General features: G+C 33.1%; 2 protein-coding genes across 4 annotated transcripts; one reads left to right on the top strand and one right to left on the bottom strand.

Annotated features, from left to right (window-relative positions):
- Window positions 1-22,239: 22,239 nt before the first annotated feature.
- Window positions 22,240-69,397, top strand: LOC124353897 (uncharacterized protein CG5098). Of its 2 annotated transcripts, none has more exons than XM_046803947.1 (8): window positions 22,240-22,396; window positions 28,457-28,513; window positions 32,420-32,558; window positions 37,644-39,818; window positions 52,499-52,809; window positions 56,903-57,076; window positions 65,281-65,427; window positions 69,107-69,397. In XM_046803947.1, the coding sequence occupies exons 3-8, from the start codon at window positions 32,477-32,479 to the stop codon at window positions 69,122-69,124; spliced, it is 2,907 nt and encodes a 968-aa protein (XP_046659903.1). In that variant the 5' UTR covers window positions 22,240-22,396; window positions 28,457-28,513; window positions 32,420-32,476; the 3' UTR covers window positions 69,125-69,397. The 2 variants fall into 2 exon arrangements, with proteins under 2 accessions (XP_046659903.1, XP_046659902.1); XM_046803946.1 differs by having other exon boundaries at window positions 32,417-32,558.
- An 806-nt stretch (window positions 69,398-70,203) lies between these two features.
- LOC124353898 (cholinesterase-like) lies at window positions 70,204-130,512 on the bottom strand. 2 transcript variants are annotated; one of them, XM_046803949.1, is made up of 10 exons: window positions 130,414-130,512; window positions 88,332-88,467; window positions 84,468-84,590; window positions 82,553-82,712; window positions 81,826-82,011; window positions 80,103-80,311; window positions 79,108-79,282; window positions 77,817-78,019; window positions 72,168-72,412; window positions 70,204-71,587 (listed from the first exon to the last, which is right to left on the bottom strand). In XM_046803949.1, exons 1-10 carry the CDS (start codon window positions 130,476-130,478, stop codon window positions 71,377-71,379), a joined length of 1,713 nt encoding a protein of 570 aa, XP_046659905.1. In that variant the 5' UTR covers window positions 130,479-130,512; the 3' UTR covers window positions 70,204-71,376. The 2 variants fall into 2 exon arrangements, with proteins under 2 accessions (XP_046659905.1, XP_046659904.1); XM_046803948.1 differs by lacking the exon at window positions 130,414-130,512 and adding an exon at window positions 96,268-96,412.
- Between the last annotated feature and the right edge of the window lie 13,197 nt (window positions 130,513-143,709).

The raw sequence follows: 143,709 nt of genomic DNA, 5'->3' as shown, positions 1-143,709 counted from the left end.
TAAAAACACTGTTAAACTTCGAATATGTATCAATACAAACTTATTTTTAATTGTAGAATAATTAGATACACATCTCATATTAAAGGTAGAATTAATACGCATCCAAACGCTTTTTCCTTTTATATATTTTTATTGGTTCTTAATTAAAAATAATTAAATCACAAACTTGATTTTTTTAACAGTTGTTAACTTGTAACTTGACCAAGAAACGTAAAAAGGTTTAGATAATTTTTAAATTGTATATTTATAATGAGAGACATTGACTATAATAAATTCTGCTACAAAAAATAAGTCATTAAAAGAGTTTAAAGTTTAGCATTATTTTTATTAAGTAATCTTAAGGTCGTTTCACTCAAGCTGTATCAAATTATGCCCCGTTTCCATAATATTTGTCCCGCAACATCCACCATAGACGTATGAACGAAATTTGTTGAAATGTAAACCGATTTCAACATGTGAAATGCATATATATATATATATATATATATATATATATATATATATATATATATATATATATAACATATAGTGTATATGTTATATATATAACGATTTTATATATATATATAAAACATATAGTGTATATGTTATATATATAACGATTTTATATATATATAAAACATATAGTGTATATGTTATATATATATAGCGATTATATATATATATATATATATATATATATATCAGATACGGCCAAATACAAAATAATTGATTCGGAAAAAGTAAGCGCTCTGTGGTGTAATGGTAGCACATTCACCCGGCAAGTGAGAGATCCGGGTTCGACTCCCGGCGGAGCAAGTACTTTTTGTGATTTAATGTTTATTGAAATTAAATTAAATTAGCCTATTGCCACTTATACTAATTAAATGAATATAAATCAAAAGTCATTTGACAGATATTTGGTCTTCCGATCATATGTTAGTTTGGTTATTTAAACACATATGTGAAAGAAAAAGCCAAATACAAAATAATTTAATCGTCAAAAGTAAGGGCTCTGTGGTGTAATGGTAGTACATTCACCAGGCAAGTGAGAGATCCAGGTTCGAGTCCCGGCGGAGCAAGTACTTTTTGTGATTCAATGTTTATAATATCAGCTGACTTTGTTATTTGGTGAACATGTATTGTATTTGGTTCTGTGAAATTTGTTATAAACTTGCTTTTTTCTCGTGAAATAGTTCACAAACTGATAATAAGGACTGTTATTAATTGATTTCGTTTATTTTGATAATAATTTTGAGGTAGTTTATTGTTCGTAATGTAATGTTTTTTGTTCTTCCTGTTACATAACCTTGTCTTGTTTGTGTTTATGTTTTGATTGTTTACGTTTTTGTAGACTCTTATGATGCAAACAGGTTCCACTTGTGAAAATGCTTTCACTGATGATAGTGCTCATGTTCTACATGATCACAGTTATAATCAGACAGCAGTAATATCTACAGGTATTACAAACTCCCGAAACTCTGAGGAGAAAGAAAGTAATGACGGCATCCACTGGCAAACAGTGACTGGTTCATTCAAAAGACCTAGGAAATTGGTTTCGAAAGGTCCCGACATATCGAAGAAATTGTGTTCAAACCCAAGTAGCTTCTCATTAACTACAAATAATCGTTTCGATGCTATTGGAGGGTCAAATACGATGGATGAGAGCACCACATCGACGCCACCGTCTCATGTTGGCGAGGATAAACCACCTCCGATCTTCGTACCCAACGTTGTAAACGTTAAGAGCATGATAACCGCTATTGAAACTGTTATCCCAAATGACAACTACACATTTAAATGCCTCAGCCAAAACAAATTCAAAGTTAATACAACAACTATTGACGGTTATCGGAAGCTGGTGCACAAACTAAAAGAGTTGCAGGTCACCTTTCATACCTACCAAATCAAACAAGAGAAAGCATATCGCGTGGTTTTAAAAAAATATGCACTTTTCCACTGATGTTGCGGACATTAAGATTGCTATTGAATCCTGTGGGTTCCAGGTTCGCAACGTAATGAATATGAGACAGCATAAAACCAAAGCACCTCTTTCAATGTTCTTTGTTGATCTGGAACCAAATCCGTGTAACAAAGATATATTTAATAACGAGTACTTCCTTAATGCAAAAATTACCTTTGAACCACCGCTCAGGAAATCCGAGATCGTCCAGTGTAAGCGATGTCAAAGTTATGGACACACCAAAACGTATTGCTGGCACCCTTACAGGTGCGTTAAATGTGGCCAGAACCATGACACACGGGCATGTTTGAAATCCAGTGATACCCCACCCACCTGCGCTCTATGTGAGGGGAACCACCCGGCGAACTACAAAGGTTGTTCTGTGTACCGCGAACTTAAACAAAAATCGTTTTCCCCGATCAGACCCAAAGTACCTGAAAGTAAAACTTTCATGAGTTCATGATCAATCACCTCGGGGAGCCCAAGAAGTGGTGAGACCTCCCAGTCCATCCACTGTTCGAATCCTGCCGGGACGATCATATGCACAGGTGGCATCCAACTCGATGTCTGAAGATAACAGTACTCAAAATGCTGTAAGTAAAACACTTAACGACTTTTTCAGCAAATTTGAAAAAATAATGATACAACAGGCTGAACAGATAGGTACTTTAATGAACCTATTGTCTTCCGTCATTTCGAAGCTAAAATGAATAATTTTTATAGAATAGCACTTTGGAACGCCAATGGCTTGAGTAACCATACTCAAGAGGTTAAAATATTTCTTGGTCTTCATAAAGTTGATATTATGCTTATCTCCGAAACTCACTTCACAGATATGACACATTTCAAAATTCCTTTTTACTCTCTGTATCACTGTAATCATCCAGATAATACTGCTCATGGTGGTAGTGCGGTATTAGTTAAAAATAGTATAAAACACCATGCCATACCAGCTTATAAGTATAATTATATTCAAGCTTCCAGTGTTGTGATTGAAGACTGGTCAGGTCCACTCACGGTATCTTCTGTGTATACCCCTCCTCGTCATAACGTTTCATACCAGCAATACAGCGACTTCTTCAATACCTTGGGTTGTAGATTTATTGCGGGGGGTGACTTTAATGCGAAACACACCTTGTGGGGCTCTCGGCTGTGCAATCCCAGAGGCCGTAATCTCCTTAAGACTATCAACGACAATAACTATCAATATTTTTCTACGGGAGAACCGACTTATTGGCCTACTGATCCCTTAAAAATTCCTGATTTGCTTGATTTCTTCGTGACTAAAGGTATTTCCCAAACGTACACACGTGTAGAATCTTGTCTTGATTTATCCTCAGACCATTATCCATTGATCTTCACTGTAAGTTCATCTGCCATTACTACAGAGGGTCCACTGCGGTTAAGTTCTAAATATACTGACTGGGACCAATTTCGATCTCTTCTTGATGAAAACTTGCATTTACACGTTTCCTTGAAGACAAATGGTGAAATAGATGAAGCTGTTGAATTGTTTAACAGGACAGTCCAGAAGTGTGCTTGGCAATCAACGCCGTATCAACGAAATGGAACCACTAATGGCCTGAACTACCCTCTTAGCATCAAGAAAAAGATTGCTCAAAAAAGAAGACTTCGTAGGATTTGGCAAAATTCCAGGAATCCTCGTGATAAAAACAACTTCAATAGAGCGGCGCGGGATTTGAAACGTTTGTTATCTAACTTCAATAATGAAAGGTTTCAGGTTTTTACTGCAAGTCTAACTCCTACAGAAGACACGAAATATTCAATGTGGAAAACTACTAAACACATGACTAGTCCAAGAGTGCCGATTCCTCCGATTATCTTGCCAGGTGGTCGCTGGGCCAAGAACAACAAGGAGAAAGCTGAAGTATTTGCTACGCACCTATGCGATGTGTTCAAGCCCAGTGACTCAGCTCAAGCTCCTGACCCAGAAATTGAATACTTATTAGAATCACCTACCCAACTATCATTTCCTGTTCAGCCCTTTACTCCCTCTGAAGTAACTGAAATAATTGTGAAACAATTGAAGCCGTACAAAGCTCCTGGGTATGACCTCATTACAGGAAGGATTTTAAAAGAATTGCCGAGGAAAGCTATTATGTTTTTGACTTTTGTCTTCAACGCAATATTGAGAATTGAGCATTTTCCAGCACAGTGGGAATTATCGGAAATTGTCATGGTAGCTAAACCTGGGAAGCCTCCACATCAGGTTAGTTCTTATAGGCCAATAAGTCTATTGCCTGTGACTTCAAAAGTTTTTGAGAAGCTTTTTCTAAAACGACTTCAGCAAATTATTGATAGCGGCAACCTTATCCCCAACCATCAGTTTGGTTTCCGCCAGAAGCACTCTACCATTGAGCAGATTCATCGTGTGGTCAATGTAGTGAAGGAAGATCTGGAAGCAAAAAGATACTGCTCGGCTGTCTTTCTTGATATCAGTCATGCTTTTGATAAAGTTTGGCATGAGGGTCTCCTCTATAAATTAAAACTACTAGTTCCTCATTCTTTCTTTAATGTCATCAAGTCCTATTTGTCAAACAGGTTTTTTCGAATCAAATTTCAAGACGAATACTCCGACCTCCACAAAATTGAGGCGGGCGTTCCACAAGGCAGAGTATTGGGTCCCATCTTCTACACCCTCTTCACATCTGACATACCTGTACGAGCCGATGTCACCATGGCCACCTTTGCTGATGATACCGCTATACTAGCCTCTCATGAAGTCCCAGAAACTGCATCCCAACGACTACAATCTGAGCTGGATGACTTGTCGGAGTGGCTTGTGAGATGGAGGGTGAAGGTTAATGAAACCAAGTCCACTCATGTAACTTTCACAACAAGGCCTACTAACTGCCTACCTGTCTCTCTTAATAATGTCCTCCTCCCCCAATCTGAAGAAGTGAAATATCTGGGTATGCATCTAGACCGAAGACTAACTTGGCGTTCTCATATCTGGCACAAAAGATTATTTTTAAACTCAAAATTCAAAAATATATCCTGGCTTCTAAACAAGAGGTCGAAATTATCATTAAGAAATAAGTTGTTAGTATACAAGGTGATTTTGAAACCTGTTTGAACTTATGGTATACAGCTTTGGGGTACAGCCAGTAACTCCAACATCGAAATTCTCCAACGTTTTCAGTCTAAAGTCCTTCGGAACATCCTGGAAGCTCCGTGGTATATAACTAATCAATTAATACATCAAGACACCAAAATTCCCACAGTAAAAGAGGAAATAACTCGCTACAGCAAGAAGTACCAAAACAAGCTGTATTCTCATCCGAACTATCTTGCGATGAACCTGTTGGATAATAGTGCGTCAGTTACACGTCTGAAGAGACACTCAATCCTGGACTTACCTCTTAGGTTCTAATTTCAAACTTTCTTGTTTATTTGTGTTAGCTCTATCGCTGGATAGAGTCTAACTCGTGTTAATTTATTATTTTATCTAATTTACTTATTGTTCTGAAAATGTCTGAACAGATTGTAAATAAAATTGTCAAAAAAAAAATGTTTATAACCAAACTAACATATGATCGGAAGACCAAATACTATGTATACAGGGTGACTGTAAAGTAAGTTGCACACCCTCTTACCTTTTATGTTATTTTAGACATATAAATCCTATTTGCGGCAATCATATTAGCTACAAAGGGCTACAGTAATAATGATGTTTTTGAAATTTTTAACCCTCGATGGAAAGAGGGGTGAGCGGCAACTTAAAATTTTCAAATAGCACTTATAGTATTATAACAAATATTTTTAAAGGTCTTGGTTGTTTAATAACAAATACGTTTAAATAGTTGAAATCGGACCACTCTACAAGAAATAACAGCCCCAAACGTATGTTGTTAAAAGTGTGATATCTGTGGTATATTATATAGTGCAGGACTATATCTATTCTTACAGTGTATGTAATATGTTTGCAATGGATATCGTATGAATAAATCCTATTGGCCAAGGGATGACGCTCCCCCCTCCTTGTCCTACCACCACCTCGAAATACCTCAGTCATGAACCGTAACCTCGATACTCCGGTCCAGTGTGTTATTCCCACGGCCGTTATTATATACTAAAAGTAGTTTCATTCACCCAGTTTCCGTTGAGTAGTACAAGATAGTACAAAGTGGCGACGAGACAATCGGAGTGTTTAGTGGTCAGTTCGGCAGTTATTGTTACAATTGAGATCTGCGCCGTGTAAGCGTCGGTCGGGTTAGCGACCGCATGCATCTCAATGGCGTCAGTAAACAAAGTGAGTGTTTCAGCCTAGGAGGAAGGGAAGTGAATATACGAATTCGATATTAGTTCGTTATTCAGTGACATTGCACCAAGAAAAATGACGGGAATTATTGGTAGCGTGGGTGAGTTCGACTCCAATGAAGAAACGTGGGACTCGTATTTAGAGAGGTTTGAACTATTTTTAAGTTGTAATGATATCGATCATTCTAAGAAAGCGTGTACCTTGCTGACAGTGGTAGGAGTAAAAACGTTCAAGCTATTACGGGATTTGTGTACACCCGATAAGCCTTCTACAAAATCGTACGATGATTTAGTGAAGCTAATTAAGGACCATTTATATCCGACTCCATCTTTTGTATGTGAAAGATATAAGTTCAGTTTACGTAACCAACATGACGGTGAAAGTGTAGCTCAGTACATTGCTCAATTAAAAAACTTATCTAAATACTGTGAGTTCGGTGCTAGTCTAAATGACTATTTGAGAGATCGTCTTATTTGTGGAATCCGTTCAGAATCTACTAAACAAAGACTTTTGTCAGAAGCTAATTTGACCTTCGACAAGGCTGTTCAACTGACATCGCAGATTGAGATGGCAGAGAAAAGCGCGGCAACGTTGGCGTCAAGCAGCCATGACACGCCTGCCGTCTCCGTTCGCAGCGTCCATCGGCTAGCAACGTCATCGGCTAGGCGTCACTACAACGGACGTGAGTCAGCGCCGAGCGGGAGAGACAACGCTTCGCGCCACCACACCAACGCTTCGCGTCACCACGCCACGCCGAGTACCACACACGCACATCAGTCCAGCAGCACTAGTGTAGTGAAGTGTAACTGTTGTGGCGCCGTAGGTCACTTCAGTAAGCAGTGTAAATATTACGGTTGTTTTTGCCATAAATGCGGCAAAACAAATCATTTAAAGAAGGTATGCCGATCTCAGGCTAGGGGTAAGTCAGGCAACAATTATTCTCATTACAGCAATAAGGGTAATTTCAATAAGGGTAAACATCATTTTGTCGAAAGTGTACTAGACAATAATGACGATGAAACAGATGTAGTAGAGTGTATTGGTAATTTGTTTGAATTAGCCAAAGTCTCTAGTAGGGTTGATCCCTTAAAAAACTAAAGTAACTGTTGAAAATAAAGTAGTATCTTTTGAAATTGACACAGGTGCTTCTGTAAGCGTAATCAGTGAATCTTTTTATCACGAGAATCTAAAGTTCCTTAACTTGTTACCTACTGATGTAAAGCTTAGTTCTTACACTAATGTACCCATACTTCCAATAGGTAGGTTAGAAGTAAATGTTAAGTATGAAAGTCAAAATAAAGTCCTGAGTTTATTTGTAATTAAAAATGGTGCACATCCACTCATGGGAAGAGATTGGATCAAGGAGTTAGGGGTTGTAATTTCTTTCAAGAATAAAGAAGAGTTATTTGTAGCTAAAAATGACGATGATGTAAAATATAATAACTTAGTAAAGAAGTTAGTTTCAGAATATCCAGAAGTGTTCTCTAAAGAGTTAGGTCAGTGTAATCGTGATCCTATCAGACTGGTGCTGAAGGAAAATAGTAAACCCAAATATACTAGTCCTAGACCATTGCCTTTCACATTAAAAGCTAAGGTAGAGCAAGAGTTAGAGCGTCTAGTAAACGCTGATGTTTTGATGCCTGTAAGTAGTTCAGAGTATGGATCTCCTATAGTTCCAGTACCAAAGAAAGATGGCAGCATTAGAATTTGTGGCGACTTTCGTTATTTAAATTCTCAGCTAGAGATAGATCGTTATCCAATACCTAGAGTAGAGGATCTTTTCGCAGAAATGCTAAAGGGTGAATTGTTCAGCAAAATCGATTTGAGTCAAGCATATATGCAATTGAGACTAGATGAGTTTTCACAGAAATTATGTACAATTTCAACTCACAAGGGGTTGTTTGTCTATAAAAGACTTCCTTATGGAATAGCTAGTGCAGTAGGAATTTTTGAAAAAGTAATACAGCAAACTTTACAAGGTGTGAAGTGTTTTTTGGACGATATCATCATTTCCGGTCCAAATGATGAGACTCATTTTAGTAGACTAAGAGAAGTTTGTGAACGACTTCGAAGGGTCGGTTTTACAGTAAAACAAGACAAGTGTAAATTCTTTGCTTCTGAAATAGAGTTCCTCGGATTTACAATTGACAAAACCGGACTACACACCTCGGAAGCCAAAATAAAAGCTATTGTAGAGGCTCCAGAACCTAAGAATGTAACAGAAGTAAAATCCTTTGTAGGATTAGTCAACTACTATGGCAAGTTTGTACCAAATATATCAACGGTTCTAAGACCATTGTACAATCTGTTAAGAAAAGATGTAGAATTTTCCTTTGATAAAGAATGTGTAAAATCCTTTAAGCAAATCAAAGAGCTATTGTGTACAGCTCCAGTGTTAGCACACTATGATCCGCAAGCTCCAGTAATACTAACGACCGATGCTAGTGCATACGGTATAGGTGCTGTATTAAGTATTGTAGATAGCAATGGACAGGAAAGACCGGTAAGCTATGCTTCACGTACGTTAAATCAAGCAGAACCTAACTACTCTCAGATTGACAAAGAGGCATTGTCATGCGTCTTTGGTGTCAAACGTTTTCACCAGTATTTGTATGGACGACACTTTACGTTAAGAAGTGATCATAAACCATTAGTCAGTATTTTTGGACCTAAAAAGGGTTTGCCAGTGTTCGCAGCAAGTAGACTTCAGCGTTACTCTTTGTACCTCAGTGGTTATGACTTTGACATAAAATATGTTAAATCAGATGACAACAGCGCAGATGCTCTGAGTAGATTACCATTGACAGTGTCAAAATCAGAAGACAGTTCTGAATTGCTAGGGTTAGGGACCTATTTACATTTTGTAAAAGAGAGTTCTTTGCCAGTATCATGTGAACAAGTAAAACTTGAAACCCAGAAAGACCCAATACTAAGAAAAGTGTTAGGCTATGCTATGTATGGATGGCCAAGCCATATTCCTAAAGACAATATAGAATTGTACCCGTTCTTTGTAAGGAGAGAGGAAATAGCTGTTGAGCAGAGTATCTTGATGTGGGGTTACAAAGTAATAATTCCAAATAGTTTACGTAATTATGTTTTAAACGAGCTCCATGCTTCTCATCTCGGTATAACAAAAATGAAAGCAGTAGCTAGAGCTTATCTGCGGTATCCAAATCTGGATAAAGATATTGAAAATCTTGCTAACAGTTGTTCATCCTGTCTTCTTGAAAGACCGAATCCAAGTAAAAGTGAGTTACACCATTGGCACTATCCTAGTAAACCATTCGAGAGAATACACGCAGATCATTTCTATTATAAGAATAAATTGTATTTAATTGTCATAGATGCGTACACAAAATGGTTGGAAGTTTTTGAGACAAGTTCAACTTCCGCTAGTCAGACTATTAGTCATTTTCGTGAGTTGTTTTCAAGGTTCGGAATACCAGTCACTTTGCTTAGTGACAACGGTCCACCGTACAGTTCAATTGAGTTTAACAATTTCCTCAAACACAATGGTATCAAACATACAACTAGTGCCCCGTTTTACCCTAGAAGTAACGGCCAAGCAGAAAACTCAGTGGCTTATGCCAAGTCTAAACTGAAATGTGCTTTCAGAGAAAATGTAAATATTCAAGTAGCTTTAAGTAGGATATTATTTGACTATAGAAATTCAATTCATATGACTACAAATGAGTCACCAGCAATGTTAATGTTTGGTAGACCACTTAGAACCCGATTAGACATTTTAAGACCTAATTTATCTAAGGTTGTTGAAGAAAAACAAGGTAAACTAAAGTTCTATGCTAGAGGTAGTAAAACACGTATTTTACCAATTAACCAAACTGTGTTAGTAGGAGATTACAGTAGATCTCAAGAGCGATGGGGTAGAAGGATGTGTAGTAAAACAAACTAGGTGCAACAATGTATTTAGTGAGGTTAGCGTCTGGTATTGTTTACAAGCGTCATGTTGACCAGCTGATAGCAGTCGACACTGCTCCAGTGACAGATCAAACAGCTGAGAGTAATACAGTGTGAGAGCCAGCAGACTGCGCGCTCTGACTGTGCAGACGACAATCCAGTAGGCAGTAACCGCTACAGCTGATGCGCCGCGGCATTCTATTCTGACCGTCCCAGTACTGCTATGTCACCCAAACGCTTCTCATACTCACACTAACCTACTACCTACCCACAGTCCAGTTCCTATTACTCACTTGGAGCGTTCACCTACGTTGCTCAAACGTCCACTCACATGTTCGCAGGTATCCTCATCATACGAGAGCGAAAGCCAATCGTTTTACGCTCGAAAGAAAATGCTAGATTTTGAATAATTAGTACGTTTAGAAGTGTTATTACGGATTTTAATGAATTTATAATGTGTGTTTTATTCCATATATTTTATTAATATAATTTATTCCAATAGTTAGGATTATAACAATATTCTTCTCATTTTGTATTAAAAAAAACAGATGGATTAACAGGTTTGATGGACTAAGAATTTTTGTTCAAAGGTAATGTAATTGTTTTTTAATGTACAAAAAATGGTGTGTCTGAATTAAGAATGGGAGGGATGTGAATTATCGTGTAATATTATATGTGCAGGATCTCTATCTATTCTTTCCGCAAAGTGTATGTAGAGCAATATTTAAAACTTGGCAATGATATCGTATATGAATAAATCCTATTGGGCTCAGAAAGGGATGACGCTCCCCCCTCCGCTTGTCCTACGATATTGCCACCTTCGCAAATACCTCAGTCTAGTGATGGGGAGAATCGAAAATAACTTTAAAGAAATCGAATACAGCTTTTTAATTCGAAATTCACCCCTGTATTCGAATATGTAATCCCGTAATACTTGTATTAGTCGGAATACTTTTGATCAGTCTTGAGCGTCTCTCTAACAGACAGGTCTAGACCTGTCTTACATGTTTGTCACTTTGAATTCATCCACTTGTATTCGAATATGTTTTCCGAATACGTTTGGCTTTTTGGTGCCTCGTATATAAGCAAGTCATACCATTGATTGAAACGAACTTCAGAATCGTATGGTAATAAGCTTTGTTTACCTGCTACTAAACTTCAGTTCCGTTCTGAAAGACTATTTTCCACTGCAGTTAGTGGTCCTGTCACTAATTACCGTAATTTTTTAAAATAGACTGTGAAGAAAGAAAACCTCAATAATATGTTGTTTTAACACAACTATATAAAATAAATGTTCAGTATTTGTTTTTATTGCTTAGAACTGGTTTGTCAGCCACTCAGCAGTGCCGGGCGGGCAGCGGTCACGTTGATTGTGGTATATATTATTCTATATATATATATATATATAATGGTTCCTTGTATACCACAGATATCTCAACGTTTCCCACTTGCTCGTTCCATTTTTCGCAGGTATTTTAATAATTTATTCAATTAATTAGATACTTTTATAGTAGTTTAGAAGTATTACGGATAAATTTGTAATGTGTTTTATTCCAATTTTTTATTAAATTATAAATCTCCCCCCCTAGTTGAGTCATTTCAAATTCTCCATATTATGTATTCATTTTAAAACCTCATATTAATACACGAAAAACAGCTCGTTGGTCTATTTTATTTTAGAATACTATTTGTTCAGAATAAACGATGTACTCCAGGTTTGAATTCAATTCTTCCAATGAGAAATTGTGATATCTTTCCAAAAAGTTATTAGTGCAGAAAACCCAATTTTGATGTATTCGAATATTGTGAATACTCTGGCTGTATTCGAATGACTAATCCTATTCCAAGATTCGCTCCCCCTCCTTGTCCTATTCGATTCTCCTCACTACCTCAGTCATGAACCGTAACCTCGATACTCGGTGTCCAGTGTGTTTATTCCCCACGGCCGTTATAAATATATACTAAAAGTAGTTTCATTCACCCCAGTTTCCGTTGAGTAGTACAAAATAGTACAAAAAGTAATTTGCATCAATTACATATCGTGCTGCTATTCCTTGGAATGTGAGATTAAAGGCTACAAATCAATAACAATAATTGTTTAACAACAGAGGGAACCTTCTTGAAGATAAGACTTTTCAACTTATTTATTTTGTTATAGCTTTTACATTTAAAAAATGTATTAAAACAAAAATAAAACTATTATAAAGTTGAATTTGTAATCCAAGTAGTTATGAGTACTGGATACTGAACATTTGCAGTAAATACATATTACATTAATTAAGAGATTATCACTTCCATACCTCAAATTAAGTGCTCAAATTGCTCTCCGTGGACCTCCATACAGTAATACAGTCTTCGTTCAAAACCTTTTTACTGGCATTTATAAATGTTTCATTTCTAATTCTTCAGGAATCAGTCTCTATTCGCTCTCTTAATTGTCCAATAGATTCTGCTTTGAGCTGTATACCACTGATTTCAAACGGCCCCACAAAAAAATTTAGTCGGTTTAGGTCAAGTGACCACTCGATACTTCCTCTGTGGCCAATCCAATGATTAGGGAATTGCTGGTTTTATGAATCCCTTACAACTCTTGCATAATAGGAGGGGCTCCATCTTGTCGAAAAAATACATCATCTGTATTAAAAACAATAAGACTACCATCTGGTGTTATAGTTGTTTCTGTTAAGTTATTGAGAGCTGGAATTATCTGTGTATATAACATATTGTTGTAGGCTACACCATTCAAGTTGCCATCAATAATAAATGGTCCTATGATAAAATTACCAATCATACCGGCCCATACGTTTAATTTCTGTGGGTGTTTGGCATGGCCTTCCTGGTACCACTGAGGGTTCACTTGGGCCCTTGTATCGGTTAACACGTCCGTAAAGTTCAAATGATGCTTCGTCAGTAAAAGGAATATCGAAAGAAGATACTGTCCTCGATTCAAGCCTCTGCGTTATGATTTCACAAAAGTCTAGCCTTCTATCAAAATCATCTTCATTCAGTTCTTGTGATTTTACAAGGATGGAACTTATGAACCTTTAATGCTTTACTAACCAAAGTTGTGTTTACGCGCAACACTTCAAGCTAACTATTGTGGGAGCTAAAAATTCTTTTAAAAAGCCTGCTTCAACTGCTTCAGCCTATTGGGTCGACCGGTTCTAGGCTCATCACTCATCAACCATACTTCCAGTTCGCTGAAACTTCTGAATTTTTATTGACTGCTATTCTGCTAATAGTATGTCTAGGATGTATTTTATTAAAAGCTTCTTTAGCACCGTAGTATGTTCCTACTTGTCCATAAAGTAGGACGAGTTCTATACATCATTCTATTGAAAAAACTACGTTTAATAATAATAATAATTATATATATATAAGAAAAAAAAACATTTTTCTTCAACTTGAAATGCTTAATATTTCGTCACTTTTCAGTGTGACTGAATATGTATATTGATTCGTTCTAGAATAGGGGTTACTGAATTACACATGAAAACATAAAGTTTGAGGTGTTACCCTAATAAACAAGAACCTACGTCGTACTCTGAATTAAAAACCACAAGTAAGCTCACTAGGAACTCATTATTTGGTAACTGAATAATTCAGACCTTTCAAACAAACTGTTACAAATTTGAGAAACTGATTGGATAAATGCATTGCATAAGTTAAAAATCAGATAAACAAGAAGGTATTAGTTTTCCCAACTACTCCCTCCCTAATACAACAATATTATCTGCAATTGCCCAAATAACTTATGTTTAGGTATCTACGTTATGAATAACAATAATCCTTATTTATTTTTGGGGCTGTTATTTATTGTAGAGTGGTCCGATTTTAACTATTTAAACGTATTCGTTATCAAATAACCAAGACATTTAAAATTATATGTTACATTACTATAAGTGCTATTTGAAAATTTTGATTTGCTCCCCACCCCCCTTTCCCACGAGGGTCAAACGATTAAAACTATTATTATTAGTGTGGCCCTTTCTAGCTAGTAAGAGTGCCGCAAACAGATTTCACATATCTAAAATAACAAAAAAGTTAAGAGGGTGTACAACTTACTTTTCAATCACCCGGTATATATTTATATATCTCATAATATATCCACTCCAGAAAATGAAAACCAAAATGTGAATGGAGAAATCTTTAAAAGTTATAACCGATATCTTAAAGATAACTGTTACAGTCAAGCATACATACATTCAGGCCAATATTAAATTAACAAATCAATAAGGACATGGCCCATAATGGAGCAAGAAGACAGCGTACGCGACAAAAAAATAACCCTGTTACAATTTGTAAGTTACAGAATAGATATAAGAGATAGTGTTTCTTACTTACATTTGAGTACAACATTGTTGTAACTGTTTAGTTTATCAGTAGACTAGAGTAGAAGAAACTTGACTTAACTACTAAGAGTACACCTATATAAACTTAGGAAAGAGTATTACAAAGGACTTCAAAGCCTTTTAATGAGCCATATTCAAGAAAACCTTTGAGCTGGAAAAAATATTGTCCTGCTTTCTTTTTTGAAGAATCTTCGAGAAACACAGTATAGTGATATCAAAATAACTTAATAGTGCTTAAATATGGAAAACCTGATCTTTTTATAATAATTACCTACAACCCTATGTGGACTGAGATAACATATTCCTGGGCTCACTGAAATGACAGACCAGATATTTCATCTAGAGTATTTAAGTTGAAACTGAACAAAACAAATTTTAGAAATTTCGTTGGAAAAGTTGTGACGTATGTACATGTTAGCAAGTATCAGGAAACAGGTTTACCCATTGCCAAATGGTTCTTAAAGATAATGCCAAATTTCACGAACCAGAAAATATTGACAATTTAGTTTGTGTAGAGATACTCAGTCCGCAAGAGTTTCCAAAACTCAATGGAATTGTTTAATGTAGTGCAATAGACCTTTAATATGACGTCGCAAGATAGGGGTTGCAATTTGAAAATTTAAAGTTACCCTCTTCTACCCCCTTTTGAAAAGGGGTGAAATTTTTGCTATCCTCAAAAAATCCACAAATGTAATTTCATAAGTATGGTAAAGGTAGTACATTGATATCTCAATCCGTTTGGAATATATCAAGGCGTAGCAGGACTTAATTTACACCCATAGATGTAAGGGGTTGTTTGCCATAACTTTTGCTAGGATTATCGTAGAGATTGTTTGTTCATGTAATTGTGTTTCTTTTGAATTTACCTTTCAAATGACATGTCACAAGATAGAGGTTGCAGTTTAAAAATGTAAAGTGATCCCTCTCTACCCCCCCTTTGAAAAAGAAGGGGCGAAGGCGAAAAACGTTATTCTTCAAAAAGTTCATAAAAGTATTTTAATAGGTATGTTGAAGATTTTACATCGATATCTCAATCTATTTGGAATATATTCCTGCGTATCAGAAATTAATTGACACCCTATATTAAGAAATTCGTCAATCATTCTAATTGAGGTAGCATCAATAGTTCCAGTATATATAGTTCGTTGTATGGATCGTTTATTGCGTGACGTAACTGCAGTAAATATAACAATACGTTATTATAGAAAATCGTAGTTTTAGGTTTTGATTTAACGAGTAATTGCCCGAAATCTCACATTCATGAAATGTTCAAATAATTGAATGGTATATTAGAAAATAACATTTGGCATGCCGTTCAGATACTACTAACTACTTGTGAAAGCTATGAAAACCATTACACTTGGAAATAATTATTGCTGGCAACGTAAAGCCCAAGCAGTATTTTCTCTTAGCATAAAGTAATTAACAACAAATCAAACATGCCCTTTGCCTTCGTCAGAACTCGATTTCCAACACGATTGACCTTTGGAATGTTGAAAAATAAGACTTAAGGTCAAACCTTTGAAGAAATTTGTATCTATTTAATGAATCTAGTATTCCGTCGTGGACAATAAATGTAACTTTTAGTAGATCGCCTCAAGACCTAAGGATGCAAATAGAAAACAAGGAAAAATAAACAACGATAGCAATAGTTATATGAAAAACATTGTGTACTGAGATCTATTATTGTGGTTCTAACACAATATGGATTAATATTTAACCCACTAACAAGATTAATGTAATTAAATTGTAATGTATTATTACTCTTCTTGCGTATGACTGTTATATAATATTGAAGTTTCATAATTAATTTTGTGAATACATTATAATTGCTACTACTTGTTACTATTTTTGTTATTGTCAAAGTTTACTCAATATAACACAATATGTTTAATAGTTTTCTGTTAATATATTTATAATCGCTGTTTCCTTAGTTTACCGCTAGATAGCGCAACCGTAACGTTTCAGTGGCAACAGCATTGGATAGGAGCCGGCAGGCACATCACGAACGGAGGCTCAGAAACTGAACTGCACCGCTTGTAAAGCATTGCGAGGACGCGCACTTGGGCTTTATTTTTGGCTTAGTTTGACATCTATTGCTCAAAATGTATACAAAATATATATTACTTTGATCTGCATTAACAAACGAACAAATTTATGTAAATTATGTTTAATTATGATTAAGGAACTAATTAAAAATTATAAATTAACATAGCAACAAAGTTTTTTTATTAAATTTCTTTTCACATAATATTTTGCTGATATGTTAATAGCGTTTATGCTAGGTACATCAAATTATATATTTTACACTGAACACGTGTAGTGAAGTATAAATTGTAGCATTCTTTAAGCATTTATTTGTAATTAACCTATGTACAATAATTTTCTTTGAGACTTCTTTTTGAGGAAACCTTCCTAGTGTACTCCTATAATACATTTAAATATTTTTCAAACTTACACAAAGATACACACTATTTCAGGTTTAGGATTTTTCAATCTACCACGATTTATGATACATAAATATTAGCCTGCATTCTTAATTGGCGTTTTTTCAATATCGTATCTTATGCAAACTGAACGCTTACATGATTTTACTATATGTTTTATGCATAACTGGCTATATATATCAAGCCCATTTCCTCATTTACAGGTGTGTTAATTCTTGATTTTATGTAGCACAACATGTATGTTGCCAAATGTAGTCATCACATTTGGTTTAGCCAACTTCACAACTGTTTCTTTTATGCTTAAACCTTCAATAGAAAAATGTCCACTTTCGAAAACTTTTATTTGAGCAAATATATATATATATCGTATGGGGGGACAAAGGCAGCTATCCATAAATAAATTAAATTAAAAATTACAATTATTAAAAAGTACGTAAGAACAAAGTTCTTGAGTCATAAATTAAAAATAATATTAAAATCTCCCGTCACAAAGCTAAATCCAAATTACTGAGCCAGTTTAGAGACCCATCCTCTAAACCACTCAGACCAGGCAGACCACCAGAAAACAATCGCAAAGGGCAGTCGTTTACAATGTGCTCAATTGTCTGAGAGTTTGCGCCACAGTCACACGTCTGGTCGTCAGTGATACCCCACTTGAATTTCCAGTGATTGCTTCTCCCAACCCCAGTTCGAAAACGATTCAATAAAACCCATTCCTTTCGAGGAATTTCCAAGCCACCCGCTGCTTTCGTAGGATCGGATATCAAGAACTTGTTCCGTCCATCGAATGATTCCCAGGAGCAAAGAAACTATTTTTTCCGATTCTAAAGCTCTGTTATGCCAATGAGATCATTTATGTCACTCATTTGGCGGTAATAGACATAGGTTGATTCAATGCCATTATTTTGAAATGTTGTGTTTTAGTTCTAAGAGCGTTGTTGTTATTTACTGCTCTGAGAGATTTTTATTATTGATTGCTGTGTTTCCAACTAAAGCACGGGTCACACTAGGCTGATTGCAGCCGCGAATTAAAGGAAGCCGCTACTAGCAGCTTGATGTGACCACAGAACCCGCAGCTGGTGCTACAGACCGTAGCACCGTGCTTGGCGCGTAGGGAGGGAAGCGAGCGAGAGACTCAGACTTCTCCCCCTACATTTCCCCCTCCCGTGCCGTCGCGGGTAAGACGTACAGTCCACTCTGTTCTTTGCCCGTTCCAAACTCCTTATAGTCAAGCTTACGCATGAATTCTGATAACAGCGATAATTTAATATACTTTGATGTATACTTTTGTTTATTCCACATACTATTAGATACGGGTTTTTACAGCCATAATTATTTTTAGCCTAACCGGTTTTCATTAGCAAACCCATGTAATGATTTAAACTTTTAATCATGTATTTTACAGCACATTCTTGCTAATTAAATGCGATATTTAAAAACATCAAACAAAAAACTTATAAAAGTGTAAATTAAGCGTTTTACTTAATCGCTTATATTTACAGTTATTTACAGTTTTCCTCCACTTGCAGCCCATTAGTCGCAAGATTGCGGCTTACACTGCTTTTAGATCCTGTTAAAATTAATGTCTGATCGCATTTTTTTCTTGTATACCTTTTAGAGTAGGAAGTTGTTTTTCAATGAGGTAAAAATTATCCACAATACGCCTGACAACACCCAAATTAAAGTCGTCTAACCCCGTCACTCTTTTAGGTAAGATTCTATTTTTATTTGGAGTTTCGAAAGATGTGCCAGATTCTTCTACTTTTTTCCTCTCGCTTTTAATCCTTGTCACTGTCCTTTCTGAAACTTCAGTGGCAGCACTTACTCTCGCATTAACTTTCTTAACGTCAATCAAAAACCTTTCAGAATCGGCTTCGGCTTTCATAACTTTTGCTACATTAGATACTATTTCTCAAGTTTGGCTCTTTTTTTAACTTTATTCACTAATTTTGAACTAAATAAATAATTCGTTGCCTTGATCAGCCATCACTAATTGCTAAAATAATACAACGTACTGTCGCACATAAACAGAACAATCACAATTGTCAGACACTACTAAACAGAACGAAGCAGCAGAAGACAGACTGAACGAAACGAATGCGACCTGTGACTGTACTGCCACACGTGGCCGGGCGAAGAGGGGATAGGCTTCTCTGCGCATGGGCGTCAGCCGCACGCCATTCACCAAGCGGCTATCTGTACCACCGGCGAGTATTTGTCAGCGGCTGGCGAAGTTGGACATGTTCAACTTTTGGTTCGCAGGTAGCGGCAAACTAGCAGGTCACGTGATTCATTCGCACAAGATGGCGCCAGCTTACAGCGCAATCTGACCACCCCAGTAGCGTGTCAGCGGCGAGTAAACTACACGTGGTTTTGTGTTTACATCCTTTGTTTTGTTCATTGGGTTCGTTTAGCTACTGCTGTTTCGTAGGTAACTGTTAATTTATAGTGTAAAAATGGCTGAGTTGAAGTGGTCGGGGAAGCAGGTCTTTGAATTTTTGAATTTATTTCAAAATTATCCGTGCTTGTGGGACGTTTCATCACAGGATTACCTTTAATAGGAATGTCAAAGAGACAGCCTACAATAAACTGTTGGAAAACGTAATGAATGCTGGGATGCCTGCGACAGTTGACCTCTTGAAAAAGAAGATTAAGAGTTTTACGCGACACCTACAGAAAAAGAAACTGAGTAAGATAAAAAAAATCTGTAAAAAGTGGTGCTGGTGCAAACGAGGTATACAAGCCAAAGCTTGTGTGGTTTTCCAACAGCAGAAGTATTCTGGCATGGAGCTGTCAGTGGCAGAGATCGAATTGTGCGGCACTCTAAACAACAACGCTAGAGACCTAAAACTATCTCCACAAAAGATGATGTGTGTCTGAAGAGATGATAGCCTCGCTATTGAAAGGCCTCACAAAACAAATAAAAGTTTTAAACTATTGGTTTAACGTTTTTAATGTAATTTAACAGTGACCAATATAAGCTCCATCTACAGCTTAATTACTCGTTTACGTGGACCCACAGACGACATGCTGACTAGAACTAGAACCAGGCGAGTTAAAAAGCGAAATGTGACCGGGTTGCCAGCCGCTGCTTGCTGGCGCTACTTGCACAGCCGCTGATAGCCAGCGGCTTACAATCAGCCTAGTGTGACCCGTGCTTAAGATTTACATTGAAATTAATCGCCGTCTGAGCTGCAAATCTACACACTCGCGGAATATTCTTAATATTTAATGTAATATTGACCATGACTTACAAGATAAGTCACTTTATTACTTACGTGTGCTAAACACGTTATTAAAATCGTAATCTGAACATAATCCAAATAAATATTAACTTGCAAAAGTATATTAACGCACATTGGCAGAGTTATTTTAGGAGCCCCTTTATAAATTTTTTTATTTTACAAAAGGCTACAACATTTTCATTTAATATTAGAATATAATTAGTTCCTACTTTTAGACGTTGTCCTGAGTTTAAATTAAACTAAAATAACTATTTTTTAGTCCTGTTTGATCTCTTCACATCCTTTTATTTAGAAGACAATATCTGATTGTCTTTCTTCATGCGTTTCCTGTTTTTTTATATAGTTCGTGTCATAAAACTGTTTTGATTTTTAAATAATGTAAGAAAAGATTCATTTCTCAATTTTTGATCTGCCAATTTTACGGTTAATAACGGTTCCATAAGTTATTTTTACACAATCTTTAACTATATCGCAATAAAGGAAATGATTTTCACAAGCTAAATAATTTTTATTAGGTTCAAAATTGTCCCGATAAATAGACCTAGTCCATGTTTGCCTTAAATAAATATTTAATAGAAATCTAAAACCCTATTTTAGTTTTGTTCCGTCATTATGAGAATTTCATCCTGGAACACAACACCTTTGTAGCATACTTAATGGAAACGAGTATTACATCCAAACGGTATTAAGTATAATATCGGTACGTCACTGTAAAATAACTAATTGCTTATATGTTGAAGAACTAATAGATACTAGCTTACTCATTCAGTAACTAATGAAATAACATATTACCAAAACTACCGCACTGTTGTGTTGTGATTAGTGGATACGCAAGCAAGCGCCTTGCATAAGGCTGTCGCTACGTCAACCACCGTCAGTGATGTAGTCGTGGTGGTGGGCACGGGACGGATACTAGAACGGTGGTGGTGGTGGGTAATAGCCTGCCGGCCCGGAATTTACGCTGGCCCCGATTGGACGCAAAATATTCTTCTACATTAATACATAATTAATGTCTCGGATCGAAAAGTTTAAATATTGAAGTTTGAAAGTTGATCACGAACCTTCTATTTTACTTTGTTACCACATACTGTGAACAGTAGAGCTCAATAACTGGAGGTACGTTAACATTTATCTTGTTTGGTTCTGCGTTTAGACACATAAAGTAAGTAATTTGCAAATATAGCTTTTAGTTTTCGGATTGATAATTATGCAACGGGGTATCGCGGGTTTTGCCACTTCCCAATAAAATTGCAACTTTGAGAATTCATAACTCGGAGACTTGTGAACAGATTAAAACCACATAAAAAATAGCTAAACGTGTATTGTTTTTAAATATGTAGTTTTAGATTTATGTAAAAAATGTGTTATTAAATTACCATCTTAATTTTTATTCCTAGCCTAGTGCTTAAAAATACAGCATTGGTCTCATTATGTACGTTTTAGCGTATCATTTTTGAAACCACAATGTATAACGTTTAACCTGTATATTTAATCGAACAGGTTTTGGTAATTTACCATACATGCGGGCTAGTAGGGTTAGTTGTCCTTAGATGGTGTAATCGGTCTTTTGTAATTTACATATTAGAAGAACGTCTCCCTTGAGAACTGTGATACTGCCAAGGCAGTCAAATACCTGCAGGATGATCACAACTTCTCAGGAAATTATAGAAAATGTATATATATTTTTCTTTGTTTTTTTTTTCAGAAAAATACTTTATATTTTGTGTTATTGATTCCATTTGGTGGTTGTATGTGTTTTAATTTATTCATTTCCCTACAAACAAAAAAGTTATCATTATAAAAATAAGTGAAAGACTGAATTATGAGAGCAATGATTAAATTTCACCTCAACTCAACCTCAACATATTATCTGGGACCAAAAGAGAATAAAATTTGTCCTTTATTCTTCCACAAACTGACTCCCTTTTTAGCTGTATTCAAACATTTTGACTATTTGTAATAATTTAGAAGTTGGAGTGGGTCGGTTCACCAAAATCTTGTATTTGTTGATATAACTGTATGTTGACAACTTTTGCTGTCGATCAATTTTATTTGATAGTGCTATGTTGCCTTCGAATCGCTGCTGCTATTCGCCGCCATCTTTGCTTTTGCTACATCTTCCGAATGATTGTGCTGTGAAGTTGGGTGGATTCATTTTGGTATCAGACAAAGTTTTTGGAAGTTAGGCAATCATCATATTTGTGAACTCTGTAAGTACTGTTTTTTGCACTTTATTGCTGTAACCTGAAAAGCACTGATATAGAAATACAGCCTTTGTACGGCCTCGTGTAAACCCTCATAATACATTCTGCTGAATCTACTTGGTTTCCGTCCGACGTCACACCATCATATTTTGTCCATAGTTCAGGCTTTCCTGACAACATTGTAGAGTTGAATTTTGGCTGATAGTACAGCTTAGACAACACCGATAACTTTATGTTTAGCTAAAACATCCATATTTATAAAATTTTAAAAGTATTTTTTATCCTGTCAGTCTCTTTATTTACCAAGTTGTCTCATAACCATAGGACAACACAACTGTTTTACAAATTCTTAAAATAAGGTTATTTTGTATTTAATTATTTATTATTATTTTTAAAGATCATACTATTTTCAAACCTTACATTTGAGTTGGACATACTTCAATTAATAAAATGTAGATTACTATATATGTATATATGTGCATGTAATGTATAAAAATAAGTACAATCCTGTCAAATATGGAACTTAAAGTCAAAAATTAAAAAATACTCATGAACTAGGCTACCCAGGTTATATTTATGTTAAATATTAAGATTTTATGTAGTAGTATCATAAATTTAAATTTGAGCATATGAAATAATGTACTAACCTTTTTGTGCCCAGATATGCTTTTTTTAATTAGACTAGAAAAAAATTCAAGTAACTCTATTTTGTTTATTTCGCAGAACTATGCTACAAATGTAATAAATTTGTTCACCAAATTAAGTTATAAACTATATCCAATATGAAAAAGATTCAATCCACATTCAGTCAAATGGCTTGGACCATAACTTTTTGAATTCTTATCTTTACTAACCGGACCATGATCAAGAATATTCAAAATCCTAATTTATAGGTTTTGACAACAAAATAATGTCTTCAATAAGTCTAGGCCCATAATAATCGGGCAATGCCACAATTGAATTAGAGAACTAAAAATTACATTACACTGTTTTGTTTATTACATTTTATCAATCGCATAGCATCAGATAATTTTTAATTCATCATTAACTGTAGAACTGGAACTAAATTACCTCTTTTGGCAGGCTACTTCTCCAGGTTTTGTAAGGGTATATAGGCTATATATATATTTTTTTTCAAACGTGTGTTTTTACTATGATACAAGTACATTTTTTTGTTTCAGTAAAATTTTAATTTTTTTTAGGAGGATACCACACCAGAAGTGGTATATCTAGGCTATTTGTTAAATAAAACTTCCAAAATATTCATACATTTTTCTAGTTTGAGAAAATGTATAGTTTGATAGACATTTCACATATTTTTATATGTTTACATTGATAAAACTTGCAACAGAGCAATTTTTATTTAAATGGCAATATTCTTATAACATATTATATTAAAGCAATGTCATTTTTTTATATATATGAAACAGTATATCTCTCATCAAGAGTTGGCAATAACGTAATTTATAGTTTATTAATAATATTTACAAAAACAAAAATAAGTAGCAAAACTCATCGGTTACAGTATAATAAAAAGCCACCACCACAATAGAATCATATTAATGATTACTTGGCTGCGAGCATAATAAGCGGCCACCAATACATTTGGATGATGATAATTATTGAATGATATGAATCATCTATATTCATGACCATCCAAAGGACTGAAAGCAAAATGTTGGTCCAAATAACGTAATAGATATTTCAAAGAACAATAAGGTTTGGCTAGTTTTCAATCTTAGAAATTAATGTATAAATATTAATATAATTTACAAATTAAAATATAATATATAATTGATTTAATTACAACAAAACAATAACATTTACTTATCATATTTATTTTCAAGGATAAACGTGAATGCTTGTGAAACAAAGAAGACACATATGTCACTGTTCTTACCGCTATTAGTCAATAATAAATCACATGATTTTAATTTTGAATTGATTTGCAAACACGTTTTTACTTTGAGTAAATTTTTTGATCGATGTTGAGCTGAATTATGTTTTAGGCTTAAGAAATGTTAATATAGAGAAGCTATACTTTTGTATGTAAAAGAAATGTATTTGATTCAGATTACATAAAATATCTAAACTTTATTTAATGTCTGTTTAAGCAGCATAGTACTTGTGATTACTTTATCCCGGATCGGAAATAGTATTTCTGCAGGTACTGATGTCGTAAAAACTACTTTCATTCATTAAAATGTCATAGTTTGTTTGATTTCAACTAAAATAGTACACGATTTTCGGTATATTCATAATACGAAATTTAGAATGTTTAAAAAAAGTCTTCTCATGTACGTTTCTTACAATGCTGTGTTTAATTTCACTTTACTTGTAGTGAAACACCATTTGATTTCCACCTTTAATTCTAGTTTTCACCTTCTCACTACAAACAGGATACTTCAGGTTTAAGGTGCTAGATAATTTTTTTCAGCCATTTAAAAACATTTTGAGCCAATATTTGCATATTCATCACCATTGTTCTTGTCATCATTGGCCTTTTCCTACATAAACAAAATAATAAGGTACTGACGTCACTAGTCTAAATAAAGAAGGCTGGCAATGATTATTAATGAATATCTATAGATCAAACGAGGTGTTTGATATTATCAATATTTAAAATCGATAATCATCATCCAATTGTGTTGGTTGCCACTTATTATATTGTAGCCTAAAACTTTATCCACTAAACACGTTCTGTATTGTCAACACCTATCTCTAATTGTTTTAAACTTTATCCTAACAGTTGACTCCTTCCATTAGTTTATTGTGATCAGTAAGCAAAGGGTTTTCTGCTTCATGACAACTAGGACTGTGGATGGGAAGACTTTAATAAGCGGCCTAGACTTGCCATTGAATTGTTATTATTGAACAATTATACAGTAATGTATTCACAAAATTAATTATGAAACTTCAATATTATATAACAGTCATACGCAAGAAGAGTAATAATACATTACAATTTTAATAACAAATTTAACAATAACATTAAAAAATAACTTTGGCCTAGACCTACATATCAGTAAAACTTTACAATATTTACAGCTTTCCCAGGTAGCAGTGAGTAACCGCTTTTGTGAAATGGAGAAAAAGATTCTACACATGGTTAATAAGGAGCTAAACTCATACACATGTATATATCTATATCTCACATAATTTTCTCATATTGATTATCATTTACAAATTCTAAAAAAATTAATTATTACTTCTTGCTGTTTATTACTTACTTTAAAAATTACTGTAATTAAGTTGAAATTATATTATGTCAAGTTAAATAATATATTGAATTAATCATTCGGATAGAAACAAATCAATCCATTCAATAAAAACAACAATAATGAGTGTAGGACCCTTTATAAGTATACCCCAGTGGTCTTGACCATTTTGGGTGTGATACACAAATGTAAGAAAATATACGGGTATCCTGGTTGGTAGTTATACTCAACGAATAACACTTTTTCATTTCTGTGATAAACAAATTCCTCCTTACTTAGCCTAGTTTCCAATGCTGCCTTAAGTAATCTTTGACTGCATTTGTTGACAGTACCAGTTACGAAGATTTGAGCAAATAAAAGTCTTTTGTCGAAAGAATTTTCGTATAGTAATTATCTGTAAAAACATATCCTTTTTCCAAGAAGATCTGAATTTTCTAGAAGATCCTCGACAACCTTTTCAATGAATGGACCTGGCATATTTTCGTCATTAACTAGTCATATACTGCACAATAAACACTTATTACGCATCCCAATCCTCTTTCATCAGTGCTTAGATGTTGATCAGGAACATAATGTTTTTTGAAAGCACTGCTTATAGTATCTAAAATGGGCCTGAGCTTTATCCACGGGTTATAATCAGGATGGCCTTTTGGGTGCTAAATTTTTTATGTAAGATTAAACACATTGTGAATGGCTTCAAATCTCTTTAGGGACATGGTTCAACCAAACCAAGGTATATATAGAAAAGGGTCAATTGACCAGTAGTCTACTTTGCAGTTTCTTTGAGTCAACTCCATTTAGATCATTATAATAAAAAAGGTTCTGGTTTCTTTAATTGTAACATTGAAGCAGTTGAAGGTTTGTTTAAATTCATTAAATTGTGTACTATACTTAACCTCAAAGTCATTATCTTCTTTACAAAGTCTGCTTGCATTTTAGCAGTTAATTCTTGTGGTATTAAATCCTTGTATTTTACTGCCCCTTACCATAGCTCTTACAAGATTTACATTACCAAGAATCTTTCCTTGACTCACCCTATGGTCCCAAGTGCTTTCCATTTTATTAGCAAATTCAAAATGCAATTAGATTTCACAAACTGTGATCATTTCACATTTTGCACATTTACTAAGATATTCTGACAGGGAATCGCCACAAACATAACAATTACCCCTTTAAAAATTTTAATTGAGTTGAAAATTTAAAAAAATGTAAAGGTGAGGTTAATATATGTCTGCACCTTACAAGGTAACACCACTGACTAAAATTGTTTATGAAATACTTTCTTACATTCAAAACCTGCTCTCTCATCTCTTTATTTTTTTCTTGATAAAACTTAACTTGATTGACACTTAAGATAATGGAATTCTAAATGTAGTTTTTTTAAATTTTGTTGTTGTTTTAGAGTATAATTTTTTTGCAGCGAAAAACTGTAAACAAAACCATAGGTATTGTCACAAACCAAATTGGTTACAATCACGAACTTCTAAAATATGGGACAAAAACGTATATTAACAATTTATGTACAACTTCTCTACAGGATTTCAATATTTATATTTGGGATTTCACACAATGTTTTAGGGAGAAAGTCGCTTGATTACTATTTGTAGATAAATATATTTGGTGTTTTATATATTTTTTATATAAGTTAATTTTTACAAAAAATGACTTAATGTATTGTCACAGTATAAATTGTAGCTTTTAAAATAGAAAAAATTCATAACAAAAAACCTAAGATTCAGTATCAAATAATGTCTTCCATTATAGAAATTTGCCAAAATGCATTCTAAAATTTTGATGTTACTATGTCAAACAAATAAAAGAAGTGATGTATTTTCAAACATGATGACATGAAAGAGTGCTCATCTTCCTTAACTACTAATGAGTACTAATTCCTTAAGTACTAATGAGTCACTGCTCACCTATTGTAATCACCAAAAAGTATTTTGAAATATCTTCACAAGAACATAAGAGTATCATACGTTATTTTCAAAATCTTAAAATGATATCCAATAACTGATTTTTTAAATGTTTACAAAAAATTAATCAAGCCTTTAATTATTATTAACTTAGAACTCTCAATTTTTAGTTTGTCTTTCTTTAAGAGATGTACAACAAATTTATTTGTTTTTTGAATAATGAGGAGTTTAAGTGGAGAAAGCTTAAATTTTAAACAGAAAACTGTATTTTTCTCCCATATTTTTGATTATCTCAATGCAAAAAACACAAAAAATATTTTTCTTTTGCTTTATTAATACATGGGTAAATACTACCCAAATACTAAAAAGCTTCCCATTTAATATATGTGTATATTTAAATGTGGTAGACATTTTTTTATAATCTTAAAAATAAAAGTTATCACATAAAAATAATTAAACAAGCTAATTAAATTTTTAACGCAATTTATTTTACTCTATTTTAACTAATTCTAACTATTTTACTGTATGTCTGGTTATCGTGTCATTTACAGTACAATGTTTTTCTTTTTTCTTAACTTGAGTTTTATATAAAGGTATGTAATATATTGTAATCTTTGATTGTAAGTTGTTTTAATTCATTTTGCTAAAATATTTTAAGTTAAAGTTATCTTTGTACGTTGTGTTATAATAAACTGAAAACTAATTTGAAAGTTGTGGTTGAAATTAACCAATAATTGTGATATGTCTTTGTAAATACACCTCAAAGCTTTTTTTATAATCTGAATTAAATGAATTAGCGTATTTGTATCTTCTATCCTACATTTTCTGAGAAATGGATATTTGCAGTTTTTAAAAACAATATTTGCTTTAAAACTAAAACATTAATTTATTGAGTTTGTGGTTTTGCAAATTAAATTATTTTTATATTTCAGGAGCTGAAGTGTACTGCCTATGTACTACTGAGCCTTCTGCAATTATGTAAAATTATGGTGAGCATTCGCAATATATTTTTATTCTTAATTATGTTTTTAGTTATATAATAATTTAACTTATTGGTGATATTGGCTAGGAATATTCCAGTGAAATGAAATACATATATATATATATATATATATATATGTATGTTGTATACATACATGTTTACATGTATGTATATATACAACATACATACATACATATATATTCAGATCAGTTGGCATCCTTTTGATGTTAATGTATGTTTTTGAGCATTGCTATGTCACTTGTCATTATATTTTACGGTTTGAATAAGAATTTGTAAAAATACATATATATATATATGATATATATATATATATGTATATATATATATATATATATATATATATATATATATATATATATATGTATTTTTAAGTTCCCCAAAATTAGTTCTATGACAATATTTGTTTTGTAATTGTTAAGCTTTTAAGATTTATTTCTAATTCAAAGAGACCTTTTAAAGTAATTATATATATTGTTTACAAATCAATTATAATGAGTTTTGATTTGTAAAAAGAGGATTAATAATCATTTCGTTTGTAGAGGTTTGAATCCCTTTTAGAACATTTACTCTTTCAAAAATTAACTTTATTTTATTTAACAAAAATTGTTGATTTTACATAAACTGTTGATATAGAAATTTTACTAACTTGACTGTTTTAAACTTCCATTCTAATTCCCATGTGCTAAGTTTTTACTCAGGTATTATAGCACAGTAATACCTACGGGTTTTTTGTCTATGGTAAATTAAAATCTCTATATTTAAATTTGAATTGTGTCTGTTAAAAGAATATTTGTTAAACCTATGTATATTGTTGATTTTTGGAAAATAACATAGTGTTTAAGTCAAATTAGTATTTTTATTTTTATTTACTCTCCAACATGAATTACCATTTAAAGGTACTAAATCTTTATTTCTTTTTAGCCCATTGAGGTGTTATTTGCCTCTGAAGGCCTTGTTATAGTAATTAATTTTTTGATTGGTAGTCTAAAAAACATAACATTCTTTTTAGTAAACAAATTTTTATTTTGTATTTAGTTTATTTAATAGCTGATAACGTTTTTCACACAGAAATGAAGTGAATCACACTTACTTTGTTATGTTGATTTTGAAGTAATTATTTTGTTTTAAATTACTAAAAATTAAAAGTGCTACAAAAGGAAATACGTGCTTCAAATTTTGTGGCTTCTATACACTTTGATTTAGATTGATTTGAATAAAACTTCGAAACAATTATCTTGCTATGCAACTGTAGTAATTGCTGTTGTCTATATTTTTAGAGTTTTACATAGACTAGACTTTTCAGATCAGTTGGCATCCTTTTGATGTTAATGTATGTTTTTGAGCATTGCTATGTCACTTGTCATTATATTTTACGTTTTAAAGAAGAATTTGTAAAAGTTTTAACTGCTAACTTTCTGCCTGATAGTGATGTCACAAGAAGAATCTTTGACACAAAAAAAGATGTGTGGATAATCCTGAATTTTAAGAATATTTGACCATTCAATAGGATTTAATGACTGGGTGTTGTGTAAAAAGATGAACAAACAGGATTCTGTTCACACAACTCTTTTCCAAAGTACATTAGGACTTACAACTTAATTACTGAACAGAATTGTCATAATGTGATTTGTTCATTGTGCATTGTGACTCAGCAGGCAGTTGAGCTTTACACGATAATCTTATCGTGTCGCTTGGGGAGAGAGTCAGGAGTCTACTAAAATAGAGTAACTCCTGTAAGGTAAGAAAGTACTTTCTGTTCCGGACAACATGTAGTTTGTAAAACTGTGTAGCGTAACATTTTTTTATTCATTTTGTTAGATAAAATGCTATTACTGTAACTGTTATCTTCTTTTTATTTACTTCACCCAATTAACTACATATAATCTAAAAATTCTAATTTTAGAATAAAATCTCTAAATATACCTTACCATTGTGTTTTTCAATTATTCCGTGCAAAATTCAGTTACTATTTTATTCTGTGACAAGATTTATATTTCATAATACTGAATTTTAAAAAGTTATCAACCCCTTTATAGTGCATATTATGGTAGTATTTTTGTATTTCACTATTCTTTCCTTTATAATTTACTAAAGTATAAAAAGCCTTATGATAATTGAAATAAGCAATAAAAATCAACAAAAGTCAGTCTAACCACACCATGTAAATGAAATAATTTGGTTAATTGTAGCATCTAAATACTTATTAAGGAACATCACAATGACATCTAGTGGAAATGTGGCAAACTAACTGAACAGTTTTTGTTATATGTAGGCCACGTAAACAGCATGTGGACTTGTCGTTCGGTCCCGTCTGAGCAACATGTAAGCATCGCTGGTGACTACCCAAATGGGTTGAACAGTTCTCTTAAGAGCTGGCTGTACTGTCAGACATCTGGATTTTAGCCCCATTAACCCTTAGCGAGCCACAAATAAATAACCAAAACTACTCCTAAGAGCCACATACCAAAACCAATTTTTTTTATAATTCTTATAACAGGTAAAAAAAAAACGACAAAATATTTTTTTTTTCACTGAAAAAATTTAATTTTGACATTCTATGTGTTCATACATAAAATTAACGATAGTTGAACACAATTATTGTTATATTTTACAAAAAACAAGCATATAGTAATTTTTATTTAGAGAAAATATAAAGAATATAGTAAAAATTTATATATATATATATATATATATATATACAAATTAAATAAAATCAATGAACTAAAAAAAAAACTTTACAATAAAGCCCTACATCTCGATAATAATACATAAAATACACTGCAAATTGATTTAAAATATTGATTAACATCAAAATTGAAAAGATAAAAACGCGGATCGAAAATGGAAGGACGAATAAACATCTAACCTCACGGAAGGCTACAGGCGGACTGAGCGCGCATCAGTAGACGTCGTTGGCTCTGCGGGAGACTATGAACATCCGGCCCGCCCACTATTTTGTCGATCGATCGAACAAGAGCCGTGACCTTCAAAATAGACACGAACGATTGTCTCTTGTTTAGATAAACCTTGTTTGACAGTTTTTACTAAGTTTGTTACCCAGAAATGCTTTGAAATAATATTAAAATAAAAAATTGGTTTTGCGTCAGTAGACGTCGTTGGCTTTTAGCGCTAGTTTAGGCATGACGTCTAGTAACGTCACTGGCTCGGTAAGGGTTAAGAACAATGTTACATATCAAGCACTTTTTCGCTCATATATATTGTTGTCGAATTATAGGAAATGTATAATTTTAAAATATAATTCATGTGCATCCAAATGTTTTGTAGGTAAAAAAAAATGTTCTGGTGATTTAGAAAAAACCGTATTATATTTAATCTTTTAAATATACAAAAAAAATAAAAACTACAAGAAAATCTAAAAAGTATTTTGATGTGTATTAATCATATCTTGAACACATTTATTGTTTAAAGAAAATATTGAAAGTCATTAGGTATGTTAAAAAATGTTAGCGTATATTGCAATAGTGGCCAAAGGTCTCCAATTGGAGACATTAGAAGTGAATGTGTTAAAATTAAACCTCACTCATAATTCTATAACTAAAAATAAGGGCATAAGATGTTTGAAGTTTAAGATTTTTGTTATAGGCACTGTTATATATTCAAGGTCACTACACAGCCAACTAAAAAATGTGATATTTATTTGTGACTGACAAATCTAGGGTTAGTATCTTGACCTAACAATTCTCGTAAAAAAAGAAAATTAAATCGAGATATTGATGTACTTAAAAAGTGTATTTCTATTTTTTTTAAATCAACAGTGTATATATAGTTTTTAGTGATATTCTTGTTCCCTTGGACTACTATAATTACACTTTTTACAATCATGTACTACAATAGTGTACCCCCAGATGGTGATTTCAAACCTATGTAGCAGGTCTTGCTGCAGTCCTCGTGTTGACCCTGAGCGTGCAGTACCTGCAGCTCTGCCAGCATGTCTGGGCAATATCCACCCCCCAATCCGGGTCACCCTTTCACCCGAGCACCTACCCTCCCACCGTGGGGCCAGACCACTGGTGAGCATGAGAGTATATGTAGAACAATAAATCTGTTGGCGAGTATGATAATTATTTTCTCTTTAGCGCTCAAATGCACTAGCGTTAAAGTGTTAACAATGGTTTTTAAATTGTCCTTTAGGCTCAGTTGGCAGAAGGAGGTAGATTTTGCTACAACTGAAATATTAATAATTTATTTCTACATATACTCAATATCTAAAAATCTGTTTGAGATACAAAATAAGTCATTGTAGGAAATGTAATATGCAACACAAAACTAATTTTCTATTTTGTTTTAGTACATAAATAATAAGTTGTGATTTTTTTCTAATTAAAAAATTGTGTGTAACCTGGCTAATTTTTGACAGTTACTGTAGCTTAAGTGAAATTTGGATCATAGAATTGGTTTTGGGCTGTGGAGATATGTTCAGTGAAGTTAGCACTTTTCACTAAATGCTACCATGAGGACGGTTATTACCATAAACTGATTTTGTAAACAGAATCTAACTAAAATAAGTAAAAATTTGTTTTTTATTCTATTGTGCATATTTATGTTATAATATTAAATAAACTGATATGGATGTTAGTTTCTATTTGTTATAAAATTCTCTGTATTTTTAGATTAATTTTTGTTATATTGTTATCAGTAATTTATTTTGGTAGTTTTTGTTCTATTATTTATGGTTGTATTTTATTAGGGGATTTCTTTTAAATATTGCATGTTATCTAATTCTCTCATCAACTTAGCTGCTATTTTTATATTTTTGTACATGGTTTTTCTTATGGTTCATATTGTTAAATATTGATTTTGCCAATGAAAATAAAGAATAAAACAATAGATTTTTCTAAAATGCTTAACGATTTAATTTAATGTTTGTTTATCGATTTGTGTGCTTCTGGCCCATAAATGTTTTTAAGAGCCATATATCTTGTTGAGAGTTTTAAATGAAGGATATGGGATAATATGAGAGGCTGTTCTGTATATCCTCGCAGCCCAGTCGTGTAGTCATATGTATAGGCTTTTAGTGGGATTTGAGATGGTAATCAAAAAGTCAAAATGCTGTGTTTATGCCTACCACAGCTCATGAAGAAGAAACATGTTACAAACATTCTAAGGGAAATAAAAACATAAATTTAAACAGTTTTGTTTGCATTTCTTTTATGTGAAAGAAATTAAATCCATTTTCAAAAAATGCAACAATTCTCGATACTGTTACTCTTATATGCTGTGTCAATAGGTTTTACATTAAAACATTTTAACTTTATTTTGTATTGTCAGTGGCAGCACTGCAATTTTAAGTTTCTACAAGCAATATTGATCAATAGCCTAGGATAAGATGTGAACCAAACTCTTGGTTCCATACCTATTTGTTTAACAGAAAGCTGAAAGCTTGTTATCTAGTGTCAGTGTGGAGTATGCTGGTCTTAGTCAAATTGTATGGTTAATCTTGTAATTGACATAATAACTAAATGTTTCAATAGATGTAAAACAGTGTTTGTTGATGACACAGTCATGTCTTAAAGTGCAATGACTTTAGATAACCTTAAGATAAAAATATGAAGGATTTAAAGAATATACCACTTTGTTTGATCTATTAATAGACATTTATTTGATCTAAAATAGAATACATGACTCTTCTTATCTCAGATATATGGTTGTCTTAATACCCTAACATTTTCATGCAATAAAAATGTGAAAATGATATAAGTGAGCTGTTTTAGTGAGTGGTTCACTTGATAGTTACAATTATTCAAAGTTAAAACTTAATGTACAGTGTTGACAACAATGCCTTCTTATTTAAACAACTAATACAATAACCAACTTGGGAAACTGGGAATTTAATGCACCAGGAAACACCTTGTAGAACCCAAAAAATCTTAGAATTAATTTTTCTCTCTCTAAGTAATTATGAAATAATTTGTAAGCTCCTTTGAATCAGGACTTGATTAATCTTGAAACATAATTTTGTACATGACATGTATCTATGAAACGGAAGAGGATACAAGCCCCACCTTTCACTGGTTAATTAAATGTTGCTTTATGTAGTGGAGTTTATCTTGGTTAGTTCTATCCATTTCATAGCTATGGTAGGAAAGGTTGATTCAATTTGAATGTTGAATTTGGTTCTAGTTCATCTTCCTTTTATTGCAGCATCTGGTATTTGACACTGTCTCAGACTTAACTCCTGGAATCTGGAGTCATTTTCATCTGAAGAGATTTATAGAAAGTCGGTGGCAAAGAAGCTCAAAACGAACCTTTACATCTTTTCGACATCAGAGACACCTTTACGACTTCCCCACACACATGACAATTGGTCGGACAATTCACACTGTTCAAACCAAATAGTCCAATGTGTATGAGGATCTTTACATCATGTCGTTTCTTAGTCCAAGACTCTACTCTAACGAACATGTTGCGATTTGAACCACAGTCTTTTGTGTGTCAATTTACTTTGTAGTTGTGTTGGTGTGATTCTATTCTTGTGTAATCCTAAAACTAAATACAAAATATTTAAAAGCATGTCATTGATAACCTTAATACCCCATACACCTGCGAGTCTGGCTCGCGAGCCTGGCTCGACTCGCCTAGAAATGGACCAAATCCGTCAGTGTATGGACAATAAAGAGCCAAGTCAAAGTCAGGCGAGCCGAGCCGTATCCACCACTGCTTGCTGTGCGGCTCGGCTCAGGTATCAGTTCGCCAGTGTATGGCGCATTACGGATCGGACTCGTGCCCCCACCACCGAAAAATCTGTTCATTCCGTTTTCACTACTGCAGGCCAAACGTTACGCACCACTAACTCCGCCAACGGTAAGGTGTTTGGTTTGTTTTGAGTTAACATGGCTGACTCAAAGTTATTTATGAGCCCTGATTTTTTAACAACATTTATTGAAGAGTATCGAACTTTGCCGATAGCATTTATTATGTAGACCGTCCGGTAGCCAGAAAACGGAGAGTAGCAGTGAGGCGTTCCCTGGTGATACAGCGTTTCGCAGTATAGTGTCTTTTTAGTTATAAGCGGTTTAACCTTGTCCAATAACATGTTAAAACTTTCAGCTGACATCCTTAAATAGTTCTGATAGTCTTGGCGACTAACATTCCGAATAAAATTCAATAAATTCATGTGACTAAATCTCTTTCTATTTAGTAACCAATTCTTTGACCACATTACCCTTTTCTTCCATTTCTTAAATACACCTAGCTCATCTAACACTATGACCGCAGCTGCAACCTTCTTCGAAAAAGTCATGTTTGCAACTGGGCGAACAAGATACGTAGGTGTATGGTGAATAATCAGCGGGTCCAGGCTCACGAGCCAGACTCGCAGGTGTATGGGGCGCTTAACTGTGCTTGTATATGGGGGACAACTATGGAAGGTACTGTTCCGTACTGGTTTCTTTACTGGATCCATTCTTCATGTATTGGCCGGCAGTGGGATATATGGGGCCTCGATACTTTCGCAGCACTGACCAGGGCTACAACTAATGATGAGAATCTGGAAAAGTGTGGATTATGCATGGGCTCAAGGAAACATTCATCGATTGTATGTGGGATTTATTATAATGTCTCTGGAATTTTTTACTAGGGGTAGATAGATCAATTCCGCTACACGATACCATGACTCTTTTCACTCCGTTACCAACAGAAGTGCTTAAAATAAGCTTTAAAGATCATGATTTCACAATGTTTGAACTAATGATGTGAGGAAGCTGATCTCGAATCCAAATAAGTTTATTCGCGGACAACAGCTGATTAGCAGTACGCAAATTACAGACTGCTAAAACATTTTGTACTTTCTGTTTGAAAAATGTAGATAGATAACCAACTTAACAAATTACTGTCATGTAGCAAATTATATTATTTCAGCTACAATTATTATTTTTTATATTTATTTCGGCCCATCGACGAGAGTCTGCTACGTCTATTCTTGGATAACAACTGATGGGCAATATGCAAACTATCTTTTGGTAAAACATGTTTTTGTAGTTCTTTGTGTATAAAAACTATAGTAACAAAATAACATGATTTCTGAATATTTTTATTCTCAGTGGAAAACAGGCGATTGCTAATCTTTATTTTATCTATTTGTCGTACTTTGTGTTGTTATACATAAATAGATTGTGTATAAATATATATATATATATATATATATATATATATATATATATATATATATATCCATATATTTTTACTAAAATGGAATATAATCTGAAAGCTCATTTTTGGTTTATTTGTTGTTGGTTATACTGAACCAACCTTGTGTACCGCAAAATCATTGTCTCATACAGAAAGTTCATCCGTCACAGATCTCTGATCCGCAATGCTGCACTGCAGTCTGTCCCACGGTAGCACAATGTTAGTAATTATTTGTTCTCTTTATTTTTGTGAAGTAGATACATGTGTTTTCCAAACACCACAGAAAGGAAGGTTATTAGGTGTACACAATGTTATGTTAACATATTGAAAGACACAGAAATAAAAACTAAGGAGTTTAAAATAGGTGCTAGCTTTAAATCGTCACCGAATGTGTTGCATATCGCTAGCGACGAAATTTGCTAGACCACTGCAGCTTCACAAAATTTCTTGCAAATACAGCTGGAGTGATAAACCGTCACTGTTGCACTCGGCGTAAGGGTTAAATACAGGATTACAGTAGTTTACTTGGCTTGAAAACAAACTATAGAATTGGAAGTATTTAAGTTAAATGAACAAAGAGACCACTAAGTCCTCGTAATGGCCAGTCATTCACCGATATAGTAGCTATAAGAATAAGACAAAAGTCTGTGAGAACAGTTTATCATCTTCACCAGCAGTGGCTCTTATCTACAGCATCACACAGCTTATTTTGATTAAATATTTACAATCTATAAGCCACATCTTAAAAAAATGGTTTATAAACTAATTAATTTTGATCGCTTAAAAAAAATTAATCCAACAATATTAACCTTAACAATATTAAAAAATTAGATTTGTAGAACTTTGTTGGCATAGAATTGGTCAAATAAAAAAAATGTATATAAAGAGAGGAAGTTTTACTTATTTTGGTACTATATATTAAATTGTTTGATCTAATAAAGTTTTGTAATAGTGAATTAATGTTGTAGGTATAAATATGGTGGGAAGTTCTATGAACTTCTATGGCTCGCCACATGTGGGACTGCCAGGACGAGGAGGGCAGCAGTCCTGGGTACCTCAGCAGACTCATCCCAAACCTGCTGACCCAAACCCAGTCTATGGGCTCCAAATGTTAATGTCAGCGGACGGAGGTCAGCGGAGACCACCGGTATCGGAGTATCAGCAGGAGGAGACTATGGACCTCTCCAGTCATTCCACTACCCCGGCAGAACCGAAGAGAATGGAGACTTCGGACCCACTGCGGAACGGAACAATTCTGCCGGCAGAAGTGAATGGTGAAACGGAACCGGTTAGGACGGAACAAGACATCAGTGAGAGTGCTGTGACCAGTGTGATAGCGTCAAATCCACTTCGCGAGAGCGTCATAGATGTGTTAAACTGTGCGAAAACCACGGAGAACTCTGTGCTTAAGAGAGTGGAGCAATCTCAGATCATGCCGGAGAGTTTAAAAATTGCAAACACCCTTGCGATGGACACTTCACCAAGTGAGGCTACTGATTCTGTTAATAGTAGTTTTGTAAGTTCCGTTTTAAAGACAACTAGCTGTGTTGAACCAGTTATTACCTCGGATCCTGTCAGTTCTGGTTGTGACTCAGTTATTGAGAGATCAAGTCAGGATGTTGAACAAGATTCTGTTGTAGAAAAAAGTGCAGATCTTCCAGATTCTGCCTTGATTGCCAACGATTCGGACTTAAACGAATCTCAGTCTTCGTATTTGGAGAGTTCTACGATGACTGTTGATACGGATGAGTCTAAATTAGTTGTGGCAGAATCACCTGCCGATGAAATTTTCGGGATGTCACCTCAGCCTCAACCAGAAAAGAATTTTCAACCGGAAAAACTGTTTTCACAAGCCAGCTTAGCATCTTCGCAAGAATCGTTTGGAAGCGGTCCAACTTTGTCACTTTCAAGGGAGTCAACACCATCCGTTGTAGTGCTATCTTCTCAAGATTCCATAAAAACAGAAACAAGAGAAATACAACAAGCAGAAGTAGTTACAAAACAATGTTCAGAAGTTGTTTCTCTTTCTTCAGAGAGTAATTTAAGTTCAGCTACATCCACGACTGCGACGGTACTTCCTCCGTCAGTGGGAGATTCTGAACCTCACCCTTCCGTCGAAAATGTGGAGATTCTTCTGGAAAGCATGTTCAATTCTCAGGAGGAGACCTCCTGTAGCTCCCAGGCTAGCGCTGGAGTGCCTCAGTCTGTTATTGTTTCGAATGGTTCAAGGGCATCCGGGGACATTTTTAAAGCAGCTGACATAATCACACCTATGAAAGAAGAAGAATTGGCTAAGACATTAGCAGAAGATGACAGCATAGTAGACGACACTGATGTTAAAGAAGAAAAGAAAGAAGAAAAAATAACAGATGATATCATGGATGAGATTGAGAAAAAATTAGAAATGTTGACGGAAAGTAATTCTATTGCACAGAATTTCGATGTAGGACATTCAAAAATGGAAGTTTCTGAAAATCCTAAAGAAGAACCATGTGACGACAAGCATGTTGATATGGAAAATCTAAATCAAACATTGTCAAATGAACCTCCAAAACAAAAAGTTGAAGAGATAACATCTAAACCAAACACTGACATTGAAATGCTCACGCCAAAAACAGAAACGGGGCAGTCGAGCAATCCTTTTATTGAAGTGGAAACAGAACTAGAGAAGATGTTCGCTGGCATTGTAGAACCAGCTGATGAAGCATGCAGTGACAACCAATCACAATCAGTGGTTTCTGAACCAAAGAAACCGGTCACAAACAGAAAACCAGTTGCCAAGAGGAAAAAGGCAAACTCCAGGCGGCCGTCTGACAACAGCGTCTTTGGAGGGTCCTCTGGGGAGAGTACACCAGTTAGGAAGAAAGGGAGGAAACGGCTCAATGATGCAGGAAGTGAGAAAATCTCTAACAGGAAGGCGAAAACGGAAGGTGGAGATAGTGGAAGGAGGGGGAGACTTCCAAAAGACACATCCAATGATAGTTTGAGCAAAGCGAAGGGTCCGTTTTTACATATTGAAGGTTCTAAGGAGAGTCCGGCGAGTGTGGTGGTTGTCAACAGTGGAGTCCTCCGAACTGATGATGATGACGCTATTGACAAGGCCAGTGCGAGAAGGAGACATTCTTCAATGCAAAGGACAGAAGGTAAGCTGTTAAATCGCTTTTGTTACAAACTACATGAGTCTACCGTCTACTTTTGCAGCTTTTTCATCAAATAATATCTTAATTGAAGTAATATAAAGAAGTTATAAGAAAAATTTATGTTTTCAAGTGGAATGGAGAATTCTTATTATTTAAATTCATTAATATTTGTGGTAAAATTCAAAATGGTTTTATTGGTAATATTCCACATATTATTAATTACTTGTTTATTACAATGTAAAGAATTACATTTCCTGTAATTTTTTTTTTATTTATAATAAAATTATATTTTGTGATTTTGCAGTTTTGGAGAAACTGATTTAAGAGAGTATCCTGTGATCATATTTATTACAAAACATCAAATAGATTGTGAAAACAAGCTAGATTTGAAAGTATAATCTTAAAATGTAATTGTATTACTTTCTTACTGGTAAATAATTAACCTCAGAATAAAATATACATTTAATTTTCAGTTGATTAACTGTATTCTTTATCATAGAGAATATCATTCAGTAACACTTGTTAATGCTGAAGGTAATTACAAAAAAATTATAAGAACGTCAACCAGCGGCGACTCCAACTGTCTTCTTTTCTGTACTGGGGACTAGATGGAGTTTATGTGAAAAGCATTGAGTTTTCAGATTAATGGCAATAGAAATGTGTTAGAAAGAACGGAACTGTTCTATTTGAACCGACGTGTGTTGATAACTATAAACGAATTATAGTTAAGTCTTTTTAGTTTAATGGATTTAGTGGTTTTATTCAGTTTAATAAGTTTTTCCAGTACTGCAAAAAAATATATATTAATGCATATATTAGAAATATTGATAAAGAAGTTATTTTTGCAATAACTAACTATTGCCACAGCTGAATCCTATAGTTGTAATTAACGTGAAATTAATTTTGAAAAAATAAACTATTGCTGCAGCTGGTTTCCGTGGTTGTAATAACATGAAATTAATTTTGTAAGAGCAAACTATTGCCACAGCTGGTACACATACTTGTAGTTAACGTTCTTATAGACCTAGAACGGTATAAAGCAACCAAAACTGAAACATAAGTCTAGAACTGAACAGAGATCTGAACTGGGGAGAAGGGAGAGCTGTTGAATTCAGACAGTTCTTCGGAACCATTTAGTAGTAGAACGGTTCTCGCTGCATAACCGTCTTATCTGAAACTGCTCTGCGAAACAGATATAATAACTTAGCAGATAAACTTGTTTTAATATACTCAGTTCATCTAGAACAATTAATTGATATGTCTTAATTCAATAATAAATATATATATGTATATTAGTGTAACATCTTTCATTCAGTTTGTAATTTAGTTCGATCAGGAAACCTTAAATATATTATATAATAATTACAAGTACCAAACTTTTCCTAATTTGAAACACAATAATGTACATGTGCTATGGTGAAACTCTTCTAACAAGTCCATATTCTCCCTTTAATTCGTGAAGAGTTAAAAATAATAGTCATTGAACTTTTATCGACATTCAAATCATGATGTGATGCAAAGTATACATTTTTCCCTGTGAGAATTATGTCAACGATGTATTGTCACCTGATAGTCTTATTCTGAAATGCCTATATGTTAAGTAGAGATTTTCTAAAAGGGTCTTCACGTGTTCTGAAATTATATTATGATTTTGATTATTCGTGATTATTTCTCCCTTGATTATTAAGGACTGAATTGAACTAGAACCATCCTTTAACTGTAACTGAGCTAAGAACGTTAAATGCACCATGCATGATATAGCATTAAGAGCCAACAATGCTGATATATACAATATTACAATATTTTTTGTTTGCTTTTAATACAGAGTGGCACAAAGAAACGCGAAATTTTGAAATAATCATAATAAACCAATGAATTGTGCAAACAACTTTTTAATGCTTAATATGTGTTAGGAAAGAGTGGAAATTACATGAAAAATGTTGGAAATAACAATAGAGTTAAAGGCACTTTTCAAAAATAACACCATTTAAGTGTTGTCCATTGCGCCTAACATATTCATTCAATTGATATTGAAAACTTATCATTGTGCGACGCAATGTGTTCTCTGGGATGTTGGCAACGTGTTCTTCAATCTGAGTCTTGAGCTCAAGAAGATTTCTTGGCCTAGTCTGGTACAAAACGCTCTTTAGATGTCCCCATACTGAGAGGTCTGGAGACCGTGGAGGCCAAATGACGTTAGCGTACCTTTTGTAATATCCTACTACTATTATTACTTTAAATAAATGGTTAAACTTAATTTGTATTCTGATTATAGTTAGAAATAACAAATAACTCAGTATGATATAAATGTGAACTTTAATGATGATAAATTAATTGACATACAAGTTTGAATTTTGAAACAAGATGGAGGATACAATAATGGTAAATTTTTAAATACAATTCTTAATTTTTAGGGCAGGGTGGTCGTGCTGGCTTAATGAAATAGAAATATTGGGTATTTTTTTTAAATAAAAGATATTGTAATTTTGAAAAATAATAGTTGTTGTTAAATTTTAATTATATTAATTTTGAATTATTAGCCAAATCGAATGTTCCTGGGTTTTATGTTCTTCCAATGAATCACTATTAAACTTAAAAGGAATTTTCTCACCCAATGTCTGTCTTCTGCTTCTTTGTACTTCAGTGATAATAAGAATTTAATAAAGTAACCTTTCAAATACTGCTGAATAAATGTAACCAGTTTCTTTATAATAATAATCTTGCTTCACTTCTTCCAGATCCCTCTCTCCTCTCCACCTTTCAAATATCTGCTCTCTTCACTCTTCAACAATCATCCCTGCACACTGTATCACTGACTTTAGTTCACTTTATAACTTTTGAATTTTATATGTAATAAGGTGAATTTTGATTAATTTTGATATATTTAATTTTGTATTTATTATTGTTTGTATTAAAATTTGAGACAATTTATAAATAATTATTCCTTAATTATTATTACTAACAAATTTCTAAATTAAATTAGGCCTAAGTATTGAAATGAATGTGAGATGGGCGTATGAAATGGGTCATTACAATATCCCCTCAGAAATCATGTGAAATAAATGAACATGGTTTCGATACAATGACGAATGAATAGCAAATGATACATATAGATTTGTGATACTTAAAGAGAAGGATGAACCACATTAAATGAGTGAATTAATTGATGATCTTACATACTATTTAATAAATTGAATTAACAAACAAACAATAGGGAAAAAGAGAACGAAATTAACATTAGGGTTAGGTAGTATTTAACCCTTTGAGTGCCACAGCATATTTCCCAAGTCATACGCATAAATTGCCGGAGCATTGCCTTCTGTTTTGCAAGCGTGTGGGGAAAAAAACTATATTAAAAAAACTATTCAACCGATTTGAATAATATTTTTTTTGGTTTGTGTGTTATAAAACAAGGTATTTTTTCCATATAATATTATAATTTTATTTTTATTTACACAAAAAGAATATAGGTTATAACAAAAAAACTAAAAAATGAAAAAAAAATAAATTTCAAGTTTGAACTAAAATTTTATTTATACAATATTTTTTTTAATTTTTTTTAGCTATACCATATGAAAGAGCATGAAAAACTGAACAAAAATCATGCATAATATGGTGTGTTACAGTAATATTTAACCAGATACTGCAATATATACAAAATACAACAAAAAGCAATTTTTGTTCAAGTTTGTCAAAAGTTTAGAAACAATATTATAACTACCCTATTTCACTCAATGAAGTAAGACGACTGTAAAATACTAATTATATAAAAAGTATATAAAAATATATACACAGGCCTACAATATAACCTTACTTTTATAACCTTACTTCACCTAAAATCAATAGTTTGATTGGAACTTGCGTTTTAGTTCATCACCAATCCAACAATAAAATATATGTCACTAAACACGGAAAAAGAAGTTTGTAAATGCATTGTAAGTTTTACTGAACACAATTGCAGAATAGTAATAACAACAGTTTTCAGCATAAACACACGAAACTAGCACAATGTAAAAACAATGAACGAAACTGTGTAGTTAATGGCAACAAGTAGCAGCTGACCAACTATTGCGTCATCTGTTTTTTTCTGATGACAAATAACTACAAGGGGGCGGTGAACAATAAAAATCAATCACAATTGATAGTTCGAAAGTTGTAGATTGCCGTGAAATAAGTTATTTGTCAAAACAAAAATGAATTATATGTGATATTAATTAAATAAAAATCGTCTACTGGGTAGATGCCGGCAATTTATGCACATTTCACATCTACTATGTAGACGCTGCGGCACTCAAAGGGTTAAGCTAAGCCAACGAACAAAGTTACAAGTTTCTTAGTATACAATAAACAAACAATAGAGAAACATTAGATCAATGGCAAATATTTACTCAATGTCAAAGGACATAGTTTTATTTTTGGAAATACACATTTAATGAATTGTGTACCGAATAGCGGTATACTTTCCACTAACAAATTATTATCCCCTCCTGATAGGAAAATGTTTATATAGTATTGATTAAAAGTGTCTATGTCACTGGGTGTATAGTTGCACTGTTTATTTGGGGAAATAGTATTAATTTCACACACGTCCCAACGCGTCAACTTCAGTATCTTCTGTAGCGTTGTTGACCGAGTTTTTATATGGCTTCAAAGAGGATATATGATAAGGTCCATATACATGCTCTTGGGATAAATCAGAAATTTGGTAGGTCGATTTCCCGAGGATTTCTTGAATTATGAATGGTCCTTCGTACACTTCAAATAATTTTGATGTTTCACCAGCTATAGCTTCAGAAAGGTGATGGGACTTTACCAATACTTGGTCATTAATTTGGAGAGAAACTGGTTTTCTCTTTTCATTTATCTTATCAGATCTCTTCTTTCTACTTTCTTCAAGTTTACGCCTTGCAATCAGTAGTTTGTGTTCGATTGGTACTTCTTCAGCTAGAGGGTTTGATACATATTTTTCCCAAAATCTGATATTTCTTGTTCCAAACTGTAGTTTGTTTGGTGTGAATCCAGTTGATTCATGGTAAATTTCATTAAGACATTCATTTATAACAGGTACATATTCCACCCATCTCTTATGATTCTGTGAACAATATGTTCTGAGACAGCGCTTTATTTCTCTAATTGGCCGTTCTGCCAAATTAAAACTGGGGTGATACACTGGACTGTATATTAATTGTATGCTGTGGGATTCAAATTTCCTGATCCATTCGTTACTTTTAAATTGGGTTCCGTTATCTGATTGAATTCGTTTAGGAAAACCGTAATTAGGAAAGTGATGGTGAAATAATTTATGTAATATACTTCTGGTTGTTGCTCTTTGCAGTGGATAAAGTTTAACGAATTTGGTAAATATGTCAATAACAATTAACATGTATTTTGTATTTCCTACACTAGTCGGTAAGGGACCTATGATGTCAACTGCTAACTGGTCATTCTTCTCTCTGCATTTAACTCCTTTGGCTTGACTGTTGAGTGGATGGTTGTTGATTTTGCAGCGCTGACATTTATCACATGATGATAACAGTTGCCTGATTGTTCGATGCATATTCTTGAAAATAAAATTTTCACGCAGTAACAGGAAACATTTTTTTTGCACCGCAGTGTAGATAGTAGAGATGGCATTCTAGTATTAGTGGTTTAATTACTGATTCTGGGATGACTATAAGCCATTTGCCCTTAAATTTTTGTAGTAAAGTGTTCTCATATAAACGATAATTAGTATATAATTGTTGAAATTCATTTGTTTCCATAGGTGACTGTAAGATTTCTATAAGTGGTTGTAGTTTAGGGTCTTGATGTTGAAGCTGAGGTAAGTTTCGGAGTTGATCTTGTAGATGTTGGTCGGGAATTCTCTCAATGTAATGAATAGATAACTCAGTGAGGTTGTTTGCATCGCTTGACATGTGTTGTGGGGATATACGACTGAGAGTGTCAGCAGTAATGTTGTCCGTCCCTTTGCAATGGATTATTTTAAAGTCGTACTCTTGTATAGCCAATATCCATCTTGCTAATCTATTGTTTAGCAAACGGCAGGTTTTCAAAAAGGTTAAGGCGTGGTTATCTGTAATTACTGTTAACTTAACGCCCATAACAATGTATCGACACTTCTGTAGGCAGTGGATTATAGCCAATAATTCCTTTTCGGTTGTGGTGAAACGCTGTTCTGCTGGTTGTAATGTGCGTGATATGAACATAATTGCAGCTTTTTCGTTATTTTCTTTTATTTGATATAGATGTCCGCCAATTGCAAATTCGAACGCATCGGTCTGTAAGTAGAATTCTTTGGATGGATCGGGGTGTGTTAGAGTGTTAGTTTTTATGAACAGCTGTTTAATTTTGTTGAATGTTGTATCATCATCTCTAGTCCAATGAAATTTAACCTTCTTTGACGTTAGCCGTAATAGTGGCTGGACTGTTTCAGAGAATTTATGAATAAATTTATTGTAATAATTTATACATCCGAGGAATGCTTTTAATTGTGTACGACTTCTGGGAGTTGGGAAATTTAGAATTGGATCAATCTTACTGTTATCCAAACAAAGACCTTCATTTGTTAGAGTAAAACCTAGGAATGGTACAGAATCTTTACAGAATTGAGATTTTTCAAAGTTTATTGTCATGTTGGCTTCAGCTAGCTTTTTGAATATGTATTCTAGGTGTTGTAGATGTGTATTGAAATCGGGGGAAATGATACATATGTCATCAACGTAAATTGCTGTGAAAGCTTCTATCTCATCATCAAACACGTTATCAAGAGCTCTTACTAGTGCAGCTCGGGAGGTAGAAATTCCAAATGGTGTGACTTTGTACTGGTAGGTCTTGCCTCTAAATTGGAATGCGGTGTATTGACGCGAATTTTTAGTAAGTGGGATTTGCCAATATGAAGCCGTTAAGTCTACACTGCTTATAAATTTTGCGTTTCTACATTTACTCAGAATTTCGCTAACACTGCGGTTACATTCGAAATCTGGTTTAATTATTGCGTTTACTTTGCGGGCATCTAAACACAATCGAATTTCTCCAGACTTTTTAATTACTGGGATGATAGCATTTACGTAGGTACTTTTGCTTCTCTCGATTATGTTAAGGTTCTCCATGTGTTGAATCTCAACTTGTACAGCGTCTTGGTATGCTTGAGGTACTGGATAGGTTAATGATTTAAAATTTTTAGGATTTTCTATATTTAATTCGTGTTCATATTTAGTGCAACATCCGGGTTTGTCTGAGAAAACGTCCCTATATCGGTATAGTAGATTGATCAAACTTTGTTTTTGTTCTTCATTTATGTAGTTATTAGGGCTTAGAGTTTTCATTATATCTTCCACCGACATATTATCTTTGGATGATATATTGTGTTGTGCATCAATGTAATCATTATTCTCATTATTAATCTTGTTATCTTCCCATTGTTTTATAGTGCCATACTCATTAAATGTTGACATTGAGTCCTTAAAATCTTCCCTAAGCATAACGCCTTGTTGAGTGGTGATTTCACACAAGTGCCCTTCATTTATTGCCATTACAAACTTCATTATAACATTTGTATTGTTTATTTTCATATTTATTGTATTATTATTAAAGTTTAGCTCTGCTTTCCATAATACTAGCATATCCATTCCTAAAATCACTGGTTTGACAAGATGCGGTACTATAAGGAATTGAATGTGAGTAGTCTCGTCAGCTACTGTGACAGGTACATATATGACTCTGTTGATTCGTTTTGAAATGTTTCCAATAGCAGTTTTAATGGTAGTATTGGCTAGGGGCAGTTCTTCAAATGGCTTTAATGATTGTTGATTGTCCATAAACCAAGACTCTGACAAACAAGTAATAGATGATCCGGAATCAATTAAGGCATTAGTTTCTACATTATTAATTCTGATGTTAATTTCTGGACATCTTATTTGTATAGGATTATTTATTAGTGGATGTTCTATTTTTTTCATCAAAAAGGAAATCTTTATCACATATTATGTTATTAACTTAAAATTCACTACTAGGGTTATAGTTCGAAGAATAATTCTGATTTAAATATCCGAGGTCGTTATTTCCTAGCGCTCGTATTTTATTCCTGGTGCTATGTTTCCTCGGTTCCGTTCTACAGCGCGCAGCCGTTTCCCGCCGCTGGGAAATCTTCGCTGCGGTCGTTGCCGGTATTAGAAGGTGGATTTCGAGCATTTTCTCCCTGCCGCACGATAGTGCATACTTGTGCCTGTTCTGTGGTGGGGTGATGTCTGTCGTTTCCTGGGTAGTAATGGGTATTCTGTCGATTTTGGTAGTGGTCTTTGTATGGTTGTGTCTTACTCTTGAATTCATTATCATTACGACTGTTGTATGGGTGGTAATAGTTCTTGTTATGTTGGTTTCGATCATTATAATGTTGATTTTGTCCGTGATATTGATTCCTTGGCTGATATGCTCTTTGTTCAATGTTATTATGTGGTGTGACTGGGGATTGGTGAGGTTTCTGGTGTATTGGCTTATAACCAGATGAATTGTGATTTTGGGATGAAATTATTTTGTTCCGTTTTGGGCCGTCTCGGATGTCTTCTCGTTGTAGTAATCGTTCGAACTCTTTAATGGTGTTAATGTTTTGAACGCTCCGGCTATCCTGAATAATTTGTTCAAACCGTTCCGATAAAATGGTGACGATTTCTTCTTCGGTTATTAGTGGGGTAATCGATTGTAGTGTGATAACACGCTCAGTGAAGTATTCAGCACGAGTCAATGTTCCATTATTCTTGTAATGTTCTGATTCTATTTTTGCACGTATGCCGCGTTGCACATCACGACTCCAATATTTCGTAGTAAATTCTTGTGCAAAATCCTCCCAGTTTTTAATATCGTGTTTTATTAATTGGAACCATCGTGACGCGTGACCTTCGAGACTACTTTCTAATATGTCAATGAGAGATGTTCAGTGTTAGATGTGTGTGTGAGTTGCACACGACCTATATTTTTTTCGTAATACCTTCTAATTTTTTGTAGAAATTCCATTGGACTGGTAGAACGTCCGTTGAATTTTGGCACTTGTCTGTCTACAGAATCTCCTCCGGTACAAATGACTTGCAATGGTCCACATGGTTTCGTCTCAATTTGAGATTTAGATTTTATATTTTCTAATTCACATTCATATTTATTAATACACTCGGCTAGATTGTTTATTCTATCATGATTGTTTTGGATTTGTGGTTGAATTTCATTTATGATTGTTTTGATTTGTATTTTATTTGTTACCGCGCGTTTTCATGTCTTACTTGTCTATAGCATTTTTTATTTCAAAAGCAATTTTATTTTCTAGAGTTTGATTTTTGTTTTGTACCGATTCTAATATCTTGGATTGTTGGTTATTCATCTGTTGGTTTACAAATGTCTTATGTTCTTCAAAACTATGATTTAATTCTCCTCTAATGCTGTCAGTGGATTCTTTAATTTTCAGGTCTATTTTTTCACGGAATTGATCTTGATTGTCCCTTATAGCGTTTAATTCATTGCGGAATTCAGTTTGATTATCCCGCAGTTCATTAATTTGTGTCTCGAGTGTCTCCCTACAAGATTTGATTTCATGGCTAAGTTCGATTTTAGTTTTAGAAATACAATCACTTATTTCGTTTATTTTTGCGTTTAGGTTTTCGTTTAACTCAGATTTAGTGTTAATCAAATTTTCATTAAGTTGTTTTAAACCGTTCATGATAGCATGAAGAGCTGTCGATTGGGATTCGTCAGCGGTTTGTTTATTTGACCTGTCACTGCCAATGGCATCAACTGATTGAGTATAATGAGAATGTTCAACTACAACGTTTAGTGTGGAAGGCGCAGTAGTTCCATATTCACGTCTCTGCAGGGAATCAGGGAAATTTACCGCGTACGTGTTGGTAGTACTGTTTTCATTCATCCGTGATTGGTTGTCGACCGCTGTGCGAATGTTGACTTGGTTAGCGCGAGGAATTGTAGGAGTTTGTTCTGCTTCTTCTCTCTGTCCGCTTTCGTCTTCGATACCGGGATTAATGGCGTCTTTGTTTACGTTTAGCACTTGGTTATTTTCCATATTATCTGTTGGAAATGGATACCATTTAGGGTATCTTAAATTAAAATCACGGGACATTAATTGTGATAAAAGATATGAATAATATTACAGGACTAATGTCTTGTTAATTAAATGTTTATACGGTGAGTTATTAAATAACCTATAGCCTATTGACAGACAATATGAATAAATGACAACTACGTACAGTACTTATGTCTAGGCTATTCTTACGATCTATAAAATTGTCTCAAATCAAAGATTATTAATATTTCATTAAGCCACTACGTTGGACGCCAATTTTGTAATATACTACTACTATTATTACTTTAAATAAATGGTTAAACTTAATTTGTATTCTGATTACAGTTAGAAATAACAAATAACTCAGTATGATATAAATGTGAACTTTAATGATGATAAATTAATTGACATACAAGTTTGAATTTTGAAACAAGATGGAGGATACAATAATGGTAAATTTTTAAATACAATTCTTAATTTTTAGGGCAGGGTGGTCGTGCTGGCTTAATGAAATAGAAATATTGGGTATTTTTTTTAAATAAAAGATATTGTAATTTTGAAAAATAATAGTTGTTGTTAAATTTTAATTATATTAATTTTGAATTATTAGCCAAATCGAATGTTCCTGGGTTTTATGTTCTTCCAATGAATCACTATTAAACTTAAAAGGAATTTTCTCACCCAATGTCTGTCTTCTGCTTCTTTGTACTTCAGTGATAATAAGAATTTAATAAAGTAACCTTTCAAATACTGCTGAATAAATGTAACCAGTTTCTTTATAATAATAATCTTGCTTCACTTCTTCCAGATCCCTCTCTCCTCTCCACCTTTCAAATATCTGCTCTCTTCACTCTTCAACAATCATCCCTGCACACTGTATCACTGACTTTAGTTCACTTTATAACTTTTGAATTTTATATGTAATAAGGTGAATTTTGATTAATTTTGATATATTTAATTTTGTATTTATTATTGTTTGTATTAAAATTTGAGACAATTTATAAATAATTATTCCTTAATTATTATTACTAACAAATTTCTAAATTAAATTAGGCCTAAGTATTGAAATGAATGTGAGATGGGCGTATGAAATGAGTCATTACACTTTAAAGTATGCGCTCCCCAAACAAACGCCTCAGTGCTGCCATTGACAGATTGGCAGTGTGTGAGGTGGCTCCATCCTGTTGAAACCAGGTTTGCTGAATGTCAATATCTGGAAAAGCATGAAGCCGTGGAGCAAAAAATGTCTCCAGCATATGAATGTAATGTTCAGATGTAACAGTTACAGTGGAACCATTACCATCCTCAAAGAAGTAAGGTCCAATTATCCCTCGACAAGACACTTCACACCATACAGTAACTTTATGGCTGTGTAACGGACGTTGATGAAGTTCACCGGGATCTGTGCGAGCCCAGTAACGCATGTTCTGCTTATTGACATGCCCATTTAAATGAAAATGGGCCTCATCAGACATCCAAAGATTTTCAAAGAAATTTGCATCCTCATTGATCTTAGTCAGTAGCTGTTCACAAAATTGTAAATGTAACTCACCATCATTTGGGTTTAGAGCTTGAACAATCTGAAGCTTGTAAAGATGAAACTGCAGGTTGTGCAATATTCTTTACACACTTCGACGCTCAAGTCGAAATGATGAGGCAATGTTTCGTACAGAACGACGCGGACTCCTTTCCACTGCGACTCGCACTGCATCAACATTTTCTGGGGTTCGAACAGTCACTATACGCTCAGGAGGTTTGTTTTCTTTAAGGCTGAACCAGTCTCTTCAAAATTCCGAACCCATGATGACATGGCATGTAAAGAAGGAACTCGACCGCGAGGAGTAATATCATAATGGCGTCGGAACACTTGTTGTGCAGCTGTTACACTGTCGCCATTTTTTTAATACGCTCTCACGGCTGCGGCACGCTCCGCACTACTCCACTGCTCCATCCCAACTAAATGACCGTTACTACTTGGCGTTGACTTCTGTCCCCCACTCCTACAAGACTTGCAGGTGTACCAACAACAACTTAAAAATTTCCTGTTTCTCTGCGCTACCCTGTACTATGTATCGTACATAACATTGATGTTTGATTCATTATAAATTAGATTGTAATAAACAGATGTAAAAGCTCAGACCTGTTGGAAAAATGGTAAATTAATTATAGATCATCTGTCATAGAGCCTGTCAATGTTGTGTCTAAAAAAAGATGTTTCACACAATTTTTAAACTTAACGTACTCATAGTTAATGTATTCCGTTGGTTAAACATCAACTTATTTGTAATGTAGTTACTGCATTTCATTTAAATTATAACAATCATCATTTATGATTTTATTTCTATGTGCTAATACTGCATGTGTATAAATTTGTATTCGTTTTGTACATTATTAATTTAATTTCTTTCTAAGCATTTTTAACTTTTAATTTTAAAATACTTTTACAGTCTGTTATAATGGTTTACATAAACAGAACTGAAATTGATAACAAAACTCCATGTACATGAGATTAGTATTATGTTTAACAACACTGAGAACATAAATGTTGTTAGGTTTATAGGTCTAAAATACTTTTATTTTAAAATAATGTATCATTGTTGCTACCAAGTTTGATGTTGTACAGGTCGCAAGGCAGGTCCTGCCTATAGTTCCAGCACCCTGTCCATGCGGTACAACTCCGACACTGCAGACCTGACCTGGGTCTGTGTGTTCTGTAAGAGGGGCCCTCACTGCATGGGGCCTGAGCCAATGGGAGACCTGTTTGGGCCTTATCGGATACCTGCGATGCCACATGGTGATGAGTTGTCACAGCCCGGCGTACCCTCCGACCGAGAAGTAGTGGAGGAGCAAAAGCGACGTGGCGGTGGCAAGCATGCGAAGAGCCTCAGGGCTAGTGGCACCACGGAACTGTTCACCCAAAAGCTTGGCAAGAAGGTAAAAAAATTATTCTTAGATTAAACAGATAAAATTACAATGTCAATCTTTTCTCAAAGATTCACTGTTAGTTCTTTATAAACAAACATCTTTGATGTGTACTTCTTTTCTAAAGGATCTTGCTAAAATTAATAAGTTCTTTTCAGTTCTGTGTTAATGTTATATTATTTCTTTTTAGTCATTAATTTTTATTTACATATTCATTTAGATCAGTAATTGCGTCATATACAATATTAGTAAAAACATTGTTGATATATAAGTATATATATATATATATATATATATATTATATATATATATATATTATATATATATAATAATATATATATATATATATATATATATAATATTATTGATATAATATATCAAATTGTTTATACTGTTAAAAAGTTATCAATAATAAAACAAGTACTGTTGTCTAATTCTACTGGTATTCACTAGGGAATTCAGAATATAAGTTCTTTTAGTTTCTATCAATGTTAAAATATTAATTAATTGGTTTGGGATTCATATATAAAAGTTAAGACCGGTACAGGACAAGACAGACCAGTTTGAGTGAAAGAAAAGTTATTATTTCTTGTGGTCCTTGTAATATAAACTAACAATATTATATGTTTATATGTTTCAGTTTTTGTTCTTGACATTGTCAGATAATGATTTTAAAAAATCTTTCATTTTTACTATGATTGTTAATTTCTTATTTAATAACACTTAAAACATTGCATCTCGAATTTTTAACTGTGAAGTGTTGTTTAGGGTATTTGTGCTATGTGGATTCCTATCCTCTACTGGTCATGCTGGACAAATGTGTGGTAGCTTACTGGTGGCACAACTGCTGTTACAGTATTAAAGGTCTCAGTTAACGGATGTGTGGGAGGTTCAGACTGCCCTACTAGTACAAGTGGAGGGTGGCTACGAGGTGTGGCTTCATGGTACCTGTGCTATGTGGGCTCCTGGTCTCTGCATGATTAAATTACAGGTGGTCATACTGGACAATGCGTGGTAGCTTACTGATGGCACAACTGCTGTTACAGTATTAAAGGTCTCAGTTAACGGATGTGTGGGAGGTTCAGACTGTCCTACTACAAGTGGAGGGTGGCTACGAGGTGTGGCTGCATGGTACCTGTGCTATGTGGGCTCCTGGTCTCTGCATGATTAAATTACAGGTGGTCATACTGGACAATGCGTGGTAGCTTACTGATGGCACAACTGCTGTTACAGTATTAAAGGTCTCAGTTAACGGATGTGTGGGAGGTTCAGACTGTCCTACTACAAGTGGAGGGTGGCTACGAGGTGTGGCTGCATGGTACCTGTGCTATGTGGGCCACTGGTTTCTGCATGATTAAATTACAGGTGGTCATACTGGACAAATGCGTGGTAGCTTATTGATGGCACAACTGCTGTTACAGTATTAAAGGTCTCAGTTAACGGATGTGTGGGAGGTTCAGACTGCCCTACTAATACAAGTGGAGAGTGGCTACGAGGTGTGGCTGCATGGTACCTGTGCTATGTGGGCCACTGGTCTCTGCATGATTAAATTACAGGTGGTCATACTGGACAATGCTTGGTAGCTTACTGATGGCACAACTGTTTTATAGAATTAACCCTCCAAGTGGTAATTAAATCACTTTAAAGTGCTGGGCTGTTTTGAAGCAAAATACATGGTTTCTTAAAAGCCACTTTTTAGATACAAATATACATTCAAAGATCATTTGTTACATATCATTCTTTTCAGAAAAACATGCTTTAGGAAATGATAATTCAAAACAATTACCACTTTTCTCTAAATAAAGTCTTGATGAATAGTAAAAAAAAGTTTATTTGTTTTTTTTTAGATGGTGAGGTTGTAAATGTGTTTTAAAACATGGTTATAAATATTTCAAAATATACAAATTGATTCAAATTTCATTGTGAACAATAAAATTGTCACTTCAAAGCCTTTTGAACAAAAACTACACACAAAAATATAAAAACTAGAAAAATATTCCGCACACCAAAATTTGCACAATGGACACAATCAAAGTAAACACTTCTCAAACAATATTGGTTTGGGTGTACATATAACCTCACAAAATCTAAATGTATGTTATAATAATTATGAATAGTAAAAAATATCTTATTATGGTCCTTTTGTTTATATACATATGTAAATATATATTTACATTTGACTAAAGAAACTTAGAGTCAGATTCTGATTGCTGCAATACCCTCTTTCTTCTGCCTCCCCCTACTTTCCTCCTGAAGTGCTCTAAAGCACTGTAGCAACTCATAATAAAATAGAAAATACACACACAAGAAGCAAAAATCTATCGCACAGTGAATAATAACACAAATCAGAACAATACGTCGCACCGGAACGATAACTAACCGAGACGAAAACTACAACAGAGTACTGCGTGGCGAGCGCAGCAACAGCTGACAAAATTAGCTGACTGTTATTTTTCATTCTATTCAAAGGCTTACAAAGTAGAGCCAGTGCAAAGAGAAATCTCTCCTACGTTGTACTATGAAAATCACGGAATAATTAAATAAACCGTTTTACGGCAATTTAACAAAAACAAACATATCGCACAGTGCGATAGTGGCACTTTAAAGTGGTTCGAACATATCACACAGTGCGATAGTAGCACTTTAAAGTGGTTCGAACATATCACACAGTGCGATAATAGCACTTGGATGGTTAAAGGTCTCAGTCAATGGATGTGTGGGAGGTTCAGACTGGCCTACTACAAGTGGAGGGTGGCTACGAGGTGTGGCTGCATGGTACCTGTGCTATGTGGGCTCCTGGCTTCTGCATGATTAACCCTTTTAATGCCAGACATTTTTTCAGTGACCATTCGAAAAATGCCAACCTGTTTTCAAAAAGTACATGCGAAGAATGCCATGCCCTTTTTCCATAATTTTTGACAACTATTTTTTTTTTAAATGTATAACTTTTTTATTTATTGAAGGAAATTATCCATTGAGGTGTTGTTTTTTATGTCATAATGTGAAGTGTTTGAAACAAATGAGTATTAAAATTTTTACAAATTTATATAATTTATATTTGTAAAAAACAAAAAATAAAAAAACAAAAACTTAAAAAAAAATTAGATTGAACATATAAAGGTACCTTTATTATTAGCCTTAACTAAAAAGTAGTTACTGGCAATTGTACTATATTTAATTGTTAACACACACACCAAATTTGAAGAACTTGCCTTGAAAAATAGTGAAGTTACAGCATTTTATTGAAAACCTTGTAAAGTCCATATTTTACAGTAAAATTCAGTAAGACATATTTTGGTCAGTTTCATTCAAAATCACTTTATTTACACGTGTTGTTTAGCCCAATGTATAAAATTGTTTGTTGAAATAATAAAGAAAGTAGTTTACATAAAATTAAAATTAATTATTTACAATATAGGGTACATAATTTAAAAATTTTTAACACTTGTGTTTGCCGAAGCACAAAGTATGAATCCCCCTCTTTTACTCATGGTAAAATCTATTTACAATAATCACAAAACTAATAATAATATAAGCAAACTGAAATAAACAAAAGAAAAGCACGAATAATTCCCATTAAAACATAACCTAGCAACAACGTATTACCACAGAAACCAGACGCTCACTGAATGATTAGACGTAAATGAGGTTGAAAACAGCTGATAACGTCATCACATGTTTAGTTTGTATCAATAGTAGTAGTGTCTAGATACAGTATGCAAAGTTTAGTGGCATTTAGTCAATAATTAAAACTGCAACATAACAAAAACCGGACGAGCGCCCCCAGCGCACGTCGGCATTTTTCGTAAAACCTAATGACGTGCGCTCGCGGCGCACATCGGCATTAAAAGGGTTAAATTACAGGTGGTCATGGTAGACAATGCTTGGTAGCTTACTGTTGATATAACTGCTGTTACAGAATTAAAGATCTCAGACAATGAATGTGTGGGAGGTTCAGGCTGTCCTACTACAAGTAGAGGGTGGCTACGAAGTGTAGCTGCATGGTATTTGTACTATGTGGGTCCCTGGCCTCTGCATGATTAGCTCACAAATGGTTGTGTTGGACAATGTTGGTAGCTTACTGATGATATAACTGCTGTTACAGAGCAAAAGGTCTCAGTCAACGGATGGGTGGGAGGTTCAGGCTGGTCTACTACAAGTGGAGGGTGGCTACGAGGTGTGGCTGCATGGTACCTGTGCTATGTGGGCTCCTGGCCTCTGCATGATTGGCTCACAGATGGTCGGGTTGGATGATGCCATTTGGACATCTCTGCGGACGGTAATTTCCTATTATTATATCATCAACAAATAAATTTGCTCTTCATAGATTTGTTTAATCTTTGCTGGAAGTTAGTAAATTAAATTTAATGTAAATAAAGGTTTAATATTCAATAATTATTTTTTGTCACTATCTCAGATTTTAATATAATGTTGTATTTTGAAATTAGTTATGAAAAGATTCAAATTTTTTTCTTTCTTTTATACCATTTTTAAAATACAGCTTTGCCAACTTTTTTAAAGATTACTAAAAATTACACAACAATATTTTAAATTTAAAATAAAGCCTTTCCAGAGTACTAAAAAGTACCATATATTAATTTTTATCTCACACTGTTCAAAATACAGATATATAATTGTTTTGTGTAGTTTCAGATAATGTAAAATGTTGTACTGTCTTTTAGAATTAAGTTATATGTTCACAACCGCATATAATACAACAATTGTTAAAACTATGGATATGAATAAAATCTGTTCATAAATTCACAAAACAATTTAACATTTCACACAAAGCAATATAAGTTTGGTACAGTATACCAAAATTAAAAGAATAATACATTCTAAAAATTAAAGTCATAGTCGTCAGTCAATAGATATAAATCATAACTAAGACATAATACTGGTCTAGTTAACATAAACAATTATGACACTGAGTCTGAATTGTGGTCATGAGTCTAAATTTACAAAGACCCACATATTACAGATAAGTTGGTACTTTGGTAATATCTGGAGCCACTCCCTATCTACCTAGTAGGTTTATATTAGGTTATGATAAATATGTTACTAGTAGTACCAAAGTTAAAGTTAACCTTTACAAGCACTCACATTGTCTGAACTTGAATTGGATACTATCTCAGAGGTTGTTTTTTTGCCAGTAGTGTGGTACCGAAGGCTGCAAAGCCTGCACCGTTGGCTAGGGATATTTCCTATCAGTACCAAAGCACTGATAAATTTCTTCATCTCTTAACGAATTTACAGATAAAACTCTTATGTTTGCACGATAAACAAGTTAATCAATATATTGATAACAAAGAAATGCTTATTTTTCATAATTATTATTAACTTTAAAATTTGGAACATATTTAATTGAAACCACCTAATTGGTTAAACTAGAGTAATGTCTGTTTTCAATAATACCTAATTTTCATTATGTTGTTGACAAGTCAGGATGCCAATCTATATTAACCTTGTATATCTATATTCTAGAAAAAATGCACTACTAAAATCAGTAATCCTTTCTGATTTCAGTGACATCAATTACAATGAAGGTTTCGACTCGTACACTATAACAAATATCGAAATGGACACATTTCAGATATATTGTATTTTTATGCTACTACCATTTGAATAATTGAGTATCAAAACAAAAAATGTAAGAGAAATGCAAATTTTTGAATTAGGAGTGTTGTAATTCTGAAATATAAACTAATCACAATGTTAAGGGTGGCAAGAAGTTAGAAATTCAACAGATTATATGAGCAGTTTGTACTCCAAATCTGTGAAAAATAAAAATGATCTCTGTATGGGCCATCAAAATAAAGAAAAAGAGAAATGGCTTAGATAAATATCCCAGTTTCTAACCAGAATCACTTGTGGTATATACATTAAACTCATCTTTACAAGAGCTTGGTGAGTTGCCAATTGATTAAGAATATTAAAATCAAACACTATGCTACAAACAAGGTTAAAAAATAGATTCAGCAATGAAAAGAAAGCTCTTTCAATTCATCAATAAGCTGATCAATTTACATTCAGACATTAAAAAGAAAACAACAAAAAATCTATATATGAAATTGCTAAGGTGAGAAGGGTTGTTTCATTGCGAATGTTGAGTTCAGCTTCATTTCACCTTTTGTTTAGTGCAGCGTCTGAAATCTAACACTGTCTCAGACTTGGCTCCTGGTATCTGGAGTCAATGTCCATCTGAAGAGAAAAAGTCAGTGAAGAAGAAGTTAGAAATAAACTCTGCATCGTTTTGACATTGAGACATCTGATCTACAAAATGAAGTACAATCTAGATGAATAGTTATTCTCATTGACTCATCAATTGTGCACCTGATTGAACAATTTACTATCCTTAACCCATTGCGGATCACTGATGAGCTGTGCTAGTCACACAGCGGCCGGGGCTAAAGGCACGATGACGAGCTCAGGTCGCAAAAGCGGTCTGCTTTTAAGTTTCCCTCCAAATAGTTCTATTAATGTCTGATAGATTGGGCGATCGTCTTCACTTGTCAACTAAGAGTGTTTAACGACGGTCTACGTTCAGAGTTTTCAAAAGTTTTATAAATATCCTACAGATCGCAGTTGTATGTTGAAGTTGTAAAATCATTCGTATGAGTTTACTCTTTGCTTTGATAGTTCGTAAACAATATATTGTATTTAATTATTTTGTTTTTAAGAATATAGATGGAGATATTTTTATAAACCAGGATCCAGTTCAACGTAGATATGAAGTGAGTATACAATAGCGAGCAATACGATTTGGCGCACCATTGCTGTTCGTTCAGCCGCCGACCGTAAATTAATTCGTGCCCGCTGGTACCCGCGCGCTAAAACAAAACGATCCGCAATGGGTTAACAGGGGGTTTGGAAAAATTCAGCATTGGTCTCGTTATGAAGCTCCTAAAATCATTATCTTGGGCGTGTAACTTTATAAACAACTATTTAAAATGTTTAATTGTTAATACAGTTTTAATTTGACAGGTTTTGTCAATTTACTGTAGCCGGCGCCAGACTGCTGAGGCAACACCTTCCTGGGCAGCCTGGCGATTTGCGGGTTCAAACTACTAAATTTAGTTGTTTTTGAGATATCAATGGTGCTACGGTTAAAATTGATACCCTGTATAACACTTACAACAAGTATAACACTACATTTTAAGGATTGAATTCTACCCTCTTCTTCAGGTATCCTAAAACGCTAATACATAAAAAACTAAAAAGTACAGTAATGGAGTGCCACTCAAAGTATTAAGCTATACATTACTGGTGTACAAACATCATAAAGTCCAGACTGGTGTGATTATGAAATTTATTGGTTAAGATTTGTTTGATTAATTCAACGATGAATGTCAAGTAGCAAATTAATTGTGACACTTTCAACAACTGCGTTTTATAAATTCAGTTAGACATGAGCTAAAGCCACACTGGTAGTGCTGCTGTTGCTCCTAAGTGATTCACTGAAATGTGTATTGTATATTTCAGTTAAGTACCTCTAGAAATGAGGATTGTTATGGGTTTTCTAATAAACTTAGAACATATATATTTAACTATGGTTCCCCAACTTTAACCCCTTGCGCTCGAATGGTCAGTAGTACTGGCCATGCAACGTCTTTCAGACAGCCGTTATTAGTTTTCGTCATTGCTTGTCCTCGCCGCTCGAATTGCCAGTAGTACTGGCCGCGCTAGTTCCACTCCCAGCTAGTCGCATGTTTGTATACTTTCCCAGCCAGCTCGTAATTCTTTTTAAATGACCTTTGTATTAGAAGAATAGGTATTTAAAAATGACGTTAAAACACCATTTATAGATAGTTTAAAGAACAACTTTAATGAAACTAACTTATTCTAAGATAAACAAACTGTTTGTTAATGTTATTTTTATACATACATTTTTAAATTTAATAATTAAAATAAATTGCTGAAATTACAATTTGATATTTACATATGACACAGTTAATAAACGTTTTCCAACATTTTTTAGTCTTTGAAACTTTTTGCGGAGTAGGAATTTTTCAAAACATAATCCCATGTGAAGTCCTGGGTTGTGTAGGACATGTTTGCAGTAAAATTTGCTGCGTTTTCTGTCCTTGCCAGGTCTCCTATCACTACAAACTACGCAGTCCTTAGTCTTGCGCCACCATCAAGTGGATAGGGGATGTGCAATTTTCTGTTTAGTCTTTCTTCTTCATCTGAAGTGGAAGGCCTTCCTCTTTTCCTTGAAACTTCTTACATCTCCCACTAATTGTTTAATCTATAAAAATAATCTATAAATTGTTTAATCCAAAATTTTTCTGAATTTTCTTATTGCCGTATCTTATTTTGTCCTTGGTTCAGATTGTAAAGTATAAAAGCATTTACAACTGCCGTTTCAAGAAGCCAGAAGAAAACCTTCCTCCACCACTTAATGGATTTTTCTTGTAAAACAATAACTAGAGATGTATTGATCTGCGAGATCTACCCCGCCCATTGATTGGTTATATTTACCAAACCACAGTCGGTTTTTTCAACGTCTTCTTCTTGTCCGTTTTTCTTTGTGCGGTGAACAGTTTGGGTTGAGTTATCATACAGGGTACTCAACATAGCTACCAACTTTGTGTCTTGCCACAGGAGCACTGCAAACTTGTCTTCTTTTCTATAACAAATAATGTCACCTTTTTTTAGTTTGATTTTGCCTGCTTTGTTCATCTGTTGACTCCTTATTTGCGCTGGTAGGCCTTTTCGGTTCATCATAACAGTTCCTGTGATATGAATTTTCATTTCAAAAAGTACTTGAGCAAGATCTAGGTTCGTGTAATACCTATCAGTAAAAGACAAATGAAGTCCTTCTATGTTCCCATAAGTCTGTTTTAGTTTGTCAACCAGAATGGATAACTATACGGCTGGTAACGCCCAAGTCTTGCCGTGGCATTCTATCAGTGGTACATTTGCCAAAATATGGCTCCATTGCACATATATAGCCTGTGCTTGATTCGGAAAGAACAAATATTTTAATACCCCATTTTATTGGTTTGTCCTTATTGTACACCTTAAAAAACAACTCTACCTTTGTATCCGACGGGTGCTTTCATCAACACTCACTTTATTTATTCTCTGGTACATAGAATTCTCTAAAATTCTGATCCATGTATGCCACCACATTTCGTATCTTACCTGAGCGTGTTAGCCTACCTCGTACAGGTCCAGAGGGGGGTGGGACTGACTTGAAGATTTCCAAAATAATTGTAGGAATCTCTCTTTGCTGAATACGTCCTTAAAGAACGGCTGGTAATCTACCCATTCAGTAGAAAAATAATCGTCCAGTTATCTGGTTTCTCGTTCATCCCCATGTTAAGAACTACACCCAAGAAAGCTTTTAATTCTGATAATGACATGTCATGCCAGACCCCGCCACATTGACCTTTTTTGGAGAGTGGTGTGTTTTCATCTGAATTTTTTCACCCAGCATAACGGTTAGTCTCATTGACGATTTCTGATAACAAAGTATCATTAAAAAAACAGCTGAAAAAAATCTAGGGGAGTCTTTGGTGTGTGTGTTTAGTGGAGGTTTATAGCCACTGTTACCTGCCCAGTTAAACCTTCTAAATTTAGCATTACCTGTTTTCCCATTTTTGCCATCCGTCTGGACTCACTTCGTCTTCACTGCTATCTGTACCACGTACTGACAACTCACCACTGTCCTCCTTCCCACATTGTGTTCATTTGTTATATTTTGAATATCATCTTCATCATTTATGTTTTGTTTCCATTATACTATAATCGGCGTCTTCACCTAATTCTTCACGAGTTCATCTTCAAATTGTTTCATTGAAATTGGAATCCAAATCACTATTGTGTTCAGAACCACTGTCTTCATCAATGTCACTTTCATCGGCCAATATATTTCTAACTTCATCAGAACGTAAACAGTCATCCATTGTTCATTTATTAAAAAATGTACTAAAAATATACAATATTTACAAAATAATAAACTTAACAAATTGTATTGATCACAAAGCCTACTACAAAAGAACTGTTCCAAATGTAAACACTAACTATTTACAAATATTTACAAAATAATCAATTTTGCACAGCTGCCATTTTATTATGAAAGATGTGTTGTAAAGATATTCAACTATTAATTTACAAATATTTACACATTAATAAAGAATCCACAGCTAAATAACATCAAAACAGTACGAAACACAAGTCAGATGAACCACAACAAGTAGTATGGGCGAGGGTGACTGACCTTCGAAACATCAGTTGTCTGAATCTTCTACGCAGAAATGGAATTGGCGGGAAAACCATTGTCAGCAGATGTTCAAATTTAAGTTTAAGAGTTCCTCGATAGGTTACAGCACTTTCGCCGGACATATAAGTATAAATTAAAATAATAATAATAAAGTGTTACGTCGTGTCCAGTAGTACTGGCCATACGAGCAATGGTCGTATTCTGTACTGGCCAGTACAGGTGGCCATTCGAGCACCCAGGACATAGCGTACTAAATTAAAACCAAGCTGAGGCGGAAATGTCAGTGGGCAGTACAGCTGGCCATTCGAGCACCGAGGACAAACTATAAATAATTGCTTTCGAGTGCATAGGGTTAATTCTTATCAAAGTGTTAGACCAAAGAACCTTTCCGCAAACACTACAAATTAATAAAGATATACCAATTTATAAGAAAAGGGATAAAATGATGTCTTCAAATTACACATCTATATTACTAGTTCCAATAAATAAGTCCAAATTATAAGTAAAGTTTTTGACTATTGTATTAAAAAGCAGTTGTATAGTTTTTTCTCAAATAACTTCCTTTTTGTAAATATCAATTTGGTTTCCTTCCAGGTTTAAATACAACCATGGCAGTTGAAAATGTTGTAAAGCAAGTTCTTTTAAACTTTGAAAATAAGGTAATGACATCTGCTACTTAAATAGATTAACTGAAGCATTTGACTGCATTCCTCACAAGTTACTTATTAAAAACTTGAATTTTACGATGTAAGGAATAATGAACTAAGACTAATTTCATCTTACTTAGAAGGTAGAAAACAAATGGATCTAGCAAATAATGATAAATTGGAGTTAAAAAATGCTCAAGGAGTGCCACAAGGATCTGTGCTTGGTGCTTTTGTTTTTGTTTAGATATTAATGATTTTTCATTTAATATGCCCTGTCCGTCAATATGCGCTGATGATAAAACTTTCTTAAATAGTAATTCAAATCTTCAATGTATACTGTCTGAAAAGAACCTTGCAATGGTAGAAGCTCTCCTTTTAAACTAAATCTTTATTTGTTTCAACACATAATAATAAAACAGAAAGTATAGTGGTCTCCTTAGACAATACAATCAATCAAATTACAGTAATTTAAAAAATTACAGAAGTTAGGAATATACTTAGACAGCCGATTAAGTTGGGCTGCTGTATTAATCTTTTTTTAAAAAAGCTTACCAGAGATGCCTTATTCGTAAACTCAGGTCTAGCTTTTCAAATGAAATGCTTGTCACAGCATACTACACATTTTTTCACTCATATTTAACATATGGGGAAATAGTAGTCATTCGCAAAACATTTTTGTTTGGAAAAAAGATTTTTTTTTATTATGGCAAATGTTTCAGTCAGACAATTTTGTTTTCATGTATTTAAGAAATTAAAACAATAACTTTCCCATCCCTATACATTTATTATAGTCTAGTGAAAGCGGATATCCAAAATACCCTTACAGTTAGACAGTATATTGACATGTACAGTGCAGAACATGATATATTTGTGATATGTTGCTAGTAAAACTGGAAAAGACCAAAAAGGTTTCACTTATATGAAAATCAAAATGTTTATTAAACTTCCAGAGAAAGCTTAGCATGTTTCTCCAAAAAAGTTAAACAATTTATTAAAAATGGTTTTTTTTTTTAAAATACGTTCTATTTAGTGATCAGTACTTGGCCTATGATATCAGCACTTTGCGTTTCCAATTGCGGACTTATTTATACTAACTCATGTATTTGTTAACTTGTTTATGTATCATTAAAACACACATACATTTATATACTTTTGATTACGTTTCAAAATATTTTCTGGTTACCCATTAAGGAAATTAAAAAGAAAATACTAGTTATAGTATTTTCTTATTTTATTTATGCAGTAGTCTCTAAGGTATTTGTTAAATTTTTATTTCCAAAGTATGTACAGTAACTAATATTTTGGTATTTGGTAATTGATATAACTAAGTAATGCTATTTTTGTAACCTTAAGTTAAAAAAAATCTGGCGTGGTAAAATGCACATATATATGTTGTTTAAAGATAGTAAAATCCTATGAATCTTGAATATGATTGGTTGAACTATTAATGAAGGTTCAGAGTGTTAAACAACCTAACCATGACAGCTATCTAATATAATCAGACTACCAGGCTCATAGTGTTATCTTACCCAACCTTATTAGGCTGCTTAATGAATTAACTTACAAGGCTTACTGTGTACCCAACTAAACCATATGATGTGTTTCCAGAGATGTAGTCAGTGCGGTGAACTGGGAGCTGGTGTAGGCTGTGTTGTTCGTAACTGTCCACTCACCGAACATTACCACTGTGCCACTGCCTCCGATTGGCTCCTGGACACAGAGACTTACATCGCACGGTGTCCCTCACATAGAACGGTAAGCCTCGATTTATTCTTTATGAGGTTAGGAGCCTCAGGAGAAATTCTTCACTTGCACTTAAGCATCAGTTGATAATTGTGCTGCCACTGAATGCAGGAAGAGGAAGGATGGGTGTAGGGAGATGGTGTGCCTGATTATGTCCTTTTCATCAAAATGGTGATATGATTCCTTTATCTGGAATCAGAACTTGATGCCTGTGGAATTCATCAGAATACCAGAATTTGGTAGGGTGGGTGCAAAATCATCACTCTCCCCCTCCTGTTGGGCATTCCCTTTTTGGTTAGTCATATGTCCAGAAATGAAGTGCCTAGTTTCATACCTACTCTACATTCTCGGTTCCACATTGCAGTGCAGGAAATCACAGGTGCATTAGCCAATAAAAAGTAATGACGATGATCACATGAGCATAAAAAATTTTTAGTTTCATAGCTTTAAAACTTATTAAGTAATTCACCATTTAATGAATAAAAATCAGGCTTATAAGAAATAAGCCTATGTTTTCAATATACTAAGGGCACAATGTGAAGTTGATTTGACAAAGCCTATTTTGGATAGTTAAAAAAACAGTCAAACTTTACTATAGAGGAAAGTTTACTAACAGCTCACATTAATGTTCTAAAACAAAAGTATTTTACTGATGATTATATTATATTAACCCTTTGCACGCCAACGTACCTATATTACGGCTGTCGGCTACTCAACTGACAATCGCCAACGGCCATAATATAGGTACGTCACGTTTTTCACCTGTAATTTTCTTATAGTTTATCTGATTGCCTCAAAATTTTGACTAATCGATAGTGGATTAGTTGCTTTGAAACCACAAAGTAGTTTATTTCTCTATGAACTGTTTGTTTGGTCGTATTTGAGCTTCGCACCTGTTGGATTGTTTGGTCGAGAGTGAGGTTACGTTCATGTTGCTGTGCGTTGTTTATGTTTGTATTTCTCTCATTACTTTTGTTGTTAGGGCATTTTTATTATGCCCCTTTTATTAGATTTATTGGTACTTTGGGATTATACCGACCACACCCAAACATGAATCGTTATTTGACATTTAGCTTCTACTGATTACTAGATTAGCGTAGAACAGTATTTCGTCAATATAAAACAGGAATTGTCTTATCGCAAACCCCTCCCCATCCTCAGACAGTTGACATTTAGCTTCTACTGATTACTAGATTAGCGTAGAACAATATTTCGTCAATATAAAACAGGAATTGTCTTATCGCAAACCCCTCCCCATCCTCAGACAGTTGACATTTAGCTTCTACTGATTACTAGATTAGCGTAGAACAATATTTCGTCAATATAAAACAGGAATTGTCTTATCGCAAACCCCTCCCCATCCTCAGACAGAGGTCAAAGTCGAGCGGTCTAGTAGATAACGTGATTGCAGAGTCTCGCCGCCCGTTCAGCTGGTGCGTTGCTTTGTTTTACCCCTTAATTTCTCCAAACACAAAAATTCAACAAAAACAAACATTACCAAACAAAAAATCCCTTATTGTATTTAGTCCTAAAAGAAACTTTACAGTGCTTCCAGAGACTGGGTATGGTTGGGGGTAGAGGCCACCTTCTATCAAGAACCCATGAGGAGGGATAACGGATACCATCTCAGTCACATCATCTGGAAAAAAGGGAAGCTTAATCTGTTCCATTCCAGTCTCTTCCAGTCAAAGCGGGCACAGGGAAGACAATACTCCATCCTCATATTTAGACTTGAAAAAACCTTTAAAATTAAAGGAGTAATCCTCAGCAGTAGACTAGACCTTGGAACATCCCTTTTTACCACAATATTTCAACATTTACAGAGTTAGTAACATGCCGCTCCTGAACATCCATAGGATAGCCTAGATTCAATTTTGTCATTTTCTGTCCTAAGTAAAAATAACTATCCATTGTGTATTGTTGGCATACCCGTTTTGCTAAACTCCATCGTGAGTGACTAGCTCGTACTGTAGATCTCACTCCACAGCTGAGTGATTGATCCTCATCATAAATGATGCGGTCTGGAAAATGAGTACTCAGCATTTAATAATACTTTCTCTGGTTCGGTGATGTATTTGCCTTGGACATCCTTGAGATTACCAAGAGACAAAGTTAGTCTTTTAGCTAATAGTTTGTGCCTTGCACAATCTGGCACACACTGCAAAATTTATGCAGGTTATTCACTTTGTCATGCCATGCAACCTTGTCATAATGTCTTAATTGTAATTTATAAGTTATGTTTAGTACACATTCACATACTAGTATTCATTAATTCAGGATTTTTGTGTAAATACATTTCTTACCTTATATTACAGTGGCTAGGTGTGTTTATATAGAAATTTTAGTTTAAGTATTATTCTCATCAGCTATTTTAGTAGCCTAATTTTGCCATACCACAGGAAAGAATAACGTAATAAAACATCAGAACACTGACAAAAGATTATTGGAAAACCATGGGAAATTAATATTTAAATACAATTTGAATAGTATTGAGTTACATTTATGTAAATCACTTTTTTGTTAGTTTTGTGTAAGTTCAGACTGTTAATTATTCTCAGTAATGTTAGGGTAGGCCTATAACAGTCTGACAATAATGTTTTCTTCAATTTTTTTAAAATAAAAATATAAACGCAATTTTTCATTTTGATTTTTTTCATCTCACTTAACTCAACATTTCATCTGCTAATGTTAGGTTACTAGCTGTAACAACTCTAGTTACACATTTAGTTTTTAAACATTACCTTTTTTGACTGAAAATAGAATACAAAAGAAAGAAGATAACCAGGTGATTAAATAAAAAAGAGTTGAGAATAAGAATTTTATTTGCACAAAACATGACATGATACTGAATTGCACCAATAACACGTGCATAATCAAAAACCGGGTCATTAGTAAGAGGTTGCCACTATAATAGCTGTAACTCTTCATTTCTCAACAAATTGGAATAGATTTTATGCTGTTTGATTTGTCATTAAATTTGCAACAAAATGTTATACTTGCAAAGTTGTGAGGCAATAATATTAATTAAGAAATTTGTTTAATGTCTTGTTGATCAGTCTAATATAACTACCACTTTTCAAGTTGTTCCTATTAGCTGTTTTTTAGACGGAATATTTTAAATAAAAGCATGTATGAATGGATAGACAAACACTAGTGAAGCAACATAAGATGTATATTCAGATGAACGATTTGATTGTTTTAATGTCTTCTACGATGTCTTAAAGCTGTGCCAACCCTTGCATAACACCCTGTATATAAACTAAATTTAAAGCTAATGTCGTAAAAATACTCTAAAACTAGCTATAGCTAAATCTATATTGTTTTAAAACAAGGCAAATTATAGATTTAGAAAATTATTAGGCAGAACAGTTTTTAAAGATACAGATTCTGTGATAAGCATATTAAATGGTCTGCCCCCAAAAAATGTATTTGAATTGCTCTCTGTTGCTACTAATACAATAAACATTTACTACTAAATGAAACTTTTAGTATTATCAGAAAAATAATTTAATTGTTGAGATAGTTGAGTAAGACTTTAATAGAAATAATTAAACACAATATGGGGCCTAAAACGGATGTTTGGTGTATCGATAAAAAGTATTAATACTGTCAGTTTTGGTCTATGAATAATTATTGAATACTTACTAATAAGTTGAGAGAAATGTCTTAGCCTATTTATTGTTTGTTGCAGAGATTAAGGCCAACATAATGATTTTAGCAAACGAGACGCCATCACGATGGACGTTGTTGTGCACAACATGCTTTTCCACCTGGGACCGGGAAAAGCTGTATTTAGACAAGTGCAGGTGTAGAATTTTATTTCCGTTGGACACCTTTCCGCTTCTTGTTGTAAATTTTAAGATTTTTTATATATACATAGTATGATCACAAATTTTACTTAAAAATCATGTAATGTATTATCTATAATATGTACATTATAATTGATGTAAAAATCGAGAACCAAATAGAATATTTATTTGTATTTATGAGTGTAATTATTGTCCTTTATGTTTCTTATGTTCTTTATTCCTTACCTGAGTGTGATTAATAGTCGTCCCTCATGGTTGTGTTTTGAATCTGTAGAATGCTAAGAATTTTGCGTCAGAAAGGTTGAGCTGTTTTGAGGCAACAAACAACGTAGTCTGAAAACTTTTTCAAGGTATGGGTGTGCACAAAACTGTCTGGTTATTCGTCTTCTCCTCCTGTGGTAATAATACAGCACTACAAGTGTCATTATCACCCGACTCTTCCACCATTGCACGAGCAATATCCATGACGAAACTGAAGATTTCGGTTGCTGTTGAGTACCTTCGTGTGCGGAGTCAAGTCACTACTCGGTTTGTAACTGGTTAGAAACCCTAGTTACCAACTGGTTTAGTTAATTTCCACTCACATGCATAGGGCCTAACATATAGTAGTGGGTACTTTACTCTGAATACTACCAGCATTATTTTTCATGTTACTTTGGGATTGTGGAAGTGTGATTTTCACTTATTGAGTAATAATCCAACTGAACAGTAAGATCTAGTTATAGGTACTTTATTCTGATTACCACCACTATTATGTTAAAGTTATATTGGGAATGTTGAAGTGTGATTTCCATTGTTTGATCGATCACTAATAATCAAACTGAATAGTAAGATCTAGTAGTAGGTACTTTACTCTGGTTACTACCAGCATTATTTTTCATGTTTTATTGGGGATGTTGATGTGTGATTTCCATTGATTGATTCACTAAAAATCCAACTTGATAGGAAGATCTGGTTGTAGGTGTAATAATACAACATGTATTATAAAATAACAGCACCATTTCTATTTCATTTAGTACTTAAACATCATATGGTATTTTAATTATTTATTTATAACTCTATGTATTGTATCAGATCTTTTTTAACCGTACATAATTTTTTTTATTACAAAATTCTTAATTTCTGTTATTTGTTAAACTTTTTAACACAAGCTATTTAACACATCATTTTTATGTTAGTTTTTAATATGAATAAGATAATGAATTTCAGTTTCAAAAGCTTTTGTCACTTGCTACAATTTTTATCTTCATCACTTCTACCACTTCTCATTTTATCCTTCATTACTTGCTCCTCCATTTCTAACACAAAGCCCTATCATATGCCTTGATACTCCTCTTACATTTAAAAGGCTCGACACAGGATTCACTATCTATCACAGTTACAAATACTTTACAATAAGGTTTGTCTAGAAGTTCATGGTATAGAACTAACACTTTCATCTAGATAAAATACAATTGATGTCACCAGTAAAGTTTTATTCATTTATTGTTACAACTATTTTGAAGAATAAGTTCATTTAAAAGGAAAGGAAGGACACAGTTAAAAATAATGTACAAAAAACCTTTTGTTTTAACATTTGGTAATAAAAACAAGCATATACCCAGTAAGGAAAAAGACTAATTATGCCAACACTATTTATGACCATTGAAAGAGTATAAATCACTGAATCAAAAGCTAAAGATATTGTATTCTGTATTTTAAAAATTGATACATAAGCATCATTTATTTCAGAATCAAAACCGTCTTTAGTATCTTAACATGTAAATTGCATATTATTTTTCATATAACTGGTGTACAATATGAATTCAAAATATTTAATAGGATTTATGTCATGCATTTAACTATAAAGTGGGGTACTATAAATGTATACAGTATACATAAGTTGCTTTTGTCATTTTGCAATTTATCAACGTGAAGTTGTATTTAACAGTATTTACATTAATAAATAAAAGTAACATATTTAATATGATAATATATATATATATATATATATATATATATATATATATATATATATATACAATAATGTTTACATTTGTATTACCACATTTACTTAGTATACATAATTTATTTATGAAGAAATACATTTGTTGGTTGAAATTGGATCTTAAAAAGTTACACATATCAAGTCACTAATGAAGACATTTAATGATCAGTAGTGAAAGATGAGAATTAGCATAGCACTGAGAAGTATGGAGATAGTTGTTGTTGAGAGCTTGGCAGTACTGCTGCGGGACAGTCTGAGATCGGCCCAGAAGTCGTGATATTGATTATAAAAGCTTGAAGAATTCTTTGTCCATGTAGGATGATCTATGACCAAGTAACCATATTGCGATACAGGCTTCCATGATGTACTGGGGATTCTGTTAATTGAAAAACATTTATTGCAGTTTTTTAAAACAACAGTTTTGACAACATATATTCTTGAATGTTTTGGAAATAAAGACACGAGAGCAATCAGGAGTGTTATAAAGCTGTTTGAAGTTTTGTTTCAACTATTGTGTTTTGTTTGATTCCTAAAAAAAGGATAGTATCTTTGATTGTATTAATACAATTAAAGTAACTAAAAATTGTCAATTATCGTTCTCTTTCTTGTGATGTGAGCCATGAATACACAAAACAAGATGATTTTGCAAAAAGCTTTTATCTTGTTTCTAGAAAAAATGGTATGTGACTGAAAATTCAAAGTTTTGAATGTTATCAAACATATATACTCCTTCGTATACCAAACTTATAAAAAAAACAAACTTTATAGTTAGATTTAAAAATGTTTGTTTTGCTTCTTTTTTGAAAGGATTAATACATTATATACACTTCAACAATAATAGTTCATTTGAAAAATTAAAATAACAAACGTGCTGTGTCTGAATATGTTATGCAAACCACTGAGAATTTGTTAATGTTAAAAATGTTGACTGCAACTCCTATACGGTGAACACTCACCCAGTTTTAGCAAAGCTTGTCCACCAGGCTACCATGTTGTCTCTCATTTGCAGATTGGGCCAGTTGAGACTACAGTTGTCCAATGGTTGAGGATCATCAGCCATGTAGAACAGGTAGTGTAAGTCATCTCCATGGTTTACAGGATTCATGTTATAAGGAAAAACTTTGATTGGGGCATATGTCCACCCAAACCCAAAATATTGGAACAAATAGCCATAAGTGATGTTTGCAAAGTATTTGGTGATCTGGAATCAAACAAAAACAAGATCTGTGGTTTGAAGTTTGGATGAAGTCTAGATGGCCAATATTTTGAAACTCCTAAAACAACACTGATCCTGAGAAGCTGGGTGACAAGAAGCGTAATCAATTAACTACGAGAGGCCCACAAGCTCAAGAAAGGCATAATTGGATTGTGAGATGTTTTCCTAAGGTCCATATAAGCAGTCATTTTAGCAAACCAAACAACTACAGCATCAGCTCAGGAAGCTTGGGGTCTCCAACAGGGATGTCATCTCTGTACCACTGGATTTAAGGTCAAAGAAATACTTGAGAAATACATGTGCCAAGTTCCTAGTTCTTTGTAGTTAAGATTTACTTTTATATAGCCAAATGTGTGTGTACTGTCCATGCTCATACACACACATTCAAGGGGTGACATACAATAGTAAGCTTACTTGTCTTCATGTGATCTCTCCATGTATGAAAGGCAGAATTACAAGAAACAGCATGGTCTGTACCTATAAAAAGGTTTAAAATAATAGTGGAAAGGTGGTTAAAAGAAAATGTGTTTTACTCCGTTGATAATTGTTTAGCCTTTGATAGTTTTTAACTACGTTGATATATTGTTTTCTATTTTATTTATTTCTGTGTTTGTATATTAACCCTTTTCCGAGCCAATGACGTTACTAGACGTCATGCCTAAACTAGCGCTAAAAGCCAACGACGTCCACTGACGCAAAATCAATTAAAAAAAATATATATATTATTTAAAAGCATTTCTGGGTAACAAAATTAGTAAAAACTGTTAAACAAGGGACAACCGTTTGTGTATATTTTCAAGGTCACGGCTATTGTTCGAGTGACAAAATGGCGGGCGGCCAGATGTTCATAGTCTCCCGCTGAGCCAACGACGTCTACTGACGCGCGCTCAGTCTGCCTGTAGACTTCCGTGAGGTAGATGTTTATTCGCCCTTCCATTTTCAATCCGCGTATTTATCTTTTCAATTTTGATGTTAATCAATATTTTTAATCAATGTACAGTGTATTTTATGTATTATTATCGTAATGTAGGGCTTTATTGTGCGTGTCGAAGCCTGCCTTGCATCCTGACCTGTGTTTTGAGCTGTACCACACACAACAAACCTACGCCTAAGGATTACATATATGTAGCTCATTTTCAATAATTATCATTTATAAGTTTTCTCATGTTATAATATTGTAAAATGTAGTGTGTTCTTAATTTTATACTTGGAAAATTGAAATTTTTTGTAGTTTCATTGCTTTTATTTAATTTTTATGTATACATTTTTACTACATTCTTTATATTTTTTCTAAATAAAAATTACTATATGCTTGTTTTTTGTAAAATATTACAATAATTAATTGTGTTCAACTATTGTTAATTGTATATATGAACACATAGAATATCAAAATTAATTTATTTCAGTGAAATTATGATTTTACCATTTTTTTGGCTATAAATTAACAATAAAGAGTAAAAAAAATAAATATCTTTTAGTTTTTCTTACCTCTTATGTTATAAGAATTATTTAAAAAAATTGGTTTTGGTATGTGGGAATTTTTTTATTTTTAAGGTGTATGGCTCTTAGGAGTAGTTTTGGTTATTTATTTGTGGCTCGCTAAGGGTTAAGTTTATGTATGTGTTGTTATCATAGTTTTAGTATAGTTTATGTATATATTTATTTAATTATTATAACTTCTTTGTTACCTGTTATAATCTAGATAAATACTGAGAATTTAACAACTGTCCTTTAGACAGAGATTTATATTAAAAAATGGTTTGTTGTAAATCTGACTTTGTCAATTGCACAATGTGTTTAAAGACAATAAAAATTCTTGATTCTTGAAAACAATAGTTGTGCTTAAGTTAGTGCTTAACTAGAAGTGCTCACACACATGCCAAGCCTACAAGGCTGCGGAGAAAATACTAGTAATTAATTTATAAATCCATTAAGCTACATGTGTTTTAATTGCACAAGCGTGTGGAGTTTAGCTCATACAGGATAAAGTGTCTTGTGATAGTTTGTTATTGGAAGAATAACTAAAGATGTTTTGATTCTAATGGTTAAATTGTTTGTAATGAACTAATTTATCTACTTCTATCTATCTAGTGAATGTAGTAATAATGATTAAATTCAAATTTACTTAATTGTCACTGAATATTTTTGTTTTGTTTTAACAATTTGAAAATGTGCCTTGGCAGAAAGATTTTTTATTTTGGTTGTTTTTTTAGTTTGGTCACATAAATTTATTCAATTAATGATTATTCTGTCAGTGACTGTTAATTTTATTTTAAATATAGTATTTTACAATTTATAAAATAACTACTTCTCAATGTGTCTAAAAAATTTTAAATATTAGGTTTTAAATCGTTAAATATAGTACTTATGAACTAATAAAAGGAGGGAAAAGATCAGATCAGAGTGCATAAAGTTTACAGTAAAACCATTCTACTACCAATAAACATTATATCAGGGATAATGAAAATGTTTGGTAAAACATACAGTTTTTATGAAGTGTATTTAATTAAAACAACATTTAATCATAACATTAACAAAATAGTTAATTTGAAATAAAAAATTAAGACCAAAGCTAAATCTTGATGTCTACCCTTGAATCAAAAAGTATAGTTATTTGAGTTTGAAAGTTGACCACAACATAACTAATAGAGCTACAATAAAGGGAGTTATATTACAATTTAGCATGTTGATTTATGTGTTTCTACATATCAAACTGTTTACTAAAAATAACTTCCAGTTTATATTTCAATAACAAGGAAAATACCGGTTTTGGCACATTTCGACCAAACTAAAATTTTGAAAATTCATAACTTGGAAAATTGTTATCCTATTAAGACCAAATGTTTATACAAGTGTACTGTAATTGTAATTGTATTACGTAAATGAAAGAATAGTATGAAAAAAAAAATGGAAAGGCAGTCACGGGACTGACCGACAGAAGTGACTACTTCGTATAAAGGGTTATGAATATATATCTTGAATAAGTAAATTTCCTAATTATTAAATGGTTGTTTTAATATTTTAAAATACCATGAGATACTAAATTCCTTAACATGGTGGGCCAGTAATCTGTAAAACATAAGCATCTTGAAGTTCTTCTGTTATTTATAATTTTATGATTAAAATGTTTATCTTCTTATCCACTGATACTCATTAGGGAATTAAAGGGAAAGCTTGTTTTGAATAGTCTCTAAAAGTGTTTATGCAAAATTAATGAACTACCTTACAACATCTCTTATTCAAAACAAAATTCCAATTTTTATGTACAATATTTTTTTATGTTTTTCTTATTAAAAATTATAACTTTTTGAGGTACAGCATGTTTACCTCTAAGAAACTGCTAAAGAAAAAGCTAATTTCTTATACGAAAGAATTACAAATATTTTGTTTATAACGTGCCTCCCCTGTCAGTTCTCTAGTTGATGACTGTAATATTTTGTCTAAATCTTTAACCAAACAGAATATCTAATATGACATTAGAGTCTTGTTTATGATTATGACTAGTAGGATGATATTCAAGTCCCCAACAAATAAATTAGATTTATTTTTCGTCAATTTATATTCGTGTACTTTAATGACTTATTAAGATAGTTATTTACTAATCGCTAAAACGTGGTTCTGTCACAATTGGTGTATGAAAATAAACATTTATATAAAGTAACAGATATCATGCTTTGTAAATAATATTTAACTTTAAGTTCTCATTTTATATATCTATATTTGTTCAGTGACATCTGAGTGCAACGCACGCATTGGACATTAACCACTAAACTGTAATAAAAACGAACAATTACTAATTTCATGTTTCCTAATTTATCTAATTTTTTCACAGTAAATATATCCTGTATAAAAATACATGTCAATTAATAGCCTAATATTTTTTATCTGCGATAGCATGGTATAAAGTTTAAAAAAATGTTATTAAAATAATATTATTGCATATTATTAAAGTTACACAAGTACACACCCATATTTGCAAGTAACATGTAATTATCCTGGAAGCCCATTTTAGAATGTATAAATTCTAGGTAAATTATATCTTATAGTTCTAACCTATCTTGTAGTTCAAGGCCATTTTCCAAGCCTCTGTTATTCTCTTTAATATACAAGAAAAGTTTTCTTGAAATTCTTTTGTGTTATTGGGCGGTCTCCAAAAGTGTATATTTTTGCTTAAGCTATAACCATTTTTACTGAGCATAAAATAATAATACTCTCACACGGCTGTCAAACTAACAATGTTTAATATTATTACCATTTGATATTTTCTAGGGGAATGCTCCTATACCTCAGCTTGACAGGGAAGTACAGAAAATTTGTAGTGGTAACCCCTCCTTTTGGTCATCCGAGATACATTTATGGTAACAGGTGTGTTTAATTAAAATTGTATACAAATACTTTTATTCAAATGTGTTAATTGTTTCTTGCTAAATTTTTATTTTAACTAAACCATATGAACATGTTTATCTGAACAGTTATACTTGTTTGACATTATTTACCAAATATGTTCATAGTAAACAATCTATATTTGATTTTGTTATTCGTCCAAAATGCCTAACAAAGATCATTTAGATGTAACATTTATACCATTAAAAAAGCGATATAGTTACAGTTTATTGATACAGATGTGGCGTTTGTAAACTAGTAAAACTGTCACCAATATTATTAACTATTAAATGTGATACAACCAAACAGCCAGTGGTGTTATTTAAGCTAGTAGATTGCCAATAATTTATAATTAATAACTAGTTACTCAATTGTATATTTAAAAATACAGTTATGTAATTTTTATAAACTTGTTATATTGTTGAAACCATTCATACTTTAACAAGACATTTACATAATGTCTTCATATTAACAAATATTTTCACTAAAATGTATTAAAAATATCAATAATTTTCTTTGTAGTAATAATTCATAAGCTTGTCAATAAAAGTATAACAGATCTCAGTTTAACCGCACAATAGTAATAAGTGTGTATCATGACAACGGATGCATCGCCTCGAAGATAATTCACGGCCTCGGACAGACAGGGAGTGATGGCAACTCCGTGACACGCAATCTGGCAACCTTGCACTGCCAGATCTATTGTATGATTGTGGCCAAATAGGCGTGCAACAAACCCACCCCCACCAACACTACAGGGAGCTCGGATCTCGTATGACTGTAGCCAACTACACCCGGACCTCACTTATACAGCAAAGAATGTATGATCCAAAATCAATGTATCGTAATTTTGAGTAGATCTACATGTTCTGTGTATATAATTGAATAAAAGTTTTAAATATTTCGGTAAAATCCACTCCTTTTGGTGGACCTCATCTTCATGTCTGGTTACACAGATTTTACTGTGTGCTGTAGCCTTCCCTGAGTGGATCATAGTGTTTCTTACCTGTGTGGAAGGGTAAGCGAACATTGTGTCCGTGTAGATACGGATTAAATCTGACACTTTGTTGTTATCTACGGTATCTCTGAAATATCTGTCTCGTATCTGTTCTTGTAGTGACACCTTGTCATCGTCACTTGCACTCTGGTAGAGTCTCCGTGGTATGAAAGTTGCTAAGTTGTCTTCTGCTAGTCGCCATGTATCATCCACTGAAATGTCAAAATCAAACATTCAAATTATTTTTGTCACCCTCCAAATCTGATTTGCAGCCATGTAACAAAAAAAAAATGTGCCAAGCGTTTATTTTAAAGTAAAAATCATCAGTGAGGTTTTGAATGTAACGAAGATACTAAGCATATAATTATATTGGTCCTAGCCTAGATCTACTGTTTCTCAGCAAGTGTAATTAATTACAGTTCCTTGATCAAGAAATCCTCTCCGGGAGGATCAGGGAGTTTTGGTCATGGCTTTTAAGTTGACTGAATCCAGTTTCTAATGCAAATTCTACCCTTTTGCGAAATCCGTTCCTACATTACTGTAAAGGTTCAATGTAACACAAAGAGTTAGAGCAGTACAATGATACGATGACATTCGCTCTATGGTTTGTACCCACTGTGCCCATAAATAGGGAAATATAAAGAATATGAGAGTTGGCTAGCCTCAAACCACCCTTATATACCATAAGTAAATTACAGGTACGAAGTGGTACTAATGAGAATTCACAAAGTAAACATATAGAAATTTGTTAGCTTGTAACATTTTCTATCTGTTCAACAGACACTTTCTTCTTTTTCCATTATTTTTGAATACCATACAAAATACACAAAGAATAAACTCTATTCTGATACCAAGTGAAACAAAATTTGTTATGTATCCTACATTCGCTACTTGAGTTATTTACAGACCTTATGTGTATTTTGTTCTAGAAACATATCTAAGTGGCAGTTCCAACTAAGAATCTCAATATGTACCATTATTGTAGCTGTGAGCTCCACCTACTTGTGGAAGCTGTAAATTTTTACCGCATATAAAAACTAAGCATTTCTGACATGTGTTTATATGATATTAGACTATATTATGTTTGTTTCAAAGAAATATCTTCTAAAAAATACATTATTTCGACTAGAGTTACGACAAAAACCTCCACAGCTTTAATTCTGCCACATAATGTCTACAATTTTTTATGGATAATTTATTTAATGATGATACATAATTACGTAGTTGAAAGTAATACAAACATCAACAGGAAAATTTTAAATAAAGTAAAAACAATTAAAAATCTAAGAGTTGAACCCACACATGAATTTGACAACTCCATCTTCTCTGGTAATCCCTGTGATGAGTGGCTTCCCCCGGGCTAGAGCTTGAGCCATGAGATTCTCTAGAGTATTGTTGAAGAAAGGCATATCGGCTGTCAAGTAGGAGTCCAACACTGGCACAAACCTCATTCCACAAGATCCTGAGATGATATCCTGTTCAAGGAATCGGACTTCAGTAAACCAAAACTCCAGTGTATAATTTTTCCATTTAATTAAAAGATGGCATAAAGAATTGCAATTGTCTTGAAAAATTAAAGGCACAACATAAAAAGGTCACAATATTAGATCCTGTTTCTGTAACTAAATAAATTGAGAATCTAAAATCCATCCCTAACATGATTTAAACTTTTGATTTCAACAAGAAATATCAAAAAACTATATATAATTTGATCAACTTTTTTAACAATATTGGTGGTAGAAAGCGATTCCATTAAGAACTTCAGCTGTATTAAAAATTAATGCAGTAAACCATTATCAGTAACATTAATGATAAACACTAATACAAAAGTAGGGATTATTAAAATTGTATACCTTAAAACAATATCTATCATTTTTTGTGGTCAATCTGAAGAACACATTTCTAGTGGACTCCTAAGATCCAAGTATGGACTACTTAAAACATAAGATCATACACTAAACTAAGAATGATTGTTAGGATAAAGTCATTATAATGTAATTACTGTTCTGTTGAGGTTTAGTATGAGTTCAATATCAGTCCACCTCACAGAAGAAAAACAATGTTTCATTTTAAAGCTAACTGGTCTGCAACGATCAGTAGAGAGGCTCAATATCGTCAGGATATCATCGAATTATGACTGACACCAGAATAAATGTTATGTCAATAATAAACAAGAAAAAAATAGAGGTTCCAGATTGGACCCTTGAGACACTCCTGAATCAATATAAATAAGTATAATGTACATTCAGGTTTTAACATACTAGGAATATTCTGTATATAAAAAATTGCCCTTACTTCTTCAGGGAGAATAATTGATTGATTAGCTACAATATATTTGATGTCCACTGCTTGTAGACATTTCAAGAGTTCAATATTACTCATGGTTGGATCACAACCCACTGACTGAGCCAACAACATGGATCTACGGACGCCCTCCTGTAGCGTAAGAAGACCCCAATCGGAAGCTGCTGACCCGCTATGAGCAATCGCTCGGACAAACAGATCTGGAAGTAATTGAAAGTCCCAAATTATAGATAAGTCACACTTTCATGAGTTTACTTTTAGATAGGCTATTTTATTACAGCTTGAATCCAGTTTTTTTATATATCCAGAAAAACCTTTAACTCATAGGGTCACAGATTGTAAATATATTTCATCAAAGTATAGTTGATAGGAACATATTTCTAAGCACATTAAAGTGAATTTTAAATTTATTTAATACTTATTTTAAACGATTTACAATTTTCGATCCGCATAATCTGTACACTCAGTGATTATTAAATTCATAAATCTAAATATACTTGTTGTCCATGTAAAAAAGTCTTTGACTTTATATAAACAATTTGTTAGAATTATATCATTAATTTAATTGAAAGCTAAAGTCAACATCAACACACACTGCGAAGGGAATTTGGTTTCAACTCTAATATTGTTATAGATTCTGAACGAATTTATATAAGTTAATTAACAGCCTTTGTGTGAATATCATCAGAGGATTTACAGAGTTTTAATCTTCTAGTTTTCACTCTATGTAGTAAATGAAACTTGTACTTAACAATATTGTAGAAAACTTTCGGAAACTTCTTAGTGCAATACAAACGATATCATCATTCAAAGAAAAACTTTTCTTGATTCATTCTGCAATCATAATTTATAAATGACTGCAAAACTCCACCATAATTCCAGACCAAAACTCTGTGTGTTTATTTAAATCACCTATGTTTTAACAATATGTTTTAAGAAATTAAAAAGCCACTTGTATGAATATAAGAATAAAAATTACTAATAATGAGTTTGTATTATTTGTGTACAGTTTGTTAATGACAATGTGCTTTTGTAAATTATAATAGGATTATGTAAATTGCAACCATAATGTGTTTACACAAGTTTAAGGAATTTAGATTAATTGTTCTCTTCTTCTAACGTTGAATCTAACATACTAAATTAAACACAAATGATTAGGATAATTTCCTAACTAAGTACCGAAAATGGCTAAGTTTGAAATATCAAATGCACAGTTACTATGGTATAACCTGAGTTTAAAAATGAGAACAGAACAAATGGATTATTTGTCATTTGTGAAACAGAATTTTCAGAAAAACTTAGATTATATAAAATTCAATCTATGATTAAAACACAAACAACACAGGTAAAGTTTCATACCATGAAAATATTAAAATAAAACGCAAACTCAAACAGTTCCAATATAAAATGTAATGTATTGCGATAGAGATATATAAATACTGCTATGTTAGTATAAAATAACAACAACAATAAAAAAATATAGAAAAAGATTGCATTTTTTACTACTGTTTACCCAAAAATATCTGTTGCATTTTAGTTTTCTTTTATACAACAAAATTGCAAATGTATATAACCTTTCATTATGTATATCTGATAATTGTGAGATTAAAACATAAAGTCAAATACCTTTATAATAACGAATATTTTGAAAAATGATGAGACATTTATAAGTCATCATACAGATCAATACTTAATTTTGAGGTTGGGTTTTTACCTGTGGACTGTTGGGAGAGATAATGAAACTGGGTCATGACGGAACCAGCGCTCTGACCCATCAATGTTACTGATGAACGATTTCCTCCAAAATTGTGAATCTCTTTTTGGATCCACTGTAACGCCAGCAAGGTGTCTGTTAGTCCTAGGTTACCTGGTGCTATCTTGGTGCCAAGTGTCAGGAAACCTGTGAATTGAAAATATTATGTAACAATTGTACAAGATTATGACAGAGCTGAATGCAGACAGAATAAAAGTACCTCTGAATGATTGATTCCCTCTGAAGTAAGGTACAACATGAATTCTGTACTTTAAATCAGAATTCACTTTAACCACTGTTGTAACCTGTACTTTAACTGAAGAGCATAATGATCTAAGAGCAACTTTTTATTTGTTCTACTAAATATAAATATCCATCTCCATCCTAATATTTTCTTCAGCATTGTTCTAAATTTCCGGGTACTAATGAGGTCTCCCCAATTGTAAGAAAGAAATTGAACAGAAAAATCATGGAAGTAGAATCAAGCAACCAAAAATGATAATTGGTAATTGATATATACACACACACACACACACACACACACACACATATATAATTATATATACACATTTAATAGTATGTCACACACACACACACACACACACACACACACACACACACACACACACACACACACACACACACACACACACATATATATATATATATATAAAGATGAAGCACCCACCTGCAGCCCCTAATCTGTAGTTCATGGCAACCAGAATGACACCTTCAGGGATCAAAAAGTCTGGTCCGTATGATCTGGAAGAACTAGAACTGACTGTAAAGGCGCTTCCATGAATAAAAGCCATCACAGGTAAGGAAGCTGTAGCATTTTGAGAGGCATTCTGTAGACATGGGCCAGTTTGTTTTTTATAAGAGACTGTTAATAAATGTTTATAATTATTGTATTTGCCTATATTACACCATGAGGCTGAATGTTGTCCAACAAGGCAAATCGAGTTGGTAATCAATCGCTCGAGGCTGTACCGATTTTTTGGTATGTTCCAAAAATTAAGGAGTACCATTCAATTCTTTCATGAAAAATTGGTTTTAGGTAAGTGTATATGCTAACTAGTGTGTTGACCAATGCTTAGTTCACTTTGCGTTTAAATGTACCTTATCAGATGTCAGGCTGGATATACTTAATAACTTTCTCGTTCCAAGATTCCTTACTGGCCATTGGCAAAGATCTATATATTATGTACTCATAGCTTATGGACTCACTTTCCTACTAGTATGTTGCACAAGGAAAATCCGAGATAATAATCACTTAACCAAGGCTGTATCATCATACCTGTATCGTTATTTACCTAAATTGATTTTTTAGGATATTCCAAAAACTAAAGACTACCTTTAAATTCTTCCAGCAAGAATTAGTTTTAGTTATGTTAACAGGTAAGAGTATAAGTGTGTTGACCAATGCTTAGTTCAATTTGTTTTTTTAATGCACCTCATCAGACGTCAGGCTGGATACACTGAACAACTTTCTCCTTCCAAGATTCCTTACTGCCATTGACAAAGATCAACACATTATGTAATCACAGCTTATGGACTCATTTTCGTACTAGTATGGTATTGTCGTACCTATTCCACTTACGGCATAAGCTATACACAATGTGTCTTCCGTTCCTTTTTTTGTGAATTTGATAGTACTCAAAATAAATTAGAATACCCACATGAATCAAGAATTATTCTTGATTCATGTGGGTATTAATAATTAATATTAACCAATAATAATTATTAATATTGGTTATTTTTTTAATATTGTAACGAATTAGTTTTTATTTAGTTCTATATTATTTGATTCAACAACTTACATAGTCGGTAAAAAGGTTTGTTCCCTCTAAATTGTTACCGGTAATGGTTTTAATGAAACATAAAAATTTAAAAGATCATTTTAGGTCTCATTACAATCTTCTTTCTGTTATATAGGAAAAGTCTCTGGTGTAACCTTTTATTCGTATTTCAACTTGGGTTATTATTTCTCACTATCATTTCTGGATTAAATCGTAGACAAAGCCTTCACATTATTAAATCGTTTTCATATGTTTAAAGTGAATATTAAAAGTGTACATGTAAACATATTCAGCACCTATAGGCATTTCCCAAAAGATTGTGAGGCTGTACGAGTATAACGTGGCCCCCATTGACATAATCTTTCCGTTTTTCTGTCTAAAACGGTTTAAAGTAGCAGAATAGGCATTTTAATTATCATTCTGAATATATTTTAATTATTTCTCTATGTATTGCAATTATTACAGGTGCAGTAGATTTTAAAATAACATCGAGCTCACCAGTAAAACAAGTACATCAGATATAATACAATAGAAAGTGAGAAATGAACCTAGGTATTTACATTACATGTAATAAATCACAACATACTCAAGCGAAAGGTTTGATTGAAGAGAATATTGTACTTACCATCTTTGTGAATGCATTAAGGAACAGACAGTTCTCGCTTTACTTTGCGTTCGGTTGAGGACATCAGATATAATGCAATAGCAAGTGGGAAATGAATTTAGGTATTTACATTACATGTAATAAATCACAACATAGGCTACTCAAACGAAGGGTTTGATTAAAGAGAATATTGTACTTACCACCGGTGTGAATACGTTAAGGAATAGACAGTTCTCGCTATACTTTGCGTTCGGTTGAGGACACATTGGTCCGTCCTCTTGTGTAACCAGAGGTTGAGACCAGCTGTCTGGCTGTACTGCAACCTGAATATGGAACATAACTGACCCGATTAGTTAAGATCGAGGTAAGTACCTCGGAAATACTGTACATTAATTATCACACACAGCTTTAGTTGTTTGTCTGAATAATTTTGTAGATAGGATCGAATAAAACAGCGAGTTGAGTTTTAATTAAAAATTGGTTCAAAGGATTGAAAGCTAGCGATTAAAAAATGTCACAATGTACAAAAAGCCCTTCTTACCACAAAGGCGTGCAGGATTTTCTCGTACTGTTGCAAAATTTACGAGGTATTTCTCAAAATAACATTTTGAAGTGGATTGTATCTACCAAGAAAAACGAAATATTCCCAAACAAAATGTCGTGTACTAGTTAGTATCGAGAACCGAACCCTAGAATAGATATTTCGTATTTACAGAAGACACGCCACACCGCGCCGTGAGCGTTAAGGCCATAAATGTTCTATGTCTTCACCAAGAAACGGTTCCCCACACCATGGTGAAAAGTATTCAAATTTTAAACAAGTTTTCAATGAAAACGATAAGTTCACATATTTTACAAGACGTCTAACAAAAGTCGTATATAATTCTTGTTTCACTTCTGTGTAAATCACTCCACTACATCAACAAACATTGGAATCGATAGTAAAGTTAAGTATAAAAGATATCTATATGGTGGTAGAATTAACAAGTTTTTAATTATTAACGTCCTATTCAAAGATTTCATTGGTATTATACATTTAATAAAGAAGGTCAAGTATACCAAAACTGCTAGAATGAATCGTCAAATGTGGACGTCAAAATCCCCCACCCAGCTTTTTCACCCTCATTACGAGGTTCACATGTGTGTTTCCTATTTGACGCCCATAGTGGGAAGTGAGATATAACATCATGTAAATGTAATGTACATTTTATTTCAATTACCGTTTAATTATCTATTTTATTAGTGTTATAAGTTTAATCCAAACATTCCTAAGATAAGTCACGGTCATAGGAATCTATCTTTATTTTTTATACATTTCCAAACCATTGAAGCCGGGAGCTCCCGAGGTCGAGATCTGCAAGAGGTTATGATAGAGGCTGCCGTATCCGGGACTTATCAGAGATCGGGAGGTTGTAGAGGCTTAGAGCTTCCAGGGGCCAAGAACTACTAGAGGCCCATAGGTCTTACAGGCTGAAAGGTTCCAAAGGCTCAGAGTTGTTCCGAGATTTGCCTAAAGCCGGGAAGTTCTAGAAGCTAAGCAAGCAATCTAAGAAGGTGGTAGCTTTCAGAAAACGAGGGTTGGCGTAATCTGGTAAAGGCCAGAAACTGGAGGCTCCCTAATGTTGCCGGGAACGTCGTGAGCTTCCTGGGGCTGAGAGCTCTTAGAGGACGGGAGGTGTTGGAGGCCAGAAACTCTGGAGGTTGAGAGCTATGAGGAACGTGGACCTTTCAAATGCTAAGTGCTACCCAGAGATGGAAGATACAGCTGGCTGGGAGCTCTCAGAATACGAGAGTTTCGAGTGTTTCAGAGATAGTTTAATGTACGTTCTTGTAGATTTTACTAAAACAGGTGGTTCAGTGACGTAAGTTTCACTTATGAACTACAACGGAAATCTGCCTGAAACTGGTGGCCGGTGAGCGAGCCAAAAGTTCTTGTTTAACACGGAATAAAAAGAGAAAAAAGAGAATAATTATTCTTTCGACTTTCCATTTCTAATTTTCCATATCGGTACTTCTTTTGTTTGAAAAAGTATATCATGTCTATCAAAATCACTGAGTTCAATCTGGATGAGATTACAAATCTGTTTCAATTTAGATATAACTATTTTACTCATTTAAGTTCGTTTAAAAATGTGTTTAAATGTTGGAGGGAGGAGACTGGAATCAATTACAAAGGCAGGGTCATACAAATTGTAACAAGTTATTATTTAGTTGTTAGTTTTTTTTTTGTTCAGTTTGTGTTAAATATTTTGAACTTATGCCTTATAATTACTCCAATAATCCCTATTAAACTGTACTTACACGACCCTTTTCTTTACAAAATATTTTGTATTCTATGTATAAGGTAACGCGATTTACAAATTTAGGTATACAATACAAATTAACATTACACATTTTTTAATCCATTAATTATTTCGAAATAACTTAATTTACATCACATGTACGGGTCAGAACCAGGTTTTGTATATTTTAAGTAGTATATGTATATGATAGAACACAAAAATAACATACATTAAAATTGATTATGGTTATATAAGGTTTTGCAAGGAGACAGGCATGTGGCCCCAATGTGCACAGGTTTGTTGTTCAGTGGTTGGCTCGTGTTTAGCCTACATCCGAGATGGTAAACTAGATAAATGAATACTTTAGTTTAATACTCATTGACCAGAGTAACGTATTATATAACACGGGGAATCGACTGAAGATGACTGCTACAAGATCACGTACCGATACGGTTCCTCCATAAAATGTACTCTTTTGGAGTATCTACTCCAGTGAGCAGAATGTGAGTTTTGATTGACATTAATTTGCAATGTTTATTCAGTCAAAACAGGCCAATGTTATGGAGAACTGAGCTTGATAACATAACATTACATAAATATGCATGTTTTGTTACAGTGTATCAATTAAGTTCATGTGCTGCAATTAGTTCTGCAACCTTTGCGTACGTGATCGTTCACATGCATAATATTAGACAATAATTTACAGTATATTTCTTTATTAAAATAATAGTATCATAATCGTACACTCATTATTTTTTAAACAACGTTTTTCTAAAACGAATTACTTTACTACGCTTTATTTTTAATTACTTCGCCTGGTAAAATAAGACATTCTTTACTTTACTTTTTTTTACTTTTTGACGTGACAACGTCTTAAATTAGGTTGCGGCTCGGAGTCACTCATGAAAAAGTGTAACGCCCGGTAACGTTACGATGCCCGTCCAGTGGGTCCGCCGCACGGGATCCGCACGGGATAAAGCAGATAACTGTGGGTCCGCCGCACGGGATAAAGCAGATAACTATGTTTATTCGTGAAAATGTGGAGTGCTTAGATTCGTCATTTACAACAACTACAACAATAAAGGTAAATAATTGTACACTGATATTTCATTATCGTAAACTATGATTGATTGATTAATTGTTAGATTGACACAAAAGTTGAGAAACTGAGTTTATAGGTTATGTCATACTATTGACAAATGTTGATAGTGTTAAGTAAATTATTAGTTTAAATCACTCTGCAATCAATCGTAATTCAGTCGATTGAGAAGAAACAGCGCGTATTGCTAGTCAAACATTTAAAATAACAAATTATAACCTCTAACCTGTCATAACAGTGCGACCAAACAAACGAACTAAACCGACCAATCACCACGCGCGGAGTTAGAATTTAACTGTGTTTAGCAAGAATTTCAAATTCCAATTTTAGTAAATGTTTTATTCAACTTTACCATTTACAATAACAAATTTTAATTAATTTCAAATTATGTACAATGTTTTAGTAAACAAAATATATTTCTATAGTTAAAATTTGTGCAATTCTTATTTTCATTCAATTCCTTGTTCCTATTGTGCAATTTAATAATATTCATATCAATAAATATTCTACCGAGAAAAAGACGTTGTCACGTAAAATCTTCGTTCGTAAAACCGACTTTACAGGCAACCATAATTTTTTTACTTTAAATAAAAATATATTAATAAAATACATATAGAATCCCAATTAAGTAATATTTCAAGTAAAACAGTTATTATTGATTGTAAAGATCGGAATGTACGTACCTGAAATCGGCCCTGAACTTTGCCATACGGGACACCGAGGAAGGCATCGTAAGAGACCCCGGTAGCGGGGTTGGGGTCGACACGAAGTCCGATGATGTCCCCTTTGCTTGTAGTCACGTTCACTTGAGACATTTTACTGGAATAAGTGATAATACATGGCGTCAAATATACGAATATTAAACCAAGAGTAATTCAGGAATGGCTAGTTTAAAACAAACATATTTTTAAAAGGCAATTCGAATCGCATGCTGTTTTTTTTAGGAAGAGAGTATTCAACATTATTTATCAAAATAACATAGGGAATCTTACCCTTCTCCCTCGTAAATGGAGAAATATTGGAACAAATACTGTACTATCACAATATGACTCAGTTTAGATATTTTCAAATATTTTAAAATTGTAACTCCGATTATCTATACCCACCAGGAGTTCAATATATCTTAATTACTACCCAGTTAAGGCACAACCTTAAAAGTATAACAAACCTTATCACTTTACTTTTCATATTTAAATCTTCTATAAATCTAGAGTTTTTTAGGTTCTTGACAACACTTGGAAAGCATCAATTGATACTGGAGGAATGTCAACGCTTTATTCAGAACTGTTCAACATCTCAATTTCTCTAGCAACTACTCATCATCAAAAGATTGATGTACTGAAGCGAAATACTTTTTAAAATAAGATCTGGAAGATAATTTAAAATCGAGATTAATGCTTTCCCACAAAAAAGACAAACTAAAAAATGTATGAAAGTCCAATAAACTGAATTTTGCTATTCAGTGGATACGCTGTTTGGAATCAGTGTTTCATAAAAGTGAGTGTTGGACAAATGTTGGTCAATAGACGTGTGCGCAACCACGATCGTATAATAATCGGCCGTGCCCAAACGAACGGATCAATTTTGGCTAATTAAAAAGTATTATTACTTTGCTAAATATACGAATAGACTAGTATATATGTCATAAGACATACATCCATAAATCTTTTAAATTATTAATAATTAAAGGAGCAATAAAACGTTGTTCACACAACCTTTCCAAAAATCCATTCCAAAGTGTGTTCAGTAGATGAAGGAAGAATTTTGTAATCTCAGATTTCTTCTTTCTACCTATAAGTAAAAATGAAGGAGTGACTAGAATCATCATAATCTTATTTCCGGTTTGAGCGCTTCTTGTTTTTAAATTATATTTTAAACAGGTAAGCGCGGATATTTGACTCACATGGCTGGTGAGAAATTGGGCCCCAGTTAACTTCGAATGTAAAAAACTACATATATTCCGTAATGATTTCAGGAAAATGATCAGATATGTCACATCATTAATTATTCTTTTGAAGAGTAAATATTGCATCAATTTGTAGCAATGTATTTTTGTATGAGATTTAGTCTCGAACCTTAGTTTGAACAAATATTGCGCAATGTGAAGACACAGATAAGACACACGATCGGTGTTTGAACATTTCTGGTGCGGAAAGGTTATTATCTAAGAGTATGATACCTCTCACGTACCTGTTGACATTGGTTTCACTAGTAGGCCTATATCTTGTCAGACATAGTAGTTTATCTGAAGTGACTCAGTACGGTGATTAACAATATACAGTATCTGATGCACTTCAGTATAATTCACACATTCTACGATAAAGATATTTTATCATTTCTTTTGCAAATCGAGATGTTGAAGCGATTCAACTAATTGAAATACAGATTTCTGCCAGAAAACTACTAATCACACTAGTGATAAAAATATTTATCATTTCCCTGAAAAATCGAAATGTTGAAGCACATTAATAACATCAAAACACCGTAGAAACATACAATTCTGAGAGTAAATTGATAATCATTTCTTTTTCTATGACTTGGTTCACTGCAGTGTAAACCAACGCAACAGAGAAATAAAGCTTAAGAGAGGTCAATTCAAAAGAAGAAACATTTTACTAAAAGTCGATTGCACATTGCATCAACTTACTGGACTTACTTACATTGTTATTACAAGACTGTGCATTTTATGGTAGGCCTACGAGGAGATTTAACATGTTACATCCTGTAAAATCTTACTGCGCCTTAACCCTACAACTAACTGGCCTTAAGCGATTGTTGACGCATTAACTATGTTGTAATATGATCTCTCACAGCTTATTGTATCAAAGTCTATTTTTACTTTGTTTGAACTAAACACGCGTAAATGTAAAGATAAAGATTTAAGGTTTCATTATATACTGTAAAACATTCTTTAGTTACATTATATTTGTCATTACAGAATTCTAAATTTAGACGTTCACATTTCCGAATGCGATTTGTTCACACGATTTCCGAACACGGAAAAATTACCGTATGTTTGTCAAAATTCCTTGTTGTGAGTTCCTACACGATCGTGAGTGTCGTTAATGAAAATGGTGTATTCTTGGTTGTCAGAAACATCGTTTCAATAGCCGGTAAGCAAATAAATGTGTATACAGTCGTTATTTGGAAACTTTATGTTTTAAAAAAATCCTAAAATGCCTAATGCGTCGAAAATAACTTAAACTATTTTATTTTTATGTTTTTACTTTATCGTTATCTGCAAGTAGTGAACATCACATCAAAACAAATAAGAACTTCTCTAAGGAAAAGTATCGTCACTGAATACGTTGAAGTTGTAATTTTATTTTTGTTCTGTTGCACAATCACTGAGGTAAGAACTACGAATTGTCTCGTAGCCGTAGTGATGTCTCGGTTATTGTTACACCATTATCAATACTAGTGTATTGTTTGCTATTTATTTGTATCGTTGTATCGTTGCTATTTTCATTGTTTAGTGTATATAAATAAACGTTTGTGTAATGTTTTTTTATACATTAGTGAAGTAAAAAATGTAGAGGTTAGTGTAAGATTTGAGTCAATTGATTGAATTTTTGTTGGAACCACACGTTGGCCTACGTTCATATCCTGTAGGTCCAATATTTTTATTTTTGAGTAAATAATTTATCGTACATTTTACAATGAGTATTTATTTTAAACAGAAGTGGCATTAGGAATGTACTGGGCAGTGAATGACAATGTTAGTTTGGTATCTATGGATGAAGTCTGACATGGAGAAACCATTGCCTAGTGAATTAGTTGTGTCTGATTCTACTAAATTTGTTAATAATAAAGATAAAAATACATTTTTATAATTTTTAAACATATATAAAACATATATAAATGTACTTTCTATAGGCCTAGAAATTGTTTGGATGGTAACAAAATTGTTACATAAAAAAGGCTAGGCTTCTATTTTACAGTTTTACTTTTGTAAAAAGTAAAAAAGTGTTGCCATAGAACCAATTTTATATAACATAAATTTCTGTAAATATAATTTTTTATTCTACACATATTTACATTTTAGTAAAAAGATAAGTTCAATAGAATCCCAACTGTCATTAGTAAACACAAAACAGTACAATAAGAGATTTTGTAGTTTTTATAGATATTATATATATTATAATATATATAAAGTACATTTATATATGTTTAAAAATTATAAAAATGTATTTTTATCTATTAATATTTTTTAAATGTCTGTAGCTTGAAAAGTAGATAGCAGTGATTACAATGTTTTAAAACCCCTTACAAAACCGCCTGTAATGGTGATTTGTGGTACGCTGTTCTGATACATAATACGTTGCTATCTTTTAAATAATTGAAGCCCGAACACTCACTGCTTCATACCCTAATCCTAATCCTAATAGTATTATAAATTAATATTATAAAGTGTCTTTATTCGTTTGTTCTGCTTTCACGCGTAAACATTTTAACCGATTGTACTGAAATTTTGCATGGACATTCTTAGGGTTCCTGGTATGGATATACATATATACAACCCAAATTTCCACTAACTGGTCTTCCCCCTGAAATTCACAGTAGTGTTATTGGTTTAGCCATAAAAACTAGCTTTGAATTAACTAATCTAGTTTTGAATTCATACAAGACTCTTGCCCAACACCACGGAAAACAACTTAAACTGCTACATTTGGAGATTTCTAATAAGTATCAAGACGCAATTTATGACCTTAATATAATATTATCAAACTCACAGAAATTTATATCTAAAAAATTCAATTCGTTACATCTCAAGTTGTCAAATCTGCAAGCGAATTCTAAAAACTATTGCAATTCAGCTGATAAATACCCAAAATAATAGTCCCAATTTCACATCGTTTTTGTACTGGTAATAGTTCAATTTCTGAAAAAAATAACCTACTTCTACTCCCCACTATCAACTCAGATTCTTATCCTTGTATTCCACAACAAGCCTTTCGACAAACATCTTCATGTGTTACTGAAAACATTCTTGATAATCAAAATTTACTTCCAAATTTCCCAATAATTTCTACGTCTTCCTTTGAAATCCCTTCCAATTCCTCCGATAACCATCCTTCCCAATTCTTCCGATAACACTCCTCTGCAAACTACAACTTCTATTAAAACCATAAATACCAAGAATACCATTTGATGCTACCGATATTAAGCCAAATCAACAGTCTTCGTCCAAATTACAACCACCAACTTAAGTCTGACAATCATAGCTACAACTTACGTCCATTTAACTACAGCAATGAAGAAACCTTGCGAATTGAAAACCTGTCTAACTATTCACCAAATGTTCACGAAAGATCGATATTAGAAAAAGGCCTAACTTTTTCACCCACACCAAGATTTGACCACTTCAAACTTGTTACGGATGCCCTTAATTTTGCACGCAGTATAAGATTAAAGTATTTTTTTTTTACTGTCCAAAATACAGGAAATCAAAATATAACTGAAAAAGTTCCTGACTGTTTATCAAAATTCAAAACAAATCCAGGTTGGGAACCTCCACCTTTACCAACTAATCATCCTGTTGAAGAATTCATAAATGTCGTCCTAGCCAATCTATCAAATTCCTCGTTTCCTAACAACTTAAATACTACCAAAAACTTATCTGAAAATGAATTTAGAGCAATAAATCACTACGTGAAAACAAAGACATAATTATTTTACCCAGCGACAAAGGTAACTCTATCGTTCTGATGAATTCTTTAGATTAATATTGGTGAATCACAAAGACAACTGAATGACACATCAACATATGAAAAATTAGATGAAGATCCTTCTCCTCAACATAATGAACAAATCCAAAATTACCTTATGAACAACGGTCTTCAAGAGGGATTGTCTCAAAAGCCATTGAACTACTAACACCTAGATGTCCTAGAACTCCAGTGTTTTACACTTTACCGAAAACACACAAGTCTACCAGACCACCTCCTGGCAGGCCTATCATCTCCAGCTATGGATGCCCTACGGAAAGGATATCTGCTTATGTTGACGACATCTTGCAGCCGTTTGTAAGAACAATTCCTTCCTATATCAAGGACACAAATGACTTTTTAACTAAATTAGCTCAAATTAATCAACCCTTGCCTGACGACATCTTATTGTGTACTGTCGATGTAGAATCTTTGTATACAAATATTCCTACAGATGATGGTCTCAGCGCTGCCCAAAATTACCTTGATTCACGCCCAAACGATTCCAAACCTAGTACTAATTTCATTCTCAAACTTATGACCATGGATCTTAACCTTAAATAATTTTAAATTTTCAAGACCAAAATTACCTTCAAACAAAAAGGAACTGCTATGGGCACACGGATGGCTCCTTCTTATGCCAATCTTTTTTATGGGACTATTGGAAAAGAATTTTTTAACCAGTCCAAAATTATAAACCTCTAATTTGGTTTCAGGTACATAGATGATATTTTTATAATATGGCAGCATGGTATCAAAGAACTTAACGACTTTCTTTTTAACCTCAATAAATTTAGCATTTTAACATTTACATGGTTAGCATCTCACCAGATTCAGTAACATTCTTGGATACTGATGTATTTATTGAAAATCACACAATTTGAAAACAAAAATTCATGTCAAAGACAGTAACAAAATGCAATATTTGCATTTCACCAGCTGCCATCCAGTTCACATTAAAAAATCTATACCCAAGAGCTTATCAATAAGAGCAAAAAATCTTTGTAGCAATCAATCTGACTTCCATAACTACATAAAGAGACTGTCCCATGTACTTTTTGAAAGGGGGTATCCAAAAAATCTTGTTGATAGACAAATCAGAGCACCTAAAAATATTTCTAGTGCTATTAATCCTAATGATCCTAAATTTATCACCCAATATTTTCCTGGCCTTCATAAAATCAACAAAATTCTAAAGGTTTTTCTTTTCCTATTTTGGAATCTTCCCCTGAAACTAGAAATTTATTTTCTAAGCCCCCCAAAGTAATTTTTTAAAAAACCTCCAAATTTACAAAACATTCTCTCTAGACCGAAATTAAAGTATGAAGGCAATACAAAAAGTAATAACATCAAATGTAATGTGTGCAATCCTTGTAACAAGCCAAGATGCGGCATTTGTAAGATGTTAATAAATTCTAAATCGTTTAAAAGTAGCACAACTGAAAAAGAATATCCTATTAAAGGTAACATTGATTGCACTACAAAAAACATAATTTATCAACTAACCCTGTAAATTCTGTCCCAAAGACTATATTGGAAAAACCATCACTCCATTAAGAGTGAGAATGACCAATCATCGATTTGATGTTGCTCATCAAAATTATGAGAGACCATTATCTGCTCAAGCGATTCAACACAATCAAAATAAATTAGAAAATTGCTTCAGCCTAAAAGGAATTTACCATTTAGAGCCAAACCCCAACCAAAATACCAATCTGATAAATTTAAGAAATGTTGAAATCGCACATCAATTAATTTTAAAATCAAGGCAACCAGATGGGTTGAACCTAAGATGATTCTCTTTTCCTTTTTATGACAAAAAAATTCTAGTTCTATGTAAACATTTACAAATATTCTACATACAGCTGATTGGGATCTTGTTGTTTATGGTATTTATTTGTTAAAATTTTATTTTGGTTATGTCTTTTGTTTTTGGTTTGAGTTCTGTTTATATGTTTTAATTCAGTGTGTTCTGAAGAAGGGTTGTGTCAACTCGAAAATTAAACATGAGCACTGAATTTTTTGATTCTGTTTTTGTGTACACTATAAAGTACTTCGAAGAGTATATATATATATATATATATATACATATATATATATATATATATATATATATATATATATATATATATTCCTTTTTCTAAAATTCCTCCGGCCTGCGCCCCACTGGTCTCTAAAGTAGCAAAAAATCCTAACTTAGTCTTTAATGTTGCGAAATATTAGTTGAAAGAGCATAAATGTAATCAACTGTTCTGTGCAAACTTGTTCTATGACAGCATAACCGTATGTTTAATTAATTTAACTACTGTTTTCAATTTGTTTATATTTATAGCTTGAACTCCTAGCTTGACAGTCACAGCACTTCTTGTTTTAACCTTTTTTGTATTCGCGGTAGAACACAGAGTAAGAAAATGTACAGATAATAAAATTAAAAGTTTTAGTACAAATATAATTCTAACTGTACATTTTAAGCAATTTACGATATTTTCTGCATTAATTTCATGATACTTCGGAAACGATTGTGCTCTCCGATCTCATCCTCTTACCTTTTAAAACGAAACCACACACAGAAAAATTTCACAAAATAACCGAACCTTAAGGTGTCTATGGTTTAGGAAATATCTGTACGAGTTACAGCTACCTAACCCTTATCTAATGAAGAGCGGAATGATACTTGTATTGTGTATCCCACTAACAATGTATCACATAAAAATTCTAAACTTTATAAATAAAATAGATGGTTAATCTTCATTATTCTTTAAAAAAGCATTGTATGATTAGTAATTATTTATCCAGTTTTTACGCCAAACGTTTGATTGATTTAGAAATTTTGATACAGAGATGTACACATTTCCATCGGCTTTAAACTGTTAAAATTATTTTCTTGAAAAACGAACAATGAAATATTTACCTGGACACAGAAGCTAAAGACGCCCAACAGAACACCACTAATGCTAGGCGCTGTACTGAAGACATGCTGGCGGCCGAGACTACGAATGCTGCAGCTCTTGGTAAGTTTGCACCTGAAACTTCACAATATTTTTATATCCTAGCTATGGATAGGTAGTAATTGAGATATAGCTGACAGCTTGTCATTGATAGATTATCTCCAAGTACCGTTTTGTTTTTAAGTTTCGATGACTTTGTTATGGAAATAAACATGAAATAGGTCGTCTCGCTGCTCATAGGCGCTGAGGTGATAGCACATTTCCTTACCTCTGTGGTGCAATCGGTTCTTTGCCGGTTAAATTACTTGTTTTAAGTTTTCCAGTATTTCCCTCCTAATATAACTTCTGTGAAGATAAAAAACATAAAAAAATAATTAAAACGACACAAAAAACATAAATAATATACGCCTACGGGTCCCTTCTCGGGTTTTAACAAATTCGGAAATAAGAGGAATTTTGTGATTAGTTGAATTAGGAGATGAGGTTTCCTGGGAGTTAAAAGGAGACAGCAGTTCGTTTATTTTTTTCCGGATTCAACGAAAGTTTTGACTCTAAGGGCGTTTTGTGGCTTAGGCCGTTGGAGATATGATCAAATAACAAATCGTTGGAGATGTACATGTAGGCTAATGTCATAAGGTGTAAGGTACCTTGATTAGTTTCGTGGTCTTTGTATAATTGTATATTGCTTCTTATCATTGTTTATTGGTGTTTGTTGATATTTATTAGTATTTATTGTTAATTATATTTGTGTATGTATTGGTGGTGTTTAATAAATAAATTGTATATAATTTATTTTCTGAATAATTGTAATATTGCATAAATATTTTTAGTAGATACCCAAATGGCGGCTCAAAGTAATCTAAGATGCTAGACTCTCATAAATTAATGTGTATTTATTGTTTACAATAAATTGTGTTTATATTGATTGGAAATAAATACATTTATTAAATGTGACTGGGCCTTTGTATGACATTTAAAACTATTCTGCTGAAAGAACACGTAGTTGTTTTGTGGAGGTTGTTGTGTCTGTAATGAGAATAAGTAGTTCAGAATGACGTGTATATCTTGAAAATGTTTGTTTATCCCCCTAAATCACTCTGCCCCTATCTACTAATGATAAAACTTCAACATTTTGACCATTAAGTAAATTTCCAAAGTGATTTAACAACTGTTGTTATATATAAATAAAATTTACTCTGCCCCTATCTATCAGTGAATATTCGCTTGCCCTTTGCTGACGCTCAGCGAAATGGTGTGTGAGATATATAATAATTAGGTGTCAGTGAATTTCGTGGAAAAATTAACTTAATATCGAGATTGAATCTAATTTGACGAAACGTAATAATATAATGATGTAAAAGAATAGTTTAAACTATGAAATTGACAAGAATTTATTTAAGTGCTTTTTTCGGGATGATACATAGAATACAAGAAAATACCAAAAGATCTTTTTTACAAACCTTTTGTAAAAGGAAATATTTTAATTTTAAATAAAGAAAATTTGATTTCCGTTCCGACCTCTAGATCGGTCAAAATTAATTGGCCTTTAAATACAAATAAATACGGAAAATTGTGTAGATTAAACTACAGTTTTTGACTATAAACGGGTTTTGTGGCTTACGGAGTGAGATTATTGTAAAAAGTCACTGGAATTGTTTTGTAGATTACCGGTACTTTACTTCGCACCAGTGTTCTTTCGTCAGATCCGAGCTACGACCTACGGTTGAGACGTTATAGAGCCTCAAAAGTCTGCAAGTGAAAATTGCCAAAATTTAGTAGAGTTACGGGGAAAACTAATATGCCTATTTATTAGATAAGATAATTTTGCAAAAATGCATCAAAAATTAGATTTGTGCTACGACCAACGGTTTGCTCGCTAGATGACCAGAAAGAAAAATATACACGTTTTAGAGTCATTTTAACCAGTTTGTATTTTTAAAGGGGTTAAAAAGTAAAAATTTCCGATTTTCAGAATTTTCCTGTCGGTTATACTACGGTAAAAGCCACTTGCGTCAAGTTTCAGCAGTGTCAAGTTTCTAGCACTTCTATATCAGCAGTTTCTAGCACTTCTTCTAGTAGGCCTATATCAGTGAGTCAGTTTCACATGCGGCTATAGCCTATTAGATTAGATTAGAAAGAATTATTACTAAAATAAATGTATCCATCATGTATTGTTGGCATACCCGGTGCGCTAAACTCCATCGTGAGTGACTGGCTCGTCCTGCAGATCTCACTCCACAGCTGAGTGATTGATCCTCATCATCAGGGGCGGATCCACGGCCGGGCGAGCCGGGGCAAGTGCTCGGGACCCAGTCCGGACATAACAACACGCAGGTCGGGTCGCTCGGTTAGAAGCGCGAGGCCCTTGAGCTCGACCATCCCGTAAGCAAACAAAGAGTAAAAGAGACGTAGAAATCTGTTACATTAAAATTTCTCACTCCGAAGTTATTGCGTCAGTTTGAAATACTTAAAGAAGCTCACAAAAATGGTCCGTGCGGTCCGGACCTAACCGAAAAACGCAGATCGGTTAGAAGCGCCCTTAAACCCCTTAAACCAGCCCCATAGGCAAGCAAATAGTGAATCAATGAGAAATACTTAAATAAAACCAAAATCTGATATTTATTCTTATTATTTTTTTATAGAGCTCTCCTGGGTCTAAAGCGGCACGAATTGAATATACAATGGAATGCTGTTCTGTTATAATGGAATGTATAATGGAATGTTCTGTTTTGCTTGCCATTTATTCCATGATAATTCAAAATCTAATGTTAGCGTTCTTGGCCACTCACGGTTGTAAATGACTGGAAACATTTATCAGAGTCACTAAAAAGCTACGAAAACAGCAAATGCCACAAAGAAGGCATGATAAAATGGTTAACTTTTAAAAAAGGGGTTGTCTTCTGGAAAAACCATTGATTCTCAAACTCAGGCTCAAGCCTATTTAGAACTAAAACGCTGAAAAGATATCCTGGAGAGGTTACTGACGATTGTGCAGTCTTTGGCCAGGCACAAAAAAATTTATTGTTTCGAGGCCATGAAGAGAATTTGGTTTTACAAAACTCTTTTTGAACATTTCTGGATATGGTTAAGCTGATTGCACAGTTTAACCCCACTCTTCAAAAACACTTGCATCAAGTTATGAATAAATCCATATCCAAAAACCATTTCCTGAGCCATGTAGGGGAACCCGGGGCGGAATGGGGTAGCGGGGCAGAATGAAGATGTAGATTTTTGAGGTCAAGCACGTGCTTCTACCTAGCGGCAATCACTGTAACTAGATCACGCCACTTCGGCTCGACACCGGCAGCCATGTTTAGTTAGTTTCGTTGATGTTTGCGGAGTGAGTGTGCTGATGATAGTTTTTTCGTGCTTCTGCGTTGCAAATTTGATCGGTATTGGAACCAAGGTAAGGTCAATTTACAGCTTTTAAGCTCAACTATCATTGGTGGATACTTGAAGTACATTTAATTAGCTTATGTTTACGTGTAGTAGAATGTTTTCTTTACACATCGTTTTTGAGTCACCATACCTCCATAACCTAAAACATATCACACTGGGGCGGAACGGGGTGGGGCAGAACGGGGAAGTACCCCGTTCTGCCCCATACTCATTTTTATTGGTGACCATATTACTTAGGCTATTTTTTTATTTTCAGATGGTTCGAGACTATAAAAGAAAAACGGATAGACAATCATGGTCCTACGAGTCTATGAATAACGCAGTTGATGCAGTTATTTTCCGGCCAATTCGGTTACAAAAAGTCGTCTCAACAGTTCAATGTGCCCCAATCAACTTTGGAAAGATATGTAAAAAAAAAGAAAGATAACCCTGACTATAAAATTAATAAATCAGCAGGAAAATTTCAAAAAGTATTTAGTGATGAGGCAGGAACAAGAGCTAGTAACCTACTTAAAATCTATGGAGGCTAGGTTATTTGGTTTGTCAATGAAAGCAGACTTGCGGGAATTAGCTTATCAATTAGCTGTAAGGAATGGCATTGGCCATAGATTTAATAATCAAACCGCAGGACAAGATTGGGTCTCAGGCTTCCTTAAGAGACATCCTACTTTAACTCTTCGGACACCTGAGTCAACATCTGGTGCACGAGCTATGGGGTTCAACAAAGTGTCTGTTGACAAATTCTTTTTGTTACTCACAAAAGTAGTGGACAAGCACAAACTAACTGCCTCCCAAATATATAACTGCGACGAAACTGGAATTACAGTTAACCCAAAGAGCAATTCAAAAATCATTGCCCTAAAAGGAAAGCGTCAGGGTTGGGTTGTTAACTTCGGCAGACAGAGGAGAAACTGTAACTGCCCTCCTTTGCATGTCAGCAAGTGGAGCGTACATGCCTCCTATGCTGATATTTCCTAGGAAAAGAATGCAGCAGGAGTTTGAGATGGGATTGCCTCCTGGGGGTTGGGCAGAGGTACACAGCTCGGGGTGGATTACATTAGATACTTTTTTTGCATGGTTCAAGAAGTTTGTTACATTCTCTAATGCATCTAAAACATCGCCTGTTCTTCTTATCCTTGACGGCCACTCGACACACACTAAAAACCTGAACGTTATTGACTATGCTAGGGACAATGGAGTTTCCATGCTATATATTCCACCGCATTGCTCCCAGAGGCTTCAGCCTCTTGATGTTGCATTTATGAACCCCTTAAGTCGATACTACAGCGAGGAGCTCCGAAAATGGCTTCGGAGCAATCCAGGAAAAGTGGTAACTTTATTCCAGATATCGACTATTTTTGGGGCAGCCTATATTCAATGCGCCAATATGAGAACTGCCATAAGTGCGTTTAAAGCTACAGGAATATGGCCTACTGATCCCTCCATCTTCAAAGAGGAAGATTTTCTCCCAGCAGACGTAACCGACATTCCTGTTGAAAATACCTCCTTCCCAAGAGGCTGTCTTATCACCAGGAGAAGAACTGATCCAAGGAGGCGAAGAACTTATCCAAGGAGGTGAAGATCTTAACCAAGGAGGTTGAAGAACTTATCCAAGGAGGTGAAGATCTTAACCAAGGAGGTGAAGATCTTAACCAAGGAGTGAAGAACTTATCCAAGAGCCTTCTCCGAACATTCCAGTTAAAAAAATGCCAATCAGCAAGCTCAAATGATGTTGATGAAGTTTTTTGCACTGATAAGGAGCAAACACCGGCAAAGAAAACCCCCGGCTCAATGATGGATTGAGTGTCCCTGGATGCTCTCATTGGGTAGATGGTAACCAGGCCTCTCAATTAGGGGGAAACATCCAAATTTGTAGTCTCACCCGAAGTTGTGATGCCAATTCCCAAAGTTAAGGCCACCACAAAAGAGGTCAAATCGGAAAAAAAGGAAGACTGCGATCTTAATAGAATCGCCATACAAAAGAGAACTTATGGAGGCTATAAATGAAAGGGAAGAAAAAAAATCGTATCAAGCAAGAAAAAGCAAGAATGAGGTTGTTTAAGAAGGAGAACAAATCGAAGAGTAAGGAAACTAAAGAAAAAAACCTGAAGAAACTTGAAAAAAAAAGAAGGAGCAGAAAAATGAAGACAATGATGACAGTGATGATGATGATGATGCAGACTGTGCCTGTTTTTGTATTGTGGAGAGTTCTATTCAAAATCAGTAGAAGGGTGGGTATCGTGCTGTAGGTGCAAAAAGTGGGCTCACAATTCATGCGCAGGCATAGACAGTGAGGACGATGAAGCTGTATTGTTATGTGAATTATGTGACGATGAGGACTGAGAATAGGATTTGAAAACAATTGATGTTAGTTTAAGTAGCCTTAGGAAAAAAAGCTATGACAAAACACGTTTTAGTAGTTATAATTAACAATATACGTTTGGAGGGAAGTTTTTCAAAAATGTTGACATGTATTTAATGACCACCCCATTCTGCCCCGATACCCGGGGCAGAACGGGAAATTGTAATAGGTGTAATTTTCAAAATATAAAAAAAAATTATTGATGTTTAGTTAAGATATGAATATTTTCTTGTTGTGTGCTAATGTTCAATAAACATGTATTAAAATATTTCAGCCTTTTTAATCAACCCTTTTTACATGAAAAAAATATATATTTACTAAGTACCCCATTCCGCCCCCGGGTTCCCCTATATATATATATATATATATAAGTAGAATAAGAATATTCAATTGTTTGTACGTTCAGCCCAAATATAAAAACAGACTACATTAATTGCAACTTTTAAAAACATTTAAATTTATTGTTGTTATTAGGTTTTATTAATATCTATGTACATATAAATATTGAATTGTCTACCAGTAATAATTTTAATATATTCTTTAATATTTGTTGTAACTTCACTACTTTATTAAACAATACATATAACTTTTTACTTTACGGTAACTATTTTTACTTGTCATTCTATCAAATTTTGTTTTGAAACTATGTAATTTTTCTTTTCAGTTATGATTTTAGTTGTTTATTGTTTTATATTAGTCCTGTAAAATAAAACCTTATAGTTCTGTAATAAAAATGTTTTGTCATTATTGTTTTACTTTTCACTACTAAATTATTTGGTGAAGAAGTTTCCACTTTGGTTTGTTATGCATAGCTTAAAATGTAAGACTAAATAAAATTAGAAGGTGGTATTAAAAAAATAAACCTAACATAGTATATTATTTGACTATTGGCTGTACTTTACAGTTTTGATCTGGCAAATATTTTAAGATAAACCATGTCAACATTTTGCTTTTGGGTTTAGCTAACCATTTTCAGCACTTTAAACATGGAAATATACACAGGAAACACATTATTTTGTATAAAAAATTAAGTCATTGCCAAATGTATAGAATCAGTTATCTTCATCACCTCTACCCCTTCTTAGTTTATCCTTCATTACTTGCTCTTCCATCTCTAACACAATGCCCTACCACATGCCTTGATATTCCTCTTACATTGAAAAGGATCAACACAGGATTCACTATCTATAACTTATACAAATACTTAACAATAAGGTTTGTGTAGAAGTTCATGGTCTAGAACTAACACTTTTATATAAATAAAATAAAATTGCTGTCACCAGTAAAGTTTTATTCATTCATTGTTACAACTATTTTGAAGAATAAGTTCATTTAAAAGGAAATGAGGGACATAGTTAAAAATAATATACAAACAACCTTTTGTTTTCACACTTGGTAGTAAAAAGAAGTGTATTCCCAGTAGGGGAAAAATTAATAATACCAACACTATTCATTTTTGTAAAACTCAATCACAATATTGTAATGTAACAAATACAATAACACTAACAAGAATGAAGTATTTCTTGTGCTATAATTGACCAAAAGTAAACAATTACCTCCACGTAAAGAAAGAAACACGTCATGGACTAAGCTTTATTAAACTGACGAGAACAAGATGGTTTTAAATAAAGTTGAATACAGACCTGCGAGAGGGACATTAATTATAAAACTCATAGTTATCAATAGTTTGGAATCCATTAAATATGGCTATATCAATTAATATTATTGAACTCAAAAACATCTAAATTGCTGACACTGGCACTTTTGTAGTGCCTAAATAAGTGACACAGCAACACTCAAAGGGTTAAACAATAATATGGTTTGGTTGGTTTTTTGCTCCTTTTGGTATTCTATTAATTTTTACTGTGATCAATGAAAGAACATACACCAATGAATCAAACGCTAAAGATGTTATATTCTGTATTTTTGACATTGAGAAGTAAGCACTATTTATTTGAGAAATAAGAACGCCTATAATATTTTAACAATATGTAACCTGCATATTATTTTTCATATAACTGATGTGTATCTGAGGTCAAAAAATTTAATAGGATTTATGTTATGCATTTAACAATAAAGCGAGGTATAGATAAGGAATACATAAGTTGCATTGGCCAAATTTATCAACGTGAAATTGTATTTAACAGTATTTACATTAATAAATAGAAGTAACATATTTAATATGATAATATATATATATATATATATATACAATAATGTTTACATTTGTATTACCACATTTACTTAGTACACTTAATTTATTTATGAAGAAATAAATGGTTGGATAAAATTGGATCTTAAAAAGTTACACATATCAAGTCACTGATGAAGACATTTAATGATCAGTAGTGAAAGATGAGAATTAGCATAGCACTGAGAAGTATGGAGATAGTTGTTGTTGAGAGCTTGGCAGTACTGCTGCGGGACAGTCTGAGATCGGCCCAGAAGTCGTGATACTGATTATAAAAGCTTGAAGAATTCTTTGTCCATGTAGGATGGTCTATGACCAAGTAACCGTATTGCGATACAGGCTTCCATGATGTACTGGGGATTCTGTCAATAAAAAAAATGTATTACATTTATGTTTACATTTTTATAAATGGTCTGGTGTAGTCTCCTTGAGTGTTTTGGTAATAAATATGACTAAAGAACAGTCAGGAGTGTTATAAAGTTATTTGAAGTTTTTTTAACTTGTTGGGTTTTGTCTGACACCAAAAATATGATAGTATTTTTAATTGTATTAGTTACACAACTTTTATGTTGTGTAACTAATACAATCAGAGCAACTAAAAATTGTCAAATATCATCCTATATTTTGTGAGCCAACAAATGAATAGAAAACATGATGGTTTACAAAAAGCTTTTATCTTGTTCTTATACAAAATGGTATGTGACTAAAAATTTAAAGTTTTGAGTGTTAATCAAACGTATGAATTCCTTCCTAAATTGTTTTGCTCCTCTTTCCAAAGGATTAATAGTATTATATTACGTTCAATTCAACAATGGTAGGTCATTTGAAAAATAATAATAACAAACAGCAGTTTTGAATATTTTATGCAAACAACTGACGATTTGTTAATGTTTAATACGTTGACTACTACAGACACCTTAAGGCACACATTTAAATTAGTACTAGTCAGTCTCACTCAGTATAGAGGTGCAATACTACATGTATTACAGCTAGACAGTTAGTGTACCTTACAAGTAGTTTAACATGTTGACTGAGGCAGACGCCTTACAGTGCAGAATCAGTTTGGTATTACTGTAGTTTGTCTCATTTATCATTATTATCATTTATTTATTTGTAGTTTCATGAAGAAATACAATGGTGTTAATTTATTATAAAATAGAGTATAATATAACAATCAATTTCAATTCAATGTTAATCATGTCAAGTAGACAAAAAGTATAAAGTGTCATGGTGCCAGTCGTTATTAAAGAACACTGCTAGGCTCTAGAAGGGCCGATCTGTCAGCCATCTGCCCAGATACCTATTTTACTTGCCTTTTTTAAGATTCATTTCTTTAAAAAGAAATTAATCAAGGTTTCATACATTAAATTTGCAGACCAACCGATCAGTCAACCGTCAGTCGAAATTAGGCCGCTTTCGTTGCCAATTCTGAAAAATGAACTAACAAGAAAACCAAAAATATCAAACAGATTAGAGTTGTAATAAAACCAATGTGGAGTCATAGTATGGTTTTAAGAAGTTCATCTAGAATGTATCCCCTACTCCCGTTTCCTTCTTTTTGGCCGCCATCTTGATTTTGCCATGACGATCACTATTTACTATTATCCTCTGATCAGTTCTATGTGGTAGGTTGGCGAGTGCAGACCTATTGTGATCTGTATTCTGTAGTTAAGTTATAATTAGTCTTTTGTTATTATTAAGTGCATGTGTTGAGTTAGTCTACATGGAGTTGAACACACACCATGGTTGTTATCATGGTTATCCAGACTTATGAGTGTCACAACTCTGTGGTACCGTATGATTAATTTTTTTGTAACCTAGATTGTAGTTTTTGTGTTAGGTTAATTATTCACCTGAGGAAGAGATCAGATTGCAGATCTCAAAACTAGTGTTACCTCGAAAATCCTGTTTCCTTCACAATATTCCATCACTAAAAATAAACTTTAAACACAAAACTGTCCTATTAGTCTTTTAATATTTTTGGGAAGGTGTTTGTGAAGCTTGCATTCAATATAGAGTGATTGTTTTTCATGTAGGGTAAGTCAGTGTTGAGTGTTGAGGAGTCATAAAGAAAGGAATATGTCTCATATTGTAGTTCTATACATTATCATTGCGTAGGGGTTGTTGGTCAGCATACATGACTGCATTTTGTATGTACAGACTATTCATTGTCTTTATTTCAACTACAGCACTTAGCTACGCCCAATTAAGTGTGATTGGATTTTGCTGTTCCTTTTATTCCTAGTGTATCAAGTTTTGAAAGAATGAGGTCATGTCCCAAAGAGTCAAAGGTCTTTCTAAAACCCATTAGTAGTCCAGTAACTAATTTTCCATCTTGAATCTGATTAATTTTATTCTCTATAAAGCTAATTATAGATGTTGTGGTACATCTACCTTTAACAAAGCCCATGCTGCTAATCAGTTAACAAGCTGTTGTCTTGTAAATGTTTTAAAACTTAGTAATGAATCACAGTAAAGGTGTTAATGTAATTCAATACATTTTTAATTTTATCTATTCTTCATTGAAATTTGTAAAATATATACATTTCTTTGTTTTCATTAACTACCCATACACATCATGTAAAGACAAAAACTGTTACTATAATATTATTTCTCCTTCAACACGTTTGTTATAGAACTGGTGTTTAATTTAAACTCACTATTAATGATATAGTTATAAAATTAGCATTTACAGATTTAATATTTAATTTAATTAACAAAATGTCAGATAAAAAACCTAGCTAGTTTGGTAACAATTTAATAGAAAATAGTATCGGATCGGTCGCATCGCTGCAAAGCATGGTTGCCACCAACTAATGCATGGCGACTGTCTACTTTTCATCACAAATTACATAGTAATGAAGAATAACAATTTTTGTATTCAAATAATTTACAATAACTTCCTACTAACAAAAAACGCTTGACAAAATAAACAATACTTTTCTCATAGAATAAAAATCAAAATAAAACAAAGCTTTTTTTAAATGCTTATTATCATGCTAATACACATATGTGTACAAGTACAAAATTTCAGAATGTTATTACAACTGTAAGTATGCTGTATAGCAATGTTAATGAAATGCAGCTAATCAATACAGAGTGCCAGTTTTGAACATTTGTTCAATGTTATCAACAATAGGGAAACGGTTCAGCTTCAGGTTCTGTAATAGCTCTTATTCAAGAATGCTCAGTCTATTTCTTTCTTTGGACTGTGTGTGGTTAATGAGTGGGGTTTGCATTGACTGGTTTACACACAATGAATATAACTAATAATTGATACAACCCATCGTTGAAGATGGTCCTATCTCGAAATTATATTGTCAATGCTAATAACATTATCTATATTCGTCATACACAATTACCTGACATAGAACTTGGCCGTCTCAGAGGCTAGAGTTCCTAAAATGTTTAGGTCACATATCCTAACACAAAAGATAAATCACAACTAGTCTAACAAAATAATCACCAGCACATTACAAACCTGTACTAAGTCAAATGTCTATGTGAAAGTTAATTGAATTACAAGTATCGGTATCCATATTGTTTAAAACCATTTATCTCTCCTATTTCCATCACTTTACTTAATTGTTTTGCTAAAACTGCTGGCAATCTAAAAAAACAGCAGTTGAGGATCATCAGTTTGACTATAAATTAATGAACACTCTTACCCAGTTTTAGCGAAGCTTGTCCACCAGGCTACCATGTTGTCTCTCATTTGCAGATTGGGCCAGTTGAGACTACAGTTGTCCAATGGTTGAGGATCCTTAGCACTGTAGAACAGGTATTGTAAGTCATCTCCATGGTCTACAGGATTCATGTTATAAGGAAAACCTTTGATTGGGGTATGTCTCCACCCAAAACCAAAGTATTGGAACAAATAGCCATAAGTGATATTTGCGAAGTATTTTGTGATCTGGAATGAAACAAAACAAGATCTGTGATTTGAAGTTTAGATAAGTCTAGATGTGTACAACTATCAAATGGTTTGAAGCCCCTAAAACTAGGCTGATCCTGAGAGCCTGGGTACCAAGAAGCTAGATCGTTTAACTGCATGAGGCTCAGAAGCTTAAGAAGGAAATTATTCAACAATCTTTGCTGTTATATAAGCAGTCATTTTTGCAACCGATACTATCTTGCAGCATCAGCTCAGGAAGCTTGGGGTCTCCAACAGGTATGTCAATTTTTGTACCACTAGTTTTAGGATCACAGAAATACTTGAGAAATACATATGTCGAGTTCCTAGTTCTTTATAGTTGACATTTAGTTGCACAGAGTTAAACAACATGCATGTTCAAACACACATATACAAGGTATGGCATACATGGTAAGCCTACTTGCCTTCATGTGAGCTCACCACAACTAAAAACAATTAGTCATGCTAATTTAACACACACTAATTTTAGTGTAGACATGTATGTTGTTTATAAAAATCTAATTGTATCTCTTGGTGCAGAGTCTCCCTCTCTGCTTATATTTATATCGTCTTTATCATGGCAACAAAGCAAACTCAACATTGGAAAATATAATTCAATCGAACCAGAAGTACTCATGCATGTGCGCAGCCTTTGAAATTGCATGCGAAACCACGGATAACCACTAGTAATTTATACGTCCATTAAGCTACATGTGCTGTATATGTTATAGTTGCATAAGCATGCAGAGTTCAGTTCATACAGAATAAAGTCCTTGTGATAAAGTTTATTATTGGAAGAATAACTAAAGAAGTTTTCTTTTTAATGTTTACACTATAAGGAACTAATTTGTTTACTTCCAAGGAATAAAGTTCTATCTTAGTAAGTTGATTATTTTCAGTTTTTCTTAATTGCCACTAAATATTTTTAATTTGCCTACAAGTTGGACGTAAATTGTTATTTTATTTCAACAATGTAAAAATGTGCCTTGCAGAAAGGGCTTGTATTTTCATTGTGTTAGTTGTTTAGAAATAAAATCTTTTTGGTTACACAACTTTATTTAATTAAGAATTATTCTGTTAATGACTGTTAATTTTATAGCAAAATATATATTACTTTAAATTTTTTTAAATTTAATTTAAACAAAGAGAGAGGGCCATGTAATAAAGAATATTCACTCACTCCCAAGCTTCAGATGAGTAAGAGCAGGTTCAAATCCTGTCTATAGCGTAGACACTTCTTCATGAGTACTATCCACATTACACTGTACAACTTTCACCTGGGGGGACGAGCAGAATAAGGATGAGATTGAGACTGACCTGACCTACCAATTCTTCAGAAATACATTTTTTTTAATGTTGTAGATAAAGGTACTGGTCTTTTGTAGTGCCAGTGTGAGTGTGTGAACAAATAAGAATTATCTCATCCCCTATGCGCCTTCCCTGAATGGAAGTAGTTAGTGCATAGTGTTTCTTACCTGTGTAGAAGGGTAAGCGAACATTGTGTCCGTGTAGATACGGATTAAATCTGACACTTTGTTGTTATCTACGGTATCTCTGAAATATCTGTCTCGTATCTGTTCTTGTAGTGACACCTTGTCATCGTCACTTGCACTCTGGTAGAGTCTCCGTGGTATGAAAGTTGCTAAGTTGTCTCCTGCTAGTCGCCATGCATCATCCACTGAAAATTCAAAATCAAACATTAAAATTATTTAATTTCTTTGACCCTCCAAATCTGATTGCAGCAGTGTAGAGTTAGCTAGTATGCCACGACAACACTTTGACATTAACATGTTTAATTAGTTGTCTATTCAAAATTATCAGTTCTTAAATTTAAGTCATCAACATGCCAAGCATTTATTTCAAAGTACACATCACAAGTCAGGTTTTGAATCTAACAAGGGAACTAAGCAAATCATTATATTGATCCTAGCCTAGATCTATTGTTTCTCAGCAAGTGTAATTAATTACCAGCTCCTCGATCAAGAAATCGTCTTTGAGAGGATCAGGGTGTTTTGGTCACGGCTTATAAGCTGACTGAATTATATTTCTAATGCAAATTGTACCATTTCGTGAAATCCATTCCTGCACTACCGTAACGGTTCAATGTGACACAAAGGGTTAGATCGGTACAATGATACAATGTCATTCGCTCTATGGTTTGTAACCACTACGCTCCTAAATAGGGAAATAAAAAAATATGAGAGTTGGCTAGCCTCAAAACACCCTCATATACCATAGCTAAATTACAGACACAAAGTGGTACTAAAAAGACTTCACAAAGTAAACATATAGAAATTTGTTAGCTTGTAACATTTCCTATCTGTTCAACAGACACTTTCTTCTTTTTCTTTTATTTTTGAATACCATATAAAGAAAACAAAAGATAAACTCTACTCTGATATGCATTGTTTACAGTGAAACAAAATTTATTATATAGCCTGCCTTCACCACTTAAGTTATTTACTTTATATTTTGTTCTGAAAACATATATATATCTAAACACTAAGGTATTTTTATGGAGTGATTTCGTTTAATAAAGGAACTGCTGCTTTTCTTCAAATTATTGCTGGTGTAGTTATGCAGGTAAGAAATTGAGTTTATATTTTTATTCAAATTGTCTATAAAGTAAGTTTCAACTTCCCTAATTTAAAAAAGATACAGTTGTTACCCCCTTAAAGGACAGGAAGCAGCAGCTCCAACTGGTAGTCTCAATATGTACCATTATGTTTGCTGTGACTCTAAAAGGTAAAAATACCTCACTTGAAATAATCGACTTCTAGCTCATCGTAACTAAATTTTGTTTTCTGATTATCTGGGAGGAAGGATACAGTTGAGGGTAAGGACCACCTCCTGTAGAGATCTCATGGGGACGAATAGTGGGCTCTATATCTCAGTCATGTCACCTTGGAAGAAGGGAGAAACCCAGTCCTCCCTTTTCCAGTCTGAGAGAAGGTGAAGGTACTCCCTCTTGCAAAGGCAACACGTTTATGAGCTGTAATTTTTGACCGGTATAAAAACTAAGCATTTCAGACGTGTGTTTGTATGGTATTAGACTTCACTAAATTATGTTTGTTTCAAAGAAAAACCATCTAAAAATACATCATTTCAACTGGAGCCATGAAACAATCTTCACAGTTAGTTCACTGTAGATATTGCTAGTTTGTTTTTTACTTTTTAAATGATGTTGAACTTCTCAACTTGTTACAAAAACTGTAATGGTACACAATTTTTTGCCTCTTACTGTCTATAATTTTGGATGGATGATCTATCTAATTCAGCATCATTACGTTGTTGAAAGTAATATAAACATCAACAGAGGACTTTGAAATAATGCAAAACAAATTAAAATCTAAGAGTTAAACCCACACGAGAATTTGACAACTCCATCTTCTCTGGTAATCCCTGTGATGAGTGGCTTCCCCCGGGCTAGAGCTTGAGCCATGAGATTCTTTAGAGTATTGTTGAAGAAAGGCATATCGGCTGTCAAGTAGGAGTCCAACACTGGCACAAACCTCAATCCACAAGACCCTGAGATGATATCCTGTTCAAGGAATCGTACTTCATTAAACCAAAACTCCATTGAATAATTTTTCCATTTAATTAAAAGATGGCATAAACAATTGCAATTGTCTTGAAAAATTAAGGGCACAACATAAAAAAAAATAATAAACAAATTTTATTATGCTATTTAATATTGGGTTTATTCACCAAGTATTTTGAGTGGAAGAGATCCCAGTATTAAAAAATAACTTAATAGACTATTCATTCATTTCATTAAAATGTAACTGTTAAAACATTACAGTTAGTAAAAATTCTCCCTTTTATGTAAAATGCTACATTTAACATGGAAACCCAGTCAGTCTATACCAAGGATTTTTCAACCACATATACAAATGAACATTAGATTGTGTTACTGTAACTAAACAGATTGTGAATCTGAAATCAATCCCTAACATGATTTAAACTTTTGGTTCCAACAAAAAATATTATATTTATAATTTAAATATCTATAAATATAATTTGATCAAAGTTTTGGAAAAAAATATTGGTATAAATAAAAGTAATTTCATTAAGAACATTTTACAGTTCATACACAAACATAGGCTACAGTTAATAAATTTTTAGCCACTTCAGTAAAATTAATGACCTTGAACACTACAAAAATGTAGACAGTATTACAGTTGTATACCCTTTAAAATAATATCTATAAGTTATTGAGGTGAATCTGAAGTACTCATTTCAAGTGTTCGTATGGACCGCTTGAAACATTAGTTAATACAATAAACTAAGTGTGACAGTCCGGACACAGTTATAATGTAATTACCATCATTTTGTTGAGGTTTCGTATAAGTTCAATATCAGTCCACTTCACACAAAAAAAAAACAATGTTTGATTTTAGACTTGAATCGTCTAGAACTCTAATGACCAGTAGAGAACACTCAATATCACAGGATATAATCAATGTTATGACCGACGTTGGAATACATGTTACGTGATTGATAAACAGGAGAAAATGAGAGGTTTCAGTTGGAGCCTTGAGACATTTCTGGATCAATATAAAAAAGTTTATTGTATATTCAGGTTTTAACATACTAGGAATATTCTGTATGTGAAAACTTGCCCTTACTTCTTCAGGGAGAATAATTGATTGATTAGCTACAATATCTAAAATATCTTTGATGTCCACTGCTTGTAGACATTTCAAGAGGTCAACATCTTTCATGGTTGGATCACAACCCACTGACTGAGCCAACAGCATGGATCTACGGACGCCCTCCTGTAGCGTAAGAAGACTCCAATCGGAAGCTGCTGACCCACTATGTGCAATCGCTCGGACAAACAGATCTGGAAGTAATTGAAGTACTAAATTATAGTTGTCACACTTGCATGAGTTTACTTTTAGATAGGCTATTTTATTACAGCTTGAATCCGGTTTTTAGATATCTCCAGAAAGGCCCTTGACTCATATAAGAGAGAAAGTAAACACATTTGTGAAAATAGTATATCAAAACATAATAGATAGGAACATATTTCTAAGTATGTATAATTTAAAAACGTGAAGAAATCTTTTTAATCAATTATTTATTTTAAACCATTTCAAAGTTTTGGTCCTCATATTGTGTACACTTTGTGATGTGCATATATCACAACATTGTATCAAAAACATTGTATTCATTTGAATCAAGACTTTATTTTTGCCAAGAAGCAACTAGGAGCCATTTTGAGCATTTACTTTGAGCTTAAAAAAGGTTGAGGTAAGATTTCAACGGTAAGTTTAATTTAGCACTACTTAGTATTAAGAATAAGTCTGAACAGATGAGGTAAGAAAAATAGTGTTTTTTAGTGTAACTTTTCAATAAAACTTTTACAAGCCGTTGTTTCGTACTGGATTGAGATAGAGACCTCTAGTCTGTGGCATTGTTCTTCTTTTATAAAGACCTTTAAAATGAAGTGTCATTTGATGGGGGTTTGCATTTAAAAATTTTGACTTGACCCCCCAACCCCCCATTTTTGGTTGGGGCTAAGTTCTCATGTAGCGCGAAAATCATCATTTGTGATTATATAACTACCCCCCAAAAGGATATTGGTTTATTTAATTCCTTTGTTTAATTGGGACACTCGGTATGTATATATTCATAAATCTAAATATACCTGTTGTTTACGTTAAAAGCCTTTGACCTTATAATAAAACAAGCATTCTTTAATTTTGTTACAATGATATCATTAATTATTTGAAAACTAAAGTCAGCATCAACATAAATCGTGAAGAGAGTTTGGTTTCAACACTAATATTGTTACAAATTCTGAACAAATTTGTATAAGTTAATTAACAGCCTTTTTGTGAATATCAACAGAGTATATTGTACAGAGTTTCAGTCTTCTCTTTATATGGTAAATGAAACTTGTAGCTTACAATACTGTACCAAACTTTCAGGAACGCCTTAGTGCAATACAAACGAATTTCATCATTCAAATGAAAATGTTTCTTGACACATTCAGCGATCATAGTTTATGAATGACTTCTAATACTCCACCACAATTTCAGATCTAACACTCTGTATGTTTATTGAAATCACATATGTTGTAACACTGTTTTGTAAGAAATTACAAAGCAAAATGTTTGAATATAAGCAGTAAAATTATTAATGATAAGTACTGTATTATTTTTGTACAGTTCATTATCGACAATATGATTTGGAAATGATAATAGGATTACATGAATTGCCATTATAATTTATTTACATGAGTTTTAAGTAGTTATATTTGCTCTAGTTCTAAAAGATGAACCTAACATACTAGATTAAACACAAATGACTGAGATAAGTTCCTAAACAAGTACAGAAAATGACTAAGTTTGAAATAGCAAATGCATAGTAACAGAGAAAAATTTAGTAGATATCATTCGTGTACCGGAATTATCAGAAAAACTTAGACGACATAAAATGAAATCTGTTATTAAAATACAAAATACTCAGATAAAGCTTCATAACAAGAAATGAAAGTAGAGACACAAAACTAACATGTATAATGTATTGTGATGGGAAGTATAAATACTGCTATGTTGTTGGTTTAAGATAACAAGAACAAAATAGAAAAGAGGCTGAATTTTCTTAGTATTGTTCATCTATAAAGAACTGTCACAGTTTTCTTGTAATGCAACAACTGAACATATGTAACTTCTAATTATGTATTCCTATTGACTGTTAGAGTAAAATATACAATTAAATACCATCATGATAACGATTATTTAAAAAATTATGAGACATTTATAAGTGATCAATTGTTTTTGATGTTGGATTTTTACCTGTGGATTGTGAGGAGAGGTAATGAAATTGGGTCATGGCAGAACCAGCGCTCTGACCCATCAATGTTACTGATGAACGATTTCCTCCAAAATGATGGATCTCTCTTTGGATCCACTGTAAAGCCAGCAAGGTGTCTGTTAGTCCTAGGTTACCTGGTGCTATCTTGGTGCCTAGTGTCAGGAAACCTGTGTATTGAAAATATTATGTAACAATGGTACAAGATTATGACAGAGCTGAATGCAGACAGAATAAAAGTACCACTGAATGATTCCCTCTGAGGTAAAGTTCAACATGAATTCTGTACTTTAAATCAGAATTCACTTTAACCACTGTTGTAACCTCTACTTCAACTGAATGAGTATAACAATTTAAGAGCAATTTTCTATTACTTCTACTAAATATAAACATCCATCTGCATCCTAATAATTTCTTCAGCTTTGTTCAAGCTTTTCATGTATTGATGAGTGTATGCATATGAGGTCTTCTTAATTATAAGAAAGAAATAGAACAAAATAATCATGGAAGTAGACTCATGCTTAAGCAACCAAAAAGGTCAAAAATGATAATTGGTCAAAAACTTAAAATTAAAAAATAAACTTATATTTTGGTCAAAAGTACACTTACATAATTTGTCAAAAGTAAATATTATATAAATAAAGGTGAAACACCCACCTGCAGCCCCTAGTCTGTAGTTCATGGCAACCAGAATGACACCTTTAGGGATCAAAAAGTCTGGTCCATATAATCTGGAAGAACTAGAACTGACTGTAAAGGCGCTTCCATGAATAAAAGCCATCACAGGTAAGGATGCTGCAGCATTTTGAGAGGCATTCTGTAGACATGGGCCAGTTTTTGTTAATAAGAGACTGTCCATAAATGTTATGATTGTTTGGCTTATAATACACTATGACTCTGAATGTTGTGCAACAAGGCTGTATCGATTTTTTTGTATGTTCTAAAAATTAATGAGTACCATTCAATTATTCCATGAAAAATTAGTTTTAGTTAAGTGAATATGCTAACTAGTGTGTTGACCAATGCTTAGTGCAATTTGTGTTTAAATGTACCTTATCAGACATCAGGCTGGATATACTGAATAACTTTCTCGTTCCAAGATTCCTTCCTGGTCATTAGCAAAGATCCAAACTTATAGCTTACGGACTCATTTTCGTACTAGTATGTTAATGTCAGTACCTATTTCACTTATGGCATATAACAATTTATAATGCAGAATAAGTAAATAAATAAATCCTCATCCTTCTGCAAAGATTTGAATACCAATAACCTCGGGTTTTTATGTTAATCTCTTACTTTTACAAAAATTCCTTCATACAGGAGATGTATTTCTATTAAGCAGCCCGAAGTTACTGATACTTAAGTGTCCAGTTAACTGGTAAGTGTACCTTAGTAGAAAGAAAATAAAAGTATGTACAGTGACAATCTCCCACTTTATTATTAATAGACATTGCACTTATGGTACACTATCTGAAACAGAATTGCATAAACAAAGGAGCTATAAATAATGAATCTTCCGTTGCTTTATTCGTGAATTTGAGTGAATTTGATATACAGGGTGATTCAAAACTAAACGGCAATCTCTCGAGAGCTTATTCTATAGCTAAAAACAAGTAAAAAAGTTCATATAAACCATATGCCCGGAAACGCTTCGTTAGCGAGTTACGCCTAGCGAAAGATTTCGCCCGGATTTCAGAACCCTTGGTGAAGTCAGAGGCCGTATAAAAATGGTAAAGGTAGTTACAAAGATACAAATACGATTGTTTTTTTATGTTTTTATATCTGACAAATTTATTAAAATTCGTCCCAGAGCTGTAAATGCAATACTTTCAGAGATATCTTACGTAAAACACAAGAATTGGTGCAAAGAAATAACACATTTTTGTGTTTAACGTAAGATTACTTCCATAAATGTTAAATAAAGGTCATTTTTTTTCTTAAATAGATTTGTAGAACATTTTAATTCTGAAAAGATTCATGTGAATTACTTAGGAAAAAATTAATAATAGGTATTGAAATTTAGCTTTATTTAAAAATAAAACAGACGCACAAAAATGCATATTCTTATCTGCATAAAATATTAACTAATGTTTAGGTTTGTGAGTAACAGCTGATCATTTATTCAACACTTTTTATCGTCATATTTTCTTTGCAAAGTGTTGGCAATATCAGCTGATCAACAATTACGTTCATGAAGTAATATTTGAATAACCTTTATGGAGGTTTTTGTATTGTGGCGTGTGAAGATTGTATTTGTGAGATCCTGTGATTATTTGGAAATATTTTATACAAGTGTATAAAATATTTTATAAAATATTTATTTTTAAAATATTTTATTAAATATTTTTATAAAAGTGTATGTAATTATCTTAGTAAATAATGGCAGATAATGTAAATGGTATGTATTCGTTTGAAGAGTATACGGACATGATACTGATTTACGGCAAAGTTAACAAGAATGGTTTTAGCTGCAGTTCAGGAATAATCGTGATACTTTTCCACATCGAAGAACACCTGATCGCAAAACATTTGAAGCTGTGGAGAGACGACTTAGAGAAACTGGTAGCTTTTAAACCGAAGCGAATAGATACTGGTCGTCAACGTAGCGCAAGGAACTATAATAATGAACAAGCAATAATAAATGCTGTAGAATTATCACCAACCACAAGCACCAGACGATTATCACGTCAGTTAAATATTTGCCAGTCAAGCGTATGGCGGACACTTCATGAAGCACAGTTGTACCCATTCCATATAACACGTGTTCAAGACTTATTACCGCAAGATCTTAATAAACGGAAGATGTTCTGCCTGCTGGTTAAGAAGAAATTGTTTTACGACATCAGTATTTTCTTCGGCGTATTCTCGTTACTGATGAATCCTGTTTTAACTAGAAATGGAATTGTACATTTTCGTAATACCCATACTTGGGCGTACGACAACCCACATGAAACTGCGACGAGGCATTTTCAACATACATTTTCAGTCAATGTATGGCTTGGTGTTCTGGGTGATAATTTGATTGGTCCATTTTTCCTCCCTAATCGACTTAATGGAGTAGCGTACTTAAATTTTTTAAGAACAAACCTGCCTACCCTCTCTTGGAAGATATTTCCTGTTCAAAACAGAATAAAATGCATGGTTTTATGCACGACGGAGCACCTCCACATTTTTTCTAATGATGTGAAAAACTATTTAAATGATACATACGGTAGACAATGGATTGGTCGAAATGGATGGACCAGTAAAAATGTCCACCACGTTCTCCTGACCTCACGAGAGCAGACTTTTTCTTATGGGGGTTGGATGAAGTCAATTGTTTTATTCAAAACGGATTAACCACATAGAGAAGTTACGTAATCGCATTACAGAGGCGGCAGAAACTATCAAAGAATGCTCCAAACGTTATGAAACGCGCTAGAAAAGAGTGGATTCGTCGTGCGAAAACGTGCATTGCTAACAACGGAGGACACTTTGAGCAACTATTATAGGTGATTATTACAGTTTTATAAAGGAAAATACATTTTATGTTAATGTTCATTCTAGAATAAATGATCAGCTGTTACTCACAACCTAAACATTAGTTAATATTTTATGCAGATAAGAATATGCATTTTTTGTGCGTCTGTTTTATTTTTAAATAAAGCTAAATTTCAATACCTATTATTAATTTTTTCCTAAGTAATTCACATGAATCTTTTCAGAATTAAATGTTCTACAAATCTGTTTAAGAAAAAAAATGACCTTTATTTAACATTTATGGAAGTAATCTTACGTTAAAACACAAAAAATGTGTTATTTCTTTGCACCAATTCTTGTGTTTTACGTAAGAAATCTCTGAAAGTATTGCATTTACAGCTCTGGGACGAATTTTAATAAATTTGTCAGATATAAAAACATAAAAAACAATCGTATTTGTATCTTTGTAACTACCTTTACCATTTTTATATACGGCCTGACTTCACCAAGGGTTCTGAAATCCGGGCGAAATCTTTCACTAGGCGTAACTCGCTAACGAAGCGTTTCCCCTCCGGGCATATGGTTATATGAACTTTTTTTACTTGTTTTTAGCTATAGAATAAGCTCTCGAGAGATTGCCATTTAGTTTTGAATCACTCCTGTATACTCAAAACAAATTGGAATATCGACATGAATCAAGAATTACTATTGGTTTTTTTTTAATATCGTAACAAAATAGTTTTTATTTACGGTAGTTTATACTATTTGATTTAACAATTTACATAGTCAGTAGAAAGGTTTGTCTATTCTGCATTTTTAATTATTTCACATAAAACATAGCAATTTGAAAGATTGTTTCAGGTCTCATTACAGTCTTCTTTCTGTTGTATAGAAAAATTCTCTGATGTAACCTTTCATTTGTATTACATCTTAAGAAAGGATTGTGGCACTATATGATTATAACATGGCTCCCATTGACAACAATCTTTCACTTTTTTCTGTATAAAATGGTTCAAAGTAGCAGAAGAGGCATTTTAATCATTCTGAATATATTTTAATTATTTCTCTAGCTATTGCAATTATTACAGATGCAATAGATTTAAAAATAACATCAAGCTCACCAGTAAAACATGCTCATCAGATGTAATACAATAGCAAGTGAGAAGCAAATGTAGGTATTTACATTACATAATAATAATTACATAATAAATCACAACATACTCAAGCGAAGGGTTTGATTAAAGAAAATATTGTACTTACCATTGGTGTGAATACATTAAGGAATAGACAGTTCTCGCTATACTTTTCATTAGGTTGAGGACACATGGCTCCATCCTCTTGTGTAATCAGAGGCTGAGACCAGCTGTCTGGCTGTACTGCAACCTGAATATGGAACATAACTGACCCGATTAGTTAAGATTGAGGTAAGTAACTTGGTAGTAGAATAATTACCATACACAACTTTAGTTGTTTGATAACAGCAACTTCAGATTAAATTAAAAATTGATTCAAAGGATTGAAATCAAGAGATCCAATAAATGTCAAAGTTTGCATTTATGGAAAAAGCCTACTTACTACTAAAACGTATTAGTCTTTTCTAATTCTGTTATAAAATTTATGAGGCATTTCTCAAAATAACATTTTGAAGTGGAACATCTTTGCAAATAAAAATGTAATATTCTTAAACGAAAACTCGTGTACTAGTTTGCTTAGAGAACCATAACCTAGAATAGATATTTTGTATTTACAAAGGAGACGCCACACCGTGCCACAAGGTTTTTAGTCCATAAGTGTTCCTTCATGAGAAATGGTGAAATCTATACAAATTCTAACCAGTTTTCAACGAAAACGAATAATTTCATGTGTTTTCATGGATTATTACAACTCAAAATTGGAAATTGGCTTATGACTTTGAATATTGGTCATTTTATGTTTGCTATTTCCTTATTGGTCTTGTAGAAATGATTTTGAAATATGTTGTATTTTAGGCTCAGAAGTCTACAAAATCTGAGACCACAAACTTTTTGTACAGTAATCCCAGGTTTCAAAATTACAAGTTCATATCATGTCTACGCCCACTGAAAACATGTCTGTTCTGGGATATCCATCCTTAACATTAAATATTGCTAAAATCTCATGGTATCTCAGAAAACACTATTATAATGTCATTACATTTTTCACATTCGGAGTTGAATTGAATGTAAAAACAATACGTTAATACTTTGAACACGAATTGAAGCTTTTCATTTAGCCATGATCATTAATTCCCTAAACTTCTTTTTTCATATCAAGTCTTTAGCAGTAAAATAAGATTACCTCCTTAAAGACTGGTAAAGTCCCCCACATCCATATGAGGTAGAACTAGCAAGTGTGTTGCACTTAAATGTGACTCTCGATAGTTACTTCCGCTAATCACTGTATTTATATAACTTCTTCTACAGTTCCAATGCTCTTTCAAGCTAACTACACAGTTCCAATGCTCTTTCAAGCTAACTACACAGTTCCAATGCTCTTTCAAGCTAACTACGCAGTTCCAATGCTCTTTCAAGCTAACTACGCAGTTCCAATGCTCTTTCAAGCTAACTACACAGTTCCAATGCTCTTTCAAGCTAACTACACAGTTCCAATGCTCTTTCAAGCTAACTACGCAGTTCAAATTCCAATGGGCAATACTAGAAAGGACAAGTACTAACACAATACATCATCTTAAAAACATCACAGATACAAAACTTTGACATTCTAATAGCATAAACTGTCCAAATGTCAATTTTAAAAATTCACTTTGGTGTGATTTCATACTATTTGGTGTGATCTCAATAAGATGATTCAGGGAAGTTTTTAGAATAGTCCTCTCAAATATATCGCCTTTCACCATTACCAAAATGCAAGGGTTGACAGAATTTGGTAAAGGCCAGAAACTGGGGAAAATGAAACCTAATGTTGAGAGCTGTCTTGTGATTGGAAGTGATAAAGACCGGGATGGTCATGAGCTCCCAGGGACTGAGACCTCCCAGAGGCTGGTAGATACTGTTAGAGGCAAATAACTCCAGAGGTTGAGAGCTATGAGAAGTCTGAACCATCCAAATGTAAAGTTCTACCAGAAACCTGGTGCTCCTTGACGTGGAAGGTACGGTTGGGATCTCCCATAGTTTGAGATCAGGATTTCCTTGTATTGAGAGTTATCAGAAGCTGACCTTTTCCATTGTTCGAATGCTCTCAAAGCCTGGTACCTACCAGAGGTCAGGAGCTCTCAGAGACTCCTGGAGTCTGGCAAGTCACAAAAACAGAGACGTGACAGAGGCCGGAAGCCTTTGTAGACGAGAATTAGACTGTTTAAGAAATGGTTTAAAGTACATTCTTGTGGGTTTTATGGAACCAGATTGTTCAGTGACGTATGTTTTAATGTACTATATCTTATGAACTACAATGAAAATCTACCTGCATCTTGTGACTGGTGAACCAAAAAGTTTTGTTTGAAATGGAATAAACGGAGAAAATACTTTTGATTGTTATTTCTTATTTTCCATATTTTTATTTTAAAAGTATACCATGTCTATTAAAAACACTATTTTTCATTTTGAGGTCAATCTGGATGAGATTATGAATCTGTTTGAATTATATAGAATTATTTTACTGTTTTAAGTCTGTTTTAAAATGTGTTTAAATATTGGAGGGAGATTGGAATCAATGTCAAAGGCAGGCTCATACAAATTGTAATAGGTTCTTTTTCAATTGTTAGTTTTTTAGATTACACATACAGTTTGTGTAAAATATTTTGGACTCATTCCGTATGATTACATCGTAAATATTGATTTAACTATATCTTCACGACTATTGTGTTACAAAGTATTGTATATTCTTTGTATCAGTTAAACCGATTTACAAGTTTAGATATGCAGTAAAAGTTAATGTTAACATTTTTTTATCCATTAACAATTTCTAAATAACAATTTATACCACATGTACACGTTAGAACGGTGTTATTTATGTTTTAACTCAAATATGTATATCATAGAAAACAAAAATAACATATTTTAAATTATTATGGTTTATAGAGGCTTTGCAAGGAGACAGGCATGTGGCCCCAATGTGCATAGGCTTGTTGTTCTGTAGTTGGCTCGTGTTTAGCCTATGTCCGAGGTAACTAGATAAATGAATACTTTAGTTTAATATTCATAGACCAGAGCAACAATATTATATGTTATACATGGACAATAGATGACTGCTCCTAGATCACATACGGAGACAGCTCCTCCCTCAAATGCACTCTTTTGTAATATCTACTCCAGTGAGCAGAATGTGAGTTTTGATTGATGTTCATTTGAAATGTTTATTCAAGCTGAAAAGGTCAGTGTTGTAGAAACTGAGCTTGATAACTTAAATGGTTATGTTTTTGTTACAGTGCTTAAATTAAGTTCATGTGCTGCAATTGGATCTTTCACATCCATACGATTATAAAATAATTTACAGTGTAATTCTTTATTACAATAATAGTATTATAATCATATATTTTTATTATTTTTTAAACAAAATTCTTGAAAAAAGAGTTAATAACTTTGAATAAAAATATATGAATAAAATACGTATGGTATCTCAATTAATCGATAATAGATCGGAATATATTTACCTGAAATCGGCCCTGAACTTTGCCATACGGGACACCGAGGAAAGCATCGTAAGAGACCCCGGTAGCGGGGTTGGGGTTTACCCGAACTCCGATGATCTCCCCTTTGCTTGTAGTCACGTTCACTTGAGACTTTTCACTGGAATAAGTGATAATACATGGCATTGTAATAAATTTATTGAACCAATAGTAATTCAGGAATGGCTACTTTAGTTAAAACAACCATATTTTTAAAAGGTTAATACAAATCACATGCTTTTTTGGGAGAAAAAGTATTTAATAGTTCTCAAAATAATAGAGGGGATCTTACCTTCTCCGTAGCAAAATTGCAGGGTCATTGGAGCAAATAGCATGTTTTCAGTTTAATGACTCTCAGTTTACATATTTTTTCAAATAGTTTTAAAATTGTAACTCCCATTATTTATACCTACCATGAGTTCAATATATCTTATTATTACCCAGTTAAGGTACAATAAACCATATCACTTTACTTTATATCTAATGAGTTTTTAGGTTCTTGATAACATTTGGAAATCATCAATTGATACTGGAGCAATGTCAACGCTTGATTCTGATCTGTTCACCACTTTTGGATCCCCTAGCAACTGCTCGTCATCAAAATATTGATAGACTGAAGCAAATCACTGTTCAAGTTTTAAATACAATGTAGACACATCACATTCTGTCACAGCACACCTCAGGCAGTATTCCAGTTTCTCTCTTATCAAGTGTAAAGTCATCTGTAACTTCAAAATGGTTAAGTTTTCTCTAATATACTTTAAACAAGGTGATCAAGTTAACTGATTTTCAGAGTAGCAGAAAAATTTTATCTTTTGAATAACTGCTAGGTTAAAAGCCTTAGTTGTACCACAGTCAGAAGCATGTCAGCAAATTATAAGAGCGCTGGGGGTACAAGGGAAAATGATTCTCGGATGAAAAGTGGTAGTTTTCATAGTCAGAATTCCTCAGAGAAATAATACCATAGACACATTAGGAAAATCCTTGTTTCCTAGGTCAGTATAACAACTCCTGTGCAAAAGTGGGCATAGTCGTACTTTGTAAATATGAGATCTAAGATATTTTGACTTTAATGGAGCTGTGAGAATTATTATTATCTTTACATCTTAAAAAAGAAAGATTTGTAGCCCTGAAATCAAAACTATATCTAGAAGTAACCTCTTTGGCCTCCTGACATCTGCTAGCTTCTCACATCTGGAAAATAATTTGAAATCAATATTTCTACATTCCTGCCAAAAAGACAAACTAGAAAATATTATAAAAGTCCAACAAACTGAATTTTGAAATCAGTGGAAATGCTTTTTGGAATCAACTTTTCATGAAAGTGAGAGTTGGACAATTGTTAGTCAATAGGCTTGCATTCATAAACACAATTGTATAATAAATATAAGCTGTAGCCAAATGAATAAACCGATTTTGATCAATTAAACAAAATTTAGTTGCTAAGTATCTGAATAGATAGTTAATATGGCATAAGACACACATCACAAATATTTTACTTCTTAAAGGTATAATTAAAAGAAAAAGGGTGTTTACACAACCCAAGTAGTTGAAGGAAGGAAGTGTATGCAATATTTTGACTATTTATGGTTTAAATTAATGATCAAAACTACTGATGAAATCTAATTATAAAGTCTTTTGCCATAGAAAATATCAGAATATAAAATAGTGAATATAGGAATGTTTGAATAGAAATAATTTGACTGTGACATGCTACTTTATGGAATATCTGAGTAGAAAAGCCGGAATACGGAAAAACTGGAGGCATAGACTGCCGAGAAAGTCCAGCCCTACCTTAAAATATTTTATATACAAAGTTGAGATGCTATTTTTATGTGAATAGAAGAATAATTCGTAGTATTTGATTTCATTCATTCATCATCAATTTGCAATGCCATAATTTCACATTTTGGTCAGTCAAATATTACATATACTTTACGTTCGCAAAAATGTAAATTGTTATAAACGCATTTGATTTAAATTGTCGCAATGATTCAGTTTGGAATTCATTGAATTAATATAAAAATATTTGCTCAATCTAAAATGTTGAGTGAAAAAATTAAAAATTTCAAAACATAAAAAGGCTAATGAACAGGAATACTTGCTATGAAGATACACAATTGTTATCTAAAAAAATATTAAATATACTTTGAACTATTACACATGTTTTTAATTAGTGAAATTTTTCGCCAAATTATATTTATTATGTATTGATTATGTACTGCAGTAAATTCTGGAACGTTTCCTGAATACAATTAATTGTGTATCATATACTAGCTACAGTTAAACTACATAGACCATTTTTGGGGTAAAATATCAACTTGCTATATTGAGAAAATTACATTTGATAATTTTTTATTTTATCATATTGGATTAGAAATATATAGCAATTTGCCTTCAGTAAATTTGAGGTACAATTTGTCAGTACGGAGTTGTCAGAACCGCCGCCTCCTCCGTTTAGCGGCCGCCGCCATCTCGATGTACGGACGACGTTCCTGATCACCCATCTGCCGCCACCGGCCAGCCGCTTCCTTCATCCGCTCCACCTGTGTTTTCTTCTCGCCACCGTAGTTAGTGAGGAACACTTTCGTGAAGTTCAGGTAGGGATTTGGGCTTTTCTTCTGGGGACGGATTTTGGGCTTTCTCCCGGCGCTTTGTTGGGAAAGAGGACTTCTATTTTGATCAGGGTCCATTATTCTCGACTTTGTATAAGTCGTTCGTATTGAAATGTGTTAGGAAAAAATATCAGTTGGTTTTGACGGACGAGTGATTTTTTGGGGTAGGCTAATTTTTATTGGAGGTTTTCTATGGTAACAAGTATATATTGTTGCATCTTATAACATTTTTACTGTCACTAATTTCTAAGAGACAGGGGTTACTTTGTGAAGTTTCTAACATCTGATGCGTCGAAATTTACTGTTTCTTTATCACAGTTTACCTTGAAATTCCGCTTATGAAGACATTTTTACGTTTGTCGTATACTGCAGTGGCGTAGCCAAGGAATTATTTCTGGCAGGGGGGGGGTTGCAAGAGTAGGGAGTGTTATAACAACCAGATAAATAAAAGAGTGGGCGTGATCCCACAGAAAGTTGAAAAAATATAATGGCTTAACACTATTTTCAGGTAACAATTTATTGTATGAAACCCTTTATTAATTCAAATTTAATACTGAATAAACAAATATTTCAAAAACAACACTTTATTTAAATTAGAATGGCAGTTCGGTTCAAACATTTTAAGTAAACAAGTAAGGTTCTGAGTTCATCCTAAAAAAAATTCTTCTCATCCCTGATCTCGCCATTTCGTCAGATACGTCGTCTGTTGTTATGGAAACTGGGTAATGCACGGATAGTAGAGATAATCCTGTAAGTCGATCATTCTCCATGGAATTTCTAAGGTACGTTTTTATCATCTTCAGTGACGAAAATGATCTCTCAACTTCAGCTGTAGATACTGAGAATACGCAACTTTGTAGTTTATGTTGGGGTAGAATAGCTGAGCGCAGCTGTCCAAGATAGCCATAATTTGATGTGGTTTATCATTGACTTGTACATCGTACCGTTTCCTATACCACTGCAGGCAGCCTACTCAAAATCAATACTTGATTGTGATCTTCCGTCTCCATAGAACAGTTTACGTTAATTTAACCGCTGAAATTACTTACAAGAAATATGAATTCCTAACCTTCTTTCAACATTTCGAGAGAGGCCGGGCCCCCGGCCCCTGGCTACGCCACTAGTATACTGGTTAATATAATGTAACCCTTTAAAGAGTGTAATGCATCCTGAGTAATATAGATGTTTAATAACACACTTTTAGTGCGTGCCCAAAGCGCACTATTTTCTGATAGACTTATTTCTAAAACGTTTATCTTTTACAAAATAGCGCCTCTCTAAGATTAAATACGTATTGATCTTATTTCTACCGGAACTATTTTGTAATGAAGTATAGTTTGCAGCATTATGTTTTAAAAGTTACCTTTAAAATTACATGCGTATTGACATAGACTTGCGTTTAAAATGTCCATAACACTTCATATTTCAATGCATTACAGTACTTTAAGAATATGCCCGCAGTCCTCAGCGGAACCCAACTTGAATTTGGTACCTCAGTCTGGACAACATTGAGGTCTCAATGTTCCCTTACCGCTTTTTTTGGTTTTTATTACACTATTATTCAATCCTGATTCTAGATGCTGCATGATCATGAGTACTATTTTCTAGAGTGTCCCCGTCATTTCGATATATATGTTTTTCTTTTTACATTTTAGTTAAAATTAAGAAGTGACTAGCATCATCGTGGTCTAAGCTCCAGTTTGAGTGTGTGTGTGTGTTTTTGTTTTGTTTTTGAAATTATCTATCTTGAACAGGTACGCGCGGAAATAGCTATGGCTGGTGAGGAATTGGGCTACAGAGAGGTTAACTTCCTGTGTAAAAGAATAATTTTTGGGAAATATATATTCGGTAATATATATAATATAATGACTTGAGGAAAAGGACCAGATATGTTACATCAATGATTATTTTTCTAAAGTGTAAACCTTGCATGAAGTAATTTGTAGCAAAATACTTTCCATTGTTGTATGAGTTTTAGTCTCGAACTTTCGTTTGTAGAAACATTGCGCAATGGAAATACACATATTTTCTATTTTATAATCGATGATAGAAGAACATACAGTATCTAATGCGGAAAGGTTATTATCTAGGAGTATGGTATCTCTCACGTACTTGTTGACATTGGTTTCACTATTACTATTATCTTGTCATACACAAATAAATCAATGAGTAGTATATCTGAAGTGACTGTGTGGTGAAAAACGCGTTAAAGTGCAAAGGCTTAAGGGAATATACAATACGTGATGCACTTCAGTATAATTAAAAAAATCTACGATACAGATATTTTGGACCATATTAATAACACCAAAATTTAATGGAAATATATAATTCTGTAATAAATTTGCTAATCATTTCGGTTATAAAGATATTTATCGTTTCCCTTGAAAATTGAACTGTTGGATTGTACTAATAATACAAAAGTTTCATGGCAATATAGAATCCTGCGAATAAATTGCTAATCACTTCTTTGTTTATGATTTGGTTCACTGCAGAATTAACAAAACAGAGAAATCAAGCTTAAGAGAAGTAAATCCAAGGAGGATTCTTTAAAATCGATTGCAAATTGGAATTACTGGACCGTGCGTTGTATGGAACAAATAGTAGCTACCTGTTAATTACATCTTGTAAAATCTTACTAGGCTTTAAATATCAGCGGAATATATAACTCCAGAAGATGGCGGTCCAGCACTTCACTCACAACATGATTTACTGTACATGAAAGGCTTACTGACCCTAGCGCTCTGGCGCGCGTTCACAGTCTGTAGGTCGAGTTGCTCTGTCAGTCATAGACTGTGACTTCCCAGTGGATAATAATTACTTTTACTATTACATATCAGCAGATTATATAACTCCACGAGATGGCTGTCCAGTACATTACACACATGATTTACTGTACATGAAAGGCTTACTGACCCTAGCGCTCTGGCGCGCGTTCACAGTCTGTAGGTCGAGTTGCTCTGTCAGTCATAGACTGTGACTTCCCAGTGGATAATAATTATACTTTTACTATTACATATCAGCAGATTATATAACTCCACGAGATGGCTGTCCAGTACATTACACACATGATTTACTGTACATGAAAGGCTTACTGACCCTAGCGCTCTGGCGCGCGTTCACAGTCTGTAGGTCGAGTTGCTCTGTCAGTCATAGACTGTGACTTCCCAGTGGATAATAATTACTTTTACTATTAGATTCATGTCATATTCATTCATTACATTACATTCAATTCTAATAACAATAAAAGAAACGAAGTGTAAATACGATAAAATTATGTGATAGTGAAGATAACTTTTAAATGTTTAATGTCATATTAAAAACACAATTTAATTTATTTAATGTATTATTTTATACGCATACAACATATTTCGTACCATTCGTTCAATGAATTACAATACTTAATTATTACAATACAAAAATCGTATTTGCCACTGTTATTCATGTGTGTTTTCTGTGGTAAGCTGTTCAGTTAATAATATGTTGCTTATCTTTTACATAATTGAAGCCCTAACAATTAAAAAAATTGGTTTGTAGGAAAATAAAAAAAATAACAATATAAGTAAGGAAGATTGTATTAAAACTGAAATATTTATAATTTATTTTTATAGAATTTACATGTAAACAATATTTTGAAAACAGTTTGAGACACCAAAAGTTGTCATTTTTTTAGTAAATCTTATACAGATTCTTGAAATGTTTTGATCACGTTCATATATAAGTTGTGTTTTTTTTTATTTGAACGGCTACAAGTTTGAAACGAAATTGCATACGAAATGTCAATGAACTTAGGCGAATCATTTATCAAATTAATCGTTTTTACCAAATTTAAACTTTTTAATCTTTTTTAGAAAGTTAGCGTTTCCACAAGTCACGTTATATACCATAGATATATAAATATTTTTAAACGGAGGGTGGGTGGGTTTATGCTGTGGTGGTCGTGTTCGATAAAGCTACACAGAAATTTTCAGTAATTGCTACCCATCGATATAAACAATATTGCTTATTTATCGATGGTGCTACCTACTAAGAGAGCGATTGCAATAGCAACAGGTTATATTTGTATGCAAAATACGAGATCCAAAATGAATGGTGGATTCTACATTACAATCAAGTCTTTGATCAAAGTTCAGCAAGATCTAATTTTAAATCTGAACTAGAGTATTGTTTCCAGGAGAACGGGATGGTAGTTAATAAACGTTCGATGCCTCGATGAAATTTTAAAATTTATTCATAAAACCTTCCTGATTAATTAGTAGTAGTTTGAGGCTTCTGTCAGGAGTACATTTGTTTAATCAATTTTGAAACATAGACATTTCAAGCACATATAATAGAACACTGCTGATATAACATACTTTAATTACGTGATACAAATATTGAAACAATACTACTGAACCAAGTTTTACGATATTTTGCCCTCCGATCTCATCCCCCTTTTGTGGTCTTTTGAAATGAAACCACGCAAACATAAAAGTTCCATAAAATAACCAAACCATAAATTTTTCATATTTAATGTTAACTTTATAAATGAAATTGCTAGTTAATCTTTATTATTCTTAAAAATATTGCATAATTTTACACCATTTTGTTAGTTTTTACGTTTCCTTTTGTTTATATTCTTTTGCTAAATTTGGTACAAATATGTACACACTTCCGTCGTTTTGAAATAATAATAATATTTTCTTGAAAACGAACAATGAAATATTTACCTGGACACAGAAGCTAAAGACGCCCAACAGAACACCACTAATGCTAGGAGCTGTACTGAAGACATGCTGGCGGCTGAGACTACGAATGCTGCAGCTCTTGGTAAGTTTGCACCTGAAACTTCACAATATTATTATATCCTAGCTATGGATAGGTAGTAATTGAGATATAGCTGACAGCTTGTCATTGATAGAGGATTATCTCCAAGTACCGTTTTCTTTTTAAGTTTAGATGACTTTATTTAGGAAATAAACATGAAATATGTCACCACGCAGCCCAGAGGCGCTTATATGATAGTATATTCCCTTAAATCTGTGATGCATTCGGCTTTTTTGCTGGTTAAACAGTAAATAGTTTTAAGTTTTCGAGTCTTTTCTCTCTAACACAACTTTTCTGAAGAGAAAACATTTGAATAATTTGTTGTCGCTGCACGAAAATCTATACGCGTTTAAATTAGGCATTGAGTAAAATTTTATAATCGAGCCCAAGAAGCCCACTTTATAAAATGACATGTTTAGTAATGTTTTATTATTTTGTTAAATGACACATTTCGGATATACTTTAAGAGCTCAATAAACAGAGAATTCAATATTTCCAATAACACATTACTTTATAAAATTACTTCTTTCTATAAATAACAATACGTCTAGTCATCAGTCATCTTTCTCATATACAGATTATGAACATTTAACATTCTTATCTTCAGCCATTTTTATGTGGGCCTGATACCCTCAAATACCTACAAATGCTTAAAATCCCCCTTGGAATTGCCTGCAATGGCTAACATTAAAAAAAAAATATTTTTCCTGTTTTAAAGAAAATATTATGAAGATGGCTTAACATAAAAAAGACTATAATTAGTAGTTAACTCATCTCCTTAAGACGTTTTATTTTGGAAAAGGCGCGAACCCAATATTATGTATTGAGAACATTTATATAATAAAGGAAATAATATATTAAATAAATTAAATTAAATTAAATAATATAACCTATATAAAATAGGTCTAGTTCGATTACTTCAACGATCATTGGCACAAGGAGCAAAAAATTAAACTTGGTTTTAAATAGAGCCCCTCAATGCATGAGCGGTGGGTGGGCACTGTGGCCCTTCTCCACTTGTCTAGCAAGTTCTGGAACTTGAATATTCTGGAAGCACCAATAACCTTACAAGGAGTTTTAGGAGCGAGGGAGTTGAGCTCCAGAAGTGAACGTGTGAAGTGACAGAACAAGTGGTAATACGCGCGACAGCTGGATTTGTGTTTAGTAATGATTGACTGTGTCAGTGTTAAGTAGACTCGTGTGTTACTAGATAGACAATTTAGTTAATAGTGGAACTACAGTCCTGAATAGTATAGAGTATTATTTGGCTCTGGATCCAGTTAGTGAAAAATGTCTGGAAACTCCTTAGTAATCAGAAACAAACCATATCAGATAAAATTTACAAACTTTGCATAATGTTTATAAATTATTTCAATTAAACCTTTCGGAGTACCTAGGGAAAAAGCAGAGAACGTAATACAATATCCAGTATGTGTGTACTCAGATAAAATCTCAATATTTTAATAACAATACTTTTAAGTTTTAAAATAAAACTAATATGCAGCCAATCTTTTCGTTTTTATTAAGGTGAATTCTTTTTCAAAATTTAATGTACGTTACAAAACCCTTTCAGATATTTTCTGCAAATCTAATAAAAAAAACAACGGAAAATCTAAAAATCTTATTTCAATATTGAAAATTGGACATCTCACATACATTCTACGACAATTAATAACGTAATAGAAGTGTATGACGTTTATTGCTGTTCTTATGGGGTTAAAACCAAGATGGCTGCCAGTACAGACGGCTATTAAGCTACTAAGAACTACGCCCTGTACTCACAACTTTTCACCATATCGAATCTTTTCACGATGGACAACTTTGAGGTGGTGCAATCGGCTTATGAATAGGTAAATTATTTTTTATTTCGGAGTGACAGCCCTTCAAGATGACGTCTCTGAAAACAGAACACTGTTTTTACCATTCCAAGTAGAGTTATAAGTATTTCCAGTTCTGTAGTAATCAATTACAGAAAATAAGAGTTATATATAATAATAATATGAAATGTAACTTAGGAAATTTTATGTTTTAGGATGGTCAGAATTTAATCAAGGTAAACTATTCCAACCGAGACAGCAAACTGTTATTCTCGAGCTAAACGCCCAAATCTTCCTGTACGAATTCCAAACAGTAGACATAACTTATTCTTCTCCGAGACTTGGTCACTGGAATAAAAAGAGATTTTTAAACACAAAATCCACCGTCTAGTGTAAGTTTCTATTTAATAGTTTTTAATAGCCTAAAATAAAATGAAATAAATCTTATTATGCAAGCAATATTTCAGTTTATTGGTGAATGAAACTGTCAATAATTTGCGTAGTTTGTCCAGATTAATATTCATGTCAGATTAAATTCGTAAAATTCAACTTACAGAAAATAATCCCTTTTTAGCGTGTTATTCGAAATAAAATCTTACGTAAAGGGGGAACAAAAACTCTACAACCTAAACAGGTTATACCAATTAGAATTAATTAGAAATTATGTAAAACCAATTAAAGGCGGTTTTAAAATTAGATTTTTCGTCTCATAGCAAGCTCCGACCCTTTCTGAGATTTAATTATAATTAAAGTACTGTACTGTAAAGTAGAATGTTCGTATGTTATCTAACTCACTAAGGTTTAAAAAAATATATTTTGTCAATGACTACCATTGATTTCAGGAATTTTATAAAAGAACAATAAATATGTTTATGATATATGTTTTAATCTATTTGCTCATGTGAGTACGTTTTTACACGATAATTAAAAAGCACATTTCCCCCTTAATTTAAAGTCTTTAAATGTTTACACCGTGTGTAATAGCAACTTAGCACAGAAAAGTAATCATTTGTGTGTGAAAAATGTCAAGGGTGCAACGTTTTTAGTTGCCCAGCAATCTATAATGTGCGAAGAGTGTTAAAAGGCTCTCAATAGAAAACAAACAATAGACCAACAAAGTCGGCATTGTGGTATTGCCGATATAGAGAAGGCTGTGAACAAGGCGGCGGTATCACTAAGGCTGTGGCGCCTGCGGTGCCGCCACCTAATCTTAGAATTAGTACTATTGTTAGCACCTTTCAGCACAAACAACACTAAACAAAAAAGGTTGAGAAAAGTAGACAAGCGAGCGCGTTTATTCACAACTCGCTACACTAGGACTTACTCTGGTTTTACACTGTAGCATGCACGTACGCAGTTTACCTCTGACACGGCCGGTGACGTCGTGTACATTCGTAATGAGGTTCGGCCAAGGCCTACAAAGATGATATGGATGGCACTGGCAGTGGCAGTGGTGCTTTGAGGTGAAGCGGGCTGGCGGGAAGTGAATACTAGTGTTCTCGCGCGACGTAACACACCTCAACTGGATGTTGTGTTTTCATTATTATGCCTGTATTTGATAAATGGTAACAGGATAATTTGTAACAGTCCGTTATCTAAATAAGACCTGTATTCAACAATATCAAATACAATAAATATTCTAAATCTAATTTTATTTATTTTTTAATATTATTATAAATTTTTAGCTTCATGAACTTAACGTGGACTGTAATTTACCCATTTTTATTGATTAATACGTTTGAGAGCATTTTATTAGTAGGTAAGGTAGTAGTTTACAAGTTTACTACACCACATTTTCGTCAATCCAGTTTCAAATTTAAAAAAAATAGCATATCATATTCTAATTCTTCGGAACAAAATTTATACTTCTTAAATATTTTTCCAAAAAGCTAACCTTAAAATTTACAAATGTTAAAACTTAATATTAATTTCAAAATAAAGATTTGTACTTCTAAGTTACAATTACAATAGAAAATGTCTAGATTTGATTGTATGATGTTGTTTTGTTTTATATTAATTGTAAATTTCTCACTTATTTGGGTAATAGATACGTCTAGGTACTAGCAGTTACTTGCGGCTTTGACCGCATTTCGAGAGCTTTGCAAGTGAATTAGTACTTTTAGTTCTAGTGATTTGTATTTCCAATTCCAATGTTGTGGCCTTGCTGCAAGAACTAAGAAAATGTGTCAAAAATGTATATTATGGCCATTTAATTTACTTTGGTCATAATGTTTTTTTGTAACATAATGGGTTTTACCGTGTTTCCCGATAAAGAATATATATATGTATGTATGTATGTGTATGTATATTGGCAATAGACTAATTTAATTTTCCAATTGCTACAGTTATATAAATAATTTTAGTATTAATATTTCAATTATAATTTTTACCTTGATGTGTACCTATGAAAACTATAAAATGTGAGGTGGAACACAATCAAAAGATACTAACGAATTTTTGAGTTGTTTGGCCCGCTTGTGTAAAATGAATATTGAAAGCTACATTTAACGCCTGCAATTTGTTAGCTGTAATATATATGCAGGCTTATACATGTGCTGCTACAGCAATTGTGCAGGCGTTTGCCACATACCGTAATAATTTGCATCAGTCGAGAATTGAAGTTTTACTTAAGAAGTTTTATATTCAGTAATCTTAACTTAAAAATCAAATGCATGCAGGTTACAATTTCAGCAAGTAACAGCTAAATATGATGTAATATGTTTACAATTCAAATAAAGATTAATAATAATTATTATTTTTAAACCAATAATCCATGTCAAATCAATTATCGTTCTCGATAAAATAAGAATGGTATCAATAAAATTAGTGGTAAAAACAGAAGCAGACTAAACTGTCATTGACGGTTTTGTAACGCAGGATATAACAAATTACAAACTTAATTATGTATGGTTTCACTATATACTCTAATATTATTCAACCCTTTATTGGCCTTTAATAAAAACTTAAAGGATTGGGACCTGAACGTTAGATTAATATAAAGCTTGTTTTAACCTGTTCAAACTATTTGCAAATTTATTAGCAGCTCAGATTCTTCAACTATTAAAATATAAGAGTAATGAATGGAGAGGTAAAGCTCTTATTTCTCACACAGAACACCAGAATTACAGGCACTAATTGTTGTACGTAGAATTAAAACTTTATATTTAAAGTAGATAATGGTTTTTTTTTATTTAACATTAAACATAAGCACAAACAGTACACTACTTGTAATATTGGTCTTTGGTATAAAATAATATTTACAAAAGATGCCTCGAATCTAAAATAGAAGATATATTAAATTTTAAAAAGTAAGAAATCGAGTGTAAGAAGACATGGACTTAATAACAGGCAAATAAAAAGTTACTTAGAAAACAATAAATCACTCAAAATTTTAATTTTATGACTCGGGGCACTTGAAATAATAGATCTACTTAAAAGTTTTTTTAAGTACTAAGTAGATATTTTATTTTACTAAGCATAACTGCATATAAATAAAAAACTTAAGATACATAAACTTGAAAGTAATTACAATTTTATCATTCAATTATTTATATTTAAACACAAATTAAAATACATAAAACGATAAAAAACTGTAAAGATAGCAAGATCCAAAATGCATAAAAACTATTATATTTAATAGATTTGAAAGTATATTGAAATTAAAGAAAAACAGGAAAATCAGTGTTAGTGTTTTTAATCTTCTTGTTTCCATGTATTAACAAAACAAACAGAATTCAAACCAATAAGTAATACAACGAAACAATTATTTTAAACAAATAAATACAATAAACAACAAGTTTCCAATCAACTTTGTGTAGAGTACTTGTACAAATTTGATAAAGGAATAAAGGTTAATTTGAGAGATAGAATAGATAATCATCTTACGTTTAATCCGTCTAGTTGCCTTGATTTTAAACTAATGATAAAATCATTAATATTTATTGCCTTTAAATTAATAATATTTAAAAATGTCACTCCCATTTTAATTTTGTTTAATATATTTAATTTTGTTTCATAACATTTAGTACAATAATATATCCTGACGAAGAGAAACTTGTCACGAGCAAGTATGCAAAATCCAGGTATATTGTAAAAGTATTAAATATTCAAACAAGGAAGTGAAATGTTCTATGCAAAGTCGTATAATGTTCGTAACCCAATACGTTTATATTGACCAATTCATTCCTCGTCAGATTTGAAGTACACTAAAAGCTTGGTTTCGTAGCGTTTTATCGAGGAAGTCGTATAAAGTCCCTTTAAACGCAGATGTGTCTAAAAGCGTCCAAAATTCATCTGGCACGGTTTCGGTTTTATTTCAGGGTCAGATTTTACGGTTTGGTCCCGTCCCTTGTGATCTTTTAATACATAAAAATGCGATAAAAAGGTTATTCGGAACGCGTATTCTTTTTTTAATGTGAAGATTAATTTTCGTTCCTTTATTGTATATAAATGTTGGGATAGTCTAAAGTCAGCTGTTCTCCACATTAGAGTTCTGAATCACATGACTTTATTTGAATAGCTTGATTTCTATCCAGTGGCAAAGCTTTTGGGTGTTTGTTCTATCCTGAAAATTAAAAAGCAGGAATCGTGTTGTGTTTCGGCTCTCGCCGTTAAAAATAAATAATTCAAATTATCCGTGATACGTTGGTAACAGTCTAATGCAGCGGTTCTCAAACTTTTTACTTCGAGCCCCCCTGCATAATCCAGCTGGTAGACGCCCCCCCCTACATGTAAGCGTACTATGTATGTGAGTCGCGTTTGAAATGTTACAGTCAAATTTTAGTTTCACAATTTATGCATACTACATTAGAGCTTAATGTGTATACTACAGTATATAATTGTTATTTATAACTCAAAGTAATAATAATAAAGAGCTTCAATATGAAGGATGTGCTTGTTTTCTCTTTGCGCATAGTTTGTCGAAACGCCGTGTCAGTTCTGATAACGCTACTTTGAGTTCCTTGGTCAAATCCAATCTTCAGCGATATTTTGTATACATGGCAGCTAAAGGAGAAAACACAGTTTCACAAGAATTAGTGGTGGTGATCGGAGTAGGCTAAGTAAATGTTGTAAAAGGTTGTTAATGCCTTTTCATTCAAAATTGGGTACTTCATTTTGTACGTCAATCCAGAAGGATGTGAGAGAAGACTTTTTAAACTTACTTTCAAGCTCATTGTCACCCTGGAGGTCAATGAGATTTTCTTTTTCTCTCATGTTGATGGAGCACTCATCGACGGATGGTTTGAAACGGGTTTTGAATCTAAGACAAGCACTTAAAAAAATTTTTAAACGAGATTTGAGGATTTCTTAGTGTTTAAGAAAGCATTAGTTTGGGTTCGTTGGAATAGTTTTGAGACCCATTTCTTCAATCATAATTTTAAGACTTGGAAATAGCTCAATATTTTTACTTTTAAGACCGCCCTTGTACATACCTAGCTTCTTAACAAAGCTGTTCACCTTTTCAGTCCATTGTAAAAGGTTTGCATCTTTTTCTGTAAAGACTAGTTTAGTACATATATTTTCTCGAATTTATCTACCATTTTCGCTAATCGCAGTAAAAAATCTGAGACGGTGAAAAACTTTGGTTTTGGTGGTTTTTTGTCAAGCAAAGATGCAGGGACTTCGTGTCTAACCTCCAATATTCTGGTCAAAGATTTCCCTCTCGATAATCAGCGAGCTTTAGTATGAAACAGTAAAGTTATATGTTCTGAGACCATATCTTCACAGAGAATCTTAAAAACTCGAGACTATAAAGGCTGCCCTTTAATGACATGGATTGTTTTAACGACCACGTGTAAAATTTCATCAAGTTCCGAGGTCATACCTTTTGCTGCTAAAACCTCTCTGTGAATTATGCAGTGTGTTTATCGCGCTTCTGATATCGCACCTTTTTGATCAACCCTCGAAGTCCAGTGTACTTTCCTGACATAGTCCGAGCTCCATATGTGCAAATTCCGGTACATTTCATCCAAGATATTTCAATATCCTGCCAAAATGTAACAATCATTCGGAAAATGGTTTTACCAGTGGTATTGGCTGAAAACGTCTCACAAAATAGCAACCCTTTCCGCATCGCATCACCATGGACGAATTATACATAACATATTAAATAAGCAACTCTATGAAGATCGGTAGCTTCATCAACTTGTATGGCAAAATGAGAATTTTTCACCTTTTCCATCAATTGCCTGTGAATATCTTCCGAAATATCAGCTACACGTCTTTATACCGTATCATTTGACATTGGTATGGCCTTCAACTGTTGACCTATGGATTCTCTAAACATAGTTGAAATTATATCAATTGCTCCTGGTAATATCATGTCTTCTCCAATTGTGTACGTTTGTTCTTCTGAGTGATTCTGTGAAAAATCTTATGTCTTTCAACAAAGCCTTTGAAGGTACACTTGTTATGTTGGAAAAAAATTTTTTTTGTAAATTTAACACTGTTAAGTTTTCATTAAAAAAAACTATGTTTGTTTGCGATATTTCCATGTTTAGTGTCAAGATGTATTTTTATTTTGTTAGGTTTCATGCTGCCAGAGGTCAGGACGGCTACACAGATTACACTCTGGGATCGTTCTTGGCCAATTATGATTTACCAATTATGGTTTTTGTAAAACCTAGTGATAAATAACTGTCGTAATACTTGCGCACTTTGGCTACATTTGGTCAACTCGGACTTGGAAAACGAGTGATTACACTTGCCGTGTCGGCCGTGTTCTTATTTTGCCCTTGACTGTTACTTTTACTGCTAGTGTTACTCTTACCTGCCTTCACGGATGCGTCTCCACTTCCACCACTTGTTACGGTTACAAGAAATCTTTTCATTTCGATGTAAGTGTATACAAATTTTTTTTTGAAGATTGTTTTTGACAATGGATGGGTTGTAAAGGGAACAGGATTTTTCCGGACACTTGCCATCGTTCAGGGATACAAAAAATCAGTAACACTACTGAGCGGTAAAACTTCACGAGTCATTGGGAAACCACAACCAGGCGCTACCGCGAGTCATCTCCAGCGCTGTACTGAAAACATGTCTGTGTACACTCACAGTATCTTAGTGCCGATAAAATAAGAAAAATAAAATATTCGGCATTATTACGACGATGACGAAAAATTATACGTCATTTTAAAAGTTTGCTTTATTATTTATGTAAATAAATTAAATAAATTTGTCAAGCACGCATTGGCCAACCCTGAATCTTCATTGCGCCCCCCTGAAACCTTCATTGCGCCCCCCTTGGGGGTCACGCCCCACACTTTGAGAACCTCTGGTCTAATGGACTAATAGTTGTTATTTTGTAATAAATTACAAATTTTAAAATATATATATTTTAGAGATCATTCTGTATAATCTTTGTTTTGAATGGTAAACAAACCAAACTTTACTATTATTAACAATAATGTTGTATTAATAGAAGTAACTACCACACATATTATTGATAATGTTACAAAACTTATTTTATTTTGAATAAATTATACATATTTCTATTGATTACGGTACCGTAAACGTTTCATTTGTATTCTGAAAGTAAATAAAATCATCGGTAAATGATTAGTTATCCGTTTTAATAATAATAAAGTGACTAAAACAAGATTTTGCGATCATTCTCAAATATAAAATAAAATAATATGTTTAATAATATGGTTTAATTGCTATTGTAAGACCACGCGCATCACTTGATTGGAATCAGCATCTTTTCCTCAACCAAACTTACCGTTCTCAGACTACAGACAAACACGGCTATCCGCGTCTTAGGCCTTAACTACTTTGTTTTATTATTTTACAAATTCTTTTATTAAATAAATTAATTAAGAATTACTCTTAAGCTAAGCAAATTGCGAAAAACAGACAAAACTAAAATTAGCAGTAAATAATTGGCTACAACAACATGTATTACAAGTTTTATAGTACATAATATCGTATTTGTTCTATTTATTCTAAATCCAGATTTAAAATATTATACAATTTATAGGCTACTTGAACTAGTCTGAGAGCTCTAAGTTTATATTAAACAATTCTCAAATTTATAATAGTAAATCAAATCAAATGGCCACTGAGATAAAATAAAAAATACAGTAGTAAAGATAAATACAAATAAATTAATGTAAATAAAAATGAAATTATTAGTAAGACAAAACATAAACTCCACTGCCGCTGTTTTTATTTTAATTTTCTCAAAAAGCACAAAGGCTTAATGGACACGTGTTATTACATTTTGGTACAACCTTGCTTCATTTGAGGCCAAAATCCGAGCGAAGAATTCAGCTGAACTTACTCACTACATTTCCGCACTTTTTTATATGAAATTTTATATACAATTATTTTGTATTATAAGATAAATTGAATACTGTATAATGACACTGTATAGATCTATTCAATTAAGTACTTCGAATGAAAATAATTTTTTATTGTTTAGAAATGTTAGGCCTAATTGAGTGCAAATCAAGAATAAGTTATTAATGAAATACAGTATATGGTGATTTAACAAATGTGTTCTGTCAGATAAATATTACTATGAATCATAGTAAAAGAACGATTGGAAAAAAGAATTGATATTTTGAAGATTTTTAGCTTGCTCAGTTACCAGGTCGACAATCGCACATCCACATTCCGGAAGATACGTGTACCAACTTCCCGACGGAACACGCTATCATCGCTAGACTGTTTCCCACGCTGGCCGCCAGAAATTATGAGCCAAAACGTCAAAACAAAACTGTACTTTCTCCTCGCGATTTGACAGCTGCAAAACTCCGCCGATGCTGGCACGAGAGGAGAAAGCCCATATTTGTCGGCTGATGAGTGTAGAAAATAACTTACTTTTAGTTGAGATTCCCACATCCGGCGATCATCTAAACATTAGTAACACATGAACAAGAAATATAAAATACTTCAAGTGTCCAAAACAGCTCAAACTTGAAATTCGTAAATAAATGTCTGAAAACAATCAGACATGCATAGTGTGTCATCAACACATATAATTTTCATGTTTTTTTAAACGTTCCAGAATTTTTATAGAATAAACATTACTTTTAAAAACGTTTTATAATGAAAGAACACTATATAATCCTCGGCTGTTTAAATTCACTTTTGGTGTAATGTAATAAATATATAACACAGTTGAGTATCCCTTGCAGTCTCGATCATGAAAATATATACATAGGTTATTATGTAAAGTCTCGGAAACCCATTTCGGTAAAAAAACTTCCACTTATAGTCCTTGCAATCTCCTTTTTCAGGAGATATTTCAACTGCCATAGTTGGGTTCGTATTATTGTTTCAATTAATATATAGGGTCAACACAAATTACTCCATGAAACTTTACCATTATTGTTTTTCAGGTCAAAATAAGTAAGCAATGTTATATCATCTATGAAATTTCTTACTTATTAATAGGGACGAATTTGACTATCTGACTTAATTTACCGTATGTCTATCTGTGTGTGTGTGTGTGTGTGTGTGTGTGTGTGTGTTTTTTTTTTTCTTAAGAAAATAACTTTTTATTTAAACTAAAATTGATCTTCTTGTTTTAGATTTAACAAACCAATATCTAATTCAGTCATAAATTTCATATATTTGTACAGCAACAATATTCAGGGATTAATCAAAACTGTAAATATTTATAGACATTTTCGGATCTATAAATTATAATCTAAACTTCTTTTTCAAATGCTTTTACATCTTATAGTGAAAAAGGATAATTGAAATCTCATCTCTTAAGGGGGCAACGTACCCAAAAAAATTGATTTTTTCTAAAAAAAATTTTTATTTTATTTTTTAACTTCTAAAATGTTTGGAAACAATAATCAATTATTGGTTTTGCATTATCATTGCCAAAAGTGTGTTTTTTTAAATAAAATCTATTAGCGTGTAGAGCTGATTTTGTCTCCTCCTCCAGGCGGCCATTATAAGTGACAAGCTTCATATCATATAATATATATATATATATATATTTATATATATATATATATATTCATAATATATAATATAACTATTCATTACTAATGTTTTTATTGCTGTATTCAGTATATTAGAATGTCATAGTTTCAGAACTAAGTTCCCAGCTTTTTTATGTGTGGTAATCACTCAGTAGATCAGCTGTTAGTTCCAGTTACTTTACTCTAACCTCACTTTGTGAATGACATGTGTTTATTGTGTTTTGTTGAACAATTTAGTGATTTAGACTATTAGATTTGATTTAGTCATGAAGCAATCAACTAAAAAATCAATACTAAGAAGAGTGTTGCAGTCAAATAAAAGACTGAGCTTGAAGTATAAAAAATACCGTCAGGAAGTTAAATTGAAAAAGATGAAAAAGGAAGAAAAGATATTAAAAAAAGAAAGGTGTTACCTATGGGGCTGGACTCTTTTGAGTGTAAAATATATTTACACTAAACACAAAAACAATGATTATGTAAATAGTCTTACTTTTCATTGTATAGTAAACATATGAAGATTTTTGCCTTTTCCCGTAAGTTTGTTTTTTCCGTGTTTTTCAACACGTTTTACAACGTAACTTCTTTATTTATTGACCTAGAGACCTCATATTTTGTACATATGATCTTCAATACATAGTGCACAAAGTGTAGTATGGGATCAAGTATATTTTAAATCATTCTCCTAATATAATTTTTTCCATTTAAAAAAAAATTTATAATTTTTTGAAAAAATTAAAATAAAATGTCACTTACCTATTTTGATAACTACACAAAATTCCATACTACACTTTGTAAGGCTATTTATTAGCTTTAAAACAATATCAAAAAATCTGGAATAGGTGCAATACATAAGCAGCTATGGTATAAAACAAGAATTCTAATTTTCTTGAAAAAACCCCCTCCCTTTCCCCTGAAGAGGGGTGGGAGGGGGTTAATAATATATTTTATTTAAACCCTGTCCTAGAGAGACACTTTAATGAACAAAAAGATTAATTAGTGGCAGAAATTAAAAAAACATATGTTTTGGGTACATTGCCCCCTTAAATAAATTTGATCTGTTAACTCTTTCTGTATGAGCTTATGGTCTTTTAACAATACATCTAATTAGATTAAAAAATTAAATTACTGTTAATCATCTTTATTTTTATGATAATCACATGCTTTTTTATTTTGTATCTTTTTTGTTAATTCCATATAAAGAGTGACATTCAAACAACTATGTTTGTTTGATCTTAATGTTGTTTGAACTTATCTTATTAAAACTCATCCAAATCCTGCATTTGATCGGTTAATTTGTTCGCGTATAATCATTTTTTGAAACGAGTTCGAAATAAAATTATTAACATTAAAATGCCTTCAGATTTCAATGGAAATACGTTTCTAGTTTGAGGCTTATTATTTATTAATTATCTTTCATTATCACATTCTAAACATATTTTAC

Source organism: Homalodisca vitripennis, chromosome 2, assembly GCF_021130785.1.
Source record: "Homalodisca vitripennis isolate AUS2020 chromosome 2, UT_GWSS_2.1, whole genome shotgun sequence".
Classification (NCBI taxonomy): Eukaryota; Metazoa; Arthropoda; class Insecta; order Hemiptera; family Cicadellidae; genus Homalodisca; species Homalodisca vitripennis.
Note: the sequence above shows the minus strand (reverse complement) of the source record. Positions and strands in the feature narration are given on the sequence as shown.

Coding starts and splice junctions, on each gene's coding strand:
- LOC124353898 (XM_046803949.1), bottom strand. CDS start 130,478: ATGTCTTCAGTACAGCTCCTAGCATTAGTGGTGTTCTGTTGGGCGTCT. Junction 78,020..79,107: donor TGGAGTTGTCAAATTCATGT/GTGGGTTCAACT, acceptor TTGACATTTCAG/TGGATGATACATGGCGACTA. Junction 72,413..77,816: donor TCGCTTACCCTTCCACACAG/GTAAGAAACACT, acceptor GTTTGATTCCAG/ATCACCAAATACTTTGCAAA.
- LOC124353897 (XM_046803947.1), top strand. CDS start 32,477: ATGTCTGGGCAATATCCACCCCCCAATCCGGGTCACCCTTTCACCCGA. Junction 39,819..52,498: donor TTCAATGCAAAGGACAGAAG/GTAAGCTGTTAA, acceptor GATGTTGTACAG/GTCGCAAGGCAGGTCCTGCC. Junction 57,077..65,280: donor TTTGGACATCTCTGCGGACG/GTAATTTCCTAT, acceptor ATGTGTTTCCAG/AGATGTAGTCAGTGCGGTGA.